The sequence below is a fragment of the Archocentrus centrarchus genome, chromosome 18, assembly GCF_007364275.1.
Source record: "Archocentrus centrarchus isolate MPI-CPG fArcCen1 chromosome 18, fArcCen1, whole genome shotgun sequence".
NCBI classification, from domain to species: Eukaryota; Metazoa; Chordata; class Actinopteri; order Cichliformes; family Cichlidae; genus Archocentrus; species Archocentrus centrarchus.
In genome coordinates, this window is record NC_044363.1 from 16,791,533 (window position 1) to 16,928,837 (window position 137,305).

Genomic DNA, 137,305 nt, shown 5'->3' on the forward strand with positions numbered 1-137,305 from the left:
CACTGCAATGTACTCATTTCAACATCATTTATGCTCATTTAGTTACAGTCCTACAGTGTCACACATGAGCTGACATAATGCAGGAGAGATAATGCAAATGACATGGTCATCTGATCTCATTCATTTGCCACAATTTAATGTATTTTCAGGAGCACCTTGTGGAAACCTTGTGCACTATTAGACATACTCACTGGTTCGTTGCACCAGCTTGAAATTAAGTGGCTTCAAAGGCACCTATAACATAAGAACATGCCAGTGGTTCACTTAGATGATCTTTGGATTACAAGCCTGGATCTCAAACAACCAAGCATATGATGTGGGTTCATGCTTTAATTTCAAGAATTTTAACTGATTTGAAGACAGGATGCGTCACCACTGTGAACAGAGATTGAGCATTCAGAAACAGTTTCATGATCTGTGTTTGAAATAAAATAGCACCTCATTGTCCCAGCTACAGCAGGGAGTATGATGGTTTCCTTGAAAATGCTGTCATTCGTTGTAGAGAATACAAGGGCAGCAGTGTTTCAGCAGGCCTGCTGTGACTGTTTGATATTCTGTTCAGCTGATTATCTAAATGGAGGCCTTGGAGTACAGTTTCATAAACACGTAACACCTCCAAAATGAAAATGAAGCTTTAAATGCACACACAGTTTTCTCTCAAAGATAGCAAAACATCTTCAATCCTGTGAAACAGTGTTTAAAAACCTCCAGTGCTTAGACAGTGTTTTAACTGAGGATACTGCTCTGCAATCAGGGCCAGCCCAGGCCTTGAAGGGGCCCTAGGCAAAATTTGATTTGGGCCCCCCCTCGTTTCACTTCATTGTCACATGAGCCTAATGCTGGATGCATTGCTGTTTCAGCCTCATGTACATAAGTCCATTGAAAAACAATGCGTTTCAGTAAGATGCACATTGTAAAACTATGCCCATGACACTGAGGAGGGTGGGACAAGTATCAGTGCATCCCATAACCAATCTAAAGGCCTTTTTAGGAAATATCTGATTTAGGGTGTTTGACCTGCTTTTGGACATGTTGGACAGCCTGTTATCATCCAAAATATAGATATTTTTTACATAACTCTGCAAATGCACCTAATTACAGACTAGCAAATAAGCCATTTGTAATATATAAATAATAATTATTCAGCATACAGAATTGTTGAGCATCAGTGGAATAATATTGAATACAAGTGATCAGCAATTGGGCACAGTGTTACAAGAAGTGCCATAAATATGTTATTACACTGTTATACCACAAAATGTTGTGGCAGTACCCCAAGAGCACAAATGAGGCATAACAGTGAGGACTACTAGTCTATCCATGTGACCTGACCACAGTGTGAAAACAACAAAATGCTGTCATGACAGAAACAGTGAGTAAACCAGTTGGATTAAACCACCACAGCTCACAAATGCACAGTTATGTGTGAACATGCATCCATGAATAAAGCCCATCTAGAATCTAGCATGTCCGTCCACTGGACCTTGTAAATATTGAACAACCCTGACATATAAGTGTCACAGTTAGGCAGTGCAGCAGGCAGGATAAGGACACAAACACAGGACTTAGGAGGCAAAGCAGAAAAACGTAGCTTTATTGCTGGTTGCACATCAGGTACAAGGAAACTAGGACAGCTCAGCTGGTGCTAATAATTAAACAACTAAGAATACACTGGGAAACTCGGAAACAACCACACTGAGACCACGTGACAAAGAACAGGAGGACACGGATGATATATACACATGAGGTAATCGGGGAGATAGGACACAACAGGGAGAACAACGAGCAAAACAAGGGAAGCAAAATGGAATACAATGATACAAAGGACTGCCAAAGTAAAACTGGAAGTAGACATGGAAAGAGAAATGCTGAATTCACACAACTCAGCATGCACACTGAGGGACTGCAACACCTACACTAGAGAAACAAGATCATAAAAGGTAATTAGACACAAGAGGAAGGAACACCAACGGAGGACTCAAACTACAGCACAAGAAACTGAGACCAGGACTAAATACACTTAACAGGAGCATAAACCAGAAACAATAAAACACCAAACAGATCCAGGAACAGAGAAAGCCCGAGAATTCAGCTAAACTAAGAAGCCTGAGGATATAAAGCAGGAAACCAACCAGGAATTACCAGAAAAGGGCACAAAATTCAAAACTGCAAAAACACAATTAACTCAAACAGTAACCTTTAACAACAGAAAACTGAGTCCAAAAACTGGAAACACTGAGTTCTAAAATGTATATTAATTAGAAACATACTGAGGCTGAGGACACAGGCTGACAAGTTGTTGTTTTTTGTTTGTTTGTTTTTTTTATAGAGATCTAGCTACAAGATCGAGGCACCAGTCTGAGTCTGCGTCAGCCAGCGATAGCTAACTACATAACCGTTTGGAATTGGTTAACAACAAAACTAATTACTCATGGAAACATACCTTTGTCCTCTTGTCATTTTTCTTCCTTTTATCTTCCTTTTACCTCCTCTCTGCCCCAGAGGGACAGGTCCCTTTTGTGACATTTCTGTTTTTTAGCTTCACACACAAATGACTGCAACTGATGCACCATCAGGTCACCTGGAGTGCTGTCAGTGTGCATGCCTACCTAAACTACCGTATGCACGCTGACACGAGGTCAGTCAGCAAGTAGCTTACTCATTAAATTAGTATTGTTACAATTGTACAATCCTGGGGTGTTCATATGTTTTTTCCTTATATTTAGGACATTCGAATTTAAAACAAAATAAAAATAAATCACAAAAGATTTAGGTGAGCTTGGGGGCCCCCTGGTGGTCACGGGGGCCCTATGCAGCCGCATATGTCGCCTATGCCTCGGGCCGGCCCTGTCTGCAACCACTCACTGTTAGACCACTTCCACATTCTTCCGCCCCCTTCCCTCCCTGTGCACGCCACAAAATCTTTTCTGCTCTTCCTGTCATCTCTCCATCTGTTAACTCCTTTTCCATCTGTCTCCACTCTTCCGTGACCTGTGCATCCATCCATCCACCTCTCCAACATCCATACTCTCAATATCAATCCCGCCCTGCCTGTCTGCTGTCCTCTCATTTATCACAGTTCACCCTGAGGACTGCCACTTATTGATTTGTTGTTCTTCTTTGCATTCCTTTTCCTTCCTGCCAGCTTGGTGTTCTTCCATTCAGCACAGAGCTCCAAGTCCTCATAGCAGTATGACATTTATTAACAAGGAAGTATTGACGCTGCTTATTCGTTTGCTACTAAGCTGTGAGCAAACAGGCTCAGTAGCTTCCTGCAAATTCTGGTGTCTTATTTAAGATTGTTTTTTCTAAAAAAAAAAAAGGGACAAAATGTGTGCTTTGTTTGGTGTATGAAGCAAATTAAAAGGCCAGTTTGCCCAATTTAAAAATGAATCGTACTTACCTGAAGTGTTACTGCGAGGAAAGTTGAAATGGGTGTCTGATAAAGCTTGTTGTGACTTTTGTTTTCCAAGGAGATCAGCTTTAATATCCACGGTGAATGCTTTTATCAACTCTAGAACTTTGTCTGCTCTTTTAGACATTTTCTGTACCATCAAGGTAATCCAACACTCATTTTCTGTGCAATAACACATATAGAAACTGTTAATAACTATTCACAAGAGTGGAAATACAGTTAAGCAAAAAACAACGAAAAAATACTTAGTTATATTTTTAAAAAACTGACTGCTCTGCAATATTATACCTTCTAATAATGTCTCCTAAAGCGTTACTGGAATTACTCTTACAAAAATTAGAGCATGATAATACCCCAAACACAGTAAGGCTGCTAAAATCTATTAAATATATTAACCATCTCTAATTCAAAAACACTTTTTTTTTTTTTTATTACATTGGGTTGTTGGGTGGTGCAACTGTCTCAATTTTGTGTGATGCAAAGCTTACAGATTATAATGCATCTATATGACACATAGAATTTAAAAGATCAGTTTACAAAGTTTTATAGTAATTTTAGAGTTGAAACTAACCAGATGGATGGACCTGCAGGTATATGAAAAAATACCAACCAAATTATTAAAAAAAAAATCCTGTTCACTCCAGCCTGAACCTGTCTACTCAGCACTCTATTGCAAAAGCCACAATTTCACAATTCAGTTTTATCAGTTTAGGCCCACCTGAACGTCACACTCACAGCCGCAGAGTGAAACCAAGTGCACGCATTTACACTGCATGAAAGGCTCGCAGAGGCTCAACATTGGAAAACATGTTTATTCGCTTTTTTACCAGTGCAGTCGAATGAAATGAGAAACAGAACAGAAACAGATACAAACAAACATGGAGCATCACCGCGTTACACAAGTCAAGGTCAGTAAAGTTCGTAACACCTCTGCAGCAAACAAAACTATTTTTGGACCAGTGAGAATCTGCGTGGCTTTACATGAGAGTCTGTGCACGCTCATTGTGTTCTCTGACAGGCAGAAGTCGAAGATTTTCTGGGAACAAAAGAAAAATATCTTGTGGCTTTCGTGTGGGCCAGTTGTTGGGACACACTGCCACCTGCTGGTTAGGAGGCAACTGTACAGCAGCAGGATCAGCGATACATTTTATTTAAATTTTAAAATTTCTAGCCTGAGCTCAGTAACATTAAAGACTAAATAAACTTCAAACCGTTGCACTTGAGCTAGCTAGCTAACAGCTAGTAAAGCCTTAGATCTTTTTTCCATCAGTTCTTCAATCTGGTGTGACATTGTTCAAACATATAAAATATTACAGCTGTCTTCAGTCAAATTTGCAATTTATCTGAATGAATCAGAAAAAATGCCCATATAAAAAGTCAAATAAAAAAGAATGGAGTATATTTACCTTACAGACTCGAAAGAAAGTTCTGAAACAAGTACTTCACATATCTGTGAATTTGTGCATGAGAGGAGCAATATCTACCATATGATGTAAATAACTGTCCAGTCAGTTCAGCAGATACGAGCACATGACCACTGTGTACAAGTCTGGTGTGGAGAATTACACAATGTTTTTTTTTGTGTGTGTTTGTGTGTGTGTCTGCCTGAGTGACATTCAGGACTCGTCTCCGTTAGCGCTGTCGCCATCGTCCTCTCCTTCCTCCTGCTCACCTTCCTCGTCGTCATCCTCCTCTCTCCCTCTGCTTTTCAACTGCATAGAGGGACGCACACAGAAGAAGTAACTGCAACTATTTTTTTTTTATTTAGCAACAACTGATTCATCAGTATTTTGAAGAATGATGGTTACAGCCTGTCATGTATACATCAAAAGATAAAACAAAGCCTGTACTGATGGAAATCGGTATTTGATGAATGGATCAAACAAATCCAACCCCAATTCCAAAAAAGTTCCAACACTGATTTTCAGTCTGGTCAATGCGCAGAGATTTCTCCAGATACTCTGAATCTTTTGATATTATGTACCACAGATGATGCAGACATATGTACAGTTTGTGTATATTGCTTAAAAGCTGCTGATGTCCTCACTTTTACCTCTACTCACCTCATCTTCATCCTCCAGCAGGTCTCCCTCCTCCTCTGAGTCATTGAGCTCCTGGCTCTCTTTGTCCCTCTTCAGGCTGTCTTCCTTCTTGCTTGAGGTAGATGAGTGGAGGGGGGACACTTCACCTGGCTCAGGTTTGGAGCTTTTCATCTCTGAGTAGATGATGGAAAAAAAAAAATGAAACAAAGAGGATCGGAAACAGATGAACAGGTGGAATCGAGAAGCGCACGCACACACACACACACACACACACACACACACACACACACACACACACACACACACACACACACACACACAAACAAAATCCACTAAATCCCCCAAATAAAAACCTGTAACTTCTGTTGCTGCCAGTCAGCTTGATACCTGGAAGGTTTATATAACAGATGGAGCTGGGTGGATGAAATGTATATATTTAACATTTGCATAAGCACCGTCATGACTCACCTCTGTGCAGCATGAGTCACAGAAAATATATTTGTGAAAACAAAATAAAAGATATCTCCTGTTAAACATTTGGCATGGGAAGCAGTGGACTTTGCTTCTGTTGGTATTGGGTTTTCCAAACTGACAAGTAAATAAACACATATGTAAACATGTACTGACTATAGATGCATTCTTGGTCTCTCATTAGAGGTTTTTAAGCTGTTGAAATTCTTAATGTGTTAAACAGATGCCTAGCTAACCAAAAAAAAAAAAAAAAAAAAAAAGCTATCAGATATAATTTCAGTGGGACCCACCTGACTTCTTGCTGTGGTCCTTCTCCATGCGCTCTAAGCTGTCCAGCAGGTAGTCCACCTTGTGTTTGATCTGTGTAAGCTCTCTTTTTATGGTCTGTAGATCATCTGTCTTCACTGTAGGAGAAGCGGGGGATAATCCCGCTGGGATTAACTTTGGAAGCCAACAGTGAAGACAGCTTGAATAACTCTGAAAGGAGCCTACTTGTACGAGAAGTTCTCTGGCTGCTCTTGGAGGAGGAAGAGAAGCTGGTCTTGGTTCGTCGGCTCCCTCCGCTGCTCAGGCTGACCCTGGGACGTTTGGAGGGGATGACAGCGCGGGACAATGGTGGAGGGGGAGGAGGAGGCACCCGGGACTGGTAGGAGTACATTCTGAGACGGACAGCGTCAGAGTGAATACCAGCTAAAAATCTGAAGCCCTCAGTTGTGCAATAGTAAATAAAATGTAATAATAATAATATTATTAAAGGTTATTCATTTATATTTTATTACTCTGAGTTATTAGAACTACAGCCATAATTTAAATGGAACATCACTATGAATCAAAATCAAGTATTTCTGTCCAAAAAGGCCACAAAGTCAAATGCAGTCAATCCTCCATCAGCTAATGGCTCAGCCGCTGCCCTTCTACACATCATATAAGCAAATCTGATTGAAGACTGCCTAACCGCCATGCCTCTGCAGCTCCAGCTCATCTTTTCCGTGTTAATCCCGCCCTGGTCTTTGCTGGGGTCATGCTGCAGCAATTTTTGTCAATGTTACAAACCAAAAAAAGGTGTTGTCCCCAAGTCTGGATAATAAGGTGCTGGGCAACAGGCAGTGCGATCACAATTACACTGATAAATTATGATCAAATATGTCTAAAGAATAAACAGCTTACCTGTCATAGTAATCTCTTTGAAAGTCATAGTCCAAATCAAAAGATGAACTGTGGAGAGAGTGGGGATAGAATAGAAAGTTTAACCGGCCAAATCTGCTAAAACTACTACACTGTTATTGTGACCAAAAGCAGCACGCACACACCTGTACATGTCTCCTGCAGATCGCTTCACTGTCTTTGATCTATGAGGCTTTGGCTCACCTGCCAGATTGATGTCTGTGGGAGGAGAAACACTGAGTTAAGGTGGGATGGAAATGCAGGAAAGACACGCTGTGGACAGAATGTGTGAAATACCATCAAACACATTTCACCACTTCTTCCCCTCCATCTGCTACATTAAATTTGTCAGACTGCCGCTCGGTTTTACCTCTACCAGACGGTATTTGCAAATAACTCCTCACATTTATTTTGATTTGCCTGCAGAACAGAGAGTTCACTCTGGCCTTGCTCAGAACTGATCTGAACTGGCTGTTTCTCTTTCTTTACCTTCATGTGGGATGCTGCTGTTTAAATATGCCTGATTTTTAACACTAGAGGGCAGCAGCATGCATTTGAATGATGAAACAGGAAGATCAGCCCAGGTTTTGATCTGAAGGCGGGCAAAACCCTGCACATTGTAACGATACAACTCAGCACGTGTGAATGAAAACATATTCACAGGTGATAGATTCTAGTAGAGAGATAGAATATTGGAAAATATACTTGATTTGCTTTCCTGCAAAGTTACATGTAAAAACTGATTTTACTTTCAACATAGTGAATGTAAATCTGCTGCCACCATCTTACCGTAACATATAGTCTTGATACACCGAGCTCAGTGGTTACAAAATATACCTACTAACCCTTCCAACAATCTTTAGTGAAGTGAACTTCTTAACTTGTTGTTTTACAGTTTTACTGACATGCATAGACAGGGCAGACAGTGAAGATAGTGTCTGCATGTATAGGTGTCTACATGCTACTTACTGTGAGTTACCAAATCAATAATAAAGGCTAATGTTTACCCCCAGTTTACATGTTATACTTTGTTTATCCGACCCCAGTCGGTCAGAGTTGGAAACTGGATGTCAAGCATCAGATCTGTGAGCACAGGAAGTTTGCACATGACACTGCAGTCACTGAGATGATCACTGACGAGGAAGAGACAGCATATAGAAGAAAACTGCAAGACTGGCGGCCTTGTGTCAAGAAAATAATCTTTCCAAAATTGCAGATAAGACCAAGGAGATTATTAATTATTGATCCGAGGAAGAGGACGCAGCGGCATGCTCCAATACACATCGGTGTGACACAGATAGAGAGGGTGAAAACCTTTAAATTCCTTGGGACACGTATCAATGAGGATCTCACCTGGTCTCACAACATCCAGCAACTTCTCAATAAATCACACCAAAGACCGTCCTTCCTAAGACTACTGAGGAAATGTGGCATGTCGACCTAAATGCTCAGCAACTTCTACAGATGCTGAGAGCATCATCACTACTTCGATTACAGTTTGGTACAGAATCTCCACTGTTCTGGACAGGAAGGTTCTCCAGTATATAATAAAAAAAAATTTTTTTAATTGCTGGAGCAGCCTTCTCATCACTACAGGACATTTACACCAGTAGGGCCCACACCACCATTAAGGATAATACGCAAATCAATGACTGTCAAACAGCTTCACAGGCCATCACACAGCCCCTCTCCCACCCCATCATCACTGTTGACTGATACTATAATTATTATTGTCTGCTATTACTCATTTCTACAGATTTGCCTGCAAAATCTCAAAGTGTTATCTACTTCCTTGAGCGAGACAATAAAAACAATATTACAATATTTACAATATTACAATATTATGTTTTTATTTTAGAGAGTTTGATTTTCTGTTACATGGCACTGAACAGGAGTGGCCCTCCAATCTCATTGTACATCCTGTATAATGACAATAAAGGCATTCTATTCTATTCTATTCTAATACTGACCCTGGCCTATTCAAGATTACAAGATGACCTTCGCCAAATCTCACCCAAAAGAAAACCCTCTAAATGATAACTGTGATTGTTTTTGATTTTTATATAAAACAAGTTTTCAGAAATGGAGTTCAGTACTGATTTTATGCCTAGACCCTCTCATTTTTCCACTCCATCTCACCTAGCACCTGTCCGACGATCATGCGGCCGTCCTCCCCGGCTACGGCGGCCCTGGCATTCCTCTCATTGGAGTACTGGACGAAGGCGTATCCCTTGTGGACAGAGCAGCCAACGATCTTGCCGTACTTGGAGAAGATCGCCTCCACGTCGGCCTTGGTGACCAGCAGGGTGTTGAGGTTGCCGATGAAGACGCGGGAGTTGAGGGAGTGGGGGTCGGTCTTGTTGGTCACGTTGCTGCTGGCCATCAGGCTGGAAGTGGAGGACGACGACCAACTGGCAGGGAGGCAGAAAGGAAAGGGTGAGCTCAGGAGGTAATGGGTGAAGAAAAGAAGATCAGAGACAGTATGTGGGGGTTAGCAGTGTTTAGGGAAACAAAAGGTTGTGATATGCATTTGTCTTACACTAAACTTTGAAGATATTCTTTGCCCAAAGGTCAATGTGAGTGTTGAACCTTCAAGTTCTTTAATACTGTGGCTTTAATCACACTGCCTTTGAGACTGCCTCCAAAATGGGCTTAATTTAGTTTTATCTTTTGATCCATTAGGTTATGAAATATCAGAAGATGAGAACCTGACTTGTAAACTAATACAACAAGCGGCACTTCCAACTAATTCACGGCATTTTGAATGTGATGAACTCCACATGGTTCATCATTATAAAGACAGGTGTTAATTTGCTGTAATCAAGTAATCAGTTCATTTGTCTAATTTCATATTTTTGTCATTATAATCATAAGAAAATGACATTGCAATTACTGATCCGCATAAGAAAATTCGAGTTGTGCCTCCTTCTTTCTTTTACTGTGCAGGTGAATTCAGCAAAGAGGGCTAATATACTTACACTCCTTACACACTAACTGCAAGTTTGCACTATCAAGAGCATCTAAAAATAGGTACCGTACAGCAGAATAGACAGAGTGATCGGGTCATGAAGCAACCAACACTCACTCCATTGTGTCTGTACTCGGGTCGGTGGAGGTCTGCCTGCCTGTCTGTTGGAGAGAAGAGGGTCGTCGAGAAACTATGAGACATGGAGTCAGTGACTGTGTGGAGATATCTGCAACACCTCCAAAAGAGTTTTTGTTTTACCTCCCATTTGGCCAAAAACGTGCTTAAAAAGGAAGGAGGGGCTGGTCAGGAGGTGATAAAAATGTTTTTCAAAAATAAGGTGGCCACAAAAAGAAGCCAAAAAAATAAAAAATCCTGTGGGATAAATGGTTGTTATGACAAAAACAAATATATTGACTCGTAATGGTGAAGAAACTAAAACGGTTTTCTTTGCATAACAGCATCTGGACAAAGCTTATAAAATTTGTGGTGATTATATAACTTGGGATTGTTTCATAAACATGCAGTTGGTATACTTGCACACCAGTGAGCTCATATCACGTGTAATTCACGAGCCTGCAGGTACAATATCCTTTTCAGGTTGATCCCTTTGGGCTTCTTTCACTTTATGCCAGTATAAATCTACCATGTTGGCAGCCACATACCAGATTCTCCTCTGAAGGCTTGATTCACATGAAAGTTTGCATCAGTTTTTCTTTCACTTACATCAGCGCATTTTGGAATCTTCTCATTTTTTCACGAGTCTTGAAATGTTTCCGTTTGTTTCTCCACACTAATGCACAGCGTTTGATGTGAACTGACGTGTACAATTGGCAGAGACGAGCCAGTTTTAATTAGTACAGACGGGCTGCGTTGTGGCTGAACTGCCGTCTCATCGGTGGCCAACATTGCAAAGTTATGTAACACTGCAGGAGGGGAAAAAAGTCTCAAAGTATCAAAGGGACGGCATGGGGAAGGGTCATTCTCTAAGGTGTCCTCCTTATTCTGGTCACAGTTCTGCAGTAAACTTTAAACCCCTGAAAAATATCTTCTTTACTCAATTCCCTCTGTCCTGAGAGCCATCCATCTCATTACCCACCACTTCAGCCACTGCAACGTCACATCTCGGCTGCCAAAACAACTGCAGCCCAGGAGCCTCTCCCCTTTCTGGCCAGTGGCTTCTAGCAGCGGATTACACAGTTTGTAGCAGGCTGGCTGGCCACAGCTTAAAGCCGTGCTCTCCTCTGCATGATTTTGGCCAGGGTGCATTATTGTTTGGCAAGCTGACAGGATGTCTACAACACGAAGTGTGTTCAAGAGGTGCAGGAGACAATTGCAGGCTCTTTTGCTTATGTTTCTAAATCTTTATGGAGGGCTTCAGGCAAGAATATCGAGCTTTGAATGGCTGATGCTAAACGCAACCAATCAAGTAATACACACCAGATGAACAAAGTAACATTAAAACCTTGCATATTATAGGCATGTGGCTGGAGATTTTTTTGTTTAGACCGAAGCAGGTGCTCAGTCATTGTGGAGCAAATATCCTGTCATGTCTTTTAGGTACTGATGATCTACTTGTAAACACCAGTTCTGTTCGGCCAGTACAATTTTCATGTCTTTGGCACAATTTGAGGACTTTGTTTATCCATGTAATGTTATTTGCAGCCATTTGTGTGCACTTCCTTTAAACAGTATTTATTGCAGGCCTATTACATTGCCTGTTATACTCAATTGCATGATTGCATGTGGTCTCCTTGTAATTTGACTCTAAATTCAACACATGGGGGCTCATTATTTGGGAATAACTGCTCACTTAAGTCCCTTATTAATGGTTCAACAGACCTCTCTGGAACGTTTGCTATCCATTGCCTCATCTGGGCCTCATTCTAGAAGGATTCCACATACAAAGCTTGTGTTTCATGTAAATCTTCAGCTCCCCTCTGGCTGGTAATACTGTGGGTTCATTACTGCATGTCTGCTGTGTGTTGGTTTTGTGTTTGTGCTTCAACTGTGGCAGACACTGCAGCCCTCAGGACGCATGCTTGAAGACAGACAAGACAAAATGACAGGAGCAGTTTTGTTTTGTGTGTAGTTTGCGTGTGAGTCCGTTTTTTTTTTATTTTTTTTTTAATACACATTCAGGGAGGAAAAAATGAAGAGAAAGTGTCAATATGGTCATCACCTCAGCTTTTTTGATTTGTTTTTTCCAAATCAGCTCAGATGATGATGGAGATGAAAAAGCAAATGGAACTCGTTACAAAATATCTGAATCTGATTCTTTAAAAAAAAAAAAAAAACACAAAAAACACAAAAGGGCAGGAAAAAAAAAAAAAACAGCATTTAGTGATTACTGAATTAGTCACTCATTAATGTTATTTCACTGGCATGCTGCCTTAAAGGATAAAAGCCATTTTAGGGACTGATAATTGCCTCTTAAAGAGCAGGCAACTTTGTGTTTACATGAGTATTGGAGCAGATTTTAACTCAGCAATTAACATGCACACTCACAAAAAAAAACAAACATAAACAAAAACCAGAAAAAATGCACTGCAAAGAAAGAAAAACAGTCCTTTTTTGTCTCTGTCGGTGCCTTTTCTCCATCTAAGGACTGTATGTGGGAAGATTTGAAGAGGTGTTATCCAGCAATTAGCTACAGTACAAACTGGGCCTCTCATAATCAACAACATGATGTATCTGATTATCATGAACTGTGAGGCTCATTTATGAGGCCATGAGTGCCAAACAGTTTGAAAATTGAGTGGTTGACTACACTCTAGTTTCAAAAAGGGGGAGAGAATAGACTATTGTCAAAAAGTGGTGAAAGTGGAGAAGACATATTAAAAAATATATATATATGCAAAAGTTGAGGTGAAAAACAAAACAAAAAAAGGGTGTAGACCAACTTACGATTTGTCGTTGCTGAAAAAAGTGGCTTCAAAAACTAAACAGGGGGAAACAAAAAAAGGAAGAAATTAGAAAAGAAGCTCCTCAAAGTGCTCCAATGCTCTTACAACAGGCAGGAGAAACTGTGCGGGAAAAATATGAACGTTACAAGAGATTTTCCACATTCTAACTCCCATCCAACCCTCATAGTGGTCTCTACAAAATCACTGCTGAGGCTAAGATTTAAATTTTTTTTTTCTTACTTTAAAATTATACCTTTAAAAAAATAAAAAGTAAATCGTCAGTGAACATTTATCTTTACTATAAAAAACAGATGAATTCTACACCACACTGTAGTGACAAGTGCTTCCCAGAATTTATTTTAGAATATATAATAAGTAATTAGACATTTGAAACCCCACGAGGGAAAAAAACAAACAAAAATCAAGGGCTTAAAATCACAACCACAATAACATGGCTCATGTATGTTTAATTAAATACACTATGTGGACCAAAGAACTGCGCCACAACTCTTACTGCCCATTTATGCTCGTCATTCTTGTCCTCAAGAATGGCACCAGATGATGTCACATCAGCTGGTCATGCACCTCACGATTTTTGTAATGGTGCATGGGTGCCACTACTGCTGCAGCTGGGTTGAAGTCACAAGTTTGTGATTGGCTCGGTTTTTTCTGCCATTTTAATGATATATCAGTACAGAAGGTCAGACATTCACAGATTATACAGCGGGAGATGCTGCAAAAAGAAAAACTTCTGGATGACTTCTCCTACACCAGCAGTATATTGGAGGTTTTGTCTATTTTGTGTATAATATATATATATATATCTGCACTGTTTACATGCGACACAGCCAATGAGGTGAGTGTAAATAGGCCGTAAATCTTTGAATTCAGGTGTTTTCAGTCCCAGTGTCACAGGTTTATAAAATTGTGCACAAACATTTGTGAAAGAATGGGTCATTCTAAAGAGCTCACTGGATGCCACTGCTGCAGCGGGTCAGGTCATGAAGTTTCTTTCCTCTTAGATATTCCACGACCTGTAAGTAGTGTCATTGAAAGATCAGGAACTGCAGCAACTCAGCCATGAAGTGGAGCTTCCTGACATGGTTTTCCATGACTAATACCCCATTTACATAACATTTTCAGATGAAAACAGTAAAGTTTTGATGCGTTTCAGCCTCCCAATTACACCAAAATATCTACACTGCTAACTTGCGGCCTGGCAATGGGAACTACAGCTTTTTCAATGTCTTGCGTTTCTGTGTAAACGAAGATCATTTTTTAAATGTATCCATCTGAACGTGCTACTTTTCGAAAACGGCAAAACACCCTTTTTACTGAAAACGTTCTCGTGTAAACAGGGCCGTAGAGGCTCCTGTAAGTGTTGCCTGTTGGCTTTTGTCCATAAAGTGTAGCTACAATTAATTACTTAATTGATATTCAATTCTTAACAGCTCCAGACAGCATTTCTAAACCAGTGTTACTCACATGAGGTAATTTGAGGACTGCGAGAGGTACTGTTTTTCTCTTAAAATTCAGGTGTTTTCCTAAATGTAATAATACTTCACTTTAAAAAATAATTACACAACAGTATTTAATGTTTAATATTCACTGTTGGAAGCATTTGACTGATTTTTTTCTTCTTTTTTTTTATTGAGTGAAAAACCACTGGGTTAAACAACAGCTTTTATAGCACCAGTGGTTCACTGCAGAAGAAATCATGCTGCAGTCGCCTTTTCCAGCATCACTAAGAGTTCAACGGGACTAGAAATGGTCATGTAAAATAAAAGGGAACAAACACCGACTTTAAAAAAAAAAAAATCTGTATTTCTTCACTGACTTCTACCATGCATCACTAAAACACTTTTCTTATCTGAACTTCTATATTAGTGCAAACTGACGTGTAACAGCAGACTGTGTTGTGTGCTTCGCAATGCACATGGAAAAGGAAATCACTGGTTTGGGAAAACTGCTGGCTTCCCTTTTTCAGCCCCCTGCATTCCCTCTATATAGAGGGTCAGACTACATGTCAGCTGCAGAACAACACCCCTGCTCAAGGCCACTTGCAGAGAACACACCTGGGGACAGGGGAGGTGGGTGCAGGAAGAGAGTAGGGTGTCTAGCTCATGAGAGGGCTTTCTTACATTTCCACTGTGTTGCACAATTGACTGAGTTTGTGCTTAATACTATGCAAATGTTAGTTCATAAGGCTTTAAACCCAATGAAGGTAGGGAAAAAAACTAAAACATGAGCCTACGCCTGGTATCATCTCATTGCAGACCCCTATGCAGAGGCCCACTCAGTCACCTCGGGTTTATGCAGCTGCACAGCTCAGAGTACACAGCTACTGAGTGAGTATGGCTTTCTCACTTTGCAAAAAATGGCGAAAAAAATAAAATATCAAAATTACCAAACGCAAAATTCAGTGGCGCCAACGCTACACACATCCCCCGGCCATGACTGTACAATACATGAAAGCATCGTTGCATTAATGTTCCTTCAAAAACGCCCCCGCTTCTCACTGAGGAAAAACAACATCACTCCTGAGAGCTCTGCTGCGGGAAACACACCGCCTCAGCACTGCCAAAATCACAAAGGAAATGGAAAAATACGGCGCTAGGACTCATCGTAAACGACTGCACATCAAGTTTCAAGTGGAGGCAAAACATAGGACGAGAATAAAAAGCAAAATATAAAAACATGTTCCCAGATGAACGGCGACACGTCTCTCTCTATTTTTTTTTGGCAAAACTGTCCAGAAAATCCCGGAACAATCTTCCATATTTATTTATTTTTTTTCCTCCATGAAAACGATATCTTACTCAGATAAACGATAAAGCTCACACAGCAAACTCGAGGCTTTAAAATGTCTTATTTGAAAAATATTTAAAAAAAAAAAAAAATATATATATATATATATATATAAATATTGCCATGGAAGCTACTTAAAACTAGTTTCTGCGTAGTTTATACTGCCATGACAAAATGTACGCCACTACAGCCAACACAGTCTCACGAATACCACCCAGGAAAAAATGCATTAAAAATAAAAACAAAAAGTCCCAAAGACGGTTCAAAGTCAGGACAAAAACAAAAACAAAAAAAGGTAAAAAGGTAAAAAAAAAAAAAAAAAATCTCTCATGTAAAAATACTCACCAGGAGTTTAACACTAAAAATGAGAACAATTCAACGCTCTTTCTACTTGAACGGGTAAAGATCCGCTTACAGGTCTGCGGGCTCAATGTATCACCTTGAAACCAGTGGACACGAAATGGCGTCTACTCGTACTGGCGACGGGAAAGGTCACGCCCGGTTGTTGAATCCCAGTTTCTGATTGGATAGCTTAAGCCCCGTGTCTGGATGAGCTCTTCGCTGATTGGTGTCTCGCTCTTCCCAGCGCCGCTCGTTGATGACGACATTCGTGTATGTTAATCAAGTGGCTGCGTGACGCTCACGCGCTTTGCTACTTGTAGCTCTGAAACCTTAATGACGGTGCTTTGTTTTATCCCGAAACTGAGGCACGCTTTTAGTCTGTAACTGCATCACGGGTTAAGTCCTAAACACAGACACAACCGCCAGTCTTTATCTCGGGGCTTTATTTGATCAGCGTGCTTATATTAATGCCTGTTTTCTCTCATTATGATGCATGCCCAAAATAGATTTGACATTTCATTGTTCACGTTGTTTATTTGACACAGAAATAAAGACGTTTTTAAATGTATTTGATCAAAACCAATATTTTACAGATCAGTCATGATTAATAGGGAATGGCATGTGAAATCAACACACACGTCAATTTCTTACTTGTATAATGCTCCAAAAATATAGCCACAATGTAACAACAAGGTCATAAATAACCACCAGAGCCCGAATGGCTTTTGAATATCTGCGTCAGCAGGGTCACCACTTCAGTTTCCGAGAAAATGCATCTGTGAGGTAAACAAAAAGGGATTCGTTATGGTACTTTTGAAAAAGTAGAAGAGGACAAGAACAGCTAATTGAGATTGTCTTTCGGAATGAGCGTATCATATAAAGTACCTTGGAGGTCGGCCATCCTCCTCCGGTTTCGAGGCAAAGTGACATCCAATCGTGACATGGACTCAGGTGTTCGCAGCACCTCCTCCAGTCTACACTGTTCATCATTTTCCTGCAGAATAAAGAAAGGTTTAATAAAATGTGAGTAATAGTTTCCTCCTTCCTCCATTTGCTACAGAATCTTTCTGCATAAATGCATCTAATGTAACAACCTGTGATGGAGTTTGTTGATTTTTTCTTCTTCCTACAGGAGTGTTAGGACCTGAGCTTTCGGCTGCACTTTTCTGTCGTTCTCGCTCTCTCTGCGTCAGGATGGCCTGTCGCATGGTCCTGTACTCCAGTGAAAAGTTACTGATGGTTTTGCAGAAGTCTTCCGGTTTGGTGTCCCTCACCATGGCTCGGGAGTAGCCAAGAAAAAGGAGAAAAGAGTGGAACCTGGGGAAAAAAAAATAACAGGGTAAGCTGTACTCCTTAACAAAACGTGTTAAGGAGGCAGTCACATTGACCTAGAGGCTGATTGGTGACTGTTTGCTGGAGATTGCTTTGGTTAGCAGGCTGCTAAAAAAGTAGTTTGCATGGAATTTTGCATGGATGACATGGTAGTGAAACTTGAGAAAATGCAACCCAAATCAGAAACAGAGAACATTCACCTTTAAAGTAAAACTCACCGGTTACGGCTCCAACCAAGGTATTTCAAAAGGTGCAACTTTTACTTTGAAGGTGAACGGTCTCCCATTTCCATTTGCTCTTTTCACAGTTTCACCACCACTTGGCACGAATAGTGGGGAGTGTTTGCATGTCGGCATCTTCCATCCATGCAAACTATGACTGTGGCAAGTCGCAAGCAACCAAAGCAATCACAAGGAGATTTTTTTGTGTGCCAACCTCTTTGTGACCGATTTGTGCACATGTTGGGTCACTAGGGGTCACCAACAGTCCTTGTGACTGTGTGACTGAGGTCTAAGGTGGCAAAAGTTTGGTCTCTTAACCCAGATAATTTCAAATATTATTAGGCGTTTTGTGTTACACAGAGTACCTGTTGAAAACCCTACGATGGACGGCTCTTAGGACTTTCAGCCTTTCCTCACACTCTTTCAGAATCTTCGGAAGCCTGTGACGGAGCGAACCCTCCGGGGCCAGGGCCTCATCACCTACCCCTCTTGTCTTTTCCCCCTTTCCTCCTTTTTTCTTTTCGTCAGCTTTATTCAGCAGCTTCACCTGCTCCCATGATGCTTTGCACAGGCTCTCTAGCTGGGTAAAGTTGGACTGGACTTGGGAGTAGTCGAACTGTAAAGATAAGGGAAGGGTTTTTTTTTTGCAATTCACTGTGGGCTGGTTTGCCTGACTCCATGACTGATGGTCAAATTGAATCAGATGTGCAGGACAAAGGATAAAGGTAAACCCACAGATGCAGCTACACACCTTTCCAGCTTTAGTAACAGCAGTGATGTCTGAGTAGAGGTCAGAGGATTCTGGATAGAGCTGTAGCAGTAACACGCAGACGTGGTGCAGCAGGGGCTGGCGAGTGTGTGTGTCCCTGACCTGAGACAGCTTGCCCAGGTAACTCAGCTCAAAACCACGGGCCTTGGGATAATAAAATGCATTGTAAGAAATAAAGGAAAGATGGATAAAATCAACTTTATATTACAATGCACTCACCTTACATCCGTTGAGAAAGTTACCGATTGCTAGCACTGTCGCCAATATACACCTGAAGGTCTGGCTGGCTGCCAGTTGTTCCATGGCCAACTTCAGATGGAAGAGAGGCTCAGCAATTTCCTTTTTAAGAGGAGAACACATTTAGAGGGCATTTTGGTTCATATGCAATAGCTGAGCCATCAGCTCTGTTTTTATTATAGTCTGGTGACATCTATGTCAAGAGAAGTCGTGACAGCATAACCTGTGTATTAGTTTGTATAGGTATAGTGCCCTAAAACTCCATCCATCCATCCTCTTCCACTTTTCCCTTTCAGGGTTGCAAGATATTACTTCTAGCTCTCCACAAATTATGCTTTAGTCAGGAGAGCCTCTTCCTGTTGAAATTCATCATATTGGTTAAAGCACTATTTTCTGACATGTGGTGTACAGCTGAAGTGTATCATGTTGCTGGATGAATAGCAGCAATTAAAAAAAAAAATCCACATAAGGTGAGTGGCGGTGTGCCACAAGAAAAGCACAGGAACTTGTTTTTTACTGCTCCTTATTCAATGATTTGTTAGATTTAGGCAACTTTGAGGCAAACTTATTCCGTCTACAACAAGCTTCTGTCATTTCCTTGGTTATTATTGAATACCATAGACTTACTGAAGTCTATCGGTCTACCCTAAATGTTTAATTAAGTGCATTAAAGAGTATACAGTGCATTAAAGCGTGATGACAAGGAGCCTCGACTAAGTTTCAGAATATGATGAACAGTGAGTGGGAAAAGACTGAATTTTTATTTACCCTCTCTAAGGTGTCATAGTCCAGAGCAAAGGCCCAAAGCTGAAGCCTGGAACTCAGGTGGGGTATTTCCCCCAAGGTGAGGAGGCAAAGCTCAGCCGGGGCCAGAGGGCAGTTAGGGTTCTGGGCTTTGGCCTCTTTGATCAGGCAAAGTTCCTCTTCAGTCGGGATCAGTGCTTGAAGACGCTGTTTTGGAATGAATGGGGCACAAATGATCTCAAATCTATTTCCTCTATTCTGCAATCCTTTCATTTTATACTAATATTGCTGGGTATGGCAGTATGCTGCTTATCTAAAAAAAAAAAAGCAACTTTGAGTGATTAGGAAAATGCTAAAGCTTGAAATCTGGGCGACTGGCCCTTTACTGTACCTGAATGTCCTCTCGTTCCAGCACACAGCTGTCCATGCTGTAGATAGCAGGGGGGAGGAGGCGAGGAGGGGGCAGGCTGCTCAAGGCAATAGTTATGATGTTACTCCGCTTCATTCCCAACACTGAGACCGATGGCTGCTTCTGTGTTGAGGGTGGAAAAAGAGTTATGAGGCATTTTAATCAAAACAATACACAGCAATTTGTAACTATTTGAAAATCAGAATCACATGGATGAATGTATAAATAGATTTCTCTGTCATCACTCTCACCTGCCGCCCAGAAACGATGTTCAAACTGCTGCCATTGCTTTTAGACTTAAACAAGTACTCCAGTCGGTTTTTATCCAAATTCACTGGCTCGAGCCTGGCCCAAATGGTCTGAGTTCCAAAGCGTGTCATCCTGGGAAGCGGGGCCAGATTCTGCAGCTCCCTCCAATGAATCTTCAAGGTGCGACACTTAACGGTCCCATCTTTAGGGGAAGTTGAGGACGAAGGTGAGGCGAAAGAAGGAGGAGGAGGAGGTGGGGGAGGAAGAGGAGGGGGTGCTGGAGGTGCTTGAAAACATGTTGATGATTTGATGTCTGTAAGGGTTCCCTCATCCTCTGTACTGTCTTCCTCGTCCCAGAGGTCGGAAAAATCCAAGGTGTTCAGGCAGAGACGTGCAGCTGGTGTTAGGAATGAACTCCAGGATTGGTCAAAATCCCAGGTCAGCTCTTTGGATTGTTCCGACTCCTTCATTGATCCTTCAAAGTTGTATGTAACTCAAAAAGTAGGAATCCAGTAGCATTACCTTCACAAATTGGGTTATACTTTCTTTTTTGTGCTTAACAAAAAGGTAGCCCAAAGAGAAAACTTATTCATATTAGAAAAAAAAGTGTCTTCCAGACGTCTTGTTGTTAAGTCCTAATGTTCCAGCAAACTTTGATTCCTTCCTGGTCTTCTCACTGTGCAGTCAGCAACCACCTCACAAACTCTGTGTATCCATCTGAATGTCTGTGGATGCTCTGCCTCACTTGTCCACCACAGAAGTGCATAACTCACACACCCAAGTCACAATTTTTCAACCACCTCAGGGTGTTCTCGCTGCACCGTAACCTGCAATTGCCTCAGGGTGTAGCGTTTGTCCCTCAAATCTAAAATGACGAGCCTGGTTTGATCCAGAAGTCCACCGGTGTCCCTCCTGTGTGCCAGAAGCTTGCAGCCTCACACAAAGAGAAAATTCTTACAAGCTTTGACAGGTTGTGTTTAGTGCTGTATCCAAATCTGATGAGAAAATCCAAAGAATGCCTGTCTGAATATCCACATGATGTGCCTCCGAAGCTGTCCCTCGACATTCATCTTCCTCTGTTCTGTAAGTGACAGCGAGAAAGCTTTCATGAGAGAGGTTCATTGGTCCGTTGGTGTATCAATTTTGGTTTATTTGAGTTGCACCCTTTCCCTTCATTTCCTTATCAAGCCTGCATCTCCTGTTTGTATTTCTACTTGTGTATACAGAACCTCTCTATCTGCCTCTGAAGATCTGTTATTTCCCCTCCTCTTTTGCCTCCCCTTCCCCCCAATGAGCCCATAAAAGAGTACAACTGAGCAAATGTTGCCCTGCTTTCATTCTACAAGCAACTTTGTGGATGACATATCAGCATACAGTAACTGCAGTCACTAGGTCAAGGCACACAGTGAAGCTTTAGTGCACAGTGCATGCTTTGTAAATCTTATGCATAACCCTTGTGCTAAAAAGGAGAATGTTCATGGATACAACAGCATCTTAAAAAGAAAAATACATCTGTAATAATAATTTTAAAAAATCCCAAAGAAGCAAGAAAAACAGGACAGCACACAACCACAAAAATACTGCAGTGTTATTGCAAGTTATAATCATAAATATTGTGACAAATAGCTCTGAATCTTGAATTTTGTTTTAAAACACAGCATACAGTTGTGTTCTAAGGAGTCGTTTGCATGGTCGACGTGCAGCTCTAATGTGGATCCCTCCCTCAGCCATTAAGTCTCTCATAATTACACTTTATCTTTTTCAGTGGACCTGCTGTCTGCAGGCAGCAGTGGGGCTCAAGGGACATTTAGGCCAAAATGAGGTCTAGTTGCAGAGTTTAAGCTCATTTAACTTGTACAGCACTGTGCACCAGTCTCAGACCACCACTCAAATCTGTTTCTGTTTCTGTTGGGAAAATAGGTGCAGCGAATTTTTTGCCACGTGCAAACATAAATGGAAATTCAGAATATAAGGCAAAAACAGAGTTTGTATAATTCTAATGAGCTTGAAAGTCAATATTTGGTGTGACCACCTTTATTCCTCAACACAGCCTGAACTCTCTGAGGCAGCTTTCTTCTAATTTCTTTAAATAGTCTTCAAGAATAGTTCTCCAGGCTTCTTGAAGGACATTCAAAGCTCTTCTTTGGATGTTTCTGCCTTTTAATTCTGTTCTCTGTTAAGATGATCCCACACTGCTTCAGGTCTGGGCTCTGGGGAGGCCAATCCAAGACTGATGGTGTTCTACTGTGTGATTTTCTATCCAGGTATGATTTTACTGCACTGGCAGTGTGTCTGTGATCATTGTCATTCTGAAAAATGAATCAGATACTTTCCAGATGTTATTGCATGGTGGATCAAAATCTTATGTTATATTTCTGTGTTCATAATTCCATCAATTTTGACAAGATCACCAACACCACTGGCTGAAATGCAGCTCCACCATGTTTTACAGATGAGTGCAGATACTCACCGTTGTACCTTTCTCCTCACTGCTTCCCTACATATTGATGAAGATTTGACACAAAAATTTCAAATTTGGATTCATCCCTCCATCAGCCCTGTTGTCACAGATTTTCAGTCCAGTTCTTGTGTAATTTGGCGTACCTCAGCCTTTTTTCCCTGCTTCCCTTCCTTAAGAATGGCTTCTTGACAGCCACCCTTCCACTGAGACCATTTCTGATGGGGCTTCAGTGAACAGCAGATGGATCAACTGAAAGGCAATTTCTTATGGACATCACTGAAAGACACTGTCCATCTGCTGTAGATAATTTTTCAGGCCCGACACTTTGTCTTTTGTCCTCCACTTGTCCAGTTTCCTTTTTTAAGGACACACTGCACACTATGCAGTGATATGGCAAGTTTTCAGCTACTTGCTCTTTGGGAATCATCTTGTTGGTGCAAAAATACTATTTTATGCCTTTCAAACTGTGTAATCTTTGGCATTTTTCATAGATTCAGCTAATGAAATGGGAACAAATTATGTGTTTTTGTGACAGCCTGCTGGTAACAAAGTATCTAAAGATACAATTTAAAATAGATTTTTTTTGCTAAGTTGTCTGTTATGTGTAGACACAACACTGGCTCACCGCTTGAGTTAGAAGACTTTTTTGCTTGAATGATTCATAGGTCGGTATTAAGTGGCCTAACAACCAAAAACTTTGTCCAAATAAAAACTTTTAAAGACCTTCAAGAAAGCCTGAAAAACTAGTCCTTAAGACCACTTTAAAAATGAAAAAAGTCTGACTTCTTGGAAGCAAAACATAAAGAAATGAGGGGCAGTTCGAGACATTTGCACTTTTTTACTGTATTATCAACATGTTTTTCAAGCGTGCTGAAAATTTCAGACAGTAGATGCCCTTTTATAAGTACCTCATTTCATAATAGTCACACCCAAGATTGATCATACCACCCGTGTTTATTTAGAGGGTTTTTTGTGTATGTTTAGTAATAGGTGTTGATACATGCAGTTCTAGTCTGAACTAGGTTGACCGTGACCCAGTTGACAGACATAATGTCAACTGTCTTAAGTTAACAATATTTTAGTTATCATGTGGCATCATTACTGAGAAGCAGACAGATTTCCCTTGGGAACAGCATTTCCGGGGGATTTCTTTTGATAAAAGTGACTGGGAACTTCCAAGTCTCCCTTTGTATGTTTGTGTTGCCGTGTTTGTATATATGAATGTGTGCATCTCTTTTCAACTGCTTTTTTGTCTGTCCCAGCACAGCTAGAGACTGTGGTCTGATTCTCCCAGTGCCAAGATAAAGATCAGGATAAAAATTACACATAATCGTTCCCAGTTTGATGTTTTTTAAGTGGGGTTTTTTTTTAAGAGCTTCAAATTTGTCATTTAAAAGGTCATTTAGAACAAGGATACTCATCAGCTCAACTAAATTAAAAAAATTAATAATTAATAACTGTGGCTTTAAACTATATGCCTATAAATTTATTAGCCCAAATGCAGAACAGTAAGATATAAACTAAAAATAGCTTTGTTCCAGCAGCCATCACTGAAATCAACAAACTGTAGCTTGTACATCTTAGATGATGTGGAATTGGCTCTGTGTTTCCTGTGTTTTTTTAAAAATGTGAATGTGAGGATGGATGACTCATCTACTGCAAACCAAATCTACCTACAGGTACAAATAAAGTAACCCAAACCTGAATCTAAGAGGAATTGGGCGTGCACTTTGAGCTTTATACCAAGGATTCTCCAGAACATACTAAAAAAAGACTTTGAATTAAATTCAAACCACTCAATACATACCTTTGAATGTGCACCGTTTTTTGCCAAGCAACTGAAGGTCTCATTTTTCTGGACAATTACATACCAGTATGTCACACTTCTTTGTAGCACACATTCATTGTAACAATGCAATGTGGGAGCTGTGACCAGTGATGGTACATTTGCTCCTTCCATTGGACCTGATGTATTGCCAGCTCAAAAATCCAGGGAGAGAGAACCCAGCCTGAGTATCATAGCAGGTAGCATAGTACTATTTCTATTATACAAGTAATACACAAGTATTTTGTGTATGTGTGGACGAATTTTTCCGTGTTTGTTTTGAAAAAATAGCTCCATCCATCTGTATGAAAATGCAAAAACAACCAAAAAACAAAAAGTGCTGTAAAGAGCATGCTGTGTGGCGATATTACAGCTGTGTAGAAATGTTGGCCAATCAAAAGCCAACAAACAAAAGCATGAAGCACCATCTCACATTAAAAAAGGAGATACAGGCACACGCATTTGCTCAGTTTTCAGTAATCTAAAAGGCCACACAGGTCACTGAAAATGTGTGGAACAAGCTGCATTTACCAAAATACAGTACATGTAAACAGGTAACATATTTGCAGAATTTGTACAATTGAATTCAAATCTAGATTTAAGAACTTGACCTTTTTATTTTTTTTTTCACTTAGCCAATATATTCCTAATACATAATGAGTTTCACTGAATATTTGGGGATGCCCTACTATTTAAAACCTAAAAAAGAGGTTAATGGAGACCCTTAAGTCCTAGTTAAGTTATGCCTGGCATGACCTAACCCTCTATGGTGGTTTATTGCCCTCAGACAACAAACCACATTTTTGGGGAATAAACTGTCCCTTAAATTTATTTTATTTAATGACAGAAGACAACTCACCACAAAACGAGGAATTGAAGAGGCTTTGATCTGGGAGTGGAACAATCCTCTCAGTAATCAAATCTGCATGGGATGCAGTGCGAGCTACTGCTAAGACTAATATCATTTTATACATGTTTAAATTGAAATAACTATATTAAAAATATACTGCATGTATATCCATCCATCAGTTTTCTTCTGCTTATCTGGGGCTGGATCAGAAAAACCCAGACTGGCCAGGCACAGCCCGAAGAGGCGCAGTAGGGGTTGGGTGCAATATGTGTCGGGTGGCAAACAAGGGTGGAGGTCCTGGTGGACTGATCCCGGCTATCAAGGCTTGCTATTAGGATATGGTACATCACCTATCTGATGGGGAAGGAGCCTGAGCTAGTGAGGTTTAGAGATACCAGCTAGATATCAGATTCACCTCAATGCACAACCTGGCTATGGCACCAGTCTCCTTTAGAGTGGCTGGACTCTGTTCCAGACTGGAGTTGCCCTTGTTGACAGGTGGCAGGCTGGCATAGGTATCCTTGTGTCCCCTCAGCTTGTTTTCACCAGTGGTGGTTTCCCTGCGCCTTCAGGCCAACGAATGTGTCCAGGCTGTCGTTTGCATTATAGTTCAAAGTACCTTCTGTCTGGTGACTCTGTCGTCCTACTGGGAGACTTTATTGCTTATATGGGCAATGACAGTGAGACCTGGAGGGCTGTGATTGGGAGAAACAGCCTCCCTGAACCCCAGTTTGTCCATAACGAACACCATGTTCGAAAATAAGGATGTCCATAAGTGCATGTGGAACCAGGACATTCTAGGTTGCAGGTCGATGATCGATTTTGTAATTGTATCAACAGATCTGTGGCTGCATGTTTGGGACACTTGGGGGAAGAGAGGAGCTGAGCTGTCAACTGATCACCACCTGGTGATGGATGGGATCAGGTGGCAGGGAAGGCTGTAGGACAGACCTGGCACACCTAAGTGTATAGCAAGGGTGTGGTGGGAATACCTGGCAGAGGCACAAGTCCGTGAGATCTTCAACTCCGACCTCCAGCACAACTTTAACAACATTCTGAGGGAGGCTGAAGACATTGAATCCGAATGGACCATGTTCCTGAGATTTGCCCTGACTTCCTGAAGGCTCAGGAAGTTGTAGGGCTATCTCGGTTGACACACAACATCAAGAAGATTTGGGGCAGTGCATGTAGCTTGGTAGACTGGGGTGGTGGTTCCCATCTTCAAGAATGGTGAAGCTCCAATTTTACAAGGATCACACTCCTCAGCCTCCCAAAGAAAGTCTATGTCAGGGTGCTGGAAAGGAGATTTTGTCTGTTAGTCGATCCCCAGATTCACAACAAGCAGTGCAGTTTTCATCTTGGTCGCAGAACACTGGAACAGCTCTTTATCCTCTCAAGAATATTGAAGTGTGCGTGGGAGTTTTCCCATCCAGTTTACATGTGTTTTGTGGACTTGGAAAGGGAATTTCACTGCGTTCCTTGGAGTATCCTGTATGGGGTTCTGCAGGAGTATGGGATGGCTGACAAATTGTTATGTGTCATTCAGTCTCTGTACAACTGCAGCAAGAGCTTGGTACACTATGCCAGAAATAAGTCGGACTCATTTATGGTGGGTGTTGGACTCTACCAGGGCTGCCCTAGCAAGCCTCCACCCTTGTTCGCTACCCAACACACATTGCACCCAGCCCCTACAGCGCCTCTTCAGGCTGTGCCTGGCCGAACCCCATGGGCTAAAGTCTGGCCACCAAGCACTCTCCCTGGTGCACTGTTCCCAGGCCTGTTTATTTACTATAATACCATTTTTTTGGTTTGTTACCACAGGGCAACATTATGTAGTTTGACCACTTTTTTTATGGTTTTAATATGTTTGTAATGTTTGTTTTGTATGTACGGTAACAGGGTGATAAATCAGTGCTAGCATTAGTGTTTTCTAAAAAAAAAAAAAAAAAAAAAGGTGCTAGCAATGGATTATAAAACTGTGAAAGTCAAGGATAAATGTAGGTCTATAAACAAAGTAAGTAAACTGCCTGTCACCACTCTAACCAATGCAACTCTGTCACCCGAGTTGCATTAGTTAGAGTGGCACACCTGATCAAGTCAGAAAAGACTAGAAAAACACAAAATATGTCAGAGGACTGACTTTTGGTCCACCCATGGTGTTAGCAAATGAATTGATCATGTCACTTCTTCTTTGACATGTCATTCACTGTTTTGTCTCTATCTTTTCCAGCCTAAATATGGTTCAGAAATGGAGACACATCTTCTTTGAAATTTGTTGATAAAATTGAATTGTATAACAATTATAGGGAACATTTATCAGCAAAATGATGAAAAAAAAAAGATTTTTAAATTGTTTTAATATATTTTAGACTTATTTCACATACAATTTGGTTATCAAGAAGTTGAGAGAGGGGGGGAAAATGCCATTTTGGGGGGGAGGTTCTCAAAATTTATTTTGTAGTTTACATAATATTTTGAAACCACTTTTTCAACAGCAAAGTTTACACTATGTCTCTGGACAAGTCTAATTTACACAACAAACGTATGTTTTACTATTGCGAGCATGGATTATTTTCATATTCATAGTAGTGACAGAAACCGTCTTGCCCCCTTCAGCGCCTTCAAATGATTTTATTTTGAAAGTCCCGGATGGAAATCCCTCTCGTTCCGCGCTCCCGCGTTGTTTTGAGAACGTTCGGTATCCCAGTGAGCACGCGCTTCCCGGACGGTAGCTGCCTGTCACCGTCGGCGCTGACATCACACAGAGGATTTGCTACAATGTCAAACATTCACAAGCAGCGCGAGCTCACGGCTTCCCCGCGCCACGATGAGAAGCATCGCCGCGTTCTGCTGCTCATCCTCTAAACTCCGATCACCGTCTGTGGCTTTATTCTCAGACAGGATGCGTTTGAGGTGAGATGGGTCACTCTATTTTTAATCTCTAAATTACTGCTTTTAGTTAGGATTTATTTAGTCCCCCCCCCCCCCCCCCCCCCGCTGCTTTTTAATAACAAATAATACCTGATATTTGAATCGGCTTATTGTTTATAAAAAAACAACCTTCAGTCGGTGACGGCGTCTTTCCCCGTGTCTTTATGTGAAAAGTTCCCCGGTTCTCTTACACAGATTGTCGTATGCTATTACGTAATGGGAGTGCGGACACTGCTGGACGGATTTTACAGTGAGGTGCTGTGATGACAAATCTCTGATAGCACAACCTCGCTCTTTGCGTAGTAAAGGCAGCGTCATATTTGTACACCCCTGTAACACCAAGTTTGTTGCCAAATAACGCACTTATTCCCTCACTGGTTCACTCATAGCAAACAACTTCCCGTTTTCCAGGCTCATTATTGACCTAGCGATGACTTAAATCAACGTTTTTTTTTTTTTTTTTTTTTTTTTAATAAGTAATATTTGGTATTCATTTAAACGTTCTTATCAAATAAAGACATCCTAATAATCAGAAGAAAATTTCAATGATTTACGTGTTTTTTAACTAAAAATGTATAAATTTATAGTAATGCCTCTGATTATTGTTCATACATTAAGAACATATACAGTGCCGTGAAAAAGTATTTGCATCCTTTCTGAAGTTTTTGCATGTTTTCAGATCATAAAATAAATTTTAATATTAGACAAAGATAATAATGATGGTTATGAATAATTATGATTTCATTTATTAAGGGGAAAAATCTATTCAAACCTACCTGGCCCTGTGTGGAAAAAAAACAATTACTCCCCTTGTTAAATCATCAATGAACTGTGACTAACCACAGGAAAGCTCAGTTCAATTCCACTAGCTACACGCAGGCCTGAATATGCCAGTCTTATTGAACCAAGAAATCACTTAAATAGAACCTGTCTGACAAAGTGAAGTAGGCTAAAAGATCTCAAAAAGCAACACATCATACCATGAAGAAACCCAATATAGCTGAGAAACAAAGTCATTGGAATCTATGAGTCTGGAAAGGGTTAGACAGCCATTTCTAAGGTGTTGAGACTCCAGAGAACCACAGTGAGAACCATTATCATAACTGGAAAAACTTGGAAATGTGGTGAACCTTCCCAGGAGAGGCCGGCCTACCAGAATTACTCCAAGAGCGCATCGACAGATCATAGAGGTCACAAAAGAACCCAGAACAACATCTAAAGAACTGCAGGCCTCATTTGCCTCAGTTAAGGTCAGAGTTCATGATTCAACAATAAGAAAGAGACCGGGCAAAAATGGCATCCATGGGAGAGTTCCAAGGAGAAAACCACTGCTGACCACAAAGAACACAAAGTCTCGTCTCACGTTTGCCAAAAAAACATCTTGATGATTCCCAAGACTTTGGGGAAAATATTCTGTGGACTGATGAAACAAAAGCAGGGGTCTAGCTAGCGCCCGATTGCCCAGCTTTTTGCTGAGGTACCAACACGCTGGGCTGAGATTTTTGGCTGTTAGGTACCAGAACGGATCACTATCGTCACAGTTAGCTAGCAGTACTGCCAGTGGCACTAGCAACCGGTTGTTCTGTACCGAGGGGGTTTATGCCCCCTCCCCGTCTGATAGCACGGTGAAATTTTTCTGAACCCTGAAAAGAGTTTGAGTCCTGTTACATCTGGCATGAAACTAACACAGCATTTAACATCATAGCAACAGTCAGGCATGGTGGTGGTAGTGTGACGGTCTGGGGCTGCTTTGCTGAGTAACCCTTTAACGTTGGTGATCGCCGCTGAAGCGTCAGTTTCCTGCCCTTACTAGTCGCGAACAGCTGGTTAAGACGTAGCGTATTGCCGTTGAGTTGGCTGATCAAATGAACTTTGATCAGCTGGCTTTTCACTGTAACTCGGCAACCGTTTGTCCTATCGTAAAAATTCAAATGGTTCCTGGAAGCTCAGAAATTCCATTTCACAGCCATGTAGGGATATTATGGTATCTGTGGCTGGAAGTCCGCGAATGGCAGCACTTTTGAAGTGTGCTGTCGGGGTTATAAGGATCTGACGACTGTAATTGGTGGAACCATGAATTCTACTCTCTACCAGAAAATCCTGAAGGAGAATGTCTTTGGACAATAATCTGAAACACACCAGCAAGACCACCTCTGAATGGCTAAAAGGAAACAAAATGAAGGTATTGGCGTGGCCTAGTCAAAGTCCAGACTCAAATCTGATTGAGATGCCTGACCTTAAACAGGGTATTCATGCTGGAAAACCCTCCAGTGTGGCTGAATTAAAACAATTCTGCAAAGAAGAGTGGACCAAAATTCCTCCACAGTGATGTGAAAGACTCATCGCCAGGTATCGCAGACACCTGATTGCAGTACTTGCTGGCAAGGGTGGAACAACCAGTTATTAGGTTTAGGGGGCAATTACATTTTCACATAGGGCCAGGTCGGTTTGGATAACTTCTTTCCCTTAATACATGAAATCATCATTTAATCATCATTCACACATGGTCAAGAATATGCACGTACACAACATATATGGCTTGGCAAACTGCTAAGTATCAGGATCAGAAGAGGGCGCTGATTCTAAGGAGTTCACAAGCCAGTGCGGTGTTTGTGCGTCCCAGCAGGTCTATGTGAGCGTGTGAGCCAGGTCAGAGGTCATGTTGCGGAGGGAATCTGATTCCCACGGCCTCTTTACCTTTGGAGAGACGTCCGACAATGACTGTGAGGTGAGATTGTTTACTTATACCTGCTACCAGCATACCTCTTAAAGCTGCATGTGCTTTTAAAGCAGGCTGCAGTTGACAGAAAAGTAACCACAGTAACCTGTCAAATCCAGCTGCTGAACAGGGAATATACTGACATTTTTTTGACTTAATTATGTTGATTTTTTTCCCCCTTCATTGCTCTGTGTTTGCCACTGACAGTCAAGCATTTTAGATCAGTTTTAAATGTGAGTTGGCAGATGAGGTCAGAAGCCAGAAATCTCTTCGCTGAGCTGCTGACAGAGATATTAAAACTTTTGCGAATGAAATCCAACAGCCAATCTAATCCCAGGTCATGTGAGAGCAGTGTTGCTGTACCTTATATAAGTTTGTGTCCTTACAAGCTTTTTTCCTCCTTTCTTTTAGCGTCGTTATAATGCTGCTGTCTAAAGATAAAAGGAACAAGAAGCTTCACTAAGTCAGCAGATCACAGCTGTTTATCCTCTCTGTCTTTGTCTCTCTGTCTCAGATGGGGGCGAGTTGTGGAGAGGTAGATATAGTGTGTCTGTGCGAGGCCAGTCCCTGTACACTTTATTCAGAAGCACACACGCCTACGCCGGTGAGTGCTAAGGCTTTCCATCCACTTAAGTGTCTGTGGCCGTCGCTCAACCTGCTCAGATCTGAGAGTGTTTCTTCAAATGTAATCAGGCTCTGTAAACGCTTCCTGACGACCTCTCTGCAGCTTCGCCATAGCCCTGTTTTATTTTAAAGTATTGGCAAATCACGTGTTTGTCAGTTGTTGTTGTTTTTTTTTTTTTTTTTAAAGGTGTGAATCCAATCAGTTGGTCAGTCTCTCTTCCTGCTTTGTGTTCTCAGGACACGCGTCTGTGTGAACGCTGTGGGAAAAACAGGGTAATGGTAACCAGGTACTCCGAGGGATACGGCACAGAGGTAATGTGTAGCATATGTGTGCGTGTCTTTATGACAGTGCTGTGTGTGCAGTTAATGTGGAGTCTAGATATCTAACACCTTATAAGACTTTTTGATATTTATGTTGATTTACTGGCAGGCAGCTGGCAGTTTTATAAGGTTTTAAGATTCTGAGCTGTACATGAGTAATACAAGGGTTCATGCAGGCTAGATGATTGATGTCGATGCCACTGATAGACAATTCTCCAGAAATGATTTTCAGTCTCTTAAAACTAGGATTACGCCATTTATTGCTAACTGATGTACAATACTGTGCAAAAGTCTTGAGCCAAATAGGTGCATCGATTTATTGGAACGGACAAACATACATGGAAATACAGTACATAAGATAGACAACGAATAATTCTAAGGAGCTTGAAAGGCAATATTTGATGCAACCCCCGTTATATCTTTTTCAGCGGACCTGCTGTCTACAGGCAGCAGTGGGGCTCAAGGGATATTTAGGCCAAAATGAGGTCTAGTTGCAAAGTTTAAGCTCATTTAACATGTAAAGTACTGTGCAACAGTCTCAGGCCACCACTCGTATTTATATTCTTTTAGGAAATAGGGGGAAATAGGTGCAGCGAGTTTTTGAAACAAGCAAACATAAATGGAAATACAGTCCATAACTCAAAAACATTTTTTATAATTCTAATGAGCTTGAAAGTCAGTATTTGGTGTGACCACCTTTATTGTTCAACACAGCCTGAACTCTCTGAGGCAGCTTTCTTTTAATTTCTTTAAATAGTCTTCAAGAATAGTTCTCCAGGCTTCTTGAAGGACATTCAAAGTGCTTCTTTGGATGTTGGTTACTTTTGATTTTGTTCTCTGTTAAGATGATCCCACACTGCTTCAATAGGGTTGAGGACCGGGCTCCATGACTGATAGTGTTCCACTGTGTGTTTTTCTGTTTTCTACTAGTATATGCTTTTACTGCATTGGCAGTGTGTTTGTGATCATTGTCATGCTGAAGAATGAAGCTGTTGCCAATCAGACACTTTCCAAATGGTATTGTGTGGTGGATCAAACTCTGATGTTACATTTCTGTGTTCATAATTCCATCAATTTTGACAAGATCTCCAACACCATTGACTGAAATGCAACCCCAAACCATGACAGGGCCTCCCCATGTTTTACAGATGGCTGTGGACTCTCACTGCTGTACTTCTCTCCTGAATGCCTCAAAAACAAAACAATTCTAATTTGGATTCATCGCTCCATCAGAGCTGTTGCCACTGATATTCAGTACCTCAGCTTTTTCTTCCTGTTTCCCTTCCTTAAAAATGGCTTCTTGACAGCCACCCTTCCACTGAGACCATTTCTGATGAGTCTTCAGTGAACAGTAGATGGATCAACTGAAGGTCCAGATGCATCTCTTAGGTCCTGTGTCAGGTCTTTGCTGGATTTTTACCTATTTTCTAAGTACATGATTTTCAGAGACTGTTCATCTGCTGTAGATAGTATTTTAGGCCTGACGGTTCTTCTTTTGTCCTCAGTTTGTCCAGTTTTCTCAAATCCTTTAAGGGCACACTGATGACCATGCTGAGATATCACACTTTCAGCTTCTAGCTCTTTGAGAATCACCTTGTTCATGCATAAATACTATTTTATGTCAAACTGTGTTATTGTTTGCATTTTTGACAGATTCGACTAAAGAAAGGGGAAGAAACTATGTTTTTTGTCAGACCGCTTGTAGTAAAGTGTCAGGTACAAGGACTGGACTGAAAACGAGTGAAAAAGCAGTTAATGTCCAAACAAAAATTTTGAAAGATCTTCAGAAAGCCTGGAGAACTATTACACAAGACCACTCAAGTCTAGCTCTTTGGAAGCAAAATATAAAGAAATGAGGGGTGGCTCCAGACTTTTGCACAGTACCATATAATTGGCTGTAATAAAATTTACCAAATGATGTTATAGTGGAATTTTGTCCCGATTATTTTATTCAGACTAGCCAACAAATATACCATACAGTTTCCTTAGCTTGACGGTGATGATGCTAGCTACCCATACATGAAACAAAATCCATGAGTAAATAACAAGTAAAACATAAAAAAATGATTTAATGAAATGTCTTTAGCTGCCTTCTTCACAATCAACTCTAAGGTCTCTGTTTACTGCAGACTGAATGTAAAAGAAATGGCAGCCATGTTGTCACTCATTGGATTGTGATGGCCCATTTTGAAATCTCAGCTTTAACATTTTGGCCAGGTGGAATGTTAAGTTATCAGCTAGCGCTAGCTAGCTTCTTTAGCAGACTGCACATGTGCCAGTATATAAACAAAATCATAAAAGAATCCACAGAAAGCAGATATTTCCTTTAAAAATGCCCCGAAAGGCACCAACAGCACAAACATGGTCTGAAGGTGATGACAGGTGATGACAGGTGAGGTGAAACAGATGGCTAGCTGCTATAGCTACATATATTGCAATTTATCACCTTTTTTTAAACTGCAAATTATGCCCCCAGAGATAAACTTTGTCAATACAGTGATCCCTCACCTGTTGCGGGGGTTACGTTCCAGAGACCCCTGCGATAGGTGAAAATCCACGAAGTAGTGGTGTTATATTTATTATACATTTAATTTATTATTTATATATATATTTAGGGCTTTATAAACCCTTTCCACACTGCTATAAACCTTTCCCACTCTCTTACCACAACTTGAATGATGAAGATGATGAATTATGTAGCTGTGCAGTACTGATGGCAGTGAAGGTGGTGCAGTATCTTTGCCCTCGGCTGTTACTTTTGTTTCTGCTAAAGGCGTAGGCGTAACTTATCTCTTGGTCCGAGTGATGAACATAGTTATGGGGTGTAACAGTAATACCTATATACCGCATAATCCTGCGGTATAGTGAAAACGCCGCAAAACAGAATTAGTAATATTTTTTTTTTCAAAAATCCGCAATACAGTGAAGCCACAATAAGTGAACCGCGATATAGTGAGGGACGACTGTATCTGTTTTATCTAATAGCACAAAGTTCTCACTGTGTTATCTCACTTGAGTCATTTTAATTGCTGGATCGGGCTGACCAGCACTGTCATTTAAAACATGTTGCATGCATCTATCAAAGAGAACTCTTACAAGCGTAGTCCAACTTAATGGAATACAAATGTGTGCACTACTGTATTATTACAGTTACTTTAAACTCACATTTAAAGTACCTTTAATAGTACAATAATCAGTCCCTGTTGTAGTCACATATGAATCCATAGACTGTGATGTCCACACATGACTCTTTATGCTTCACTTCTCTGTAGAGCCTGGGTACAGCTGTGTCCATGAAAAACCTCACAGTGCCTCTGGTTGGCTGTCGGCGCTTTTTAAATTTTGTTCCTCCATCTTTGTTTTATCAGCTTCCTTTTGCACGCTGACCATCACCTCCTGACCTCACTAGTAAATAAACAACAGCTCTATCTGGTGGACTAAAAAAAGCAACCGATTTTATTATTCTCATACTAAAAAGTTAAGTTTGGCTTTGCAGTTTATATAAATAGCTCATTATTTGGTACTCCTAATGATACAGTATTGCCACACAAAATATTGCAATACTATGCTGTATCAATCCCCCCCACCATCACCACCCCTAGAAGACAGCTAACTGCTATAGTTGTATGTGTTTGCACCTGCCAGCCACTTTGAAGCACCCACACCCTCAACCATCCATAACCAGAAGCATTATTACAATTTAAGCAGGTGAGTTATATTAGAAAAAATACATTGTAGCGCAGTCACAGGAAGAAACTCAAACTGTGTTTTGTAGAAGGCTGTAAACATGTATATTTCTGTTGTAAAATTGGCCATTTTAACATGGGAGCCACCCTCAAGTGGCCATTGCGGGATCTGCATATTTAACTGCATTGATAGATAAGCACATTATCCTAATAGCTCTGTTTGGAAAAACATTAAAATTAATATTGTCAGTACAGGGGGGAGGTCTGTCAGCAGTTAACACATAAAAAATAATTACAAATTGTTATTATACAATTTTAGTATTTAGTGATGTATTTTTCATAGATTCTTGATTTGTCTGAAATCTGTGTTATGCACAGTGCTTGGTTTGATATGATCTATCTATCTACACACACACACACACACACACACACACACACACACACACACACACACACACACACACACACACACACGCGCGAGCAATGGATAAAAAGACTAGTACCGCTGGGATATGAAAAGTCTGACTTCATTAGTCATGTTATGGTTAGAGGTGTGAGCTGATTCATGCTTAATAACAATAGTGGTAATAAAAAGTGACGCATTAACACACTCACAGAGACAAATGCCATCATCAAGTGGTTTTTGGTTTCACAAATTGCGTTGATCTTTGTTGAGTCACTGAGGCTTTTCAGTGTTTCTTTTAAACATTTCAAAATATAAGCTACTGAATTATTTTGTATCTGTTATATTTTATCTTTTGTGTTTCATTCCGTTGCAGGAGGAGTGTGTATTATCTGACCCTCAGGGGGAGAGTGACGCAGATGCGGATATAGAGGATACAGACTGCAGGTCACAGACACGTTTAAATACACGCAGTGCGCTATACTATGTGCCTTACGGTTTCTGACCTTGTGCCTTTGACTCAATTTGTTCAGACTCCACGAGCCTGGTTCTCTCCAGCGAATCAGCTCACGGAGACGGAAACGTCCTCGAGTAGCACGACAAGACACCACGGAGAGTGAGGATGATGGTGGGCGGAGTCATAGATCCCATCGATGGAATCTCAGGCTCAGTCCTGACAGAGCACACAGCAGAACCATACTCGAGGTAAAAATAAATAAATGAACAAGTTAAAATACATCGATAAAAGTCAAAGTCAAGATGTGATTAGAATGCAGCTTTATTTCATGGGGTTTAACAAAAGTACTGCTTTCAGTTTTGTCTTCGGCTACTGAAAAACATGCTCTGCAGGCCATTGAAGAATATCACGTTTATTTGCCTTAAGAACCTCTTGGGTCATTATCTGTTCACACTGTGAAGTGCTGTTTGATCAGTTTTGCAGCATTTTGTCTGAAGCTGAGCTCGGTGCACTTCAGCATCCATCCTGCCACTTCTCTCAGCAGTCACATCATAAATAAAAACTAGTGAACCGGTTCCACTGGCAGCCATAACATTACCTCCACCATGTTAAGCAGATAATGTGCTTCAGATCATGAGAGTGATCTTGTCTTGGTTGGATATTGTTAAATTGTTTTTCTTCATGGAAACAATTCTGTCATCATGCACTTTGGTTGCCTTCTGTGGTCTTTCAGGCGTTTTGTTGTTGCTGAGCTGCTCAGTGCGTTCATTCTTTTTTAACAATGGACCAGATTGTTGATTTGCACACTGAAGTTTTTGCTCTCGCTCTGATGGGTTTATTTTGGTTTTTCAGTCTAATGATGGCATCCTTCACTTGCGCCAACATCTCTTTGGGCCTCATGTTTAAAATTACAGTGAAAAGCTATAAAATACAAATCTTGAAAGAAATATTTGAATCAGCTTCAGATATCATGTCTGATTCATTTATTATGAAATAAGAAGAGAACTGACCTCAGCTGTACGTGAAACTGCTTCTCAGTCAATTGTTTTGTTACATTAGAGCCTTTGACAGTGTGGTACTGCGCATAAAAATGACTGAGCTGTTAATGTAGTACTTTAGTTAAACCCTTGAATTAAAGCTGAAAGTCTGCACTTCAATCACACACTGATTGTTTGATTTTGAAACCACTGTGGTGGTGTACAGAGCAAAATTACAAAAAAGAAAGGTATCATAGTCCAAATACTCATGGACATAACTAAATCTTGAGCTCTTTTTGTCTCGCTGAACGATCAGAAGTTTTGGGTTCATACTCTTACTTGCCTGCTGCTTTAATTAGACAGTCTGGTCATTCAGGGTCTAAAAATCAAGTACAAGAGGACAAATTGAGGTCTTTCCTGGTTCTCTCTTGTGTCTATCTTTCAGGAGAGCATATCACAGGTCAGGCCACTGATCATCTGCAGGCCGAATGTCGAGAAGAAGAAGAGTCCAGATCAACTGCCCCGAGGCTCCAAACTGATGTCTCTGTGGCCGTCATCTGTCTCTCTTCCTCTTATCCTCCTCCTCTCATTACCTCTCTCCGTTTCCCTCATTGTTGTTATTGTTTCTTTCCTCCTTCCGTGGGCCAGCGCTTGACCCACCGTTCCTGCTTCAGGACAATAATTTCATTCCAGAAATTACAAGAAGTTCTACCGACTCACACAATGTAGTGGATAGAGTAAAGAGAAACGGGTTATGTTTCTTTATAACTTAGTAGAAATACTTTAAAGATCATAATATATTATAAATATTGAATTTGTATTAAATGTTTCTTTTCCTTCTTAATTGCATTCTGGAAAGATTTGAAACATCTCGAGTTTAAGCGACAGTCGTCCTTTGAAACCAAAAAGACATTGAGATACTTTCATAATGCATCACATTTTGATCTAGAACCCGCTCACAGTGAACATAACAAACTCAGCTCCTGCTTCTGCCTCATAAAATCTCACCTTCCGTCTCACTTTTCCTCACCCCCTCGTTTGTAAAAATAGACCTCTCATCTCGCGCCGTATTTTAACAAGCCACAGGAGCGACACGTGGGGGGCAAGGTTTTCATGGCTGCGCAGGTACTTTCAAAAAGGAAACTGGGAGGCTCAGTAGGAAAACCTGCGAAAGACAATGCCGCCGAACTATGCAATCCCTCTGTTCCTACCGCGGCATCTTAACTGCTGCTGAAGAACGTCTCCTATGTCCTTGGCACTGTCGCCACCTTCGTGGCCCCGTCCCCTTTTTTTCCTCTGAGGAGTAGGGTTTGTGAATGCAGGGACTTAGTGGTTCTAAAGTAGAGCATGACCCAATTTAAAAAGCAATACCAGGAGAGATCTGATACAGCTCCCATCGTGTATGATCTACAGTGCATCTGTTTTAACGAATGAATTACATGTATTACTTTACTCACTGCAGACCTCAAAATAAAATGAGCTTTAGTGGAAGTATATTAAAGCAATTTCAACACTATTTCACAGTCTTACAGCTGAAACCTTGCAGTCACATTTAAAAATGTTGACCTTATTTGTGTAAATCTTTATAAATTATGATTTAAGAAGACTAAGCTTGACAATCAGTCGCACTATTTATTGCAAGCTGGAATATCTGAAAAATGCCATTTTGGCTTCTCTGTACTGTACATTTAATTTTATGTTGTTTTGTATCTTTTTTGAAGTTATGATTGGTTTTTTTTCCACACATCACACTACTGATGCTTGCTTCCCTGTAGAAAAATGACCATTTTAGGTTAACATCAGGTCTCAATGTGTTAACTAGTTTAAAGTTTAAGCCATTTTTCTCTCCTAGTTTGTTGTATTACTGTAGTCTTACATTTTATTTCTACATGTGTGTTCATCTCTGTGTTTCTTGAGGGCCCAGAAATTCAGTAAAACTAGATTGTATTTTGACAAAAAGAAGTTGTTTTGTTTTTTCGCCCACTACCACCTGGGGTTGCATGAGGAGCTCTTAGGTCAATCTGCTGACTTAGCCTCGGGCCATCCAGTGTAGCCAAGATATCCAGATAGTGAAAGGATATCTAGCTCTAGACTTCATGATCCGTATGTTTTGCATTGTTTACCAATGCAGGTAAGTTAAGAAAATTAGCTGATAATAGGTTAAATCACTGTGAGTCGGTAACATATGGTTTGTAGACTGTTCTTTGACCTCTCTACAAAGGGAAAACATCTTCCAGCACCAGTGCCTACATTTTCTGCAGGAAGTCTGTTTAGAGGTTTTTAGAGGTTACAATTTGGTAATAGGAAATAGTGACCAATAGGTTCAGCAACACATTGCAGGCAACTTGCACAGCAACAGCACGAGTTCTACTTTTTTTTCTTTTTTTTTTTTTTTCCAGTTTATGCAGAGTAAGCTATTGTCACCTTTAGACAGAGTTCGTGCTACTTCCTCTTTCACTAGATTTATGATTATAGTGGTGTTTATCTTATCTATCTTTCAAATGCAGATATGTACATTTCCCCCACCCATTCACACTGCGGCTGGAGCTCATCCCAGCTGACATTAGAAACCAGGACAGGTCGCCAGTCCATCAGATGGCAGTTCTGCAAAATGTTGAGTTGCTTTGTTATTTTTTTAGATCACACAGAGTTACAGCACAGGCACTCTGACAATGGATGACAGCGCTCAGTGTTGAACTACTTGTGCCTCTCTGTTGAGCCGAAGACGAAGAATGCAACCCTCATGTCCCGGCAGTGTAGCTGCTCTTGACAAAAGGGCCTGGAGGGGGATGGGGGTGGGGGGGTCCCATAACGAGGTTAGCACTCTTCACTCCTCCTCCTCCTCCTCCTCTCACTGCTTGCATTGTCATGGTAACAATCAGAACTGCAGCAGAGGAAACAGACTTTTCATAAGTAGATTGTGAGCAGCTGCCCAGAGCCAAACTGTATCCTCATCTGCTGTGAATGTGAATGCAGTGGTAAATATCTGTCCCCGTCATGCCTGAATGCAGCCTTTTTTAGGGTGGACAAAAGCAGCTTGCGGACATTTGAGTGCTTACAAAGACACATTCAGTGTGAAGAGAAATGTTTAAGGATTCGATTTTGAGTGCAGATGAACAGCAGCCTTACGCGCTCGGCTGCTTTATTAATTTTCCCTGCGTGCGAATGTACAGTAGGTATGTTTGCATGCGAAGCTTCACATGTGAATGTGAAGTCACTGTGTCTTCAGGTAGGAGTTTTTTTTTTTTTTTTTTTAAAGCAATCTGTTGCCCACCAGTTTCATTTCCAGCGCACCCACTCACAGTCCTGAAACTTCAAAGCATTTCAGAAGAATTTTATTAGAAACCTACTGTGTGTGGACAAAAATTAAAGTCCACTGATCTTAGAGGATTTGTGAGCCAGGATTTTGATATTAAAGATAAAGACAAAAGACCTTTATATATATATATATATATATATATATATATATATATATATATATATATATATATATATATATATATATATATACAGTTATATAGAGTTGAAACACATTTACAAAAACTGAAACAAAAATGGCAACCAGCATGACTGAGATCAACAGAGCTGTGCAGATTTTTAAAAAATCAGAATAAAACAAACAAAAACAAAAAACTATAAAGCACCTAGCAGTTTCTTCTGTAGATTCCTTCTCAGTTGAAAATGATACACTACATGGGCAAAAGTCCGGGGCCACCTACACATTACACCTACAGGAGCTGCTTGGCCATGGAAACCCATGCCATGAAGCTCCTGGTGCAGTTGCTGATGTTAATGCCAGAAGAGGTTTAGGCCCTGTTTTCACGAGAACGTTTTCAGATGAAAACGGCAAAGTTTTGATGCCTCCCGTTTACACGAGAAGGCATGAAAACGATACTTTTCGAAAATGGGCTCCAGAATGGAGCATTTTTGAAACGCTCCGTCTCCGTTTCCATGTGAACGGGCAAAAACACTACTTTTGGAAAACGGGGGCACTGGCACATGCATACAATGGTTGCAACTTTTGTATCTGCACTGCCAGCTTGAGGCCTAGTAATGGGAACTACAGTATTTTCAGTGTCTTGCATTTCCATGTAAACAGAGATTGTTTCTGAAACGTTTTCGTCTGAACATGCTACTCGAAAACGAAAACGGCAAAATGACACCATTTCCACTGAAAAAGCTCTCATGTAAACAGGGCCTTAGAACGCTGCAGTTACTGAGTCAACAGTGTTGGAGACTTTCATGTATTATGTGCCTCAGCACTTGGTGGCCCTACTCTGTAACTTACATGGTCTGACATTCTGTGGCGAGGTTGCTGTGGTTCCTAAATGCTTCCTCTTCACAATAATTCCACTCACAGTTGATGGTGAAATGCCTAGGAGGGAAGGAATTTCAAGAATCATCTTGCATCCGTGACATCCTGTTACAGCACCCCACTGCAATTCAGTGAGCTCTTCAGAACAACCAATTCTTTCACAAATGTTTGTAAAGGCAGACTGCAGGGTTAGATGCTTAATTCTACACCTGTGCCAATGGGACTGAAACACCTGAATTCACAGATTAAGAGGTACTTTTTTTCACATAGTGTATGAATGGTATTAATACAGTTGGGGTGGGGTCATAAAGCAAACATACCCTATTGCAAACCCTACCACAATACTTTGAGCTATGTCAGCCTGATGAAAGAGAGTGAAATGAAAACATTGATTTTTAGGTTAGCTTCCCTTCTGAGATTTATGCACCACTAAATGAAAACTAGACATTTAGAACCCAGGTGGAACTAAATACCATGTAATAATAATATAAAGAGGATTTTAAAATCCATTGTTTAAATATGTTTATGAAATGCTAGCTGATAATATGTTGACAGATCCTCTAAAATTGTTGGAAGCAAGGGGAACTTCCTGTCTAATTGCTTCTCATCTGACAAATGTTTTCAGCTAATTTGAATAAAGTTGTTTCTAGCTTAGATATTTCTTAGATTTCATTGGTGCAACATGTTTTAGCCAACAGTAAACACTAGTTCACACTGTGGCCTGACAAATTTACACATAGCTGCTGCAAGCCAGTCCAGTTACCGTTTCTAAAAATGTGGTAATACAAGGAGAGAGCATATTTGTGAACATTATTTTTCAAGTCAAGGTTGAACAGTGTGACCCAGCTGTTTGTTTTCTCCGTTAGCACAAAAGCCTCCAAGCCAACAGGTGTTGTCTGTTTTGTTGCCCTCTTGACCTCCTTCTCCCTCTCACGCCTTGACCCACATTCCTCTGTGCTTGGATGTGGAGGAGCAATGTGATCCCACTGGTGACCCTCAAGGCATTTAAAACTTATCCGCAAGTCATATGCCTAAGAATGAATAAGCCTGCCAAGGCTTCCCGAGATGTTGAAGTACACAGATTCAGACAGGCAGAGATTCAGCTGCTCCAAGTCATTCCCTTGTTTATTGCTTTTTTAAGAGCATATTTTTACATTATTAAGTTTAGAACTGTTGTAAATTTTAGAACTGTACACTACAGTAATAGACTGCAATGTGCTTTTAGGAATACGAGGATATTTTGCATGTCCTCTAAAGAAACAATAAAATACATTAAGTAACAAAATGGGGACAAAAATCACAGAAAATGGAACAAAATATGTGACAGTATGGTAAATAAAAATATAACTTGGTACCTTTTACAGACTTTTGTTGGGTGTCTGCCTGAAGTCTCATATTGTCTAGAATTTCAACTACCTAGTGATATATTACACTATACTGGTTATATGAGGAATCATGCGCTCTCATCCCACCCTCCAACATGCAAATGCAGCAGGAGAGAGAGGCAGAAAACGAACAAATAGACAACACAGCTCTTGTCTGCAGATGAGAGAGCTCTTTGCAACAATAGCAGCAAAATCCAACTCTGCAAGAAGTAAGTGATTGTCAGTCTTTTGGTTTCCTGAGGTGTAAATGCTTTGAAAGATTAAAGGTAAAAGTGCAGATTATAGGAATACAGGACAGTATGGCAGTGGCTAATCCTGCCATCAGAAGCAGTAGGATGAATGGAAAAGAGATGGAGGAGAGAATGAGATGCTGGGTTAAAGCAGAAGTGAGCAATAATGGGGTGGAAGAGGAAGGTGAGAGCAGTGACAGGAAGAAGGAAGAAAATGTGAATGAAAAAGAAAATGAAGCAGGAGGAAATGGAGAAGAGGAGGAACAGCAGGAAACACAGGAAGAAATGGAGATCAGGGAAGCTAAAGAAGAAAAGGCAGAAACCAATTCAGAGATGGGGCTTAAAATGGAAAAGGGAAATGAGGAGGAGGATAGGGAGTCAACTGAAGTGAATGAAAGAGTAGATGTGGAAGAGGAAGAGAAAGAGGTAGAAAATGAGTGTGAGGTTAATGAGAGTGATAAGGAGGATGAGACTAAGGAGAATAAGGTAAAGAAAGCAGAAGAAGGGGAGGAAGAGGAAATGGAGAAGGAGGTTAATGAGGAAGTGGAAGAGCAAATCCAAAATAGTACAGAAAAAAGACAAGAGGATGAAAAACTCAAAGAGGAAGACTCCATTGCAGACTCGGTGGACTCAATAATAAATGAAGATTCTGACTTCATAGAATTTGAGGATGAACATTTTGACGAATTACGAGATTCTGATGAAAACATACACAGAAATGAAAATGTCATATCTGAAACTCAGACTACTCTGAAAAGGAATGAAGAAGTTGAAAGTGAGATGTTGACAGAGAAAGAAGAAACTACCACACAATCTTGGGCCACTGAAGAAGATCATGGCAGTCTTCAAGATGAAGAGGAAGCGTCTACTGATGATGAGGAAACAGAACATTCAGTGGACGAAGATGGGGATTTTAGTGATGAAGAAGACATAACGATATATTTCAAAGATGATTACTCCACAGATGTTTTTCTCACCTTGAATGAATTTAGGTGTTCCTCAATTCTCACTGACCTTACTTTGAGGACAGAGGACGGAACAAATTTCTGTGTACACGCCCCCGTGCTGGCTGCTGCCAGTTCCCTTATCTGGGATAATCTAACAAGAAACAAAGTTGAACTCAACAGAGCTGATGAAAGAAAAGATGGCGATACATGTGTTGGAGTTCACAGGTGGTTAATGTCTCTTGGTCCAGAGGTGGATGATGTTGGTTTAGAGGTGATTCTGGAGTTTGCCTACACTGGACAAATGCCATCCTTGAATAAGGACAATGTAGACAAGATAAAGGCTGCAGCTCAAATACTGGGTGCACCCAGGGTGCTGGATCTCTGCACCGAGGAAGAGGAGAAGTCCACAAAAACTGGAGGGCAGAAGAAAAGGGAAAGTATTTCTCCTGCACAACAACTGATGATCAGTCTTCAGTCCATCAAACAGCTGTGGATGGACAGAGTGGGATGTGATGTGATTCTTGAAGCTTCTGGTGGATCACTTCATGGTGAGTAAAGCACAAATGAGTAAATTTGTAGCTGACCTGGATCCCCACTTTAGAGGCCCCAAGTACCGTTTTGCTCAAGTAAAATTCTGTTGTGATACATTTTTCACCCACAAAAGGGAGTAGATAGTGAATATATTAAATATTTTATGAATACTATTGGCAACTTTGCCATCTAATATACCTTTACTGTACTGGGATTTGTAGTTCTGCCAAATAAGTTTTCAGTCTTACCCATCTCTGTTTATTTGCAAGGTGACCACTCAATTTACATGTTGTCGAACATTTGACCATTAAATAAAAGTGATTTTACATTTACCTAAAGTGTGTGATAATCCTCTAGAGGCTTTAACTTTAAAGAAGTACACTATTAAGCAAGCATTTGAATTGGATATGTTAGGGTGGTAGGGGATATTTACTCATTAAATTCTTTTGTCTAGTCCACAGAGTTATCTTGGCTGTAGGTAGTGACTACTTCCGTGGCATGTTCACCTCAGGAATGAAGGAGTCTCATCAGCCTTGTGTGAACCTTCCCTTCCTTTTGGCTTCAGAATTGGAAGTTCTAATTGGCTGCTCTTACAGTGGGACTCTTCCCATGAGCTGGCGGTGCATCTTTGAGATTACCAGTACTGCTCTCCAGCTCCAGTACCAACCTGCCCTTTACTTGTGCTTTAATTTCCTGTGTCGAGAAATGAATCTTGAATCTTGCCTGGATGTGGCATCTTTTGCCGAGGCCTATGAAATGGCACAGCTTCTTGAAGTTGCTGAAGATTTTGTCCTCCGGCATTTCCAAATGGTGGCATGCACCTCAAAGTTCAAGGACTTGTCAGCCAAACAGCTCCTGAAATACCTAAACAGTAAATCTCTTTGTGTTCCCTCTGAACTTGTTGTTTTCAAGGCAGTGGTGACCTGGATCCAAGCAAAGCCCAAGATAAGGCTTAGACTTGCTCAAGAACTCATGAAAACGGTCCATTTTCCCCTGATGACCTTCAAGGAATTCAAAGAGGTCCGATCTCAGACCATCTGGTCTAACCCCAAATTGGCAGCGCTATATGAGAAAATTTTTGAAGACTTCTGCTCCAATGAGACTGCACATCAGAATCAGTGCCGCATCTATCTGCCTAAAGAGAGCCTAGTTTTGACTGGAGGTGAACAGATCACTGAAGACCTGGGTAGCCGCAACATCAGCAGAGAACTCTGGTTTGGAAATTCCCTCAGGAATCTTATAGGGATAAGAAAGGCAATGGAGTGGAGAAGGTTGGGAGAGATGCCTGGGCCAGCAAGATTTGGTCATGAGGTTGCTGTGCTAAAAGGGCAACTGTATGTGTTTGGAGGCAAGAAGTATTATGGCATTGGTGACACCCTGAATTGTGTTTACAGGTAAGAAAGATTAGTTATCAAACCTCCTGAAGAAATGACATATCTTTAACCATTTCTTGTATATGCCTAATTTCACCACTTCTCTAGGTACGACCCTTGTGAAAACAGCTGGGAATGCCTGGCTGAAATGCAAGAAAAAAGATGCTTTTTCTCAGTGGTTGTTCTGGATGAAAAGATATATGCCATTGGCGGACATTGTGAAGCTGACCCTATACATAGTGTTGAAAGATACTGCCCATCTACAAACTCTTGGAGGTATGTTGGACAGAATTTTCATTGTTTCAAAGTAAAATATGCTATAAAATTTAAGGATTCACAGTGCTGCTTAAAATTTCCCAATTGCTATTATCTAGTTTTAATTTTTATGATACTAATTAGATGTTGCTAGCTAAAATGTGTTGTACAGAAAGTCAGTCACCATGACTAGTTTTTTTAAACATATGGAAGACTCAAATTCACTGATGAAATTTAGGCAAATCAGTCTAAAATTGAATGTCGACAATGAAAAAAGATCTTAAATACCATATCCATCAGTGGATATTTTTATAATAGTTAATACATTTTTGGCTCAACACAATAATGGTAGTAAATATGCTTAAATTAAAGCATTTAAGCTTATTAAATGGAATCCCCATCAAAAGTTAAATAGAGTTGTTGAGAGGTTACAAATCACTCATCTTTTCTCTTTCAGCTTCACCTCACCCTTGGATTTGCCTCTGAGTGAGCATGTAGCAAAGGTTACACAAGGGCAGATCTTCATCTCTGGAGGGAGAAATAATGATTACCTTTGTCTTGCATCCATGTTTCTGTACCACCCAGAGATGGGAAGCACCTACCTGGCAAACATGACCAAACCTCGAGCTCATCACTGCATGGAGACTTTGGGTGAATATCTTTATGTGGCAGGTGGAATCACCACACATGATGACATGACTATTGTTGATCAGCTAGCTTGTGAAGTGTACAGTCCAGTGGCTGACTGCTGGACTGCCTTCGCATCTCTGCCAGTGCCACATGTCGGAGCAGGAAGTGCAGTTTTGGAGGGAAAATTTTATGTGCTGGGTGGATACAGTCAGGAGGACTACAGTGATACTAAGATGGTCCACCGTTATGATCCTGCCACACAGAAATGGGAGAACATGGGAAAGATGCCTGGGCCAAACAATGATATCCGCGCATCTCTGCTGTGTTTGCCAAAGCATTTTCGGATGTAAGACATGGTAACAAATGTCAGTACTAGTTATAATCACAAGAGGGGAATCTATTATTATAAAGTATGTGAATTAGGGAGAAATACTTGAGCTGAAGAGGGCAAACATTTTAACTATCACAGTGCATTAAAACTTTTTTTTGTGGGTTTCAGAATTTTTGTCAAAATATCTATGTGACTTTGCACATTACTCCAGAGAACATGTCTCTACTGCACTAGAGTCCAGTGTCAATGTGCTTTACACTCCACATCCAATTCATTGTGCATGGTGATGTAAGGCTTGGATGCAACTGCTCAACCATGGAAACCCATTCCACAAAGCTCTCTACACACTGTTCCTGAGCTAATCTGAAGGCCACATGAAGTTTGGAGGCCTGTAGCTATTGACTCTGAAGTACGTTGTGACCTCTGTGCACAATACATGTCAGCTGACCCTGCTCTCTTATTTTACGTGACCTACCATTTCATGGCTGAAATGCTGTTGTTCCCAATCGCTTCCACTTTGTTATAATGCCGCTAACAACTGACTGTGGCATAAGTAGCAATGAGGAAATTTCATGGCTGGACTTGTTGCGCGGGTGGCATCCTATCACAGTACCACGCTGGAATTCACTGAGCTCCTGAGGGCGACGCACTCTGTCACTAATGTTTGTAGAAGCAGTCTGCATACCTAGGTGATTGGTTTATACACCTGTGGCCGTGGAAGTGATTAGAAAACCTGAATTCAATGATTTGGGTGTGCGAGTGAATACTTCTGGCAATATAGTGTGTGTGTGTGTGTGTGTGTGTGTGTGTGTGTGTGTGCGCACGCATGGATACACAGTATACACTGATCAGCCATAATCAGTGTATACTGATTATGGCTGATCAGCCATAATCAGTATACACTGATTATGTATACTCAGTGTATACTGAGTATACATAATCAGGCGGTAACATGTTACTGAGCATGTTACCGCCTGCTCAGTAACATGTTGGTCCGCCTTTTGCTGCCAAGATGGTGGGCGACTGCTGCACTCTGTATTCTGAGCCTTTCTATCAGAGCCAACAATGAGTTTTTTGCCAGTTTGGGCAACAGTGGCCCGTCTGCTGGATCAGACCACACAGGCCGGCCTCTATTCTCCACGTGCATCAGTGAGCCTTGGCCACCCACCATCCTGACGATGGTTCACCACTGTTCTTCCTTGGACCTCTTGATAATACTGACCGCTGCAGACTGGGAACGTCCCACCAGAGTTGCAGTGTTGGATAAGCTCTGACCCAGTTGTCTAGCCATCGTGATTTGGCTCTTGTCAAAGTTGCTTTTGTGCTTCTTGCCCATCTTTCCTGCATCTGACAACCAGGTGGTCACAATATTATGGCTGATTGGTGTATTTATATATATATATATATATAATGTGCATTTTAATGTGCTTGACAATTATCTAATTGTGTAACATCAATGCTGAATTAAATATGGATTAAAATGAACTGAACTGTATTCAGAAGATACTGTGATAAATTGGTATGATTTCCATACCAAACCACAGAATTTATTTATGTTTCCTCACTTTATTGTAATGGCAAGGTATGATCACATGAGGGAGTACTCTCCCACCCCCGTTGTCTTTATGGTCACCATACTTGGTGGTGGGGTGCTAGTAAATGCATTTGTCATTGTAAAACATGTACACAAAAAGTTTAATATTCTGCATTCATTAATCTGAAGAAGTTTCTCACATTTATTTTTTCATTAAAATTTTCTTGAAAAAGTTATTTCATCATGCAAGTCTACTATTGCTTATTTAGGTAATAAGTACTGAGGTAATATTAGCCAAGATCCTTGGAAGCCACGTGTTTAGAGAAAGAGATTTGACACCTATTGCCACTTTACCATCTCAAGACAATGCAAATGCCATATATCTGATCATATACACAGGAAAGAGTAATAAAATAAAATAAAATAAAATAAAAAACACTAAAAGTTGTTATCTCACAGTTCTATGTGCACCCGATCACCAGCAGCCAGAGCAGCAGCATTGCTCCTACTGACAGCCCCATCTACTGGAGGGCTGTCATAGGCTGAAATTTGATGGACATTATTCTTCATAAGTATAGCCACTGCTGTGTTAGTGTTGTAGCCATAAGTACTGAAACTGAAGCAGTAGAGACATTTACTGGGGCTGCAAAGATTCCTACAACAGTTTTTCAGAATCTGGATTATGGTATCCATTTTTAGTCATGGTAACAAATATGTATGCCAGGATGTTTGTACTACAGTGAATTGTTTTGTTATATTGAACTGTATTATAACTAAATGTTCTAAAATTGAGAAATGGGTCCAACACTGAATGTGTTTATCCAGTACAAGTACAGTATGTGTTCAGCTGTTTCACTACATTCATCATGTAGAACTGATCTGTATGTTTCAAACCACAAACTGTGATTCAAAATGTAGACTAGGAGAACTGGGTTCTTTCTCCATTAACTACAATACAGTTGGGCAATTAATGTATGTTTGATAATATTGTTTACAACTGAAATCTCCTGTTACACAACAAGCACACACTTTGACTGCAAATGCTAGTGAATCTATTTATGCTGTTTGATGTTGTCTGACATACCAGAAGCAGAACAGTGAGTTTCACTGCTTTGGGCCATTTTAAGGTAAGACTTAGAAAATCAGCCCTTCATTTATTGATTTCTTTTATTATTACTATGATTTTTAAATCAGCATTAAAATAAGTTGACATTGTGTAATTTTGGGGAAATGTGAATGTGAATAATCTAAATGCATGTTTTAAAGACAACCTCTAGGATTTGTTTGCAACATGAAATTGTGCAGTATCTGCAACCATTGCCGATGCTTGAGAAGACTCTTGAGGATCAGAGTCTTGTCTGTGCACGGTGCTTTGTAAATCTCACCAGAGTTTACTAAAAGAGGCGATCCAAGGAGCAGCTGTGGACAATTGCATGAAGAAGCTAAATGTTAATGTGAAATATGTAAATCTATAAAAGGGTAAAATATGCTTCTCGCTATGCACTTACAGAAAATTGTCATTTCTTTGGTGTGAAGAATATTAACACATTTGCTACATTTTTGGGAACCTGTTCATTTACTGTTGTAAGAGTTGGAAGATATATTTCAGAATGATAACAGAAAATATTATGGTTGTCTAGAGTTTAGAGCTGTGATATCATTCTCGCATTGTTCTAAAGCCGTCATTTTATCCTTGACTTTCTGTTTCCATCATCTACTCATTAATGAGGGGAAATAGAAAAACAGTCTTGAACTCCATTTCTTCAGTCTTAAACTTGTGATCTGATGCATGTATTTCTCTTCACTGGATTATACACCTCCTCTTTTTTTTTTTTTTTATTCAGGACAATCCTAAGATTCAACTCAACGAACAATGTAAAAGGCCCTCAGGGATCCTATGTCCCAACAGGCCTGGTGCTACATGCATTTGTAAGGGTGGTTGCCACTAAAATATCAACATGAAAAGCGATTATATAAATAGAAAAGAAATGAAGGCTGATATCTAATTACAAATGATCCATGCATTTATTTTATTAGCTTACCAGAGTAACAGAACCTGTCCCAGCTGACAAGATGAGACAGGTTGTCAGTTCATCACAGGTTTAACGCAGAATCATTAAGTCATTATTGGTGTTTATATCATTCAGCATCATTTTATGTCTATATGTGTCTATATGTCTATATCTATCTATCTATATGGAAGTTCCCTAAGAAAAGTAACAATTCCCCAAGTTAAGTTATGAACTGAAATGTATTCAAACTGTCATGTAAAAATGATTAATGTTTTATTAAGGAATGATATGATTACCAATCCCAAGAATATTTTTTTTGTTGTTGTTGCAATAGCAAGCTATGACCACAAGAGTGAGCATTTGTTCTTTTGAAGAAGGTCACACATTTTTCCTTTCATTTAAATTTACTTTAAAATGAAACATAAACATGCATTGAGATTGTAGTGGAAAAAAAATGAGTTGAGCTCTGAAACCAAACTGATTTTTGATGATTTAGTGAAAGTAAAGAGTAAACCTTTGCAAAGGGATCAATACAGCAGGAACAGTCTTCATGCCAGCATTGACCAAAGAACAAAATAATAACGGCTCCTGTGTACTCATTGTGTGAATACAATCTTGTTCTGTTAGCTGGCTGTAGCTCAGGAGGTAGAGCAGGTCACACACTGATCAGAAGGTCAGAAGTTCAATTCCTGGCTACTCCAGACTGCATGCCAATGTATCCTTGGGCAAGATACTTAACCCCAAGTTGCTCTCCGATGCAAGTGTTGGAGTATGACTGTGTGTGAATGTTAGATAATAAAAAGCGTTTAGTTAATCATGGAAGTGCTTGTGTGAACGGGGTAAATGTAAACGTGTTGTACAAGCACTTTGAGTGCTCAAAACAGAGTAGAAAAGTGCTATATAAGAACTAGTCCATTTAGCTGTGGAGAGTTCCAGTTCCCACCACCATGTAGCATCAGCATAATAATAACCTGCCTCATGACCTTGGACACAGTTCACATTTTAGTTGTTTTCTCATCTTTGCACACTCAGTCTTTGTTCAAGAAAATTACAATCACATAATTTCTCTGTGTAGCCAAGAGGTACACATTATCTGGCTGGGAATTATCTGGTCATCTACATTATTCCCACAGTTCCATAAGATTATTTTTCTATCTGGCTACTTTATAAGTAAATAGCATTGAAATGTACAATTTTCTGAATCTGGAATATGGTATGCACTAATTCGTGGATGTTTTTGTATGTATGCCAGGATGTTTGTATTATACTGAATTATATTGATGTACTGAACTGCACTAAATGTAATATTCTTATTAAATAATAAGAATATGATTACCAATCCCAAGAATTTTTTTTGTTGCAATAGCAAGCTATGACCACAAGAGTGAGCATTTGTTCTTTTGAAGAAGGGTCACACGTTCTTCTAAATATTCTTGTTAAATCAAATAATCTGCAATGATCTCCATTAATCAAATTACCATCTTTCTTAACATAGCTTATATGGCACTGCTTCCACAAAAAAATAAGGAATACTTCCTGTGCTTTGATTTATTTCCAGTCTCTCAAAGCCTCTCTAACTTCTTATTTCTCCCTAAGTCCTTTTCACTGCTGAAAGAACACACTACCACCATTCCTATACTGACGGGTGACATTCAAAAATGAACTGACCACATAGAATGATCAGAGGGGAAATTTCAGTGAGATTGAAGAGAGACTTGACATGACTGAGTGGCTGCTGGAGGGGGGAAAAAACAGTTTTGGGAATCTGGTGGCACCAAAAAAACTCCAGTATAAGAGTCAACTTTCCCAACTGAAAACGACAGCCAAGAGCCCTGAACACAGACCTCGAAGCTGAGCTGAAGGCATAATCAATAAATCTAATTGGGCTAATCATTCTAAAAATGCTTTATATATTTTACAGTGTCAGTATCTTGTTGAGGCCATTACATCCACTTCTCTTGTTCCCTTCATAATTGTTGAATGGCTTGTGATGACCTCTTTGTGTTGACAGGATTAACAAAAAGACTCGGCCTCACAAATCTTGGAAACATTTTGTCTAACCAGATCCTCACTCTGGATGGCATTACTTTGGCGTCCAGTAACACCGAGAAATCTTGGAGTCATTTTTAAGCAGGATATGTCCCTCAATGCACATATTAAACAAATATGTAGGACCACTTTTTTGAAGATGCGCAATATTTCTCAAATTAGAAACATTCTGTCCCAGACTGATGCTGAAAAGATAATTCATGCATTTATTACTTCTAGGAGCCTGGAGCGCAACATGAACAAGACCCAAGCAGACACACAAAATCCTTCTTGTAAAATGATAATGATTTATTTTGGTCACACACAAAACACACAGAGTGATTCACTTCAGGGTGAGCCAAGGCCAAAACAATAAACAAAAACAGGAACTGAAATGTACTGTGATTCGGCGTCTAACCTAATTCAGAAAGAAACACAAAAGAAATGACATAGCCTTACCTCCCTACCGACCTATTCACCACCGGAGAAAACTATATTCAACCAAACTGGTGGCTCACCCCTACCCACTCTGGATCATAACACACATTCTTAGTTGTGGCTGGTTGGAAGCTTGGGACACAAAAGATGTTCTCTCTCTGTCCGTGACCGTGCTTTTACTTTCTTTAGTCCATAAAAAGGTACCATTTTCAGCAAGAATTACTGCATCTCCAGGTGTGTTCGCTGGATCCAGCACTTCCTACACAGCAACATTCCAGTCTTCAACAAAGGTTTCACCAACATTGGAAATGCTTACAACAATGAAACAGGTATGACCAACACCCACTTAATCTTCTGAAAGTGAGAGAAGATATACAAATGATACACAGTTGTATATTGCAACACATACTGCCTGTTCACCTGCTGTTTCCAACCCGTGTATTTTACATAGAAAAGTATGTAAGTATGTAAGCAGTGAATTCAGTGTCACTGATCATGTTGTTTCTTTTCAATGGAACATTTATATCTAAATCAACAAAGTACTCCAAGGCACTCTCTAGTCAAATGAAATTTAAAATACCTTTATTTTCCTGGCATGGTCATGTTTAACCTAAAAAACTCAAACACACAAAACTTTATCTGGGAGTGAAACAAAGTTCACTAGATTTTTTTCTGTTGGTGTTCCACCAATGGTAAGCTTCCAAGTAGGATGAGAGTGGAATATTCCACCACTGAAGTATGGCGTTATATTTAGGTCAACGCCATACTGAAGGTCCATCAATAGGAGGAATTCTGAAAAGCTGGACAGAGGCAGGAGCCCAAAAGGACGTCAACATCAAGCCCAAAAACATTCTTCAAGTTCAACCAAAATCAACCAAATTCAATGAAAAGATAACACAAGGGAGCATCAACCACAGACAACATGAATCTATCTCCAAACCTTTATTTAAAAAAAGAAAAGAAAAGAAAAGAAAAGAAAAGAAAAAAAAAGAAGTAACATTTATTTTGTAGTGTCGATGGGTTACTGTGATGGAGGTCCAGGTATCATGTAGTCATGGGGTATACAATGTGGACATTATGTTCTGCTCACCTATGCTGCAGTTACCTTTTTGTTCTACCAATGTAAAACACTTTTCAGCTGGGATACACTAGCCTATAATTAATTAGTGCACTTACAGAGCTGACACGGTGGTTAGCACTGTTGCCTCACCGGGAGACGCTCCTGGGTTCAAATCCAGTCCAGGGCCTCTCAGTATGTTGGCATGTGTCTGCATGGGTTCTTGTCAAGTACTCTGGCCGTGTCTCAAAGTCCAACAATGTGCCAATCATTATCAAATGACATCATTCTTGGAGATAGGGTGGCAAGTGATGAGCTTTACAGGCCTTGGTGGACACAGGATACAGTGGGGCTTCCTCCCATAATTTTACTTGACTTTACGTTAAATTATTTTAACCTGATGGTACCTGATGGTAGTTTTCCTGAACCAGAGTATTATAAATGTTGTCATCTGACTCTTCTAAAAATGTCAGACAAATGTGGAGTGTAATAGCAAGCTGTTATAGATATAGGTTGTAAATTAATTTGGAACTATTGCATTGTTTTCTTTTGCAGGCTCTTTATTGCTCCAGTGAAAGAAGTTTACTTCACCTTGATGACTTTTGGCTACACTTCAGGAGCCATCTTAGTAAAGACCAGGCATTTCCAGGTTAGCACCCGAGATTTCATGCCAACACAACATGCAACACAATAAATCTTGAACTGAATGTGGAAGATTTTGTCAGCATCATTTTGTGGATAGGTGGGAAGTGTTTTCAGTGGGTTCCTCATTTTCCTGTTTTGCCTCGGGTTCTCTGGGGTCCTTACCCCTCAGCTGGAGGGGCTTCATCTGGGACCTCCCTCTCCCATCTGCTGGGATGGGCATGTGGTTGTTGTCAGAATGTGTGGCTATGGGTCTGCAATGCTCTTGATGGGCTCTGGACAGCCCAGATGTCCTGGGTCTTCCTCTATCCGCCTGTGGCTTCTGGTGGGCGGAGCTGTGGCTTTCCGCCCTCATTAGTAACTACATTTCATGACATGGACACAGACACTCAGACACTTACTCATGCAGGTGTTGCGGGATTGCTGGTTTGTGTAGCCATGCTTTGTTTCTGGGTTTGTTTTTTTTCTTTTAAATTTTTTTTCCAGGTATTGTTTGTTTTTGTATGTTGTTTTTGCTTTTTTTTTTACAAGTGTAGCAGTTGATGGAACATTGTAGTTTATTTGCTTGTGCTCTGTTCTCTCAATCCCCTTTTCCTATTTTCTCCCCTTTCTCTCCTTTTTTCCCCTCTTCTCTCTCAGACTGTCAACTCTGGCATTACAAGGACACATATATATTTGTGGGAAACATAACACAGATAAACAAATAAAATAAAAGGACAAACATTAACCAGAGGAGCCTACAGAAAATCTATAGAGCTCATCTTGGAAGAGTAAAAATGTTAGGAACAACGGTGCATTCAGATCGCAATTCTGTTTGCAAAATCTGCCAGACACGACAGGCTAAAAAAAAGAAATTGTAAGTATATATATATTTGCATAATTACAGTGTCTAAACAGAATTCACCTTTAAGTGTTCCATCATTTCAGCAAACCAGTTACTGTCTGAGGTGCTGCGGCAGGTGCATCAGACAAGCTCGAATGTCTGTAACAGCTCCTGGTAGTTTGCCCATGTTCTCCCATCGCTGCATGATGGGATCAAAGCGGTGGACTAGTGCGGACTCACTGTAGTCATCCTGACAGTACCCACCCAGTACATAGATCTTCTCTTCAAGAACAACAGAGGCTGCACCAACATGGGGCACGGGCAGTGATGCAAAGGTAGTCCAGGAATCCTCCACAGGATCATACACCTCGCAAGCTTGTTGGTCAGTGTAAAACTTCCTTAGGTTACAGACTCCACCGGCAACATATAGATGGCTTTGTAGGGCTTCCATGCAATGCTGGGCTCTGTCAAAGGTCATGTCTGCCAGGTAGATGGTTCCTCTCTCCGGGTGGTACAGAAATGTGGAAACAAGACACTCATACTTGCAGTTGAAACCTCCAGAGATGAAAATCCCTCCATTAGTGACAACAGCAGCATGGCCACTAAGAGCCTGGTCCAGTGGTCGGACGAAGCTGTGAAACAAGGGGCACCAGGCAGTAATGCCCAGATGGACAATCATTAAGGCAAATATTTTTTGTCCACTTTCAGAATATAACATTAATACAAAAAGCATCATATGAAATATAAATGAAAAATGATTCAGCTGAATTTTGCCTGATGGAAGCCTTCCAGCTCATGCATTAATTTTGGAAAAGTTGCAGGCAACAACTGGCCCGTAAACTGAATGCTTGCTGGCTAGCTGATGACTCTCCATCTGTAAAGTTTCACAGAAGATTGGAAGTTTTGAGTTTTATTCTATGATTGAATGCTGTATCATGTAATGGACAGTATTCGAGTTGTCTTGCTTTCTTTAACTTGCATTTCTGGTAGGGGTAAAAAAAAAAAAAAATTCCTTTTTTATTTATTAAAACTCCCCTAACAGCAAAATGCACCGACATAACTGTGTAACTGCCCGCCTATGAACATCTGAAGACAAAATGCAAATTCCTGTCAAAGATTAGACATTTCTGATATCACAGTAGTGTGAAAAACACATCTTTCTTGGGACTTACTGTTTTCCCAAGTGATGGAATAAGAAAAAGCAAGAAAATAGTTCAAAGGTGACATCTTTGTGGAAATCTTGGTATTGCTGTTGCATGGAAGGGTAGAGGGTCAAAATGTGAGTGAACTCTTTCACTTACATTTGATAATTAGATAATTATTATAGACTGGACTTCTTTTTACATAGCGTCAGTCTTTTAAATGTGTTGGCAGATTGTGAAGTATGCCTCCTATTCAAAAACAGATGTATTTGAATTCAGTGATTCATTATTTAAATTAGGCTTTAATTCTGGTTGCCCTCATTATTATTCTTCATGTTAAATTACTCATTTTACCTCCAGGAGTCAGTGTCTGGACTGTACATCTCAACACTGTCTATGTTGGTGTTGATGTCCTTATCTCCACCAATGGCGTAAAGTTGCGATTCATGTACCACAACTGAGACGTTGCTTCTGAACTCCTGCATGTCTGCCAGCCTCTTCCAGCTGTCTGTCACTGGGTCATAACTAGCATACGTGAAAAAAAAAAAAAATATGATATTTGTGACAATCTGTTTTTAGGAAAGTGAGTAGATGTATATTCATGCACTGACTGTCTTTATTTACCTGTAGGCAGATTTCATGATGTCATCCTTTGCATAAAAGTAACATCCTCCAACTACATATAGCCTCCCATCCATTACTGCAACTCCATGCCTAAACTTTGGTTTATCTGGAATTTCACCTAATCTCCTCCACTCAATCTCTTTCACCAACCCTGTGCCACTGTGGAGGGAGTTTGCAAACCACACTTCCCTGCTTGGTATGCGCTGACCAACATCTGGATTCAGTTGGTCTCCTCCAACCAGAACCACAGCATCTTTCGGTCTCCTGATGCGACAGTGATCCTGAGACTTTGGAAGGCTGAAACCAAATTCTTTAAGCGCTGAACCATAGAGTTCTACCTCTTTGTTTCCAAAGCACTCCATACGTAGGTTAATAGCTCTGACTTCTCGGAACTCTCGAAAGGTCATGAGGGGGAAGCGAACACCAGTCATGAGTAAGGCTGCATGTGCCAATCTCTCCTCAGGATCACCCTCAATCCATGAGATTACAGCTCGAAATGCAGCCAACTCTGAAGGCACACAAAGACCATCACAGCGAAGGTAATCTAGAAGCTTTTCTGCTGGTAGGTCTTTAAACTTTGCTGTGCCTGACACTTCCATGAAGTTCCTCAGTACAAAGTCATTGGCCTCTTCAAGGAGCTCTGACATTCCATAAGCTTCAGCAAAAGATGCCACATCCAGACAAGAGCTTGCCTGTATTTTGTTTTGCATAAAGTTGAGGCAAACTGAGACAGTAGATTGGAATTGAAGCTGAAGAGCCATGCACATGATCTCGAAAACTGAGTCCCAACTAAGTAGAAGGGTACCAGTGTAGGAATAGTTGATAAGAGCCTCTAATTCAGACACAGGCAGGAAAGGAAGGGCAACACAACTCTGATGGGATTCCTTCATTCCAGATGTGAACATGCCTCGGAAGTAATCGCTGCTTGCTGCCAGCATAACTCTGTGGACTGAAAAGAGATAGAAGGAAAGCCCAAATTTTAGCCACTATCAAACTTTCTTTAGGACACAAAAAGAAGTTGTACTAACCATGGAAAAAAGTGCCATCCACATCCAAAATCACATCACACCCCACTCTGTCTGCCCACAGCTGTTCAATGGACTGAAGGGTAATCTTCATTTGTTGTAGAGCAGAGATTTCTTGTGCGTCTTTCTTGAAACATTCACTGTTCTTCTTTTTTTGCTCATTGTTACAGAGATCCAAAAGTCTTGGGACTCTCAGGACTTGAGCTGCACCCTTGATTTGAGCCATATTGTCACTGTTCAAAGATGACACAACCCCAGTGTAGGCAAACTCCACAACACCCTGAAGCCCAATAAGGTCAACTTCAGAACCCAAATGTATGGTCCACCGCTGTACTCCAAAATCCCCATCACTGTCTGATTTTTCCTCACTTTTGCCTCTTATTCTTTCCAGAAAGAAGCTGCTGACAGCAGCCAAGATAAGGGAGTGCACATGGAAGCTTTTCTGATTCTCAGTTGTCAGATTTAGGTCTGTGAGAAGAGATGAATCCAAAAATTCTTTCAGGGCTATAAACACCTCTTTAGGGTAGGTTGTGCCGAGGCACGTGTGGACATTATGCCCTTCAGCCCCCAAACTCTCATCGATCAAATGCTCCCCAATTCCTTCCTTTGTTGTACCACTCATTCTGATGTTTGAGCTCTCTTTTGTAGTCCTCCTACTTGTCAAACCCATTCTGGAGTCATTGTAAGCAACAATCCTTCTCAGCTCGCGGTTGTCTTGTTCTATACCTTCACCACCTTCTTCAATAACTCTTTTCCTCCTCTCCTTCTCTCTCCTCCATCGTTCTTCCCATTCCATTGGCAGGTAACGCCTAGTAAACTCCATGTCATTGGTTATTTTCTCTCTGAACTATATGAACCGTTGTCTTTCCAATTACTTGTGCCTTTGCCACTTTTAAATCCCCTCTGTCTTTCTCTCTCTTAGGCTCAAGTTCACTTGCTGCACAAACAAGCAGCTATTCATAGTTACTGGGTCAGATAGATTTGATTTCAAGTGAGGCTTCACATGCACATCATTGTACTGTTCATCAAGAAAGGACAGAATTCAGTCTTTCAGAACAAGGAGGCAGTTTTTTCCTCCACTACAAACATTTGACATTGACTTAAAGAGGTATTAAACTGGTTGACGGCAGGTGTACTGTAGGTTATATCAATATTTACTAATGACAAAATCTTTTCTCACCTTAGTTTGTGTCACCTTACATGTAATAACAAAGTTGTTTTTGTTTTTATTTTTTCTGGAAGTAGGGACACACACTGAAGAGAAAGGACTTGTTTAATGATGGCATGACCTTCGAGAGCTCTCCGAGTAAGTGAAATGACAATATTTTATAATACTGTGTGTACCCAAATTAATTTCAACAACATCAAACAGAGGGACTGATTAAAGCATAGAGTACTAGTACTGTGGTATTACAGTGGATACCCACTTTTTATTAATTATTATTTTGTCTCGTCTTTTAACCTTAGACATTGCTTGCAAATATATAATAAAGGTTAAACTATCAGATCATTGTTAGAATTGAGAGAATATTATAGCAATATCTATTAAAATTTTGAAAAAAAAGTTCATGTGATGTTTTGTGCATGAAAAGTTTGAAATAGTTGCAATGTGAATCTAGTGGTTTTGACCTCTTAACTGGCAGCACCAAAATCACCTGAAAAAAAATTAATAACGCCCTCTGGTTATTATTGGCTCTGAACAACGCCTTTCATAGCTTATTAACTGGCCACGTCTCATCCGCCGGCCGTATTAAGTGCATTTTATATGGCAGGCTAGACCCTCCCATTTTGATTGACACCTCATTCGGCCAATGATGTTAAGAAATGGGTTTCCCAGAGCCAATAATACTCAGAGGGCGTCACGTAGCTTTCTCAGGTGATTTGGTGCGGCCAGTTACATGATTGGCCGAATGAGGTGTCAATCAAAATCGGAGGGTCTAGCCTGCCATATTAATGGACCTTGAATGCCATAAAAGTCCTGAATAACAAACTGGATGGACAATAAAGAAAAAGGCTAAAGTTTATTCCATTATCTTAGGATTATACAATGTTTTTCAGCAGCTTTGCATTTAATGATTAATCCAGACTCTTTTAGAAAAGATTGTCTTCTACTTCACTGAATTCAGTGAAGTACAAAAGTACCATCCAACCTGAAGAATGGAGAAATTATCAGTAATTATTGTTCTTTGTTTTCTTGCTGGTTTAGCCGAATGCAAGGGTGGAAGTGATCAGGACCTGACAGTGAATCAAACAACCGACCACTCATGTGACCCAAACATCTACATGGTGCTGAAGGAACTGGGGGCTCTAGAAGAGCGACTGAAAGCCACTGTGAGAGCCCTCGAAGAAACAAACAGAAGGTTGGAGGCCAGTGAGAGGAAGGTGGCTGCACTTAACACACTGACTGAGCTCAGGACAGTGTATGAAGGTAACAAAATATCTTGTAAGAATGAACTGAAGAATGAACAATAATAATGAACCATATAGCCATGTAACAGTTCATGTAACTTATTTTGAAAATATTCTTTTCTCACTGATCTTTGATGATTTTTACAAAAACATTTTCGTTATAATAGTTCAACTCATAACAGGTGAAAAATCTAGCATTAGGAAAGCATGAAAATTTGCTGCCGTCTGAAAGATCTCTTCACTTTCTCTTTGTAAAATCTGGAACTGAATTTAAATTCATCCTCACATACAAGGTAGTTTAAATACCTAATTGTCCTAATAAATTACTAAGATATCAGACTTCAGGATTACTTGTGGTTCCAAGAGTTTCCAAATTCAGAATAGGAGGCAGAGCCTTCAGCTATCAGGCCCCTCTCCTGTTCAACCAGCTCCTAGTTTTGGTTTCAGGTGTCAGACACCTCTCTACTTCTAAGATTAGGTCTTAGTTTCCATTTTGATAAAGCTTATAGTTAGTCCTGCTATTATAGGCTCCAGCTGCTGGTGGACTTCCCGTTCTTCTCCACTCCCTTCTTTTGACTCCTCATGTGTTTACATGCCACTTTTTTTTTTTTTTTAATTGTCTTCTCTTTGTGATAGAGTGTGATTTGTCCCATCTCTCTGTGCCCTCTGGTGTCAGCCTTTGTTGGAAACTGGTGCTGTATAATTAAAATCAAACTGAAATGTAATTCCATCAACCGTTAGGATTTTCTGCTGTGTGTAGACATGATTTAAAGACAATGACAAAATGCTGAAGTTTACACTTAATTGCAGATTTTTTAAAGCTGAAGAGAGGCAATCCAAATTTGGTGAAATACAAATGCTAATTTTTTTTTAACAGGTTCTAATGAAGTTTGAAATGTTTCAATTTTATACTACTACTACTACTACTACTACTACTACTACTACTAATAATAATAATAATATTAATAATAATAAAAATAAAATTATATAAATAAAGGAACACTTAAAAAACAAATCAGATCTCAATGGAAAATTAATGCTGGCTATCTATACTGATATTGACTTGGTAATGTGTTAGGAATAAAAGTTTGCCACATTTTTTTGACGAAAATGAAAATTATCAACCTACAGGGGCTGAATTCAAAGACATCCCTTACAGGTAATGTAAAAAAAATCGATGCAGCAGGCCAAAATTTCACTGCAAACTCTCAACACATGAGGCCGTTCTTTGTCGTGCACCAGGAGGAATCCAGGACCCACTGCACCAATGTAGGGTCTGACAGTCGGTCCAAGGATTTCATCCCGATCGCTAATGGCAGTCAGGGTGCCATTGCCTAGCCTGTAGACGTCTGTGTGTCTCTCCATGAATTTGCCTCCCCAGACCATCACTGACCACCATCAAACCAGTCATGCTGAACAATGTTACAAGCAGCATAACGTTCTCCAGACCCTTTCACATCTGTCACATGTGTCACATGTGGTCAGGGTGACCCTGCTCTCATCTGTGAAAACCTGCCAATTCTGATATTCTATGGCAAATACCAGTTGGACTCCATAGTGAACACAGGCCCCCACTAGAGGACATCGAGCTCTCAGGCCACCAAGTCTGTTTCTGAATGTTTGATCAGAGACATTCACACCAGTGGCCTTCTGGAGGTCATTTTGTAGGGCTCTAGCAATGTTCATCCTGTTCCTCCTTGCTGATGGGTTAAGGACCTTCTATGGCCCTGTCCAGCTCTCCTAGAGTAACTGTCTGTCTCCTGGAATCTCCACCATGCTTATGAGTCTGTGTTGGGACACATAATAAAACCTTCTGGCAATTATTTAATGTGCCAACCTGGAGGAGTTTGATCATCTATGCATATAGCATAGATGATAAGGTGATATGGTCCAGGTATCGCCTTATGCCCCCAGTAGTGATGCTGACCTTAACAAATGCAAAACTAGTAAAAAAACAAAAACAAAAAAACAATTAGAAAAGATGTGGGAAAAAATGTAAGTGGCCTCCACCTCCTCTAAATAAATTATGTATTCTGTTTTATAAACTATTTTACTATTCATACTTTCTATTTATTGTTGAGGCACCTAGAAGGATTTTAAATTTCTTTGTGCAACTTGTGTGTACAGTGACAGTAAATATTCTATTCTGTAAAACTATTCTTGTTTTGGGGTTGTCTCATTGTTACTCCTCTAATGCGCCTGTTGTTCATTTCATTAACATCAAAGCAGCTGAAACTGATTAACAACCCCCTCTGCTACTGAACTGACCAGGTCAATATCCCAGAGGTTTAACTGACTCGATGCTATACTCTATTCGAGCAGTAATATAATAATGAAAATGTGAAATGGTTTTAACTGTGAAAATTGATCATTAATATTTATTTATGTATTTAGTTAGTTAACTGAATGAGCCAATCTAAAAAAAAATATTGGTGTTTTTAGGGCAACGTCAGGTGGCATTTTCTGCTGCCTTAGGAATAGATACCACCATTGGTCCAGCAAATTTTCTGTATCCTTTGGTCTACAAACACGTTCTGTCCAACATTGGAGGACATTACAGTCCAGTAACAGGTCAGAATTCATATAGTTGGATATACAAAAATTTATTGATTTGAATGTTTTGTATGTCTGATCCTGACATTTTTGCAATCTTTAAGATGTATTTCTGTTTTGTTTGTATGCACAGTGCTACAGTAGCTTCATTGAGTTAATTACTCTTATTGTATTATTGTTATTTGATGCAGGGTATTTTACAGCACCAGTTAAAGGAGTCTATTATTTCACCTTTTCTTCTTTCTGGTGGGGAGCAAAGACTGGGACCAGTGGTGGCAGTCTGCACCACAATGGAAACAGGATTGTGTCGTGGTATGGTCACAGTCAAGCTCATCCCATCAGCGGCTCAAACAGCGCTATCCTACTGCTACAAGTTGGAGACAAGATCAATGTTCGCCTTTGGGAAAATCGACAGCTCAGTGATAATGTGAATAAATACTGCACATTCAGTGGATTTTTGCTTTTTCCACTGTGAAGCTTGTGTGAAAAGAGGCAGATCAGACTTTTAATAGTGGCTTAAAGGAGACAAAATGTGGTGTAACATTTTCTGCAGATTTTATTTTCCATTTTGTCAAATTCAGCAGAGTAAATTCAGCACGAGAGCATTTCTGCATGATGTCATGCATACAGAATGATAAACTCTGATGTGCAATGGAAATCAAACTCTACTTTTACTTTTATCATTCCATATTATTCTTTTTACTTTTAATAAAGTGCATCTAATGAAGATATTTTTATTATGATCCTAATGTGACATTGACTCCAGTGTTTTTTTTTTTTTTTTTTTCACATGAAAAATACACAGTATATTATAGAATGAGAAAACACATGCGGTCCTCCCCTCGTTCTGGTATTTTCTTGGACAGAGCTCCTCCACCATTATAACGTCAGATAAAACAGTTTACTTTGAATACAGCTTTCACAAAATCTTATTTTCTTTTATTATTTAGATTTCCTTACTCATTTAACACTTGCAAAATTTATATTTATATTAGTCAAACTGTGATCACTTTTAATAGATTTTTGTTTAAAATAAATTTAGATAAAAAAGGATTGAGGGATTCTAGTTTTTAAAATTTATGATAATGTGTCCTTAAAGAAATACAGGTAACATTTCATTTAAGTTAAGTAAACTTATTTAACTCCTACCCATTTTTAAGTGAGTTGGTGACTATCATGGTAAAAACTTTTAAAGAAATGGTTCCAGTTCTAATCAAGAAGAGTTGTAATCAAGAACTATGTAATGTAGAAATTTCCATCCATCTATCCATTCTCTTCTGCTTATCCTGTTCAGGGTTGCTGTGGGGCTGGAGGCTATCCCAGCTGTCATACAAATTTAATGCATGTTAAATGGGGCAAATGTTATAACTTTTTTTTTCCAATCTCTTGAACATGTTGCATCTTGATAATGAATGGTTGGCTGAGATGACGTCTGCTTTACATATCTACTTGATTTTAGTATACCTTAAATCTATGTTACAGAGATACATTACTTAAGGCAAAATAAGCATAGTTAATCATAATAATTCTAAGTAGAAATGTGCGGTACATTTCTTTGACCCTGCAGCGTTGATGCATGACTTCCTCAGTCTTCCTCATTTGAAGGTAATAAGGTATTGCGGGTAGGCCTGGTCATCATGGAAGATCACAAACATGGTGGGATTCTGCTGGTTGTCCACCAAACTGTCGTAGCAGTCAGTGGGATCTGAACCTCGAGGAGGAGGTGAAATCATCTTGGAATTACCGAGCGTGTAGCGGCCGGTCAGGACGCGAACAACATACAGCTGCTTTAAGCCTGCTGCGTCTGCTGGGGAAAACCTTTGAGCTGAATATTCTGCATTGACTGCAAAGTAAACACCTCTTCCATACCTGGCAGCTGTGATAGAATCACAAAAAAAAAAAAAAAAAAATTTTTAATACGAGTTTAACATTTTAGGATTATTTGCTTCTTGCTGGGAGATTTAATAAAAACATTTTAAAAACACCTTACCGTGTTGTCCTGCATAACTCCTGTCAAATCTGTCCCGTTCGATGCAGTGGCACGCCTCAGCCGATGTGCCATGGTAGAGAGTCATCTCACCTAATGCTGCTGGTCCATTCTTGGCAAGTATGCGCTGCTTACACACACTATAGGCGTTCCACAGGTAGAAGTTTTGCACACGCTCAATCTGAGGTCAGAAAACAAATAAGTGAATTGCATTTGGGGTTTTATGATTAAATATCTATAGCCAGCATGATTTTCTGTTAGCATACTCACTTTGCAAATGTTGTATTTAGCTGTTTTCAGGAAACCCTTGGCTATGTCCCGGTACTCCTGCGAGTTAGGCTGCAGCTCCACCTTTTTGAACATTTCTTCCTGCATAGGGTCCCAGTGTTTTGGTAACTCCAGTGCTAAAGTGGAAGCCACACAAAATAATTAGATGGTTTTGGATAGCTGGCTGAAATAAGCAGTGAGGTATCACTTCTATGGTAAAAACAAATTAACCAAAAAAACAAAAAAAGAGAAGCTACAAAATGTGATGTACCTCCAGACTCGGTCCTTTTTAGGCTTAATGTAATTCCTGTCATGACGTTTCTGGCTTCTCGTGCTTTCGGGTCTGCGATCACCCTTGAGCCGTCTGGTGCAACCATGTCAAACTTTTGGTTCTGTGAGTAAGCGTATTCCAGCTTGTAGTTGTCATGCAGACTCACCTCCTGCCATTCTCCATTTTTGTCCTTTAAAGACCACTGGACATTAAGAGCCACCATTGCTTCTTCTTTATCCAGAAGATCTTTACTAAGTGCTTTTTGGGTTGCTCTGCTTATAAGGTCAGTGACACTTAAAACGTCCTCCTTTAGGCCTTCCAGCACATAGACGTCTTTTCCTGACCGATCTCTTGCATCAGGTCTGAATGCGTTTCCAGCTCTGCTATTTTCCGAACTTTGGCATCTCTTGTTCTCCAGGCTTATTCCTAAGACTTTGACTTTTGCCTGCACCGCATCGAGCTCCATGGGATCAAGCCTGGAAATATCATCCACATCCACTTCCCTCTTTATCAGTTGTTTCTGCAGCATCGCCTCCAGATCACTTCGGATGGTGATATCATGACCACAACTAATTACATGAATCACAGCTGGGTGAGGTTTTGAGGACACAAAGGTTTTCTCTTGTGGTGCCGCTGATGAGAAGAATTTCGAATGTCTCTCTTGCCACTTCTTGAGCTTTTGTTTGGCTTTTTCTATAAAATAATGGAAAAATAATTAAATGGGCTGTTGTGGTTTTACCTCCTGTAAAATAATAAATATTGACCATCAGCTTCTTCTGTAGTGCCACTATGATGGTTATATTGTGACTGTGGTTCAGATTGAAATAAGGCATTAGATAGATTATTGTGAAGTTGCTTTACATTTTCAGTATTCCCAAAGGACAGATAGACTTCAGCCCCCCATGACCTTGAATTGGATAAGTGGAAGAAAATGAATGGATGGAAGTTGTAATAAATCTGGTGAGTCTCTGATGTTTCTAATTCCTCATTGGTTCATTTCCTTTTCTAATAATAAAATTCATAAAGTCATGCCCAAACCAAATCCAATCCATCAAACTTAGCCAATGCTAATTCGTTAGTCTTTAGATGACTGCAGTCTATAAGGCTTCATCTCCACCTATTTGAGTCCCTGAACTGGACCCTCATCCCTGTTTGTGGTGTTGGTGCCTTTTGGGCATTTTCTTTTTCTTTTTTTTGTGGAATTATCTGTTAATTGATGTGTGGTAGCCCTTCAGCCCATTCAAGACATTTGTACCCCAGGTTTGGTGAGTGAAATTCTACCATGTTCTTATCCTGCTGCTTACCATTACTTGGCCAGTAAGGATACTTACTCTATCTTCTAGGCTAAATATGGTAATTCTTGGCTCCAAAAACCCAACATGGTGGGGGCCAAGCATCATAATTGAGGCTGAGACTGGAAATCAATCCATCCTTTATACATTACCTATGACAAGAGCTAGCTGTGAATCACACAGCTATTACTATTGGTGCATTTGAACATCACAGACTTTTCACTAGCTGGCAGTTTAAATGTCTGACCTGAGTTCTCACACACATTTCCTATTTCCTGCTTCTAAATTCAGTTAAAACTCAAGTTCTTGTACTTGGCCCCACAAATCTTAGAAACATGGTGTCAAACCAGATACCCACTCTGAATGGCATTACTTTGGCCTCCAGTAACACTGTGAGAAATCTTGGAGTCATTTTTGACCAGGATATGTCCTTCAATGCACATATTAAACAAATATGTAGGACCACTTTTTTGCACTTGTGCAATATTTCTAAAATTAAAAACATCCTTTCTCAGACTGATGTTGAAAAGCTAATTCATGCATTTATTACTTCTAGGCTGGACTATTGTAATTTTCAGGCTGTCCTAAAATCTCCCTGAAAAGCCTTCAGCTGATCCAAAATGCTGCAGCTAGAGTACTGACAGGGACTAGAAAGAGAGCAGATTTCTCCCATATTGGCTTCTCTTCATTGGCTCCCTGTTAAATCTAGAATAGAATTTAAAATTCTTCTCCTCACCTACAAGGTCTTGAATAATCAGGCCCCATCTTATCTCAAAGACCTCATAGTCCCATATCACCCCAACAGAGCACTTTGCTCTCAGACTGCTGGCTTACTTGTGGTTCCTAGGATACTTAAGAGTAGAATGGGAGGCAGAGCCTTCAGCTTTCAGGCCCCTCTTCTGTGGAACCAGCTCCCAGCTTGGATTCGGGAGACAGACACCCTCTCTATTTTTAAGATTAGGCTTAAAACTTTCCTTTTTGATCAAGCTTATAGTTAGAGCTGGATCAGGTGACCCTGAACCATCCCGTAGTTATGCTGCTATAGGCCTAGTCTGCTGGGGGGTTCCCATAATGCAATGTTTCTTTTCATTCAACTTATTTACTCTGTTTATACCCCACTCTGCATTTAATCATTAATTATTATTAATCTCTGGCTCTCTTCCACAGCATGTCTTTTGTCCTGTCTCTCTCCCCTCAGCCCCAACTGGTTGCAGCTGATGACCCCCCCTCCCTGAGCCTGGTTCTGCTGGAGGTTTCTTCCTGTTAAAAGGGAGTTTTTCCTTCCCACTTCATTTTGACTGTTGGGTTTTCTCTGTATTATTGTAGGGTCTTTACCTACAATACAAAGTGCCTTGAGGCAACTGTTTGTTGTGATCTGGCGCTGTATATATAAAACTGAATTGAATTGAATTGAATTGAATTGAACTGAACTGAACTGAACTGAATTGAAGTGAATCTCTGTTGAGGAATGTCATTGGGAAAGTTCAGCGATGCAGTGCATGAGTGAAAACTGCTCGTGATAGTAAACATTAACTGCAAAGAATATTTGAGCATGTTGGCACGCTGATTTAATGAACAGACTCACAGCCTTCTAATGCTCACTGCTTAATTAACCTTTCACTAGAGTCCTGGTTTACAGAAGAAACTCAAATGTTCAGCAGGGATATAGAAGACAACTTTCAAGAATTTGAAATGATAACAAACCTCTCAGGCTGATGTGACAGGGGACTATTTGTCCAAAGCGATTCTCCAGCTCTGTTCTACAGAAAGACATCACAGGACAGGCCATTTAAAACAGGAATTGTGAAAAGAATACTTGCTATAAGTCAGTCTTACGATGTGAAGAAAATTTGTTTCAAACCTGAAAGCCTGGAAGACTGGTTGTTCCATGATGACAATGTGGATGAGCGAGAGATACTTTGGTTTAGTCTTTGCAATAGCTGAGGCCATCCCATCCAGCATGGCTTTACAAGCTTTATCATAGGCCATACCAGCCATTCCTGAAGGGATACAGGACAGTTATTGAGAAAATAATAATGTGCTCAACGCCACTTACTGTACATTGTTACAGTAACTAGTTGTTCTTATAGCTCTTGTATAGTTATTTTATTTTAATTATACAATGTGTTTAAAAACACTTATTTATATATGAGCCTTTTCTAACAATATAAACTAATTTGCTACTAATAAGATGCAGAAGTACACACAATCACTTACAAACACATCTGCATACATCAGCATACACACAGGAACAGAGTACAAACCGGTGTTGATAGCTGGGAAGGACACCGAGTTATAGCCTTTGCTTTCACACGACTCCAATATCTTTTTGCATTTCTTGTGAATCAACTGAGGATCACAGTGAAAGCGAGCGTGGATGATTTCCTTACATCTCAGCATCCCGGGTCCTGTGGTGCACATGTCATCTGATGGATTTCCTTCTGGAAGAGAGAAAAAAAAAAAAAGATAAATAATGTTTATTTTCTATGTAAAGATTATTAAATCAAAACCTAAAACTGTTTAGTGTTTAGCATCATTCCTAAGACTTACTTTGTGCTAACTCTGCTTGGACAGTGGGTCCCGCTGCAGTCAAAATGGCTTTGGAGACACCTGCAGACAAAGTTAGGTACAAACGTAGAGTCGTATCCAGTATAAACAAAATAAAGAGAATACTCATGTGGTCATGTTAGCATATTTGGTATTAAATAAAACATGTAGATCATACCAGAAGGGTTGTTAGAGAAGTCAGTTGTGTTGACAATGACATCAGTGGCCCCATTTGTGATGTCTCCGCGAACCATCTGAAGCTTGACTCCACCCAGCATGGTTGTGACCTCATGGTCAGTCACAGAGACATGGCGGTAGAAGGACTCTAAAGTCACATAAATAAATAAATAAAGAAAGGAAGTGTGATGGTTGAATGTGAGATGGCAAATATTCACAATCAAGTTTAAATCAAATGGGTCGATGTGAAGGACAGAAAAATAAGTGTTTTGTTTTCTTTTAACTTTTTTGGCCCCATTACTTTGGTTTAACGTAAGTAGTACTTTCCTAAGACTGCATGTTTATAGAGGTATCTCAGGAAGACAGCTAGAAACCTAAAAAGTTAACAGTGAGGCGTTTCTCTCACATTTTTATTAAATTAAATCAATATCATTTTTCTGGTTGTATAGCAAACAAACAATACAGTATATACACATTTACCTAAATATAAATTTACCAGATTAAACACTGCTTTCAATGTTATACTAAAAGTGCAATGGCATTTTATACACTTACAAATACCATCATTAGATTTAAACAATATATTGTCTTCTATTAATGCTGTTATATTTCCCTACCACGTCGTGGAATCAAATAATTAATATAATAAATAATATGTGTTCTTAAGGATAAGTTGTAAAGTAGCAATTTACCCAGGTTTTTCTCAAACTGAAACTCAAAATGGAACAATTCTAACCTTGACCTGGGTTTGCATCATTGGTGAATCCTCTGAGATGCACGTTTCCCTGTGCAGACTGGAAGGCCTGCAAGGGGGAAAAAAAGGGAAAGTTTTTCTTTTTTGTTTTGATTAGTTCTATGACCTCTTTGTGGTGACACATTCTTCAATGAGCAACAAATTTAGAGCCTTCACATTTAAAAAAAAAAAAAAAATAAGGAACTGCCCTTTACCTTGCTTGACTCTTTGTCACTGGGATGAATCACAATGCGAACCAGGAAAGGTGCACTGTTGTTTCTGTTCTTTTCAAATGTGCCAACCTCCTCCAGCAGAACCCTGGATACCACGCTGTGAGGGAAACGCAGGACAGCACCGGTCCCTACCACAGGAAGAGCCACTGAACTAAAACCTCTGATCTGACAGGAAGCCAGAATTTTTCTGATTCCTTGTCTCAGCGCCTGAAAGATTCATTTATTATAAGCATTGTAAACTACACAAAAACCTATAAAAACATTTTAAATATTCCATAATTCACCTGCACTGCTGTTCCATTTTGATTGTTGTCCCAGGGGACTAGGTTGAGGAAGATCAGTGCTTTGCATGTCAGGGGAGGTAAGTTCTCCACAAGGACTATTTCACCAGGCAGTGTCGCGCCTCCTGCTTCCCTGTTAAACCTTGCAGTCATCTGAGGGCCAACCACATTGGACAGAACATTTCCAACACGGGAAGAGAGAGGATCATGGGCAACCATGGGAGATACCAGGGCATCAACCTAAGAGAAAAGAAAAAAATATTAAATTCCAACCAAAGATCATGTTGAACTTAAGAGCTAACCAGTATAGGATTTATAAGACTGATACCAAATTTGGGGGGTATTTAAGAATATAATGTATTGGCCAATAATTCTTTCCTTTCAGATGAATATTTGATATGCAGTTATTGGTGAGTATTTACTAAAATAACATGACAATGTAGCTTAAAAATAATTTTGTTTTATTGTTACAACAAATCATGGATTACTTGTTTACGCTCTACCCGACTCTGGGCGGATCAGCTGGTTGTTGCGTTTGAGGCTCCAAGCTTGTGGTGCCAACAGCAAAGTCACAGAAGAAGAAACATCCTTTATTGTCCCACAGAGGGGAAATTTGGGTGTAATGCCCTCTGGTGGACAATCCTTGCAATCCTTTACTTTTGAAATTTGCATTTATCAACAGTTATAAATGCAGATTCCAATATATTGGCAAATGGCAGATAACAACGAGCAGGACTGGGCTCTATGTAGCATCTACTCTATGTGTAAACAGACCTCATAGTAACTCCTGCAGAAGACCTAAATTAAGTATTAACGTTTATACCAATTAGTGTATTACCTGCTGGGTCTCGAGTGCTCCCTGAATGATCTCTACTTGGACACCGCCTCCAGCAGCTCCAGCAGTGGCTCCTCCTACAGTGTTTAGGACAGATGGGTTTGGCTGGAATCCCAAATAATTTCTTGGACTTGTCCCTGGGAGAATCTTGTCACATGCTTCCTGCATGGACCTCACCACTTCTCCTTTCTTATCAATCAGGATGATTTTGCTCAGACTTCGACCTCCCTGACTACCAAACTCTTTAATGGCAGTTACTATAGCCTCAGAGCACACAGTGAGAGGAACGTGGAACAAGCCGGAGCTGATACAGGGCATGGCGATGGATTTGAACTCCATCATTTCTGCTAAATCCAGAGCAGAGCGGACAGCCTTTTCCAGCAATGCTCTCTCTTTGCCACCACACTTTCCACCTACAGGCCCAACTACATGCAGCAGTTTCTTGCATTTTAGGTTTCCACCTGTGGTCACCACCACATCGCCTGTAGAGATTTTTCCAGTCTGTTTCACTAGGGCTTTACTCTCTTTCTGCACCTGAGGACCGCCTGCTTTACTCAGCGCAGCAGCAACACCACCACCATGGTCCAGGTCTTCATTAGCAGCATTCACCAGGGCATCAGCATATTGTGTGGTGATGTCACCCTGACACACCAGCACCTGGAGCCCATCACAAAGGTTGTATTTGGCAACTCCTGAATTTTGTCTACAAATCTGAGGTTGTTCTTCAAGCTGTAGGAGACATTTGTGAGATTGACCAACACTTAAGAGGCTGTCTTTTCCAGCGAGACCTTCAAAAAACCTTACTGCCCCTGGCATGCTAATGGTGACTCTGTCCTGAACAAGTGACTGCAGAAGTGGACCCAGCCTATTCCTAACCTCAGTCACTTTTCCAGATGGACCTTCCAGTACTACCATTGGTTGAGAGGAAAATGGTAAAGGATGTATGGTAATCCCTGAAAAGTCAAAATTAAGCAGGTGTAACAGCTCCGTTAAGCAATCTACTAACTCCGGAAAAGGGAGAATGACCTGTCCTTCTACACTTGACTGATCCAAAATAAATTGTGTGACAATGTCACTCAGTTCTTCAACCTCTTTGGTGTGGCCCACTAAGTGTACCATGCTGTCTAAGCCAAACACAACTTGAGCCCTGCACTGCCCTTGGTTCAACTCATTTGTCTTGGAATTAAGTTTTTCCCGAAGTTCCGGTGGCACAGCAGAGCAGGTAGGAACATCAAACCTGACATCCTTGAATTTTTCTTGCACTTTTTTTTCTGCATCATGGAGTTTATTAGCCGAGAATGCAAAGAAATGTAGCTCTGTGTCTCTTAACTCTATTTCCACTTTGTCACCAACACCCAAAAAATCCCCTAGCACCCCTGGTCCTCCGTAAACTCTTCTCAGGAAGGCCAAAAACTGTGGGCTCTTGTCAGAAACTGTGCACTCTGACACCAACTGCTCCTTCTCAGATACCAGCTGTCCAGCCTTAAGAATGTCCTCCACAGAACCTTCCAGAACCAGCTGACCTGCATCACCCTGTGTGGCCTTCACTTCTGGAAAACGTTCCCCCAAACCTTGCTCAATCTCTCCCCAGAGGAGGCGGAGTTTGGCTTCACCAAGTCGACGACTAGTTTGCTTCTCACTCAGACCTGATGCTTGACTTTTTACGTTTGTGTCTTCGAATTCCAATAACTTGGCCTCCACATGAGACCGTTTCCCAACCACAACTGTCAACCCAGCCTCGCAGTACACCTTTACCTCATCCATTTGCTGAGGAGACCTGGAGGACTGGAGCAAAGCTTTGACTTTGCGAGGATCCACTTCATAGTGGATGAGGTAGCCATCAAAAACTTTCTTTACCTCAGCTTTCCACTTATCATCTACAGCACCAGGCTGGGATAACCTTCTGACTAAAACCTTATCTGGGAAAATCTGAGCAGAGCAGTTCACAGAGGCAAGCTCTGTCGCCAGTTCTTTCTCGGCGTTTGGACATTCGGTTAGGTAACGGAGAAGATAGCTATCGACCTCTGGCTCATAGTCTTCACCACAGGGTGGCAGGCTCGATGCAAGAGAGGGCTGCTGCTTCTGCAGAAAGATGTGGCAAATAGCATTTATTAATAATCAATCAAAAGAACAAAAAACATGTGGAACATAAAAAAAAATGAAATTTCCACATTTAAACTTGTGTATTAATAACTTTAGTTCATTTAAGTCTTAAAGTAAAGGTTGATATTGTTTATTTTTAGAGTAGCTCCTCCCTTGTGTGTCTATGGCTGTCTTAATCTGCTCTACCTGTGCAACGTCAGTCCTTTGTGTGTCTCTGTGTGTGTGTGAATATGGCCTTTGTTTCTCTGCCTCTGTCTTTATCAGTCCTGTTGTCACCACTCCCTGCTTGCTTGTGCTGGATTTTCCTCTGTTGTGCATGCTGTCTGACCTCTGCATCATTTTCTTTTTACTCATTTTACAAGTTTCATAAATCTGGATCCTTCACAAACAAACACCTTTACTCTCATTCTGTATCTAACCAACTAAAATAAGTGTTCGTTCTTTTTCTTTACAGTTATACTGTGGGCCTTTTACAGCTCAATAACATTTTATAGAGGGACATTTTCCACACTGACCTGTGATGAGCTTACGTCAGGTGTTAGGCTAACTGGCTGGCCTGGAGATGAGGGGGAGATGGGCGAGGAGCTGTGAGGTGCTGGGCTGTTTCTCACGTTAAGAACCAGAGTACAATCTGGAAAGTTGAGCTCATGCTGAGATTTTTGCAGGACTCTTTGCTGAGCTAAAACAGGGGGGAAAGGACATTATTTTAAAGCCTAGCTTTCAGGGTGTTTTTTTAACCACTGTGCTTTATTTCCCTGTGTTTATTTAAATAAAATCAAGTGTGTGAAATGTCAGATCCTGCATTCTTCTTGTGCACTGAGCACGTCAGATGTGTGCTGCCATGGATATCCAGTTTGTGGCATGCTAACAGACTCACCCTTCCCATTAGAGGGAGTTATCTGTGGAATCATGAGTAGCTGGAATGAAGGACAGGCTTTGGTATTTGCTTTTACTGCTGCCCTTGAACCTCTTAGGCTTGAGGTTTTTCTACTTGACTGGATAAGTATGTTTCTATTTTCTTTATAACAGCATTATAGTGCACTTTTACGCCTTCTGCATGTTTATATTTTTGAGATTTAGCATATAAAACATGGAGAAAACACAATTATAATTCTCACTGGAGGTGGAGCTGAAATGATGAGTGGCTTGCCAGGAAACTGATTTCTAACTTTTGATTTGATTTGATTTTTTTTTTTCTTGCCAAAAGCCCCCAAATTTTAAGAACTTTCACTTCTCAGACAAGGAGATTTGATCTCTACTTGGACGCTGTGTCCTCTTTTATTTTGGTCAGTTGTATTTGCCCCCCACCAAATGACGGCGCTCTGTTTTGGATACTTTCAGGGGCGGTTCTAGGGGCGGGGCCACAGGGGCATTGGCCCCATCTGAAATCTGATTGGCCCCCTGAAGTGCCCCTGTCCTGTCACTCATCTGTCCTTTGTCCGAGAACGAGGATCAAATTGTAGGTGGATGCAATTCCATGCCAAAACACCAGTAGCGCTAATGAGCCAAATAGGAATGTCCAGCGTGAATAATGCTTACTGAAGACAAAGAAGATTTGAACGATCTCGTGGAGAAAGATTTTTTAACCGACAACCGATGCCAGTTTGAGGAGTTTGTTGGTAATGATAAGTCATAAATCCCTTTGTATTCACAGCTGTCACAGCGCAAGTCTGATAAACATTAAAGTAAGAAACAAAGTTAGTTAAGAGTAATGTTAACTAAGGCCCTACTTGTGTTTGGAAATGAATGTTAGCATTTTACTAATTCATGTACTTCTTTTTGATTTGCACTTGTGTGTTAACATTAACTATAATGTTTGGCAGTGATAGAGAAGAATACGAAAAGAAAGGGTCAGTCTCAGGCGGGAATTCAGCAGTTTTTGAGCAGAGTGAGTCCGCCAGTTGAAAATGAGCAGGGTGAGAGGAGGGAGAGAGCAGCAGGACACAGTAGACCAGAGGCTGGTCCAGAGCAGAGCACCTCCAGCCCCTTTTCATCAGGTCAGAAATCATTTAGGGAGAGCAACAACAGTTAATGCTGTAATCCAGGGATCCTCACATCCAGGCCTTGAGGGCCGGTGTCCTGCAGGTTTTAGATGTGTCTCTGCTTCAACACACCTGAGTCAAATATAGAAGTCATTAGCAGGACTCTGGAGAACTTGACTGCACACTGAGGAGGTAATTCAGCCATTTGATTCAGATGTGTTGGATCAGGGACACATCTAAAAGCTGCAGGACACCGGCCCTCGAGGCCTGGATGTGAGGATCCCGGCTGTAATCTATGAAATGTCTGATATTGTTATTTAGTGAAACAGCATATAAGTCCACTGAATTCTTACACCTCATGGTGATAAGATTTACTGTAACTTTAATGTAATAGCTTTAATTTTTATTGCTCTGTATATCACCACATCTACCACAAATACTTGGCCCCTCTATGAATACTGTGACCCCTTGATGGCCCCTTACTCAGAAAAATCCTAGATCCGCCACTGGATACTTTCCCTCGGAGCATGCGCGCGGTAACACCCCACTCGTCAGTCCCAACAAACAGCTGAGAGTGAAAGTGAAACTACACTTTCTTGTTTTTGACAGTGAATCTCTACATTTCATTTCTTTTAAAAAGTAACCAAACATCCACAGTAAAAACGACAAACCTTCTTTAAAGCACACAGTATAAATAATCAAATAGAATCGAGTCATATAAACCGTTTTCATACTTAAACTTTCGTCCAAGTAAAACATTTTTCAGCGGAAGAAGAAATCAAAAATCTCCTTATTCAAATCTTTTCACGGGACTCACCCTCTCGCTCCTTGAAAGCAATGCTGTAAACTTTGTCGTTTACGTTTGTCACCGAGCCACACTCCCCGCCGCCCGATTTGCGACGAATATGGAAATAATTTTCTATCCTCTTCTGTTGCTCCGGGCTCAGACCGACACACTCGAAGAAAACGGGATACTGGTAAATGTCCCCCATAATGCAGAGTCCGCAGATTCAGTAATTTCACATACAGGACTAATACATGGCTCTAATACAGAGACTGAGACGCTCAGCGACTCAGCGCTTTATTACGCTCAGATATGACGTCAGCAGCTGTCACTGACAGCACTTCCTCCTTCCTGACGGGTTTAGCTGCAAATTAATTCCATCAACAGCCTTTTTTTTTTGTCTAATTACAGAAATAATAGAGTATTTACTCATATAATCTGCTCAATACGCAGTTATTTTTTAATAGAAAAAATAATAAACACTGGTGCTTTACATTTAAGGTGTCTAAGTTTCTAAAGCCAAGGCCTTATGATGATGATGATGATGATGATGATACTTTACAGGTAAAGTTATTTACTGCATCACCCATGTATTCACGTCCTCACAATGTCTCCCACAATACAAAAATATGATTTTAAAATTAATAAACACTATTTCAATGTGAGTGAATCAAAGCAGTGAAGAAAGTAGTCATTCAGATGTTCCTGAATCAGGAAAACAGAAGAGAAAATACAGTTACAGTGTTACTTCAGATTGTATTTATTTATTTACTATTATGTTGCTAAATTCTGTCAAAATCTAACCTGTGATTAGTTATTCACTGATCTCAAACAGTAAACACACAGTAGTAACACATGTTAAACTAATGTTTGTCAAGAAATTTGATAATCACATTTGGATTGCACATATATAGAAAAATGCAGTACAGTACAACAATACAGATCTGTGACAAATTAAAGGAAAAGCAGCATTGATGTGTACAAAGGATAAGATACCTGGTTAGCACGTGCTGACTCGGCATCAGTTCTGAATGTCTCTGCAGCTGTTAGGGTGGGTGGAGCTCTTATCTTTGCATAAATAACTAGGGCTGTGCAAGAGGTTAGAGCCTACGGGGTTAACACAGAGAGACAGAAAACTGCAGTAGCTCACATCCACAGAAATTTAGATTCTCTAATGAACCCAACATGTGTATCTTTGGTCAGTGGGGCAAAAGAGAAGAACCAAAGGGGTCAAGGAGAACCTGAAACTACACACACAAAGACCAGCTTCAAATCCTGAACCTTTTTGTTGCTGCTGCCACCGTGCCACCCACTACAACTTATGGGTCTATACACCCACCTGCCCCTTTATTAGGTACACCTGTTCAATTCATTGTTAGCACAAATATCTAAGTCGGCAACTCAGTGTACTTAGACATGTAGACATGGTCAGGACAACCTGCTGAACTTCAAAGAGAATGGGGAGGAAAGGTGATGTAAGTGACTTTGAATGTGACATGGTTGTTGGTGTTAGGCAGGCTGGTCTGAGTGTTTCTGAAACTGCTGAGCTACTGAGATTTTCCCACCATCCACCATCTCTGTGGATGGACCAAAATCACTGAGGAAGGCTTCCAGCACCTTGTTGAATCTGTGCCACTAAGAACTGAAGCTTATCTGGAGCCAAACGGAGGTCTAACCCAGTATTAGTAAAGTGAATATCTACTAAAGTGACCAGTGAGTGGATTTTACTGTGACTGTCCTACAGATGGCAGCATTGTCCTATCACACACACAGCCTCAGGAACCACAGGAATCCCTCACTATAGATAAGTTGTTGAGGGCTTTCCTTTAATTTGTCACCCAGTTGACAGACAGAAATAATTAAAAAAATAACAATTCCACCTGCATATTTTAATCTTTTGTTTATTTGTGTGTTTACTGAAATGGTAGCATTAGTTCTCCTGTAGATCTGATCCACTTACCCTTCACAGTGAGTAGAAACAGACTCCCCTGCATCTTTGCTCTGCTGAATGACAGTGATACTCAAATATGGCTCAAATATGACTCAAATATGGTAATCTTTACAGGTTACCTTAATTTGAATAAACATAGGACACTTCCTGTAAGCTCAGCCTAAATAAATATGGAATTTTTCATGTAAGTACTGCAATAGAAATAGACTTAGAGCAGCATGGTGGTACAGTCATCCCTGCTCCAGGAGCAAGAACAACCTGGGTTTTCTGTGTGGAGTTTGCATGCCTGCATGATTCTCTCCTCTCAGTCCAAAGACATGCATGGGGTTTGGTGAATTGGCGATTATAAAATGGCCACAGGTGTGAATGTGAGCATGAACTGCTGTCACAGGGTGTACACCGCCTTTCACCCTGTGACAGCTGGGAGAGCAGGAGTAGTTCACTGCTGCACTGTGTGAGGACCTTAAACTACAAAATAATTTACTGAATTGCATTTGATCAGTTGTTATATGTTCTGATACCAAATTAATGAAGAAACCCATTATGTTAAGCCACGGCATATAAATTCTAGTAACACTTTATAATGACTAAACACTATTAAGCATTTATGAGGTATTAGTTAATACTTAATTCATCAGTTATAAAGCATTGCTCCTACTTATTAATGTTTATTCTTGCTTAAGAAGCTCATATATAGCATGTTTAATGGCAGCAGTTTTAAACATTATAAATGATGGAAACAATTTCTAAATAAAATATTACATCAGTTGTTGTCCATGGTGCTGATCAAAAGCAGGAATGATGCTATTGATATTACTGATCATTGCTATTTGCTATTATATTTGCACTTGCAATGTGTGTCTGTGTACATGTAAACAAATCTGACAGCAAACAGCAGACGGCTCAAAGCTTCTTTTATGCTACATATAAAAAATGTCAGCTACAGTTTATTTTAATGGTTCTACCGAAAGGTGTTCTCTAAATAAATAAAATTAATGCCCTTTATCAGCAACAGTACTCAGATATACTATTCAAATCAAGAAGACCTTCACACCATTACACCACCTTAAACCTGCACAGTCAACACAAGACTTGTTGTGTCCACAGATCGATTTGGCTGGTGCCTAATTCTAGTCTCAGATTTCAAGTGCACAAATTTTTATCACTTATTCAGGTTGTTGTTTGTATTTGTTTGTTTGTTTGATCTTTTTTTTTTATTTCTTTTTGAGCTGCTCTGAGTAAACATTAGAGAGCGTTGTGTGTAAAACCCTACAGTATCGCCTTCAGCTCTGACGAGTCTGTGTGGTACAGTCTATTGGAGCTCCTTCCCTCTATCAGTGGTACTGCCATTGCCTGATTTTGTTATTGAATAAATGAATAACTTCATGGTGTGCAGGTGATTCAGTGTAAATCTGTGAACTGGCAATCAACATTTTCACCAGCAAATTGACCCTGTTTGCAGAACCAGGAAGCAGACTTTAAACAGAGAAGCTGCTTTGAATGCAGCAGTAAGTGTCTGAAACTAGATGCTGCAGTGAAATATGACAGAGAGTTCCTTTGTGTTATTGTGATACATGCTTCATTCATCTGTTTACCTCTGCTTAGTCTGCCTCTAAGAGATTTATTTCAGTATTGTTAGCAGTTCAGTCTGCTGTGTAACATGGACTTGCCTGCTTCTTATTATAATAAGGATAAATGATAATAAAACAGTAAGAATAGTGCTGGTGTCACAGTAAAGTTATGACAAAGATATAATTGAACAGTATTTCACAAAGAAATCCACTAAAATATACAACAGCTTGATAGCTGCAGAAAAGTCATTATAACACGTTTACTCTGCAGTAAACTTTAATATCCAGTAGATGGTAGTATTGGACTGTATTTGTCCATGTGAATACTGCAACAGGAAGAATGAACATAGAAATATGTGTACTAATTATAGTATAAGTACTGTAGATTGATGCATGCATCTACATGATATATATTCCTTTAAAATTTAAATTTTTAAAAAATTTTGTTTGTTACACAGCACATAGACGAAGACTGCTCCATGCACCTATACCGTGCTGTTCATTTGCTGTGCCGTGTGATGATGATGGTACATTAATACACTGGATTGAATTTGTTCGACTGCTGTGTGCTCCGACACCAAGAGACCCATTACAGAGAGCCACTCCACATAAAGCTGCACCAGTTATCAATATTTAATAGATATTGTATTCTCACACAGCGTCCTCCTTCTCTCTTCTTTTGAAATAATGACAATAATCAAGATGTCAATTCAAATCATTATTTATTTATCAACAGTGGAAGTGTGAGGATGTTGAGACATTGGGGGCTCAGCCCTGAAATCTTTTGGATTTTCACTCATTAACAAAACCTTTGTAAAGTTACTTATTGTATTTTATCATAAAACAGATATAAAATGACAGACACTGTGCACCAGCTAAAGGCTGAAATCAAAAAATAATACAGAAATAAACAGTAGAATTTGAGTCCTCCTTTATTACTTTTTTTATTTTAAGCAACAGAATTAAAACCTTAAAGAAACAAAGTTGATGAAGAAATCCTTTGTGAGACTGCATGCTGCCAGTATTTGGTTCAGTTTTTCAATGTTAGCAGTTCTGCTCTCAGAGCTTCTGCTTCTCTTATTGCATAATGGCCCCATTTAGACTGTGTCTTGTATTTTAGATGCTCATGTTTTCTTCACCTTTCCTGCTCGTTTGGAGCACTCTCCTCCTGCTCTATTCCATACCATAAGAGCTAAATAGTCACTAATGAAGCAACAGCAGAGCTGCAGATGTACCTCAATCAGCATTATATTGTTATTTAATCCCATTGGATTCTGGAGCATTTCCACCTAATGATGTCTGTCGTCACTTCCTCTTTTCCTTTTATTTTAATAACCTCTCTCCTTTTACACTGGTTTGGTCATTGCATTATATTTTTCTATGGTTGAGTTATTTCACACATACTCCTCTGTGTGGTGTCTTCTAATGTCCACCAGATTTCATTAATCCACAGTGAACTTGGATCATCACATTATGCACTGACCTCACTTTGAGTACACACACATGCAAATGTTTCAATAGCACAACAAAAGATAAATGTGGAAATGACACAAAATGCACTCATATAATAGTTAATTGTTTTCTTCTAAAACAACAGTCACACTATTTCCTGTAGAATGATGGAGTCACTGACTTTGTGAAATGTCAGGATTGTTATGGTTACAGCAGTAACACACTGTATGTTTCTTTTACTAAGTTTTAGCATTAAAGGCCATTCTTGATTTTGCATGGACACAGAGCATCTCCCTGTTACCATGGTTACTATCCCTTTTGCATACATGTATGCACAGTTTGAGAGGAGAAAACAGTCGTGACCCTCTGCTTATGAGCTGCGTCTGTGCCTGAAACCAACCAATTTAAATGAACTCTAATTCAGCCAAGAAGAACGATCAAATATCCACCCAGAACTACACAAGAAGCTTGTTGATGGAGACCTAAACCATCAGGTTGAGGCACAGCGTGCTAAAGAAATATTAGTGGGAGTGGATGTGTACTACTGACCCGGAGTGGATTTGAAAAAAAAAAAAAAACTCAAAATAAAGTCAAATTTGTGAACGTAATTCTGTTTGTAAGTCATTAAAGATGAAAGCTGTACAATCATTCCACCCTGGAAAAAGAACAGTTCAAAGAAATCATTAAAACCCAAAATTAGCATCAAATTCACGCCCACGATGAGTGGATGTAAACTTCAGACCTGCACATATATATATAAAACCTGATGAATAATAAAAAAAAAACTTCAACAACTAAAAGAGTACAATTGTGTGTTAATAAGCAAGCAGAAAGTGAGGTTAAGTTTATAACTTATTGTATAGAACAAATAAAATTATAGGTCTCATTTTTTCTCTGACTGAACCACTCATGCTGTCCTCCTCTGTCCATGCCCACAGCCCTGTCACACTCCTCAGTCTTTCCCTCTTTGGCCCACTTCTCATAGCAGACCACGTAGTCACTGACCCATAACCATAAACCGAACGTGCATTTGTAGCTCAGTCCCAGCCAAACGTAGGGACTGTCGGCCTCTTTGGCTTTTTCCTGGACCCATTCCTGCACTTCAGGGTTGGTGATGGAAACTAGTCCGTGGTAGTTGTTGTTACAGTAATCCAAGGCTTCTTCCCAGGTCCTGTTTTCTTTGATCAGGATCACTTTCTCTACTGTAGCAAACACAGAAATTTCAGTTCATTTCAAAGAGGGAACTCTGTGAAGACTTGGTTTACACTAATGTACATCATGCTGAGAGTCGTCTAACAGAAAAAAAATAATTATGAAAAAAAAAACAATATAATGAATCAGTGATTCCAGTGGTGCTCCTGTTGGAGAAACAACTGATACAATTTTTTTTAAATAAAAACTCACCATCATTATAACAGAAGAAGGGTTTTGTCTTGTTACATCCATCAGAGCTCCATCTTCCTGATCTGTTTAACAGAGTCATAGCACATGTGTTGCTGCTTTGTCCATCATTAAATAACTCCATATCCCAGAGTCTGAAAGAGAAATCACTCCCATCTGACCACCTCCAGCTGTCTCTGAACAGGCCGATCCAGGCGTTGAATGGAGACATCTGAGAGTTTCTCAGGTCCTCCATTTCTTTGCCTTCTGCCTGATCAGGTCCGCTGGCCAGGTCAGTGTGATTGTATCTGCAGTAGTTCTGAGCCTGTGTCCAGTTCACAAACAGCTCTATCAAATACAATGTTTTGCTGTCTTTCCTGGTTTCTGTGGAGCAAAAAAAAAAAAAAAAGAAAGAAACATCATCATCTATAATCTGAGGAAATCTACAGACACAGACCGTGTCAGTGAGTTTCTTATTGTGTCTCTAGTTTCTCTCTCTAGTAGTGTGATTACTATCTACATATTCTCACCATTATAGCAGATGAACCATTTAGTTTGTTCACATGCAATATCTGCCCACTTGTCCCTGTTCCTCACACAGTTCCCTGGAGACTCAGAACCATATCTTCCAGACAGATTCCAACTGCTGTTATTTTCAATGTATTTCACTCCTGGCAGAGACCAGTGCCATGTCCTGTTTCCTCCTGTGTTGTTCAGTCCAATCCAGGCTTCTCCTTGATTCTGTGTGGAGTTACAGAGTCTTCTCACGTCCACCATGTCAAACACTTTGGCCAGGTCTGTGTACTTCTCTCTGCAGTATTTCTGTGCTTCTCCCCAGGTCTTCTTTTCTTCAACAAAGTGGTACTCATACAGGCGACACATGAAGAAGCAACACTGACCTACACACACACACACACACACACACACATATATAAAATTATTTATCACATAAATGTGGATCTCTTTGCAGTCATTTAATTTGTAAAAGTATTAAGGTGTTCAATAATACTTTTTACAGCATCTATTAATTGAATCCACATTAATTTTTAGTCCTTTTAGAGTAAAGCAGATCACTCACCCATCAGAATAAACAGAAACAGACTCCACTGCATCTTTGATCTGTCAGATTGAAATTATATCTTATTGCACAACAAAACATTGATTTCAGCATTTCTCTTGTGTTTGATGTTCACTTTATGTAAAAAAGAAAAAAATACAGCTGAATATAAGATGGTAGGAAATATGGATGGGAAGGAAAATCCTGTGAAACAATATGAGCAGAGCAGATATGGACATCATGAAGGAGCTGCTTAAAACCTTTAATGCTCCTCATCATGAAAGATCTTTCATTTGAAGTCCATCAGTAAGAGTTGGAATAATAAATGTTCTCAAGCACTCAAGTAACTATTGATAGAAACTAAAAGAGAGCTCTTTTGGCCAAATCAGGATTTGAATATTAAAATACAAGAGTCAAACTACACCCCCACCCTGACACAATGATCCACTGATGGGAGGAATTTGTATATTTCAGCTATGAATGGGGTCATTTACATTATGAGGAAATGGAAAAAGGAAGGAAAACAGCACACTGTTGAATGTCTGACATGCAAGAATAGGAAGCATCATTCCAACATGTCCAACATGTCTTCCTTATTTGTATTGCATAATAAAGTTAAACATTTTGTTAATGTGTGGGGATGGTGGGTGGGGGGGCTGGAAAGAAGATGCAAATTATGTGTAGAAAGCAGCTCCACAGAGCAGCCGCTCACTGTGAATTCAAACTGCACCTAAAACAGTTTCATTGAGGAAACACGTCTCTGTAGTTACACTAAACTTTCATATAGAAAAGAATCTGACTGTGGGTTTGAGAGCTTCATGTCCACAACATGAAGATTATTGCACACAAACAGATGAAGTGCTCATAAAATATGTTAAGAGATGAATTTATTTAATGTGGAAAATTCAAAAGAGGCACAAACTATGAAGTACCATTGTGTACTGTACAATAATGAGGTACTTTTACAGTATGTGAGTATTTTATTTTCATGCAACCTTGGAAACAGTTTGTGAAATATGATATTTGAAGCTACTTAATCTGTAACTAATCTAATATTTTAGTAAATCATGACTGCAGATTTTTACTTCAATTATGGTTTATTGTGTTCACTTACAGTAACCCCACATTATTTTGTCAAAACACTATAATAATGTGGGGGTTTGAACTGCTAGTGTCATTATGAGTTGCTACTAAAAACACATATTTTATAGCTTGTAAATTTCTCTCTCATTTAGAGAATTACTGCACGTAGCTGTGGGAGAAAATACAAATCATATTAAAAACAACTCATAAATCTAATGAAACATGCAGTGAGCAGAGTGGGTTTTACGTCTTAAACCAGATGAAATTTTTGATCATTTATGTTGTCCTCCTGTTGCAGCAGCTCTGGAAAAATGATTCATTTAGCAGTCAGAATTCACAGAAATAAACTCCACTGCATCGTTCATGTCAGATATATTTGATCTGACTTATAGACAGCTTGGAAACAGCTCTTCTGTGCTGCATGAACAGAGGCTGTCAAGGAAAGATGAGTATAGGAAGGCTGAAACATTTTGTAATTTTTTTTCAGCATTTTTAATAAAGATAAACTCGAAAGTATAACTGAAATACTTTCAACCCTCTCTGCACATTAAAGAAGTTTCTCAGTGTGATGTAGAGGAAAAATGGAGAGAATAAAGTGGAGCAGCTACATGCTCATAAATTAATGTCAGGTCAGTCAAAAACACAGTAAAAGTATACAGCTTATTTGTATTTATGTGTCTTATTTTTCAGTCACTGTGTTTTTTAATACTTTTACATGATGGTTAAATATGAAGATAATCCTTCAAATATTTTCATTTTGTGTGTCTGATTTTGGGCTCTGTGTGTGCTATGATTTGTGTAGTCCTGACAGTAAACCTTTAGTCACAATCAGTCCCAAATGTTAGCATTTGTAGTCTGGATAACTCGGCTGCACTGAAACACTGATCATTTAAAATATTTCAGATTTATATTTGATCAGAAAAATGTTGATAAAATCAAATATTGACATCATGTAAAAAGCAGAGAAACAGAAACACTGTCATAAATACTCAGTAACCTCTGCATATGCACAAACATGAAATGAACAAACTTACATCTGGTTGGTTCTTCTCTCCTCAGTGTGTTCATAAAGACTGCTGTCACATAAATATTACATGCTGTACTCACACAGAGATCTTATTTGCCACAGGTGAGGATTTGAATATGAAAATGTTTTACCAGAATGAGCCAATGTAGAGATCTTTGATGAAAGAGGGATTTAGTTTAAAATCCCCCTTGCTGCTGAAAACAGAACGATAACACTGCACTGTTGACTGAGCAACGAGTCAGAGCAGGAAGTGGAAAGAAAATGGAAACACAGTGGAGTGAAAAAGTATTTGTCAAAGTTAATATTAGACAAAGATAACCCAAGTAAATACAACATGCAGTTATTAAATAATGATTTACTTTATTAAGGGAAAAAAAGTTATTAATTAATGTCCTCTGGTCTGTCACAGAGCTGTTACACATGTGGATGTCACAGTATTAAAATGACTGCTGATGTCACACTTTTGCTGTCACGGACGTTTTCAGGTTCTCACGTGATTCAACCATGTAAACAAATCGGACAGCAAACAGCAGACAGCTCAAAGCTGCTTTTATACTGAATATAAAAAGTGTCAGCTACAGTTATTTAATGGTTCTGCTCAAAGGTGCTCTCTAAATAAATAAAATTAAAGCCCGTTTTAGGCAACAGTACTCAGATATGCTATTCAAACCAAGAAGACCTTCACACCATTACGCCACCTTCAACCTGCACAGTGACTTGTTGTGTCCATAGATCGATTTGGCTTCTAGTCTCAGATTTCAAGTGCATAGATTTTATTACTTATTCAGCTTATTTGCTGTTGTTGTGTCATGTGGAGGAGAGACTTCATCAGGTGGAGAGCAGCTTTAAAAAATAAAAAAAGGAGGTGGTAGCAACTGAGGAGTACACCAGACCCAGTGTAGCAGACAAGAACATGACATTGATTTAAAATAAAAATGAGCTCAGCACAAATAACAACAAAAACTGAAAGCAGAGCCAATCTTGAAGTCCAGCTACACATTATATGCATGTGTTAAGTTTCACACAAATGCTCTCGGGTCATTGCAGCAAACTGTATTTTTGCCAAGTGCGTCTCACTTGAAACCACCTTTTCTTGGGTCCAGCTCCTACATGCGACCAGTTTTTCTGCCACAGCTCCATGGCTCACTCCAGGATTTCATGACACCAACTTTCAATTTCCATTATTGCTTTCTCCCATATCCTGATGTGTACCCGCTCTGCTGTGTATCCCATCTTTTATACAAGGTGTCTAAGGAAGGTTTTGTTCATTCCTTTGATTAAGATGTGGTAGGAGGTAAGAGCTTTACAAAATAAAAGAATGCCAAACAATGTAAAAACATTCAAAAATAATAACAAATAAAAACACAGAAGATTAAAATTTCTTCCTGTTACTGTTATTGCCTGATTTTGTTTTTGAAAAAATGAATAACTTCATGGTGTGATTCAGTGTAAAATCTGTGAACTGGCAATCAACATTTTCACCAGCAAATTGACCCTGTTTGCAGAACCAGGAAACAGACTTTAGCCAAGCCAAGCCAGCTAAGCCAATTTTATTTATAAAGCACTTTAAAAACAGCAAGCACTGACCAAAGTGCTGAACAAGGAAAACAAGACAACAATACACAAGGGAAGTGCAGATAAAAATAAATAAATAAATAAATAAAAATAACATAGGATAAAAGCAACAATAACATACATAGTTTATCATGAATCAAATAATAAAACAGTATAAAATAACTAGGTAAAATAAAATACAAAATAAATACACAACAACTAAAATCAGCATCTCAAACCTGGTCAAAAGCCAGGTGAAATAAGTGGGTCTTAAGAGAGGTTTTAAAAGTTGTCAGTGAAGAGGCCTGTCTAATATGCAATGGGAGCGAGCTCCATAGTTTAGGGGCTACCACTGCAAAGGCTCTGTCCCCCCTAAGCTTCCACTTTGTCCTCCGCGCGTCCAAGAGCAGTTTATCAGCTGATCTGAGCGAGCGGGAAGGGGAGTGTAGATGCAGTAACTCAGAGAGGTACGATGGGGCAAGGCCATTTAAAGACTTAAAAACAAATAAAAGGATTTTAAAATGAACTCTAAAATAAACAGGCAACCAGTGCAATGAAGATAAAACAGGGGTAATGTGCTCCCTCTTACGTGTTCCAGTCAAAAGCCGTGCGGCAGCATTCTGGACCAGCTGAAGACGAGCCAATGAGGACTGGTTTACACCAATATACAAAGAGTTAACAGTAATCCAGCCGGGACGTAACAAAGGCGTGGATTACTGCTTGAAAATGATTTTTTGACAAGATGGTTTTAATCTTGGTGAGCTGTCTCAGGTGAAAGAAACTGGATTTCACCACAGCAGTAATCTGACCCTCCAACCTAAGACTCTCATCCATCTTAACACCCAGATTTGTGACCATGGGTTTTACATACTGGGATAAAGGACCCAGATCAACAGAAGTTGGCACCCCAGTGACGCCCGAACCAAAAACGATCGCCTCCGTCTTATTTTCATTAAAATGCAGGAAGTTCAAAGCCAACCAAGCTTTGACTTCATTGAGACACTTTGTCAAGGTCTGTATGGAGTTTGCATCGCTATGTTTTAGGGGCATGTAAATCTGGGTATCATCGGCGTAACAGTGGAAAGCAATTTTATGCTTTCTGAAAATAGAACCAAGGGGCAACAAATATAGAGAAAACAGCAGTGGTCCAAGAATTGAACCCTGGGGCACGCCATATGACAAAGGAGCACAGGAAGTCATTAAAAATCATTGGCACATGAGCCAATGATTCTTTTTTGACACACCTAGTCAAGATGGCGCCTTTGTTTGGCTTCACCTCTTCCTCTCTACACATGTTTGTCTTTTTTGCATGTTTTGTAAGTGTTATTGTTACCTCTCTGCGGACCTATGATCGCCATTCGCTATTGGCGATCAAATTGACCATGGACAGATTCCAGTTTTATCAAAATGGTCATGTTTTTCCACCACCATTTGAACGGGGCACTGATTCCAGGGCACCACCATTGTTGCCCGGTAGGAACCCGACCCTGTGTTCTAACTCGAGAAGGAGGAAGCGTGGCAAGAGAACTGGCTTTTTCGTAAAACTTCGTCGGATTCAGAAGGATCTGCGAGGTGTGGACTTACCAGAGCTTCATTCTTGGGCCGCGATCAGACAGTTTTATTGGACTCAGAGGGACCGGAGAAATGTGGATTTACCAGCCTTATATTCTTGGAGTGCCGTCAGACAGCTTCGCCTGAGTTTTGCTGGAGAAGGACTGGTCTCCGTGTTTCCCTCCGCTTCCCACTCAGGATTTTATTTGAGGATGTGGAAAGCCAAAGTACACCGCGGCAGAAACCTATCGTTGCTGCGCACTTTATCTCCATCGTCGGGAATGGCCCGACCTCCATCCATCGTCGGGAATAGCCTGACTTCCCCACCTATTCCTCTGGAATTTTCCGCCAAAATGATGGTAATAAATGCTCGTTCAATTACCAACAAGTCATTCATTTTAAATGACTTATTTTGTAGAAAGATGCTGGATTTTATGTTTATTTCGGAGACATGGCAGCGTGAAAATGAAGTCTGTCATCTCTTAGAACTTTGTCCTGCAGACTGTTCTTTTTTATGCTCCCCTCGGACTTCTGGCCGTGGAGGTGGGACTGCTGTTATTTTTAAAAAAACATTTTTATGTCACTCGATACCTGCATACTCCTATAGCTCTTTTGAGATGATCATGACTAAAATTGGTCGGGAAAATCCCCTGTACAGTATCTTAATATACCGACCACCAGGACCTGCTTCGTCTTTTCTCTCTGATTTTCAGGATTTTTTATCCTCTACCATTAAATTGGGGAGAATGATTATTGTCGGAGATTTTAACATTCATATTGATGACTCTTCAGATAGTATTGCTAAAGAATTTCTGAGCATCCTAGACTCATTTAACGTTATTCAATATGTATCTGGACCTACTCATACTGCAGGACATACTTTAGACCTGGTCCTCAGTTATGGTGTAACCTTAGATAATCTAATCATAGATGATGTCAGTTTTAGTGATCACAAAACTATTTCTTTTAACGTTTCTGGAGTGGTGGCCTAGGGGAGAAGAAGAGGGTTCATCACTGAGAGGACCCTGGTTCAAATCCTTGGGGTGGCATCAACCTGAGCAAGCCCACCCCCCCAGGTTGCTCCCCAGGTGCCCTTTGGCTGCCCCCTGCTCCATGCTGTGCTGTGTGTACTACATACTCCATGTGTGTGTGATGGGTTAAATGCAGAGAATGAATTTCACTGCATGTATATGTATGTGACAAATAAAGCTCTTTCTTTCTTTCTTCTTTTACATTAGATTCTTCTTTGAGAGTCGGTACTAAGCGTAGGCGTTTCATAGATGACTCCATTATTGCTAGGTTTTCTTCTATTTTTAACTTTTCATCTATTGGGAAGGAAAACGCTGAACACCTTGTAAATTCTTTAAATGAGCATTGTTTAGCCATTTTGGATCAGGTTGCTCCTTGTAAAATTAGCCATCGGATCGTTGTTCCCCGCTCACTTTGGCTAAATAACCAGATTCGCGGTCTTCGATGTTCCTGTCGGAAAGCAGAGCGACTCTGGAAGGCCACGGATTTGATTGTTCACAAAGAATTCTTTAAAGAACTTCTTAACTCGTATAATGAGGCTGTGAAAGAGGCAAGGTCTTCTTATTTCAACCACCTTATTATATCCAGTAATAATAACCCTAGGGTATTATTTGATACTATTAATAGCATTGTTTCCCCCCCACCTCAACATGCACTAATAGCCTCCAATGATGATTGTGATGTTTTTCTAAAGTATTTGTAAACAAGGTATTGGGCTTAAAATCTGTCTTTTCTGCTAGCCCTTCCTCTTTCGATGATGACTTTCAATGCCCCCTGTCATTTACCTCCTTTTCTTCAATCACGTTGAATGACCTAGCTAGTATAGTGGGTAAGATGAAACCAACATCACCTTCATTAGAAATTGTACCACCATCTGTTCTTATTGGTTCATTTGCCTGTATTGGTCCTTCACTTGTATCTATCATTAACAATTCATTGAGGCATGGCTGTGGTCCCTCTTATTTTAAGCATGCAGAAGTGACTCCTCTACTTAAAAAACCTAACCTTGATTCCAGTTCTCCCAGTAATTATCGACCTATCTCAAAATTACCTTTTATGAGTAAACTTTTAGAAAAGGTTGTTGAGAATCAATTAAGACCTTACTTATGTACATTAAAGTTTTTTGATCCTCTTCAATCTGGTTTTCAGCAAAAGCATTCTACTGAGACTGCTCTTTTGAAAGTCTATAATGATCTCCTGATGGCATCTGATGCAGGACTTTGCTCTGTCCCTGTGTTACTTGACCTCAGTGCTGCTTTTGACACCGTTGACCATCTTATTCTTATAAATAGGCTAAAAACCTGGGCGGGTATCTCTAGCACAGCTTTAAATTGGTTTACCGTTAAAGCGGGTACATTCAGTTCTAGTGCGGCTTCCCTACCCTGTGGGGTTCCTCAAGGCTCCATATTGGGTCCTTTACTGTTTTTTTTAATATATGTCCGTCCCCTAGCAAGTATCATTCAGTCCTGCTCTGGGATCTCTTACCATTTTTATGCTGATGACATCCAACTGTACTTGTCTTTTAAACCTCACCAGTTAGATAGGTTGTCTATCCTGGTTGACTGTTTATCCCAGATCAGTGCTTGGCTCTCTAGCAACTCTCTTGTATTAAATCCCAATAAGACCGAGACTTTGATCATAGCTCCTCCTGATATTTACCCTAGTATCACCCAGGCGATTGCTTCCTCGTATTCACCTGCAAAGACTGCAGTTCGGAATCTCGGAGTATTATTTGAGTCCTCCTTGGGATTTGACTCACATATAAGATCTATTGCGCGCTCTTGTTTTTTTCATCTTCGTAATATTTCTAAACTGAGAACCATAGTTTCCCCTTCTGATCTGGAAAAGATTGTCCATGCATTTGTGTCATCACGCTTAGACTACTGTAATGCCCTCTTTACCAGCTTAAATAAATCATCTGTATCCAGGCTTCAAATGATACAAAATGCAGCTGCTAGACTTCTAACTCATTCTAGCAAACGAACACACATTACTCCTATTCTGTTCTCTTAACATTGGCTTCCGGTTAATTTTAGAATTCAATTTAAGATCCTTCTGCTGACATATAAAGCTTTAAATGGACAAGTCCCTGACTATTTATCCCAGTTACTGGTTAAATACATCCCTGCGTGGTGCCTTTGATCAGTAGATCAAAACATCTTAATTCCCCCACGTACAAGATTAAGGACTAGAGGCGACAGATCTTTTCAAGCTATAGCTCCCAAGCTCTGGAACAACTTGCCCCTCGAACTTCACCTAGCTGACTCCGTCATTTCTTTTAAAAAACAGTTGAAAACTTTTTTATTCAACCAAGCTTTTCATCAATTACTCTCATTGTAATTTTTTTAATCTGTTGTTTTACTGCTCTTTCTTTTGTAATGCAAAGGTGTAATTAATTTTTTACATTGACTGTTTGTTCAGCGCTTTGTGACTTTTCTTGTCTGTGAAAGGCGCTCTATAAATAAACTTTACCTTACCTTTTACCTAGGAAGATTTAAAATCATTTAAGCAGACAGTAAAAGTTCTCTGGGTGAAGTAGGACCTAAACCACTCTAGCGCTGTGCCCTGAACACCTATACACTGCTCGAGACGAGATATTAAAATATTGTGGTCCACTGTATCAAAAGCAGCTGTCAGATCTAAAAGAAGTAAAATCACACAGTCACCCACATCTGTGGCCAGGAAAATGTCATTAAAAACCCTTAGCAAGGCAGACTCAGTGCTATGAAGAGGCTTGAAGCCAGACTGAAAGACCTCAAGGATATCATTTTCGCCTAAAAAGGCTTTCACCTGGCTATACACAACCCTTTCCAGAATTTTAGAAAGAAATGGAAGCCTCGAAATGGGCCTAAAATTAGACAGCACAGTGGAATCCAGTCCAGGTTTTTTAATCAATGGTAACACTGTCGCATGCTTAAAAGTATCAGGAACCGCACCAGAGGACAGGCTGCTGTTAATAAGGGCAAGAACAGCTGGGCCTAATACAGGAAAAACCTCTTTAAAAAATTGAGGAGGGATAACATCAACCGGGGAGCCTGAGAACTTCAGGTGACCGACAGTCTCATTTAAAAAAGACAAAGTGACAGGCTCAAACTGGTACAATGCAGCAGAGCAAGGAACAGAGACTGATGGGTCAGAAGTAGGAGGTGGAATGAGAGCCCTAACATTTTCCACTTTTGCCACAAAGAAATCTCGAAATTTTTCACAAGCCTCAGGTGAAGGCTCAGCACCGGTGGATTGAGGGACATTCAAAACAGAGTCAATAATGTCAAATAATACACGGGGCTTGTGACTATTTGCCACAATAATATTTGACAAATACTCTCGTTTAGCATCTTTCACGGTTGCCTGATAGTGACACCAACAGTCCTTTAATATTTCAAAAGATGCCTGCAGCTTGTCCTTTTTCCATTTTCGCTCAGCCTTTCGGCATTCACGTCTGACAGCACGAGTTGTGTCGTTCAACCAGGGCTCGACTTTAGTTCTGGGCCTCCTGGGCTTTACTGGAGCCACTGTATCTAAAACAGACTGGCAGACGGAATAAAACCAGGTAGTGAGCACCTCTGTATTAGAGGACTCAGGAATGCCACCATTCAAATCAAAAAGAGCAGAGAAACGTGCAGCAGTAGACGAGTTAAAGACACGACAGCGTTGCGACAGAGCGCGAGGTTTAACAATCTTACAGGTAAGATCAAATAACACAGGCATGTGGTCTGAAAACACTGCGTCACAAACTGACAGGTTACAAATAGACAAACCATACGTTAAAACTAGATCCAAAGTGTGTCCACATTTTTGAGTGGGGCCCGACAGCCACTGAGTAAAATTAAACGAGTCAATTAAATTTAAAAAGTCCTTAACCATCGGCTTATCGGGACAGCACACATGTATATTAAAATCTCCAATAAAAAGGGCTTGGTCGTATTTAGGCAAAAATTCAGCTAATATTTCAGAGAAATCATTTATAAAATCCTTGTTGTATTTATGTTGCCTGTAGATAACAGCACACAGCACTGGGTGAGAGCGACCCAGCTCAAATAGACTCACTTCAAAGTTTGAATATGAGGATGGAGGAGACAGCGGTTTACATTTAAACACACTCCGAAAGAGAGTTGCTATTCCTCCTCCACGGCCTGATGTCCGTGGGGAGTTAAAATAGCCACAGTCAGGCGGTAAAAGCTCCGAAAAAACGCTGGACTCACCAGCTTTCACCCAGGTCTCGGTCACACAGAGGAAGTCCAGTGGTTTAGAGATTAAAAAGTCCTTAAGAATAAAAGTTTTGTTTGCAAGGGATCTGGCATTCACCAGACCAAACCTAACAGGAGAGGGTGGGACCGGGGCGCCGACACTGTAGACATCCCAGCGGAGAAACCGCAGATTTCCCGGATTCACACCAAGCTGCCTGGAACGGGGAGAGAGGGGGCGACGAGGCCGTGGTAGCTGGAACAAACCCTCCGAACCAACGACAGGCACCAACCAGGTGTAGGCAGGTTCCCTTAAGCAGGAGGAAGGAGAACGGGCATAGACCACTCCATGGGCAAAACGAGACCCTATTTCTTCAGTAGGCCCAGTATGATGTACTAATAAGCAGGCCTTTAGCCATACCAGTCTGCCACTACGTCTTCCACGGGAACGATGGCGTTTTCTCCTGGGAGGTAGAGCCTGAGTTCGGCAGAGGTAGTCCGGGATCTCTGACAGAAATGGAGGTAAGGGTTTATGGTCACCATGAAAAGAGCTCACTTCTGCCCAGAGTCGAAGATCTAGGAGCTTTTGACGATCGTAAACTAGCAGGGCACTAACGTAGGCACTTTGGGTAACAAGCCTCGATAGTAGTACAAACACAAGCAGGGCAGGTAGTGACAGATGGCAAGCCAAGCATACTGGCGCCATCTTGACGGCAAGTCAGAGGTCGTCAAGCCGTCGATTAAACAGAGAAGCTGCTTTGAATGCAGCAGTAAGTGTCTAAAACTAGATGCTGCAGTGAAATATGACAGAGAGTTCCTTTGTGTTATTGTGATACATGCTTCATTCATCTGTTTACCTCTGCTTAGTCTGACTCTTAGAGATTTATTTCAGTATTGTTAGCAGTTCAGTCTGCTGTGTAACATGGACTTGCCTGCTTCTTGTAATAATTAAGATGACAATAAAACAACAATAATCATTTTGGTGTCACAGTAAAGTCATATAATTGAACGTTTCCACACAAAAACACTAAAATATACAAACATAAACCAATAAATAAAAAAACCTCTCCTTGAAAGTGTCCCTTTTACTGTATTACCAGAGCTGCTTGGTCTGAAAGACAGACAGTGGACAGAGTGTGCACTCCTGTCTCTGAAAGATCTCTGAAAGAAAATCAAAGGAGCTTCTCATATACTACATGTAGTAACAATCAACAGCTTGATAGCTGCAGAAATGTCATTATAACATGTTTACTCTGCAGTAAACGTTTATCTCCACTAGATGGTGGTATTGGACTCTTTGTCAACGTGAATACTGCAACAGGAATAAACACAGAAAGGATCAGCATAGAAATATGTGTATTAATTATAATATAACTTCTGTAGATTGATGCATGCACCTACATAATATAGATTCTTTGAATATGATTCTTATTTATTTTGCAGATGGCACAAAGACAAAGACTGCTCTGTGCTGTTCATTGCTGTACGATGATGGCACAATGCAGGGTTCTAGCCAGAGAATTTTCATCCTGGCATGCACAAAAATATGTGTACCATATTTAAGTTAAGCTCTCTGCCTATTTATTTATTTTTTAAATTATTTACTTTTCTAAAAGGATTCAGGAGATTTTGGGTTAACCGTATTAGAAATACATTGTAATGCTTTTACTATGTATTTATTTAACTTTCTTTGTATTTACTCTGCACGTTCAACAATTAAGAAAAGGCTCACATTTTTCACATTTCTTCCAATAGTAACAAATATCTTTCATGAACCTGTTTTATTTTACTACCAATTTCGCAGGCCCTGATTGCACTTTTAAAGAAACTGTTTTAATTTGGCCAACCAAATATAATAAATACAATATTTTACAGCAGTCTGTTCTCCACTGAACGTGTGAGAGTTTAATGCAATCTTTACTATTTAAGAAGCTCTGTAGAGAAAAAGGTTTTAACTTGATGTGTTTAAAATATAACTAGTCTCATCCTGGACCTTCTGGGACTCTCATCTTCAGTCCTGTTATCAGTACTAATATTAGTTATTAATAACTAAATACATAAGATGTTCTGCGTGTAAACTATACACTTGTCTAATTAGTTTATTTTATTACATATTACAGGTATTGCACTGTGCCGCGTGTGTGCAAATAACCACTTTTATCTTCTTTTTCTTTTGACTCATTGCCAGATTAGGAGGAGCAGGTCTAACGGAGCTAAAATACCTGAACTGGTGTTCATAGTGTGTCTGACACACAGTGACATAGTTATTAAATCATCAGCTAACAATACATATACATTTACCTCATTTTGATTTTTCTGCTTTTTACAAGGGGGTGTTGTGGACCAACAATGAAAAATTGTTTGTCCTCTTCTCATTTTTTTTGAACTACACCTCCTCCCCAGCAGCTGCTTCACCAAGCAAACGGTGAACGCCGCCGCTTGGTAGAGAAAGCGGGTTGGGTGATACCAAGTTTGTGTGGGGAGAGGGGGGGTTACATTACCAAATGATTAAACATGCTAGTATTTTACCCAAAATTGATAATGAATAAAGAAAATTAACATGTTATTCATGTAAGATGTTTTTGTAAATTGAAATTATGTGACTTTATTGGGGGGTTATAGTGATTGGATCAGATTATCCAATCATAACCCCCCCTATCCCCCCCGCAAATTACGCGCATGCCAAGAAGTAGTGTAGGTAGTAGCATACACCTGAAGCTCAGTATTTATTTGGATTGACAGACACAGAGGATCAACATTGCTTCAAATGTTTTATTATTAACTGTGATTTTACATGGTTTTGTGAGAGGATTTGCAATTCCAGCTTAAGATATGACTGCTGTGTTATGGTGCATTGGTTTGTAGTATCTGCTAAGCATTAAAGACCACAATTATTGCAACATCACAATTTTAAATGAATAAATACAGCAAAGTTACAAAGAAAATAAAAACATTAACAGAATATAAGAGCAAATAAAACAACCAAAGTAACCCTGTCATCTGGCATTCAGCAATAAAAGTGTAATAATGAAATAATGCAGCAATAATGAAGAAAGTAATTATAATATGACTGAATCAGGAAGTTGAAACGATGAAACATTTTTACTTTAGTGAAGATGTTTCCTCGATATCCTGATATCTTCTGTTAGTGTTGCTGTTCTGCTGTCGTCTGATGCTGTTACAAAAAAAAAAAAAAAAAAAAAGCCCAGAGACGCACAATACAAAACAACACAATCAGAGAAGTTCACTCCACAGTGAAGTCATGACTCTTATTGCTTAGAACAAATAAAATTATAGGTCTCATTTTCTCTCTGACTGAACCACTCATGCTGTCCTCCTCTGTCCATGCCCACAGCCCTGTCACACTCCTCAGTCTTTCCCTCTCTGGCCCACTTCTCATAGCAGACTAACTTGTCACTGACCCAGAACCACAGATCCAGAGTGCAGGTGTAGCGCAGTCCCAGCCAGACAAAAGGACTCGAGGCATTCTGGGCTTTCTCCTGGACCCGTTCTTGCTCCTGAGGGTCAGTGATGGAGACCAGGTCCCTGTGAGTCTTTCTGCAGTAATCCAAGGCCTGCTCCCAGGTCTTGTTTTCTTTAATCAGGATAAATTTATCTGCAATAAACAAACAAAAAAAGATTATTTCAATTAGTCACCAGTGTTTGAAATTTCAGTGCAAACATCAAAACTTGTTAGACTCTCTCCAGTACATTTATTTTGTACCCCCCCCCCAAAAAAAAAACAAAACAAAAAAACAACTACAAATCTTTGTGTGTCTCTCTGTCCTCAGCAGAAAGGATTTTAGTAACACACTTTCTACAGAAAGAGCCCAACTTCCTCAAATGTTTGTGATATTTATTTTTTTCTCAGAAACTGACAATTATCAAAGATTTGTTGCTACATTTGCAGCCTTTAAAGAACTGTTTTTAATCTAATTTGAAAGTTGTCTCACTGCCATTTAAAGTGGTTCAACTGTCAAATGTATTCATGTTTCAGAGAAATCCAACAGATATGCAGATGTTTGTGACTGAGATATACACAGTATGTTCAGCTGGATCCTCTCAGTGATTCTAGTGGTGATAAATCTTTATAAAAGCTCACCATCATAACAGAAGAAGGGTTTTGTCTTGTTACATCCATCAGAGCTCCATCTTCCTGATCTGTTTAAAAGAGTCATAGCACATGTGCTGCTGCTTTGTCCATCATTAAATAACTCCATATCCCAGAGTCTGAAAGAGAAATCACTCCCATCTGACCACCTCCAGCTGTCTCTGAACAGGCCGATCCAGGCGCTGAATGGACCCTGAAATTTTACCAGGTTCTCCATTTCTTTGCCTTCTGCCTGATCAGGTCCGCTGGCCAGGTCAGTGTGATTGTATCTGCAGTAGTTCTGAGCCCGTGTCCAGTTCATAAACTCCTTTATCAAATACAATGTTTTGCTGTCTTTCCTGGTTTCTGTGGAGCAAAAAAAAAAAAAAGAAAGAAACATCATCATCTATAATCTGAGGAAATCTACAGACACAGACCGTGTCAGTGAGTTTCTTATTGTGTCTCTAGTTTCTCTCTCTAGTAGTGTGATTACTGTCTACATATTCTCACCATCATAGCAGATGAACCACATAGTTTTATTACATGTAACATCTGCCCACTTGTGCCTTTGCCTCCCACAGTTCCCTGGAGACTCAGAACCATATCTTCCAGACAGATTCCAACTGCTGTTATTCTCAGTGTATTTCACTCCTGGCAGAGACCAGTGCCACGTCCTGTTTCCTCCTGTGTTGTTCAGTCCAATCCAGGCTTCTCCTTGATTCTGTGTGGAGTTACAGAGTCTTCTCACGTCCACCATGTCAAACACTTTGGCCAGGTCTGTGTACTTCTCTCTGCAGTATTTCTGTGCTTCTCCCCAGGTCTTCTGTTCTTCAACAAAGTGGTACTCATACAGGTGACACATGAAGAAGAAACACTGACCTACACACACACACACACACACACACACACACACACACACACACACACACACACACACACACACACACACACACACACACACACACACACACACACTCACAGTTTAATACCTGATAAATGCAAGAAACCATCAATCTATCAAGTTTATGGGTTAAACCTTTACTACATAAATGTAGATCAGTTTGCAGTCATTTAATTTGTAAAAGTATTAAGGTGTTCAATAATACTTTTTACTAAAAATGATTAATTGAATCCACATTAATTTTTAGTCCTTTTAGAGTAAAGCAGATCACTCACCCATCAGAATAAACAGAAACAGACTCCACTGCATCTTTGATCTGTCAGATTCAAATTATATCTTATTGCACAACGAAACATTGATTTCAGCATCTCTCTTGTGTTTGATGTTCACTTTATGTCAAAAAAGAAAAAATACAGCTGAATATAAGATGGTAGGAAATATGGATGGGAAGGAAAATCCTGTGAAACAATATGAGCAGAGCAGATATGGACATCATGAAGGAGCTGCTTAAAACCTTTAATGCTCCTCATCATGAAAGATCTTTCATTTGAAGTCCATCAGTAAGAGTTGGAATAATAAATGTTCTCAAGCACTCAAGTAACTATTGATAGAAACTAAAAAAGGGCTCTTTTGGCCAAATCAGGATTTGAATATTAAAATACAAGAGTCAAACTACACCCCCACCCTGACACAATGATCCACTGATGGGAGGAATTTGTATATTTCAGCTATGAAAGGGGTCATTTACATTATGAGGAAAAAGGAAAGAAATCATTGCACTGTAGGAAGCATCATTCCAACATGTAAATATGTCTTCTTAACTATCTAATTTTTTTTCAGACTTTGGATGTCTGTCTGCTCCATACAAAATATCCCAATTTAAAGCAAAGACAGATCAACTAATTGTGTTTCATGTTATTCTGCTCAGTTTCAACAACACAGCACAGCTTAAAAACACTGCTTATGACCAGAGATTTCATTTACGCTACATGAGAGCGCATTCACCTCCAAAACACAGTGAATGCCAAGGAGACTGAGGCTTGAGAAAGTCTGGTGTTTATTTCTTTCCAGAAGTTTTCTATTGGTGGACAGAGGCAGAATGCATGGAGGTGATCATCAGTTGTGTTAAGTGTACAGTGTGCGCAACCATCTCAGTTCCTTAACAAGTGAAAAAATATATATATATATTCCACACTGTCAAGTGCTTCTAATTTCTGCCTTATGCAGGTAGGCAACAGTAAAGTAAAATAAAGTAATAACTTGGTAACAGCTCTTCTGTGCTCCATGAACAGCGGCTGTCAAAGAAAGATGAGTATAGGAAGTTCAAAATACTGACATCATGTACAAAGCAGAGAGAGAAATACTGTCATAAAACCTCAGTAACTTCATCATCCTCACTCCACCTCTACATATGCACAACCATGAAATGATAAAACAGGTTAAACTTACATCTGGTTGGCTCTTCTCTCCTCAGTGTGTTCATAAAGACTGCTGTCACATAAATATTACATGCTGTGCTCACACAGATCTTATGTGCCACAGGTTAAAATTTGAATATGAAAATGTTCTGCCAGAGTGAGCCAATGTGGAGATCTTTGGTGAAAGAGGGATTTTATTCAGAATCCTTGTTGCTGATGAAAACAGAACGATAACACTGCACCTTTGACTGAGCAACGAGTCAGAGCAGGAAGTGGAAAGCAAAGGGAAACACAGTGGGGGTGAAAAAGTATTTGACAAAACTGATATTAGACAAAGATAACCCAAGTAAATACAACATGCAGTTATTAAATAATGATTTAAATTATTAAGGGGAAACAGTTATCCAAACCTACACGGTCCTGTGTGAAAAACTAATAACTGATAGTTCCTCCGTTGGCAGTAAGAACTGTGATGTAGTGTTTGTGAGAACTGCCAATGAGTCTTTCACATCTCAGTGGAGGACGTTTGGCCAACTTTTCTTTGTGGATTTGTTGCCATAGCATCTCAACCTGATTTCAGTCTGGATTTTCACTTTATGCCACTCCAAAACCTTCAATATTCTTTCTTTTTTTTTTTTTTCTAGCAGTTCAGAGGTGGACTTGCCAGTGTGTTTTGGCTCATTGTCCTGCTGCATAACCCAAGTGCTCTTGAGTTTCAGGCCGTGAACTAATGGATGGAAAGTCTACATCAGGACTTTCTGGTAGATCTGAGTACATCAATTACAGCAAGTTATACTAAATCAGCAAAAATAAAGTCAGTGCTTGAGCCAGGTAACCCCAAAGTGAGGAAGCATACAGCCAAGAGGGAAATCAGGAACTATGGGAATCACGGAGCGGAGAGGCACACAAGTTTGAGGGAGAATCCGATAAAGGACAACGGGAGACTCAGACAATAAATAAACACCCTAAACAAACCAGGTAATGAGGGGAGAGGAAACAGGTGAGAAACACAGCGATAACAAATTAGGAATAAAGAGACAAGGAAAGTTAAACTCAGTGCAAGGCACATGAGACACCACTATCAAAATAATACACAAACTAACACCAAGACACAGACTCAAACATCTGAACCTGACACAGAGACAAAAGGTGAACAAACACAGAGACAAGACGAAGACAGCATGGACACGAAAGGGAACTAACACCATCTAAAGGTGACAGACACAGAGGATCATGTTACAACTTCAAATGTTTTATTTAAAAACTGATTTTACATGGTTTTGTGAAAGGATTTGCAATTCCAGCTTAAGATATGACTGCTGTGTTATGGTGCATTGGTTTCTAGTATCTGCTAAGCATTAAAGACCACAATTATTGCAACATCACCAATTTGTAAATGAATAAATACAACAAAGTTGCAAAGAAAATAAAAACATTTACAGATTTACATATAAGAGCAAATAAAACAACCAAAGTAACCCTGTTATCTGGCATTCAGCAATAAAAGTGTAATAATGAAATAATGCAGCAATAATGAAGAAAGTAATTATAATATGACTGAATCAGGAAGTTGAAACGATGAAACATTTTTACTTTAGTGAAGATGTTTCCTCGATATCCTGATATCTTCTGTTAGTGTTGCTGTTCTGCTGTCGTCTGATGCTGTTACAAAAAAAAACCAAAAAAAACCCAGAGACGCACAATACAAAACAACACAATCAGAGAAGTTCACTCCACAGTTAAATCATGACTCTTATTGCTTAGAACAAATAAAATTATAGGTCTCATTTTCTCTCTGACTGAACCACTCATGCTGTCCTCCTCTGTCCATGCCCACAGCCCTGTCACACTCCTCAGTCTTTCCCTCTCTGGCCCACTTCTCATAGCAGACTAACTTGTCACTGACCCAGAACCACAGATCCAGAGTGCAGGTGTAGCGCAGTCCCAGCCAGACAAAAGGACTCGAGGCATTCTGGACTTTCTCCTGGACCCATCCTTGCTCCTGAGGGTCAGTGATGGAGACCAGGTCCCTGTGAATCCTTCTGCAGTAATCCAAGGCCTGCTCCCAGGTCTTGTTTTCTTTAATCAGGATAAATTTATCTGCAATAAACAAACAAACAAAAAAAAACATTATTTCAATTAGTTACCAGTGGGAACAAAATGACAAAACAACACACATATGGTGAAAGGAACATTTATTTTAGAAAAATATTACAGATGCATTATATCACTTTTTTAAACATTACAAAATACACATTCTAACTTTAAAAACCATTAGGCTGTTTTTAACCTCACTGAGACGTGGGATGGGCATCATGTACAAACTATACAGAAATCACCAAAAATAGTCGCTCGCCCTCTAAAAGGTTAAAGTGGTTCAGCTGTCAAATGTATTCATGTTTAAGAGAAATCCAGCAGATATGAAAACACACAGTATGTTCAGCTGGATCCTCTCAGTGAGACTAGTGGTGATAAATCTTTGTAAAAGCTCACCATCATAACAGAAGAAGGGTTTTGTCTTGTCACACCCATCAGAGCTCCATCTTCCTGATCTGTTTAACAGAGCACATGTGCTGCTGCTTTGTCCATCATTAAATAACTCCATATCCCAGAATCTGAAAGAGAAATCACTCCCATCTGACCACCTCCAGCTGTCTCTGAACAGGCCGATCCAGGCGTTATTCACTCCTTTATAGTTCTTCACACTCTTGAGTTCTTCCCCATCTACCTGATCAAGTCCGCTGGCCAGGTCAGTGTGATGGTGTCTGCAGTAGTTCTGAGCCTGTGTCCAGTTCACAAACATTTCAATCAAATGGAATGTTTTATTGCCTTTCCTCATTTCTGTGAAACCAGCAGGGAAAAAAAAAAACACATCCATCAATAGTTTGTCTCCTAAAACTCTCATTCTTTTAAAACCCTTTCATGCACAGTGGTCACTACAGTGGACAGGATCAGTCAGTGATAGCGTTAGTGTCAGTGGATCTGAGGATGCAACATCACTTTCTGTTATTGGTTTGTTAAATACATATTTCTCTGGTTCAAACATCAAACACATGGTGTCCAGCTGAGTTGACATGTTTGTATCTCCAAGAAAAATAGGTTCATAAACAAAATTTCAGTTGCATTGTTTTTTTTTTTCATGCCTAAAGAGGAATAAAAAATCTTGACTGAGATTCTCATAATTCATGCATGAAAGGGCTAATTCAGAATCACTTCATTATAATTTATATTATGATATTGTAATAACACCTTATAGCCCACCATCATAGCAGATGAACCACAAAGTGTCACTACAACGGACATCTGCCAGCTTTTCTCTTTTCTTCACACAGTTCTCAGGGTAATTTCTATCATTTGGTTCAGACAGATTCCAGCTGCTGTTATTTTCAATGTATTTCACTCCTGGCAGAGACCAGTGCCACATCTTGTTTCCTCCTGTGTTGTTCAGTCCAATCCAGGCTTCTCCTTGATTCTGTGTGGAGTTACAGAGTCTTCTCACGTCCACCATGTCAAACACTTTGGCCAGGTCTGTGTACTTCTCTCTGCAGTATTTCTGTGCTTCTCCCCAGGTCTTCTTTTCTTCAACAAAGTGGTACTCATACAGGCGACACATACAGGAGCAACATTGACCTAAAATACAAACATATGATACACATAAGTTTCTGATAGGAGAAAGCATCTGATGAGCAATTCAAACTTTACAGGTTAAAACTCTGTCACACAGTTGATGCTCTGAGTGTAATGATTTTGTTCATGTTTTATGAATCCTGATTAACGTTTTCATAGAAAAACACATAAACAAACCAAAATGCTTAAGGACAGGTAAAATGTTTAACTTACCAATCAGAATAAGCAGAAATGGTATCCACCGCATCTTTGCACTGTCCAATGAAACTGAAAACAATCATTATAACAGCTTGTGTTTTTACATACAGGTCATGTATGACGTGACATATTTAAAATAAATTTGCATAAGTCAATTTCAGATCTCAAAAGAGCTCAAGTCGGTGTAATCAGTAACAGCGTTTCTTGCAAACTGCATGGACAAACAAAACTGTCAGTGTTTTTGCAGTGACACCTGATTTCATTGTCTGTCTCCTCCTTTCATGCTGCATAAACCCGTCTTTTATGGAAGAAAAAATGTCAGCATTATTTCTATGTAACAGCTGTTCAACCACATCCCAGAGCTGTTCTAAAAGTAAGTAATGGCCATAAAAGGATGTCCTACTCAGATATCTTGTGTTATTCAAATCAAGAAAAGCATCTGCATGTGTGCCAACAGGAGCCTGAACAGCTGACACAGGATTGTGTCCATGAATTCCTGCTGTTCAAAGCTTAACTCATTAGCAGTAACTTTCATTTATCAGACTAGGCTAGCTGTTCCCACTTCAGCCTAAGATTTCTGTTCTTTCCTAACATTAATGGGAGCTGATGATGATCTGCCTCATGGGTCGACATGTTGTGCACAGTTCAGCTCAAGTCTAAAAGATAATCTTAGCTTTTCTGTCTGCTGCAACCATTCTGACTGTTATCTACTGTCCACGTTCATCAACAAGGAATGCCAGTCTGCATTCCTGCTGCTCATGTTTTTGTTCTTTGAAGTAATCTGTATAAACTTTGAGAGCAAAAAATCCATAAGTTGCTCTTCGTTAAGCTGTCTACTATTTGTTAGCTTGTCTCTTAGAGATGTAGATTTCAGTCTTCATAAGAGTGTTAGCTTCACCTGGTAGCTTACAGTGTAACACAGAGTTTCCTGCTTGTTCCTTATTCTGTAATTAGTAATTAGCTGTAGTAATGCTCAGACACTCACAGTGTTATTGTGAGCCAAAAACCTTTTTTTGTCCACCTTTGAGTTCCTGTGCTGATGACACTGACTATGAACTTACTAAAAATACAACATTTAAGCTGCACTTCTGCATTCCAACAAACATGTAATGACATTAAAGATTTAAACTTACATGAGCTCAATTCTTCTCTTCTTGCTTTACTTTAATGTTTCTCCTCAGTGTGTTCATGAAGAGTTCTGTCAAAGAAATATTGTTTGCTATACTAACATAGAGATATCTGTGTGCACGGGTCAGAATTTTAATATTAAAATACAGAAGTATCAAATGTCTCTGACTCCCACGATGATAGAGAGAGTTTCTGTAAAAGTTATGTGAAATTAATTTACATCATGCAGTGAAAATAGGAATACAAACATGTCACTGTTGACTGTCCAAGGAGAAAACCATGAAGTGTCCTTAAAAAACCTGCAGGAAATATGTCCATTTTTTTTTTTGGTACTTACAGCTGACTGTACTGAGCAGAAAACGTCTTTTACGTGCAGTTTAAGTGTCTGTTAAAAAGGAAAAAAAAGTGGTGGGTGGAGCCCAACTACCACTTTAATCATACTCTGGATCTTGTCCTGACATATGGCATAGAAACTGAAGACTTAACAGTATTCCCTGAAAGCCCCCTCCTGTCTGATCATTTCTTAGTACCATTTACATTTACTTTAATGGATTACACAGCAGTGGGGAAAAAGTTTTATTACAGTAGAAGTCTTTCTGAAAGTGCTGTAACTAAGTTTAAGGATCTAATTCCTTCATTATGCTCTTCAGTGCCAACACAGTGCAGAGCAGCTACCTAAACTCTGCTCCCAGTGAGGTCGATTATCTCGTCAATAGTTTTACATCCTCACTGCGTATAACTTTGGATACTGTGGCTCCTCTGAAAAGGAAAGCTTCAAATCAGAAGTGCCTGACAGCTTAAAGCAGATAACCTGAAAGCTGGAGAGGGAATGGCGTCTCACTAAATTAGAAGATGCTCATTTAGCCTGGAAAAAGAGTTTGTTGCTCTATAAAAAAGCCCTCCGTAAAGCTAGGACATCTTACTACTCATCATTAATTGAAGAAAATAAGAACAACCCCAGGTTTGTTTTCAGCACTGTAGCCAGGCTGACAAAGAGTCAGAGCTCTGTAGAGCCGAGTATTCCTTTCACTTTAACTAGTAGTGACTTCATGGATTTCTTTACAAATAAAATTTAAGACTTTAGAGAAAAATATTCATAAGCTCTCACAGACATATATTTGTCTTCAACTACTTTCAGTACTGTTGTTATTTACTTAGACTCTCTCTCTCTCTCTCTTTTTATATGTGTGACAAAGAAGTGAATAAAAGCTGGTTAGCATCAGTTGGAGCGTGGCTTTATTCTGCACCGAACAAAAAACCTTTGGTAGCAGTTACACTGAAAAACGTCGCCTGTTATCGAGTGAGTAGTTGCAGCCCTGGACTGGACACTTTGAGGATGGCAGCTGGTTCTTCAGCTTACCTGTTTCCACATCATCTGGACATCCGAACTGCAGTGGTCCACTCTGGTTGAATTAAAGGGAACCAAGGAAACAATTTGGAGCAGTGCAGTTTGCATTGAATCACAGCACCCATCAGGTCAGACTGTTTTGAGTTTTGGGGAAAAGGGGCAAAGCTACTGTAATATTGTGCTCTACAGCTGTTGTAAATTCATTGAAGGTTGTTACTGTGTGTGTTAATGTTTGACATTTGAAATAGCATACTGTGGTTAGGTTTTCTTTCATCGTTCTGAAGCTGTTGGTTTAAACCACTGTTGCAATGGAGCAGAGTGCATCAGAAACGCGTGTCTTGGAGCAAATACTAGTAGCTCTAAAAGATGAAAAGGCACAGGTAGAAAGGAAATTAGAAACTGAACTGCAGGAAGCAGAAAGACAAGAAGTTGAGATTCGCATAGGCGTAATTCAAGCAGACCTTGAAATACATAAAATATGGCTGCCTCAGCTACCATCTCAAGCTGAGACAGAGGTGAGACGCTCAGAGCGTCAAAGACAACCAACAGAAAAGATGCACGAGTTTAACCGGATGGCGATAACAAACAAAGAAATGAAGTTTATGTCAACGTATGTAAACTTTAAGGCGGAAATTTTACTAACTAGGTTGAAACTTGAAGAAGAATGCTCAAAAGTAGAATTAACTGAAATGATCAAGTCAGTGGGAAAATGTGAGTCAGACTTGCAGCAGGATTATGAGACTTTACGTGCACTGACTACACCATCTCAAAATATGAGAAGAATGATGGACAGCTGCACTTCAGTTGGGTGACACGGGTGTATCAACAATAACGTTAAAAGTTGCTTGATTTAACACAGGAACATGTGTAGTAATTACTAGTGCTGCTGCATTTTGATGTCCACACCTACAGCTTCACAGAACAAAACTGTCAATTTACAACATGTAACTCCATATGCATGATCATGAGGTAAGTTTTTATATGCTTTGAATGACAAGCTATTCAGGTATGTTTATACCTATATATGGTCATGAAACACGAAATGTTACAATGATAGATTTTAACTATTAACCAAAACAAAAAGCAACTCAGTTGATAAACCTCATATTTTTTCATAAAAATACAAAAGGATAAAAAACGTAAGAGGAGGAATATAATGCTTTCTAGCATCTGTCCCCTAACATCATCCTAAGGCATTGATTAATGTAGCAATAATGAAGCAAGAGCAGATACGATAGATCTAAAATGCAAATTTCAACAATGCTACCTAGTAGGTATAAACAGGTGGGGCAGGTTGGTTAAGGGCAGCTCCCGTCTCTGTGGAGAGCAGCATACCTAGCGTACAGCTACTAATCATCCTCCTTCCTTTATGGTAAATATGGAGACGGAGGAGTCACGGGAGTGGAAGTCAGCAAGAAGCTGGGCTGTCAGTGGAGACAATGGAGCTGTGGCCAAGCTGTTTCTGAGTTTTAACAGTGTAAATAAAGCACAGTGAGGGGCAACAGACCTGTGCTGTGCTCACTAAGGAGAATCTGCTACAAGCACATACAAATGCATGAGGCCAGATGAGTCGATACTTCGTAGCCCTTTAACGCCGGGCGATCGCTGCTGAAGCGCCCGTTGCTTTCCCTCAATAGCGGCGAACAGCTGACTGAGACGTGGCTATCAGCGCGGAGTCGGCTGATCAAAGGAACGTTGATCAGCTGGCTTCTTACCTTAACTCCGCAACCGTTTGTCCTAAAATGAAAACGGTTCCTGAAAGCCCAGAAATTGCACGTCACAGCCATATAGGGGTATTACGGTATTTGTTGCCGGAAGTCCGCGAACGGCAACAAATACCAAGGCCGATGCATTCAGAGTAGTTCATGTTTCCAAATGATTATATTTATACATCATGTCAAATGTAAAAAAAAAAACAAAACAAAACAAAACTAACCAACCAACTACATAAATCAAGCAATCAATCAATAATTAAATAGTTTTACATGGTTTCAATAGTACACACTGCCATTAGATCTTAGTTTGCACATTGGAGGGTGGATAAGAATGAATGGGTGTGTGTCCTTTGGGGCTGTTGCCCCTTAGTCATGGGGGGTGGGGTGGGGTGAGTATCAGTGATTAAATTGAGCCATAGATCTAACACTGAATCTATTTTCACATCACTGTAGCTTTAAAACTGAGCTCTTCAAACTTTCTTGTTGTTCTTTAGATGAACACTTTTAATTTAGTTTCTGGCTCTCTGGTTGGGTTTTCTCTCTAATTATTGTAGGGTCTTTATCTTACAATATAAAGCACCTTGAGGACACTGTTTGGTGCTAAATAGATAAAACTGGAATTGAACTGAAATGAATTTAAACCAAAAGCATTCAGTGTTCATATACAAAGAAAAAAAATTGGTGTTTTAAATATTCTTCTAAGGTATTGTGTCAAAACAAACATGAAAAAATAAAACAAAATTATAATCCTGTCATTTCACAGTTTATTTAAAGGAGAATTCACTTATCCATTTAGCAACATTTCATACAATACATATATTACATTATAACCATCACCAGATTTCAACATCACATATGCAAAATGTGAAACATATTTTATTGTTGTAATAGGAGAAAATGAAGCAAATAAAATACAAAGTAAAGCCTTAAAATCCAGAGAGAAAAGTGTCTCACAGAAGGTTAAATTTCCCAGAACCATTTTGAAGAATTCTTTACAATACACAACCAAATACACACTGAGTAAATGAATAATGGGCCTGTTTTAATTTTTAGAACAGAGGAAATTGAATTTATTATTATCAAGCTTTCTGAACCACCTATGGTCTCCTCCACTGTCCATGGCTCCAGACATGTCACAGTCATCATTTATTCCAGCAGAGTTCCAGTTTTGATATTCAACCACCTCATCAGTGACCCAGAACCAGAAACCCAGAGTGCAGGTGTAGCGCAGCCCCAACCACACAAAAGGAGTTGAAGCATTATTGACCTTTTCCTGGACCCATCCTTGCTCTTGAGGGTTTGTGATGGAAACCAGGTCACGGTAGTTCTCTCTGCAGTAGTACAAGGCCTCCTCCCAGGTCTTATTTTCTGTGATCAGGATCACTTTATCTGTCAAACAAATAAATGAATGAATAAGACAGACACTGGAAACTCAGACAAGATAAATACTAACACAAACATGAAGACAGGTGTACATGTGCTTCTGTGGGGCCTGTGATTTTTTTTTAGTAGACACAACTCTGGCATTTGCAACAACAACAAAAAAAGGTGAGAAAAAAGACAGAGAGGGAGAAAATAACAGATGATGCAAAAGACAAGTTTGTTTACTAGAAGCACGTTTAAAATATCAGTGGGTTCAGCAGTGGAGGAATACAAAAACAAGTGAGTGTTAGAGGAGCTCAGGAAGAAAAAAAAAGACTTAAGCCTTTAAAAAAAAAAAAAAAAACTCACCATCATAACAGAAGAAGGGTTTTGTCTTGTTACATTCATCAGAGCTCCATCTTCCTGATCTGTTTAACAGAGTCATAGCACATGTGCTGCTGCTTTGTCCATCATTAAATAACTCCATATCCCAGAGTCTGAAATTGAAATCACTCCCATCTGACCACCTCCAGCTGTCTCTGAACAGGCCGATCCAGGCGCTGAATGCAGTCGTCTGAGAGTTTTTCAGGTCCTCCATTTCTTTGCCTTCTTCCTGATCAGGTCCGCTGGCCAGGTCAGTGTGATTGTATCTGCAGTAGCTCTGAGCCTGTGTCCAGTTCACAAACAGCTCTATCAAATGTAATGTTATGTTGTTTTCTGTAGTTGCTGTGGAATCAATGTGAAAAAAAGAAAAGAAACATCATCATCAATTTGAGGAAATCTACAGACACAGACCGTGTCAGTGAGTTTCTTATTGTGTCTCTAGTTTCTCTCTCTAGTCGTGTGATTACTATCTACATATTCTCACCATTATAGCAGATGAACCACATAGTTTTATAACATGCAATATCTGCCCACTTGTGCCTTTGCCTCCCACAGTTCCCTGGAGACTCAGAACCATATCTTCCAGACAGATTCCAACTGCTGTTATTTTCAGTGTATTTCACTCCTGGCAGAGACCAGTGCCATGTCCTGTTTCCTCCTGTGTTGTTCAGTCCAATCCAGGCTTCTCCTTGATTCTGTGTGGAGTTACAGAGTCTTCTCATGTCCACCATGTCAAACATTTTGGCCAGGTCTGTGTACTTCTCTCTGCAGTATTTCTGTGCTTCTCCCCAGGTCTTCTGTTCTTCAACAAAGTGGTACTCATACAGGTGACACATGAAGAAGAAACACTGACCTAAAATCAAATGAAATATTGTTTAAAAACTGTGTTTATATAAACAACTGTCACATCCAACTTTCAAGTTTTACAAAATCAAAACATCAAAAGTGTATTAATGTTTTTTTTAGTGAGAGGAGTAAATTCATTAATGTTTCCATATTAAACTAAAATGATTTTGATGAACCAAAAAGCAGTCATGGTAAAATGATTCTCTTACCCATCAGAATCAGCAGAAACAGACTCCACTGCATTGTTCGTCTGTCAGATGAAGCTGATTTTGTATTTCACAGTTGGACAATGATTTCAACACTCCAATAAACACTGAATGTCTCTGTTAAGAAATAAAAAAACATGAATATAAGTTGGCAGGAAATATGCAAAATAAGTAGAGAGCAACAGAGCAGCTGATAATGATTTTACAGTTAATATAAGTGAATATAAGTAACACGATGAACGAGCTGCCAGGTTTTTGTGACGAGTGAAGCTTTGAACAGTTTAGGAAATGTGGTCTGTTTATGTGGATGCAGTGAACTGCAGGCTCACTGCAACACTAATGATAATATCTGTATGCACAGAAGCTGATGTTTCAGGTTAGATTAAGGCTGCAGTTTAGATTTGAAGATTGTGAGTTTGCTTCTTATATTTTTACTTCATTCAACAATTTTATTAGTAGAACAAAATTCATTTTGTCCACCTACATTTTAATTGTGCAGTCTGGAAATTAATGTTGAAAATGTTGAAAAATTGTAAATTCAGCATCATTTGTTATTACAGCTTTAGTGTAATTATTGTTAATAGATGATCATCCATTTAAAATAAGCAGTAAAGTAAAAAATAAATCCTGCAGATGTTCTCTACACATCTCCTCTGTACCCACAAACATGAAATTATATTAGAAATTTTAAACTTACTTCTGGTTATTTCTTCCCTCCTCGGTGTGCTCATGAAGATCATTCCCAAGTAAATATTCATATTTACTTGATTTTTGCCCTGGTCATGATTTGAATATTTAAATACACGAGCTTCACTTCTCATGACAGAAGAATCCAGTTATGGGGGGAATTTTTGTATTTCACTTATAATTTACATAAATGGAAGAAGTAAATAAAACATTGCACTGTTGACTGTCCAGAAAGCATAATTTTCCCACTGTGTTCTTCTGAATTGTAGGTTACAAATGCAAAACTTTGGCACAGAGACGAGCTCGTCTGAATCTGAGATTTCAAGGAGTGATGTTGGATTCTGAGAGCTTCATCAGCTTCATTCAGACTCACAGCAAACGACCCTCAGCCCACCAGATAACATCTCCTGACTGACAGCACACCACTGAAAGCCCACCCCTGCACATAGCTGGAATCGGCCCAGCTTACTCTGCTAACACAAAACATGTCTGTTGTTGCTCAAGTCAGAATTTGGATATTAAAATAGAGAAGGTTCAGTCATATGTCACTGCCACAAAGATCCACAGATGAGGAAATCAAATTTGCATCAAGTATGAGAGAGTTAGCCTAGTTTAAATATTGCTGTAGAAAAAGGAAAGAAAACATTTCACTGTTTAGTGACCAAAAACAGAGTCTCACTCTGACATGTATGAAGGTTATGGCTCCACTTGTTTTCCTCTCAAAGTATCTAACATATGAGTATTTCCCTAACTTAACAAGTTTGATATTTTCCATCTCATTTATTAAATTGATTATGATTTATCTTTTTTTAGGCCTGGTGTGAATCTGTATATAATGATGGTTAACAGTAGATCATGTTCATGCACAAAAACAGAAAATTCTAAAATATTCACAGGAATTCAGGCACCACTGAGTGGGACACAACAAATAAATAGCTTCACCACCTCTCTGCTCAAAGAACCTCAGTGATTTGAGAAAAGATTTGGAAGATGATGGAGAGATTTCAGATTATGAGTCCTTTTGACTTTATTGAATATGACGGTGCAAATGAAAATGTGGGGAGAGAGGGAGGGGGAATCACACAGCAGAAACTGTCTGGGGCAGAATCAACCTCAGGTCCCTACAGTGAGGTTTCTACTCTTCAGGACATGGATCACCTGCTCAATCAGGTGAGCAATCAGGCTCTCTCTCTCTGTCGTTTTTGTTTTTATTTTTTTCCAAGATCAATATTTGAATATTTATAAACTAGAGTTTCAAACATCTGTCATTCCAGTAAAGATCCATTGGTGTACTGTAGGGAATTTTTCCGTATCTGGTATGAAAGAGGTTCTTTCAAACATAGTTGAACATAAACATGTTACTCTGAATGATACAGGAAATATTCAGATTAATATGCTTCACTCTCAAATATATTATATGGGTTTATTAACCTCTGTAATTTAACGAGTCAGATATTTTGGTTTCATGTGTTTAATGGACTGAAAATCTTATGATGCTTTAGGTTATTGTCAGGTAGAAATGTGTAAAATTTTAAAGCATTGACAAAGTATCAGGCAACACTGTGAACTGTTTTGAGGTACTTTTACTTATTTATTATTTTATTTTCATGACACTTCATAATATTTTACATTTCAGAGATAAATTTCCCTGCTTCTGCTTCCTAATTTGACAGTTTTCTTTTGTGCCCAGTATTTCCTGATTCCATCTTCTCTAATGTGATTATGTTTTTGTTGTTTTGTTTGTTTGTTCATTTGAAATTGTTTTAATTTCATTTTGAGGTTTGGATGGCTTTTTGTCTTTTGACAGATGATGAACAGATTGATCTGCTCATCATCTGAAAAACACCCCCACACCACAATCCCCCCCTCCACAGTCAGACAAGTACCGTTCCCCTGGCAACCTCCAAACCCAGACTCATCCAGTGGATTGCAGACAGAGAAGTGTGATTTGTCACTTTAGAGAACACGTCTCCACTTTACATCACTGCATGTGACGCTTTGCATTGTCATTGGTGATGTAAGGCTTGGTTGTAGCTGTTCTTGAGCTAATCTGAAGGTCACATGAGGTTTGGAGGTTTGTAGCGACTGACTCTGCAGAAAGTTGGTGACCTTTGTTTACTATGCACCTCAGCATCCAGTGACCCCGCTCTGTGATTATACAAAGCCTTCCTCTTTGGTATAATACCACTAACAGTTGGCTGTGGAATATTTAGTAGTGAGGAAATTTCAGGACTGGACTTGTTGCACAGGTGGCATCCTACATGGTACCACGCTAGAATTCACTGAGCTCCTGAGAGCGACTCATTCTTTCACTCATGTTTGTAGAAGCAGTCTGCATGCCTAGGTGCCTGGTTTGATACACCTGTGGTCGTGGAAGTGACTGGAACACCTGAATTCAATGATTTGGATGGCTGAGTGAATACTTTTGGTAATATAGTTTACATGAGACAGGCAGCCCATTTTAATAGTTTAAAGTAAAAATTTTCTGACCACAATTTTGTGATTATGAATTAAATACATGTACCAAAGTATTTCTACATAATATTTATTATGTATCAGTAGTTATGGCATAACTGAATATCTTATTTTTAATTAAAGCAGGAAACCAGTCTGCAATGTCAAACATCCACTTTGGTCCGGTCTGTATATTCCTCTACATAGAAATACTGTAGACAGGGCTGCACACACATCAGGGAGGGAAGGGTAAAAAGGAGCAGGTGACCTTAATCAGGCGCTAATGAGTGCCTGATTAAGGTCACCTGCAAAATTAAAACAGGATATGAATGGAAATCCATGCAAACAGGAAGAAGCAGAGAGGAAACATGGAAAAAGGTCATACAAAAACAAACAACAACAAATATTTTCTTCTTGCTCCCCTTTGATGTATTGCCTCAGTAAAGACAAGAAAATATTGCATGTGATACAAACACAGAAATCTATTATTGCACAGCTCAGGATTTGAATATTAAATGCTGGAGTTTCAATCATCTGTCACTCCTGCAAAGAGCCAATGAAAAAGGAATGTTTTTATTTTTTTGTATTTGTTGGAAAAAAGGAAATTTGATGCAGTCATAGGTCCTCCCTGCAGGTGCTGAGCTGCCATCTCTCCTTCTGTAGTCTTTCTGTCTCTGACTCCCTCTATCGTGTGTGTGAGTGTGTACAGGAAATATGAATTCCCTGTTTTTCAGTCATGTAATCCAAAATTGGATCGTTTTCTTCAATAATTATATAAGTCCTATACATGTTTCTTTAATTGGATTCTCATCATATACTTGTAGGACTGAAAATCTGATCATGTTTTTGGTCATTTTCAGGCAGAAAAACTCAAAATGTTAAAAGTTTCACAAACTCTCATTCACCACTGTGATTGTGCAGTTGTGAATTTGTACTTTATCTCAAATTTTTTTCAATTTTTTTTCATCATATTACAATTCAGAAAAAAAGTACTTTTTTTTCTTAATTCTAAATGTGTCTAGAACAGGAAGAGCTTATTAAATATGATCTTGGCTCATAAAATATATGTTAATATTCATGTTCCAGGTTTTCTTTCATGTTCAGTATTTCATGATTCAGGCTTTTTGAATGTAATTCTGCTTTTTTTACACTTTATTTTTAATAGTTTTCATAATAATTTGGGGATTTGTAGTGCTAGTTTAAAAAGCTATTAAAATATTCATTAACAGAAAAATGCTCCCAACAGTCTAACACTATAATAGCTACAAAACAGTTAATTATACAGTTAATTCAATAGCAAAATGAAAATGTCAGACACATTTTATCTCCATGGTTTAGGTTAACAGAGGATTAAGTTATCGATTTAAACTAAACTTCAAAACTATCATTAGATAAATATCATTGTACCTTCTATACCGGATATTTAAATATTTGTTATTAATAATAAAAACAAATTTTTGACTGTTGCCTGCTGGTTGGTCCCCAAGGTCAGCTGACAGCTCAAAAAAACCATCTCCAGCAGTTACTCCCTGGGCAGCAGCTGAGCAGCAGCATTGATTGACAGCTGTATCCTTGGCCTCGAAAACCTTTGCCTGACGACTGTGTGTTCTCAGCTCTGTGTGTGTTTAGTATCTTGTAAATAGTTATAGCAATCACTGAAGCAAAAGGGGTGAACTGCCATTTATTTTGTACTATAATCTCTTGTTCAGTGTGTTAGGAAGTGAGGATGGGGTGGGGGCATTTATCACACGTGAAAAGGTCGTTAAAAAAAAGTCACCTTACACTACAAATTGTGCTTGGTTTTCTCTGTTTCTGGGTTTGGGACCCCTAAACTGAATACACAACCATAACCATAGTGGGCAAATAAAGAATAAGCCAGTGGGAAGAGTGGGTGATAATTCTTAAAACAGATTAAATTAAACTAAACTTGTCATTATCATCCTGGGTAAACACTTATGTTGTCCTCCACTGTCCATGGATCCAGGCTTGTCACAGTGATCATGTCATGATCCTGGGCCAGTGGCCCAATGCGCCTTGTTTGAGTTATGTTTTTCAGTTCTGAGTTAGGATTTTAGGTTACTATGATTTTCTGTTATAGTGTATCTGTTGTCATGCCTTAGTCCTTTGTGTCTTGTTGTGTGTGTTGTTTTGTTATATTCTTCAGGTTGTGTTTCTTATAGTTCAGTTTTTCGCTAATTGTTTGTGATCTATTTAGTTATTTATGTATTCAGGTTTTTCCATGTATCATGTCTGTTTTGTTCCCATATTTTGGCCCTTCTGTGTTTAGTTTCCCTTCCCATTGTTTCCTTGTGTAATGTTTGATTCCCTCTGTCAGGTTTCCATGTGTGTTAGGTTGGGTCATTTCCTGTTTTATTTTGGTAATCTCGAGTTCCTTGTGTTTTGTATCTGGGTTTACTTCCCCTTCAGTTGTCAGTGTATTATGTTCAGCTGTGCTCTCACCTGTTGCCCATTCCCTCGTTATCCCTTTGTGTATATATTATCTGTGTTTTCACTCATTCGTTGTCGCGTCCTCGTCTCTGCTTGGTCAGTGCTGTCTTCACTGCCCTGCTGTGTGCGTAATGTCTCATGCCATGTTCTTATGTCCATAGTTATGCTTATGTTTAGGTTCAGGTTCAAGTTTAGTTATGTGTACTGCTGGCACCTGTCCAGACTTTGTTAATTAAAATCCAAGCTAAATTATAAGCTCTTGCCTCGGAGTCCTGCTTTGGGGTCCTCTGCCTTGCCTGCACCAGCAGAACGTGACAGATCATTGTTTCCCTCTGTGGCCCACTTCTCATAGCAGGACTGCCTTGTCCCTGAACTAGAACTACAAACCCAAAATGCATTTGCAGTGTAAGATTTAGCTTCATTTAGCTACTTCTGTTTTCTCTTAAAGATGCCTTTCAGGATTGTTAGTGTTAAAGTGTTAGCCTGTTGACTAAAATTAGTATTATTAGTAATTAATGTTGTCATGTTTCTGTTAGAACACCCACTGCTAATTGGACTAAGATGCTAAATTAGCTCTATTTAGTGGAACACATTTAATGTGCAATTGACCTGAATCACCACAGGATGGCACTGTTGAGTTTCATTTATCATGACACTGGTGTTACAACAGTAAAGTTACAAGTTGTTAGGTTTAACACAGGAACCTGTGTAGTAATTACTAGTGCTGCTGCATTTTGATGTCCACACCTACAGCTTCACAGAACAAAACTGTCAAATTAAAACATGTAACCCAATATGCATGATCATGAGAAGTTTTTATATGGTTTGAATGACAAGCTATTCAGGTATGTTTATACCTATATATGGCCATGAAACACAAAATGTTACAATCATAGACTTTAATTATTAACAAATCAAAAAGCAACTTAGTTGATGAACCTCATATTTTTTTCATAAAAATACAAAAAGATAAAAAAGGTAAGAGGAGGAATATGTGTCATATATCAAATGTTTTCTAGCATCTGTCCCCAACATCATACTAAGGCATTAATTAATGTAGCAATAATGAAGCAAGAGCAGATATGAGAGATCTAAAATGTAAATTTCAACAATGCTACCTAGCAGCAATGTTAATTTTGTTGATGAAATATTTTCATCATAGTTTTCATCAACGACCCTTTTTTCCATGATAACGAGACAATCAGAACTTATTTAATTTTGTGACAGGACAAGTTAGGAAAACATCTGACCAAACGCACAGTTAGCAAATTTGCTCTAAACCCGGGAAGGACAAACTAGCCTGTGATTTTTCTTTACTTCCGATAGAACTAAATTATGTAAACAATGTCAGCAGGGAGAAAGAGAAGAGCCGATGTATGGACACATTTGTCCTTTGATGTGTAAACCATGTGGGGCGACTATCTCGGGTAAAAACACGAGATAGTCGCTGGGGGGTCTGTGCTGTCCCGGGCGCGCCACCGGGTGGGGTGGGTTGACCTAACCTGCGTTGGGACGTCCGGTCTGCGCTTTTGGGGCCCTGGGGTGCCTGCGCTGCCGGGGGGTGGGGTGGGGGGTGGGGACGGCGGTGGGGTGGTTGGTGGGGACGGGGCACCGTATTTCCAACTCAGGCCAGCATGTCCTGTCGCTTGTTTGTGTCTATTGTTGAGTGAATGGGCGTCTAGTGAGAGTGGGCTACCCTCTATGATGGGGGCGGTGGCACCAGTCTCAGGTGCTGCAGTGCTCTGGGATGCTGTCGCCATGGCCCCGGGCTCACCCCTCCCTGCCCTGTGCTGGGGTGTGGGAGGTCGGGGTGCCTACTGAGCCAGTGGACTGCTGGCTCTCTTCTTCCAGGTTGGGTGGGGGTTTTTTTTTTTTTTTTCTTCCACCTTCCTGGTCTCTCCCCACCCCCACCCCCCCCCCCCCCCCACACACACACACACACACACACACACGTAGGGTGTAGGGTTGAGAGGCTGCGTGCAGAGTCACGAGGCCACTTGCATCTCCTTTTTAATTGCACTATAGACATTATAATTCACAACACATGCACACATACTACACGATACATATAGGACCTTTGGGGCAGGCATGTTACACAGAGGTTGATGAGGGGCGGCCGCAGAGGTGGCCCCATTCAGATCCTCATTTCTGTCTGTCCCCAAATTTTATTTGCATTTTAGACATGGAGGGTTTTTGGGGGGGCAGTGTGGGCGAGCACTGACGTCCAGCAGTTGGTGCTTGTGGCACAACTGCCCCCTCAATTTTAACTGCACCCTATACAACTCATTCATTCACAACATAAACACATACACTTATAAGTTGGGCGGGGGGTGGGCCATCTCACACCCCGATTTCTTATGCCTCGCCCGGGGTCGGGGTCGGGTGGTTCCTTGGGGACCGGGCTGGCGGCATCTTGGGGTCACTGTTGGCCCTGGGGTGGTTTCCGCTCCCATCTTCAGAGAGTGGGTAGCTATGGATGAATGTGTGTCTTTGTATTTGTCACAGTCTTCGTGAGTATGGGTGGGCGAGTATGGTGTATCTATGTTTATATGTGTGTTCTGGGTTCTGATGGGCGGGGCTGCGGCTTTCTGCCTTCATTGGTAAGTACATTTCATGACACAAACACATATACCCACATAATGACACAAAATGGTTGGTTTGTATAACTATTCTTCTTTTATTTTTATTTATTTATTTATTTATTTATTTTCCCCACACAATCTTTAATTTTGCAGATATTGTCAATATCTTAAGTTTAACAAGTGGCTAACTATTTGGTTTACTTACTTGCACTCTTTCCTGTTTCTTTTTTTTCCCTTTCTTCTTCTTCTTCCTCTTTCCCTTTCTCTTTTCTTTCTTTTCTCTTTTCTATTTCTTAAGCCTGTCATTTCTGGCACAATTTGATAAATAGCATGTTAAAAATAATTCAAATAAAATAAAGGATTACACAGTAACAAGAGGAGCCTATAGAGAACCTATAGAGCTCATCTTGAAATAGCAAATATGTTTGGCACAACAATGCATTCAGATCACAGTTCTGTTTGCAAGATCTGCCAGACATGACAGGCAAAAAAAAAAAAAAAAACAAAAAAAAAAAAACACGACAAATCTTAAACAACATCTGCAAACCAGTCACCCAGATCTCCACGCAAAGGTAAGCATTTTAATGTCATGCAGGGTAAAGTGTTTTTCCCAGTTTAGCGTTTGTGTTTAGAGAAAATCTCCACACCGTGGTGGATTAGCCTTTCCTAATCTTAGTCCTGAACACTGCCCTGTACCTTTCAGAGCGTCCTGCTGTAAAACGCTCGTATTATCTCAGTAAGGTGGTGTTAATGATCAGGTGTGTGGGAAGCAGGTGAAACGCTAATGTTATATTAATAATATTCCATAACTTTTAATAAATGTTTAATTTTGTGTAAGCGTGTATAATAACTAATTCAAGGGAACTGAAGAAAAACCATTTACATATTACACCCTTTATATTTTAGTCACTAAATCGACTGTAGATTTAGTCGACTATATTCTTACGATAATTCGTCGACTAAAACTAAAACTATTCAGATGACTAAATTATGACTAAAACTAAATTACATTTTCATCAAAAGACTATGACTAAAACAAAATCAAAATTTGCTGTCAAAATGAACACTGCCTAGCAGGTATAAATAGGTGAGGCAGGTTGGTTAAGGGCAGTTCCCGTCTCTGTGGAGAGCAGCATACCTAGCGTACAGCTACTAATCATCCTCCTTCCTTTATGGTAAATATGGAGACGGAGGAGTGACGGGAGTGGAAGTCAGCAAGAAGTCAGCCAAGGATACACGTGTGCATCTGCAATTGTAATGTTTTTCTGCGGTGGAATTTGGGAAATAAGAAAGGTCGGGAGTTTTAAGATGGAGTCACAGTCCCACAGTGATGTGGCAGATCAGCTGAGTATGTCAGGTTAACTTTACCTTGATATGTTCGGGGACAGCTAGAAAGACAAATAACAGCATTATATTACATTATATAACCATCACCAGATTTCAACATCACATATGCAAAACGTATTCACAGTTTGTGCATGTAATTATAATTGCTTTATGAAACTTATGTTAATGTTGTAACAGGAGAAAATAGAGTAAATAAAATACAAAGTAAAGCCTAAAAATCCACTGTGAGAAGTATTTCACAGAAGGTTACATTTCCAAGAACCATTTTGAAGAATTTTTTACAATACACAACCAAAAACACACTGAGTAAATGAATAATTTTTAATTTTAATTTTGTTTTAATTTTTAGAACAGAGGAAATTGAATTTATTATTATCAAGCTTTCTGAACCACCTATGGTCTCCTCCACTGTCCATGGCTCCAGACATGTCACAGTCATCATTTATTCCAGCAGAGTTCCAGTTTTTATATTCAACCACCTCATCAGTGACCCAGAACCAGAAACCCAGAGTGCAGGTGTAGCGCAGCCCCAACCACACAAAAGGAGTTGAAGCATTATTGACCTTTTCCTGGACCCATCCTTGCTCTTGAGGGTTTGTGATGGAAACCAGGTCACGGTAGTTCTCTCTGCAGTAGTACAAGGCCTCCTCCCATGTCTTATTTTCTGTGATCAGGATCACTTTATCTGTCAAACAAATAAATGAATGAATAAGACAGACACTGGAAACTCAGACAAGATAAATACTAACACAAACATGAAGACAGGTGTACATGTGCTTCTGTGGGGCCTGTGATTTTTTTTAGTAGACACAACTCTGGCATTTGCAACAACAACAAAAAAAGGTGAGAAAAAAGACAGAGAGGGAGAAAATAATGGATGACGTAAAAGACAAGTTTGTTTACTAGAAGCACGTTTAAAATATCAGTGGGTTCAGCAGTGGAGGAATACAAAAACAAGTGAGTGTTAGAGGAGCTCAGGAAGAAAAAAAAAGACTTAAGCCTTTTCAAAAAAAAAAAAAAAATCACCATCATAACAGAAGAAGGGTTTTGTCTTGTTACATTCATCAGAGCTCCATGTTCCTGATCTGTTTAACAGAGTCATAGCACATTTGCTGCTGCTTTGTCCATCATTAAATAACTCCATATCCCAGAGTCTGAAAGAGAAATCACTCCCATCTGACCACCTCCAGCTGTCTCTGAACAGGCCGATCCAGGCGCTGAATGCAGTCGTCTGAGAGTTTCTCAGGTTCTCCATTTCTTTGCCTTCTGCCTGATCAGGTCCGCTGGCCAGGTCAGTGTGATTGTATCTGCAGTAGCTCTGAGCCTGTGTCCAGTTCATAAACTCCTTTATCAAATACAATGTTTTGCTGTCTTTCCTGGTTTCTGTGGAGCAAAAAAAAAAAAAAAGAAAGAAACATCATCATCTATAATCTGAGGAAATCTACAGACACAGACCGTGTCAGTGAGTTTCTTATTGTGTCTCTAGTTTCTCTCTCTAGTAGTGTGATTACTATCTACATATTCTCACCATCATAGCAGATGAACCACATAGTTTTATTACATGCAACATCTGCCCACTTGTCCCTTTGCCTCCCACAGTACCCTGGAGACTCAGAACCATATCTTCCAGACAGATTCCAACTGCTGTTATTTTCAATGTATTTCACTCCTGGCAGAGACCAGTGCCACGTCCTGTTTCCTCCTGTGTTGTTGTTCAGTCCAATCCAGGCTTCTCCTTGATTCTGTGTGGAGTTACAGAGTCTTCTCACGTCCACCATGTCAAACACTTTGGCCAGGTCTGTGTACTTCTCTCTGCAGTATTTCTGTGCTTCTCCCCAGGTCTTCTGTTCTTCAACAAAGTGGTACTCATACAGGTGACACATGAAGAAGAAACACTGACCTAAAATCAAATGAAATATTATTTAATAACTGTGTTTATATAAATAACAATCTAACTGTCACATCCAACTTTCAAGTTTTACAAAATCAAAACATCAAAAGTGTATTAATGTTTTTTTTAGTGAGAGGAGTAAATTCATTAATGTTTCCATATTAAACTAAAATGATTTTGATGAACCAAAAAGCAGTCGTGGTAAAATGATTCTCTTACCCATCAGAATCAGCAGAAACAGACTCCACTGCATTGTTCGTCTGTCAGATGAAGCTGATTTTGTATTTCACAGTTGGACAATGATTTCAACACTCCAATAAACACTGAATGTCTCTGTTAAGAAATAAAAAAACATGAATATAAGTTGGCAGGAAATATGCAAAATAAGTAGAGAGCAACAGAGCAGCTGATAATGATTTTACAGTTAATATAAGTGAATATAAGTAACACGATGAACGAGCTGCCAAGTTTTTGTGACGAGTGAAGCTTTGAACAGTTTAGGAAACGTGGTCTGTTTATGTGGATGCAGTGAACTGCAGGCTCACTGCAACACTAATGATAATATCTGTATGCACAGAAGCTGATGTTTCAGGTTAGATTAAGGCTGCAGTTTAGATTTGAAGGTTGTGAGTTTGCTTCTGATAGTTTTACTTCATTCAACAATTTTATTGTTAGAACAAAATTCATATTGTCCACCTACATTTTTATTTTGCAGTCTGGAAATTAATGTTGAAAATGCTGAAAAATTGTAAATTCAGCATCATTTGTTATTACAGCTTTAGGGTAATTATTGTTAATAGATGATCATCCATTTAAAATAAGCAGTAAAGGAAAAAATAAATCCTGCAGATGTTCTCTACACATCTCCTCTGTACCCACAAACATGAAATTATATTAGAAATTTTAAACTTACTTCTGGTTATTTCTTCCCTCCTCAGTGTGCTCATGAAGATCATTCCCAAGTGAATATTCACACACAATAAAGGAGAGCTCTTTTTGCCCTGGTCATGATTTGAATATTTAAATACACGAGCTTCACTTCACCTGACAGAAGGATCCAGTTATGGGGCGAATTTTTGTATTTCACTTACAATTTACATAAATGGAAGAAGTAAATGCTAACACACAAACATGTCTGTTGTTGCTCAAGTCAGAATTTGGATATTAAAATAGAGAAGCTTCAGCCATATGTCACTGCCACAAAGATCCACAGTTGAGGAAAGCAAATTTGCATCAAGTATGAGCCTAGTTTACATATTGCTATGATATATTTGGGGGTTATGGCTCCAACTTTTTTCTTCTCAAAAGTATGTAACACATGATCATTTTCCCAAACTTAACAAGACTGATCTCAATCTGTGTATAATGATGGCTTACAGTAGACAATATTCATGCACAAATACAGAGACTCTGAAAGATTCACAAGAATGGACACAGCTGGCCTCTCTCTCACTCTGGGTCTCCCATTCTGGTCATGTTCACTAACCAATCCCTGTGTTATAGAGGCAGTCCTCTCAGTTGCTAGGTACCTGGGCCGGTCCCTGCAGCTGATGATGGTTTGGGTCAACATCTGTCCTAATTAATGGAGGAAGACCTACACTCGATGCCAGATTGTTACTTACCTCCCAGTTAGTTGAAGTCAGCTCTCCAGTATCTTGCTAATAACTTTTCAGTGGATGTCTTTTTCTTCTTTGCTCAGGAAACTGGAACCCTTGAGTTCATGCCTGAGAGTAAGTGAGTGAGAAGAGCAAAAGAAGAGAGGTCCAATCATTGTTTTTGAAGAGAATCCTGTAAACCTTCGGAGCAGCCACAGGGAGTCGAACCTGCCACCTGCTCCTTGCTATCACTGTTCATTGTCTGGTGCACTGTAAATAAATTCACTGAAAGAGATTCTAACAAGTCTGTATTTTGAGTCCTCCCTATTCCCTCAGCCATGACAGGAACACAACAAATAAATAGCTTCACCACCTCTTATCAATCCAGATGTAAAAACATTCTCTGCTCAAAGAACCTTAGGGGTCATTCACAATTATCAGCATTTTCCAAAGTGTACAAAGAAAATCTTGATCTTTTTTCATGACATTTCATTTCACCTGGTTCTTTGGTATTTTAATGTAATAAGAAGCATTAAAAACATCCTGCTGTTGAAAATATTGGTATCAAATATACACTTTACTATCTATTAAAACATTGTATTGTTGCACTAATAAACAGATATACCTATATTTTTAATTTATAGGGTGCAATAAACTGATTTGAATGGAACAATTTGTCATCTGAATCACTGGTTTTGTGCCAAAAATTGATTTCTGGTGTTTTCAAAAAAATAAAATTGCTGGTATTTATATTGTTGTAAAGGACTTGTTGACCTATAATCTGTCGAGCATATCTCAACCATCATCTCTTATGAATGATATCAATTCATTTTGAGTCATAAAGAACATTTCTGTCACATGGTAGAAGCTGCAATCAGTTTTTGGCAACACCACTAGTGTTGGCGACTCAGATTTAGCGACTTTTCAAACACCTCCCAGTGACCTTTTTTTGTTTTTTCCAAAAAGCAACTAGGACCAAATTTAACATCTTTTTCTGGTGACATCAGCGACTTTTGGAGAGAGGCCAGTGTTGTACAAAAAAGTAACATGACAGGAAATGTTGCTGCTGTTCTGCTGCGAGAGTGTTGGAGATGCTTTCATAGACAGAGCCTTAAGAATAATACAGTTTATTACAAAAGGAAATATTTCTTTACATTCATCAGTGATGAATGGGAGAGGGAAGCCCAATCGCCCTGCCTCACACAGCATCTGAAAGTTTCAGCCAATACAGGTGCTGCTCTAAAAATTAGAATATCATGAAAAAGTTGATTTATTTCAGTAATTCCATTCAAAAAGTGAAACGTGTATATTATATTCATTCATTACACACAGACTGACATATTTCAAATGTTTGTTTCTTTTAATTTTGATGATTATAACTGACAACTAATGAAAACTCCAAATTCAGTATCTCAGAAAATTAGAATATTGTGAAAAGGTTCAATATTGAAGACACCTGGTGCCACACTCTAATCAGCTAATGAATTCAAAACACCTGCAAAGGCCTTTAAATGGTCTCTCAGTCTAGTTATGTAGGCTACACAATCATGGGGAAGACTGCTGACTTGACAGTTGTCCAAAGGACAACCATTGACACCTTGCACAAGGAGGGCAAGACACAAAAGGTCTTTGCTAAAGAGGCTGGCTGTTCACAGAGCTCTGTGTCCAAGCACATTAATAGAGAGGTGAAGGGAAGGAAAAGATGTGGTAGAAAAAAGTGTACAAGCAGTAGGGATAACCTCACCCTGGAGAGGATTGTGAAACAAAACCCATTCAAAAATGTGGGGGAGATTCACAAAGAGTGGACTGCAGCTGGAGTCAGTGCTTCAAGAACCACCACGCACAGACGTATGCAGACATGGGTTTCAGCTGTCGTAGTCCTTGTGTTGAGCCACTCTTAAAAAAGAGACAGCTTCCGAAATGTCTCGCCTGGGCTAAAGACAAAAAGGACTGGACTGCTGCTGAGTGCTCCAAAGTTATGTTCTCTGATCAAAGTCAGTTTTGCGTTTCCTTTGGAAATCAAGGTCCCAGAGTCTGGAGGAAGAGAGGAGAGGCACAGAATCCACGTTGCTTGAGGTCCAGTGTACTGTAAAGTTTCCACAGTCAGGCCTCTTTCCCACCAACAGGGTTCCGGAGCTAGTGCCCTAATTTGAACCGTTTCCACCGCAGAGGCACTCTGTGCTTGGCCGAAAAACAGGTTCAACTCCCGCCCCCCAAACTAGCTGGTCTCGAACCAAGCATGCGTGATGAAAGCGGCAGAAGGGCGTGACTCTGCGATCTCAACATCAAGTTTTCTACCATATTACATGTGTATTACATGAGAAAAGTGAAGCGATTTTCACGGCTGTGAATTAGGTTGGTTCTTAAGGCTGAACTTGCTGCTTTGTATCAGTTCATATCACAGATAAAAAGTGCGTACTTGTCGTCTTGCTCTAATCGCTGTCTGTGTTTACCTCTGTGCTGCACACAGATGCTGCAGTAGTTTGGTTCGGACCATAAAATGTATTTGCAGCACAAGAAAGGGGAGCGTGTTCTCCCAAATTTGTGTGCTTTGGCTTCCGTGTCTAGACGAGGACCCGCCCACACTCATACATAAAGGAGCAGTTCACAGAAACGCGGTGGAAACACGGGCCCCTTCTTATGGGCTCGACACACGGGGAGCGACAAACGACAGCGACAAATGGACCGCATCGCCACTGGGGTGAAACCGAACATACGGGACGCGATAGCGACGGTAGCATTGCGAATCGCGCTCTCACGTCACTCGTCTCCAAGAAATGTGATTGGTTATGAAACTGGAGGGATTTTGACATTTTCAAAGTCGTCCATGTCAGACACAGCAATAAAGATGAGGAGTCGGAAGATTTTATTGGAACTGACAGAAATCTTGCGATTAAGTCTCCTCTACAAAAGAAAAAGACAACCTTTGGTTCATCCTATATTAGCACAAAAGTCCTCTCTATCCGTCTGTTTAACGTTAGTCTTGCGCCAACACGTTCCCATATGGCTGCCTTTTATGTGTAAATCGATAATCGCGCGTGAAGTGTCATATAATATAGGAAAGTCAAACACAGCTAAAATGATGCTTTCCTTCTTGCTGAAAGTGGTTGCAGACTGCTGCGTGTAGTATACTCTCCGCTCATTGGTCAGGCAATGAAATCCTCGCTGATTGGTTTAGCGCCATGCGACAGTGAAAAAAGTAGAACATTTTTCAACTTTGTTGTGTCGTGTCGCCTGGTCGTTTGTGCACGTCTACGTGTACGAGCTCAAAATTTCACATGCACGAATGTCGCCGGTTGCTTAGCTGGAGGAGGGCAAGCAATTGTCGCCTCATCACACAAGCTCCATAGGGAATGAATGGAGAGCGAGTGACGTCGCTCCCCGTGTGTCGAGCCCCTTAAGCGTTTCGCCGGTTCATTGGGAACAGCACGAGCACTGGCACGTGAACCGGCTCCTCGGCAGTGGGAAAGTAGCATCAGCAATGGTTTGGGGTGCCATGTCATCTGCTGGTTTTGGCCCACTGTGTTTTCTGAGGTCCAAGGTCAATGCAGCCATCTACCAGGAAGTTTTAAAGATGTCCTGCTTCCTGCTGCTGACCAACTTTAGGGAGATGCAGATTTCATTTTCCAACAGGTTTTGGCACCTGCACACAGTGCCAAAGCTACCAGTACCTGGTTTAAGGACCATGGTATCCCTGTTCCTAATTGGCCAGCAAACTCGCCTGACCTTAACCCCATAGAAAATCTATGGGCTATTGTGAAGAGGAAGATGTGATACGCCAGACCCAACAATTCAGAAGATTCACCTGAGCAGTGCCACAGACTGATTGACTCCATGCCATGCTGCATCGCTGCAGTAATCCAGGCAAAAGGAGCCCCAACTAAGTATTGAGTGCTGTACATGCTCATAGTTTTCATGTTCATACTTTTCAGTTGGCCAACATTTCTAAAAATCCTTTTTTTGTATTGGTCTTAGTAATATTCTAATTTTCTGAGATACTGAATTTGGGTTTTCATTAGTTGTCAGTTATAATTATTAATATTAAAAGAAATAAACATTTGAAATATATCAGTCTGTGTGTAATGAATGAATATAATATACACGTTTCACTTTTTGAATGGAATTACTGAAATAAATCAACTTTTTCATGATATTCTAATTTTATTACAGCACCTGTATGTACCAAGAAGTAGAGTAGGTTGTAGCATACACCTGCATCTCACTAATTATTTGGCTTCACAGACACAGATGATCAATTTAGGACATCACTTGAAATGTTCAAACACTGATTTTACATGGTTTTATGACATAAATTGCAATTCCAGCTTATGATATGACTGCTGTTTATGTCGCACTGGTTTCTAGTATCTGCTAAGAATTAACGACAACAATTACTGCAACCATCACCAATTTGTAAATGAATAAATACAATAAATTTGGAAAGAAAAACAAATTACCAAAAATATAAGAGAATATATAGCAACCAAAGTAACCCTGTTATCTGCAGAGGTGGGAAGTAACGAAGTACAAATATTTCATTACTGTACTTAAGTAGATTTTTCATGTATCTGTACTTTACTTGAGTATTTATTTTTCTGACTACTTTTTACTTTTACTCCCTACATTTTTACACAAGTGTCTTTACTTTCTACTTCTTACATTTTCAAAACAGACTCGTTACTTTTTAACACGTCAGAGAGAAGTTTGCATTTCCGACATCAAACGATCTGAGCCTAAACTGAGGAATAATAACATATAAGAGACAATCGTACTGGCGTATCCTCCATCACCGGAGCTTATCGGGTACAAAGGGATTAAATACGCAAACACATATAATTAATGTCTCATTTATAGCGCTATAATCAGGGGTTACAGCGGGCCGGACCGAGTCCGTAAGTTGCGCTCGCGGGACATAAACAGCTTAGCTAGCGCTACTGAAGAGGAGCGAGCATGAAGGGAGTAACATGTGGCAGGTAAATGCAACGTTTAAATGCTCAACAAATATAAGCAAACACACAAAGTGTGTGCAGTTTGTCACACAGTGTGTCTGCTAGCTAAAAGAAGAGCTGCTGTATTTCAGGGAGAGCAAAGAGAGAGAAGTTCATTCAGAGATGTAAGAAAGAGGACAGGAGAGGAAGAAGAGAGGTTAGAATTAAAATAAGGACTGGAAAACAAACTAAGGTATGCTAACTTTGTGTTATTCAAAGATTGCATGAAAATACTGTAGTGTGTGATAAACAGGTCAGTTTGTTGTACTGTATTTACAGTAAGCTCTGTGTTGGCGCACAGAGGCTGTGTTCATGGTCAGAGTTACAGGTTACATCAGTGCAGCAGAGATGAGTTTGAATCAAAGCTGCTGATGCTGAGATTCATTCACTGAATCCAACATTTCTACAGCCTGTATGCTGTCAGTGTAGGGGATGGAGATCAGCTCAGATAGCTGTGAAATACTGGGTTACATCTTTGTGAGTTCAGTTCATCTACACAGAGCAGTAAACCTCAGAGCAGCAGCAGCAGGTCAGCTGATCACAGCCTGCACACCAACATCATTTACTGCAGCTCACAATAGAAAGTTTTGATTCTTCTCCCCATGCAGAGCCACTACAGCTGATCTTAGGGTTCCTCCACCTTCTGAACTGTAACCCCTGAGTATCCTCATGTTTGTGTTTAGGTGGAGGCACAGTCACCCTCTACTATGGAGGACACAGAGACTAGAGCTGTGTTTAAATTCCCTTTCACAGTTTGTGTCCTACATAACAGATTCACGCTGAGTGCATTCATTAGAATTAAAATTGAAATTGGAATAACGTTTGTATTCTCATGTAATATATAATGAGCTTTACACAAAAATATCAGGTAGAAGCGTCCTCCAAAGAATTACTTTTACTTTCTTACTTTGAGTACATTTTAGAGCCTGTATTTTTTTACTTTTACTTGAGTAAAGAAGTTGAACCAGTAATTTGACTTTTACCAAAGTATTTTTAACACAAGTATTTGTACTTCTCCTTAAGTACAGAATGTCAGTACTTATGCCACCTTTGGTTATCTAGCATTCAGCAAAAAAAAAGTGTAATAATAAAATAATGCAGCAATAATGAAGTCATTGTAATATCACAAGAAATCAGTGATATTTACTTTGGTAAATATGTTTTCTCAATATCCTGATATCTTAAAAGTCTGTTAGTGTTGCTGTTTTGCTCCTGTTTGATGCTTTTAGAAAGAAAAAGCCCAGAGACACACAATACAAAACAACAAAACACAATCAGAGATGTTTATTCCAGAGTTAAATCATGACTCTTATTGCTTAGAACAAATAAAATTATAGGTCTCATTTTCTCTCTGACTGAACCACTCATGCTGTCCTCCTCTGTCCATGCCCACAGCCCTGTCACACTCCTCAGTCTTTCCCTCTTTGGCCCACTTCTCATAGCAGACTAACTTGTCACTGACCCAGAACCACAGATCCAGAGTGCAGGTGTAGCGCAGTCCCAGCCAGACAAAAGCACTCGAGGCATTCTGGGCTTTCTCCTGGACCCGTTCTTGCTCCTGAGGGTCAGTGATGGAGACCAGGTCCCTGTGAATCATTCTGCAGTAATCTAAGGCCTGCTCCCAGGTCTTGTTTTCTTTAAAAAAAAAAAAAAATGACGTGGGCTTCATAGATAATTGGCAAAGTTTCTGGGGAAAACCTGGTCTTGTTAGGAGAGACGGCATCCATCCCACTTTGGATGGAGCAGCTCTCATTTCTAGAAATCTGGCCAAATTTATTAACCCTCCTAAAAACTGACTACCCAGGGTTGAGACCAGGAAGCAGAGTTGCAGTCTTACACGCCTCTCTGCAGCTTCTCTCCTCCTGCCATCCCCCCAAACCCCATCCCCATAGAGTCGGTGCCTGCTCCCAGACCACCAAACACCAAAGCTAAAATCAGCAAAAAGCTATTTAAGCATAAAAATTCAAAAACAATAAATAATACAGCTTCATCAACTGCACCAAAAAATAAAACAATTAAATGTGGATTGTTAAACATTAGGTCTCTCTCTTCCAAGTCCCTATTAGTAAATGATTTAATAATTGATCAACATATTGATTTATTCTGCCTTACAGAAACCTGGTTACAGCAGGATGAATATGTTAGTTTAAATGAATCAACACCCCCGAGTCACAGTAACTGTCAGAATGCTCGAAGCACGGGTCGAGGAGGAGGATTAGCTGCAATCTTCAATTCCAGCTTATTAATTAATCAAAGACCCAGACAAAGTTTTCATTCTTTTGAAAGCCTGACTCTTAGTCTTGTCCATCCTAATTGGGAAAATCAAAAACCTGTTTTATTTGTTATTATCTATCGTCCACCTGGTCCCTACTCAGAGTTTCTGTCTGATTTCTCAGACTTTTTATCTGATTTAGTGCTCAGTTCAGATAAAATAATTATAGTGGGTGATTTTAACATCCATGTAGATGCTGAGAATGACAGCCTCAACACTGCATTTAATCTATTGTTAGATTCAATTGGCTTCTCTCAAAATGTAAAGGAGCCCACCCACCACTTTAATCATACTCTGGATCTTGTCCTAACATATGGCATAGAAACTGAAGACCTAACAGTATTCCCTGAAAGCCCCCTCCTGTCTGATCATTTCTTAGTAACATTTACATTTACTTTAATGGATTACACAGCAGTGGGGAATAAGTTTTATTACAGTAGAAGTCTTTCTGAAAGTGCTGTAACTAAGTTTAAGGATCTAATTCCTTCATTGTTGTGCTCTTCAGTGCCATGTGCCAACACAGTGCAGAGCAGCTACCTAAACTCTGCTCCCAGTGAGGTTGATTATCTCGTCAATAGTTTTACATCCTCACTGCGTATAACTTTGGATACTGTGGCTCCTCTGAAAAGGAAAGCTTCAAATCAGAAGTGCCTGACTCCGTGGTATAATTCACAAACGCACAGCTTAAAGCAGATAACCCGAAAGCTTGAGAGGGAATGGCGTCTCACTAAATTAGAAGATGCTCATTTAGCCTGGAAAAAGAGTTTGTTGCTCTATAAAAAAGCCCTCCGTAAAGCTAGGACATCTTACTATTCATCATTAATTGAAGAAAATAAGAACAACCCCAAGTTTCTTTTCAGCACTGTAGCCAGGCTGACAAAGAGTCAGAGCTCTGTAGAGCCGAGTATTCCTTTCACGTTAACTAGTAGTGACTTCATGGATTTCTTTACAAATAAAATTTTAGACATTCGAGAAAAAATTATTCATAACCATCTCAAAGATTATTCTTCATGTTCGGCTGCTTTTAGCACTGCTGGTATTTGTTTAGACTCTTTTGCTCCAGTTGATCTTTCAGAGTTAACTTCAATAGTTACTTCCTCCAAACCAGCAACATGTTTATTAGATCCCATTCCTACTAGACTGTTCAAAGAAGTCTTTCCAATTATTGATGCTTCAATCTTACAAATGATCAATCAGTCTTTATTAGTTGGCTATGTACCACAGACCTTCAAGGTGGCTGTAATTAAACCTCTGCTTAAAAAGCCATCACTTGACCCAGTTGTCTTAGCTAATTATAGGCCAATCTCCAACCTTCCTTTTCTCTCAAAGATTCTTGAAAGAGTAGTTGTAAAACAGCTAACTGATCATCTGCAGAGGAACGGTTTATTTGAAGCGTTTCAGTCAGGTTTCAGAATTCATCACAGTACAGAAACAGCATTAGTAAAGGTTACAAATGATCTTCTTAGAGCCTCTGACAGTGGACTCATCTCTGTTCTTGTCCTGTTGGACCTCAGTGCAGCTTTTGATACTGTTGACCATAACATTTTATTACAGAGATTAGAGCTTGCTATAGGTATTAAAGGTACTGCACTGCAGTGGTTTGAATCATATTTATCTCATAGACTCCAATTTGTTCATGTAAATGGGGAGTCTTCTTCACACACTAAGGTTAATTATGGAGTTCCACAGGGTTCTGTGCTAGGACCAATTTTATTTACATTATACATGCTTCCCTTAGGCAGTATTATTAGAAAGCACTGCATCAATTTTCATTGTTATGCAGATGATACTCAGCTTTACCTATCAATGAAGCCAGATGACACACATCAATTAGTTAAACTGCAGGAATGTCTTAAAGACATTAAGGCCTGGATGACCTCTAATTTCCTGCTTCTAAATTCAGATAAAACTGAAATTCTTGTTCTCGGCCCCACAAATCTTAGAAACATGGTGTCTAACCAGATACTTACTCTGGATGGCATTACTTTGGCCTCCAGTAACACTGTGAGAAATCTTGGAGTCATTTTTGACCAGGATATGTCCTTCAATGCACATATTAAACAAATATGTAGGACCGCTTTTTTGCATTTGCGCAATATTTCTAAAATTAGAAACATCCTTTCTCAGAGTGATGCTGAAAAGCTCATTCATGCATTTATTACTTCTAGGCTGGATTATTGTAATTCATTATTATCAGGCTGTCCTAAAAGCTTCCTGAAAAGCCTTCAGCTGATCCAAAATGCTGCAGCTAGAGTACTGACAGGGACTAGAAAGAGAGAGCAGATTTCTCCCATATTGGCTTCTCTTCATTGGCTCCCTGTTAAATCTAGAATAGAATTTAAAATTCTTCTCCTCACATACAAGGTCTTGAATAATCAGGCACCATCTTATCTCAAAGACCTCATAGTACCATATCACCCCAACAGAGCACTTCGCTCTCAGACTGCTGGCTTACTTGTGGTTCCTAGGATACTTAAGAGTAGAATGGGAGGCAGAGCCTTCAGCTTTCAGGCGCCTCTTCTGTGGAACCAGCTTCCAGCTTGGATTCGGGAGACAGACACCCTCTCTATTTTAAGATTAGGCTTAAAACTTTCCTTTATGATAAAGCTTATAGTTAGGGCTGGATCAGGTGACCCTGAACCATCCCTTAGTTATGCTGCTATAGGCCTAGTCTGCTGGGGGGTTCACATAATGCACTGTTTCTCATTCACCTTATTTACTTTGTTTATACTCCACTCTGCATTTAATCATTAATTGATATTAATCTCTGGCTCTCTTCCACAGCATGTCTTTCTCTCCCCTCAGCCCAACCGGTCACGGCAGATGACTGCCCCTCCCTGAGCCTGGTTCTGCTGGAGGTTTCTTCCTGTTAAAAGGGAGTTTTTCCTTTCCACTGTCGCCAAGTGCTTGCTCATAGGGGGTCGTTTTGACTGTTGGGTTTTCTCTGTATTATTGTAGGGTCTTTACCCACAATACAAAGCGCCTTGAGGCGACAGTTTGTTGTGATTTGGCGCTATATAAATAAAATTGAATTGAATTGAATTGAATTATAATCTGAGGAAATCTACAGACACAGACCGTGTCAGTGAGTTTCTTATTGTGTCTCTAGTTTCTCTCTCTAGTAGTGTGATTACTATCTACATATTCTCACCATTATAGCAGATGAACCACAAAGGATCGTCACATGCAACACCTGCCCACTTGTCCCTGTACCTCCCACAGGTCCCCAGAAGCTCATCCCCATGTCTGCCAGACAGATTCCAACTGTTGGTATTTTCAATGTATTTCACTCCTGGCAGAGACCAGTGCCACGTCCTGTTTCCTCCTATGTTGTTGTTTAGTCCAATCCAGGCTTCTCCTTGATTCTGTGTGGAGTTACAGAGTCTTCTCACGTCCACCATGTCAAACACTTTGGCCAGGTCTGTGTACTTCTCTCTGCAGTATTTCTGTGCTTCTCCCCAGGTCTTCTTTTCTTCAACAAAGTGGTACTCATACAGGTGACACATGAAGAAGCAACACTGACCCTTAGCCAGAAAACAGAGAATTTCAACAGCAGAGTGTTCATAGATGACCTCGAAGTCTTTCCTCCATCATTTGTGTAGTCTCCATCAGGGGAGAGTACTTGTGTCTGTTATGGATAATCTGTTAGTTAGAGACATGCCCTGAACAAACTGTTCTTGGCTGAAACCAAACATTGTGTACTTGTGTATTTTAATCAGTTATGTTTATTTTCCAGTCTAAGACAAATGTCTCAGGAAAGTAAATGTACATAAGGTAAGGGGACACATATACCATGAACTTCATGAAACTCTTTTTCTTCAGTTCTCACATATGGAGATGATGGAGAAACCTCCACCGTACGACAAGAGAGGAAAAAAGATGAAGAAGAATGACGACTCAGGAGACAACAGCTCTGAGATTGAGAACGAGGACAGTGACTGGGACAGTAAAAGTTCTCCTTCTCCAACGAAGATGTGTCCTACTGTATCCAGTACTAAAATGGAAGAAAACAAACAGAGAGCACCGAGAGATCCTTTTCTGACCAATGTACGCAGACCACATAGCCCACTAAGTGGAACTACACAGGAAGAAGGAGTATGATCAGAAAAGTGCAGGACTGAGAGACTGTCAGAAAACTTGACCAAATACAACTGGGGAAAATAAGAAAACAAACAAGAAGCAGGAAGGATGCTCAGTCTGTTGTTATGTTCTTGTGTAAGAGAAGTTGTAGAAAGTCAGACTTTTGGATTGAAAATTCTTAGAAAGGTGTGAATAAAACAATAAAACATATATATATATATATATATATATATATATATATATATATATATATATATATATATATATATATATATATATATATATATATATATAAATCACACATCCCAATGGGTCAAAATGAACTATGCCCCCAAGGGTGGTTGAGAATGACCAAGATAAGATCCTGTGGCACTCCCAGATACAAAAAAGACAAACTTGTGTTGGCTAAAAAACTGGACAACGTAGTTGTGGAGAAACAAAGGAAGAAGGTTGTAGTCTCTGGAGCTTGAAAAAGGCGACTGGACTTCTTTTTGTTTCTTGAAGACGTTTCACCTCTCATCCGAAAGGCTTCTTCAGTTCTCAACCAAATGGTGGAGAGACCCAGGTATTTAAACCCCTGTGGGCGTAGTCCCCTGGAGGTGGTTATGACCCTCTATTGATCATGTGCTTGAACACATGTGCCCAGGTGTGAAGGGGGCGTGGGTCATATTTAATCAGTGGTTTCAGTTGAAACCAATTTAGTACTCCGCTCCATTGTTTCCTGTGGCCTATTGAGGTCACTGGAACAAAGGTGTGAATGGGGGTTGAGACGTCTGGGAAGGGAGCTCAGGACAG

At 39.8% G+C, this 137,305-nt stretch overlaps 11 protein-coding genes across 16 annotated transcripts; 3 read left to right on the forward strand and 8 right to left on the reverse strand.

The window, feature by feature from the left end:
• Nucleotides 1-4,213: 4,213 nt before the first annotated feature.
• On the reverse strand, nucleotides 4,214-16,232 carry LOC115797176 (heterogeneous nuclear ribonucleoprotein C). 4 transcript variants are annotated; one of them, XM_030753682.1, is made up of 11 exons: nucleotides 16,117-16,177; nucleotides 12,965-12,998; nucleotides 10,319-10,359; nucleotides 10,178-10,221; nucleotides 9,232-9,503; nucleotides 7,239-7,311; nucleotides 7,096-7,143; nucleotides 6,421-6,587; nucleotides 6,219-6,332; nucleotides 5,479-5,630; nucleotides 4,214-5,127 (listed from the first exon to the last, which is right to left on the reverse strand). In XM_030753682.1, the coding sequence occupies exons 4-11, from the start codon at nucleotides 10,180-10,182 to the stop codon at nucleotides 5,032-5,034; spliced, it is 927 nt and encodes a 308-aa protein (XP_030609542.1). In that variant the 5' UTR covers nucleotides 10,183-10,221; nucleotides 10,319-10,359; nucleotides 12,965-12,998; nucleotides 16,117-16,177; the 3' UTR covers nucleotides 4,214-5,031. The 4 variants fall into 4 exon arrangements, with proteins under 4 accessions (XP_030609542.1, XP_030609545.1, XP_030609544.1 ...); XM_030753685.1 differs by lacking the exon at nucleotides 10,319-10,359 and having other exon boundaries at nucleotides 16,117-16,232; XM_030753684.1 differs by lacking the exons at nucleotides 10,319-10,359; nucleotides 16,117-16,177 and adding an exon at nucleotides 13,936-13,976.
• Nucleotides 16,233-18,018: 1,786 nt separating this feature from the next.
• Nucleotides 18,019-20,656, reverse strand: LOC115797034 (FH1/FH2 domain-containing protein 1-like). The gene is made up of 6 exons (XM_030753516.1): nucleotides 20,077-20,656; nucleotides 19,808-19,948; nucleotides 19,441-19,623; nucleotides 18,655-18,774; nucleotides 18,418-18,579; nucleotides 18,019-18,282 (listed from the first exon to the last, which is right to left on the reverse strand). Exons 1-6 carry the CDS (start codon nucleotides 20,542-20,544, stop codon nucleotides 18,019-18,021), a joined length of 1,338 nt encoding a protein of 445 aa, XP_030609376.1. The 5' UTR covers nucleotides 20,545-20,656.
• A 7,260-nt stretch (nucleotides 20,657-27,916) lies between these two features.
• LOC115797528 (uncharacterized) lies at nucleotides 27,917-39,287 on the forward strand. Of its 3 annotated transcripts, none has more exons than XM_030754122.1 (7): nucleotides 27,917-28,123; nucleotides 30,765-30,869; nucleotides 31,375-31,464; nucleotides 31,722-31,796; nucleotides 36,271-36,341; nucleotides 36,428-36,599; nucleotides 37,774-39,287. In XM_030754122.1, the coding sequence occupies exons 2-7, from the start codon at nucleotides 30,801-30,803 to the stop codon at nucleotides 37,981-37,983; spliced, it is 687 nt and encodes a 228-aa protein (XP_030609982.1). In that variant the 5' UTR covers nucleotides 27,917-28,123; nucleotides 30,765-30,800; the 3' UTR covers nucleotides 37,984-39,287. The 3 variants fall into 3 exon arrangements, with proteins under 3 accessions (XP_030609982.1, XP_030609981.1, XP_030609983.1); XM_030754121.1 differs by having other exon boundaries at nucleotides 27,918-28,123; nucleotides 30,768-30,869; XM_030754123.1 differs by lacking the exon at nucleotides 30,765-30,869 and having other exon boundaries at nucleotides 27,918-28,123.
• A 4,256-nt stretch (nucleotides 39,288-43,543) lies between these two features.
• On the forward strand, nucleotides 43,544-47,415 carry LOC115797035 (kelch-like protein 33). Its single transcript, XM_030753517.1, has 4 exons — nucleotides 43,544-44,753; nucleotides 45,191-46,130; nucleotides 46,218-46,385; nucleotides 46,822-47,415. The coding sequence occupies exons 1-4, from the start codon at nucleotides 43,544-43,546 to the stop codon at nucleotides 47,342-47,344; spliced, it is 2,841 nt and encodes a 946-aa protein (XP_030609377.1). The 3' UTR covers nucleotides 47,345-47,415.
• An 8,556-nt stretch (nucleotides 47,416-55,971) lies between these two features.
• Nucleotides 55,972-59,473, reverse strand: LOC115796636 (kelch-like protein 33). The gene is made up of 4 exons (XM_030753000.1): nucleotides 58,654-59,473; nucleotides 57,626-58,574; nucleotides 57,356-57,526; nucleotides 55,972-56,491 (listed from the first exon to the last, which is right to left on the reverse strand). Exons 1-4 carry the CDS (start codon nucleotides 59,471-59,473, stop codon nucleotides 55,972-55,974), a joined length of 2,460 nt encoding a protein of 819 aa, XP_030608860.1.
• Nucleotides 59,474-60,807: 1,334 nt separating this feature from the next.
• On the forward strand, nucleotides 60,808-64,192 carry LOC115797036 (complement C1q tumor necrosis factor-related protein 6-like). Its single transcript, XM_030753518.1, has 3 exons — nucleotides 60,808-61,078; nucleotides 63,502-63,630; nucleotides 63,804-64,192. The coding sequence occupies exons 1-3, from the start codon at nucleotides 60,808-60,810 to the stop codon at nucleotides 64,085-64,087; spliced, it is 684 nt and encodes a 227-aa protein (XP_030609378.1). The 3' UTR covers nucleotides 64,088-64,192.
• LOC115796678 (protein mono-ADP-ribosyltransferase PARP14-like) lies at nucleotides 64,182-77,397 on the reverse strand. The gene is made up of 15 exons (XM_030753039.1): nucleotides 77,138-77,397; nucleotides 74,854-75,017; nucleotides 72,239-74,317; nucleotides 71,404-71,640; nucleotides 71,102-71,326; nucleotides 70,890-70,956; nucleotides 70,155-70,301; nucleotides 69,980-70,039; nucleotides 69,694-69,870; nucleotides 69,291-69,429; nucleotides 69,134-69,189; nucleotides 66,138-66,830; nucleotides 65,870-66,003; nucleotides 65,603-65,780; nucleotides 64,182-65,488 (listed from the first exon to the last, which is right to left on the reverse strand). The coding sequence occupies exons 1-15, from the start codon at nucleotides 77,310-77,312 to the stop codon at nucleotides 65,208-65,210; spliced, it is 4,812 nt and encodes a 1,603-aa protein (XP_030608899.1). The 5' UTR covers nucleotides 77,313-77,397; the 3' UTR covers nucleotides 64,182-65,207.
• An 18,821-nt stretch (nucleotides 77,398-96,218) lies between these two features.
• LOC115797037 (macrophage mannose receptor 1-like) lies at nucleotides 96,219-99,895 on the reverse strand. Its single transcript, XM_030753519.1, has 4 exons — nucleotides 99,544-99,895; nucleotides 99,163-99,399; nucleotides 98,265-98,562; nucleotides 96,219-96,255 (listed from the first exon to the last, which is right to left on the reverse strand). Exons 1-4 carry the CDS (start codon nucleotides 99,893-99,895, stop codon nucleotides 96,219-96,221), a joined length of 924 nt encoding a protein of 307 aa, XP_030609379.1.
• Nucleotides 99,896-103,105: 3,210 nt separating this feature from the next.
• On the reverse strand, nucleotides 103,106-106,387 carry LOC115797039 (snaclec stejaggregin-B subunit beta-1-like). Its single transcript, XM_030753520.1, has 4 exons — nucleotides 106,311-106,387; nucleotides 105,193-105,246; nucleotides 104,763-104,982; nucleotides 103,106-103,457 (listed from the first exon to the last, which is right to left on the reverse strand). The coding sequence occupies exons 2-4, from the start codon at nucleotides 105,224-105,226 to the stop codon at nucleotides 103,106-103,108; spliced, it is 606 nt and encodes a 201-aa protein (XP_030609380.1). The 5' UTR covers nucleotides 105,227-105,246; nucleotides 106,311-106,387.
• A 1,558-nt stretch (nucleotides 106,388-107,945) lies between these two features.
• LOC115797040 (FRAS1-related extracellular matrix protein 1-like) lies at nucleotides 107,946-111,622 on the reverse strand. Its single transcript, XM_030753521.1, has 4 exons — nucleotides 111,599-111,622; nucleotides 111,218-111,456; nucleotides 110,466-110,761; nucleotides 107,946-108,012 (listed from the first exon to the last, which is right to left on the reverse strand). Exons 1-4 carry the CDS (start codon nucleotides 111,618-111,620, stop codon nucleotides 107,946-107,948), a joined length of 624 nt encoding a protein of 207 aa, XP_030609381.1. The 5' UTR covers nucleotides 111,621-111,622.
• A 10,400-nt stretch (nucleotides 111,623-122,022) lies between these two features.
• On the reverse strand, nucleotides 122,023-123,234 carry LOC115797041 (C-type mannose receptor 2-like). The gene is made up of 3 exons (XM_030753522.1): nucleotides 123,213-123,234; nucleotides 122,711-123,067; nucleotides 122,023-122,369 (listed from the first exon to the last, which is right to left on the reverse strand). The coding sequence occupies exons 1-3, from the start codon at nucleotides 123,232-123,234 to the stop codon at nucleotides 122,023-122,025; spliced, it is 726 nt and encodes a 241-aa protein (XP_030609382.1).
• Nucleotides 123,235-137,305: the final 14,071 nt, after the last annotated feature.

Coding starts and splice junctions, on each gene's coding strand:
- LOC115797176 (XM_030753685.1), bottom strand. Junction 5,631..6,218: donor GGACCACAGCAAGAAGTCAG/GTGGGTCCCACT, acceptor TCATCTACTCAG/AGATGAAAAGCTCCAAACCT. Junction 5,128..5,478: donor TGCTGGAGGATGAAGATGAG/GTGAGTAGAGGT, acceptor CCCTCTATGCAG/TTGAAAAGCAGAGGGAGAGA.
- LOC115797034 (XM_030753516.1), bottom strand. CDS start 20,544: ATGAAGGAGTCGGAACAATCCAAAGAGCTGACCTGGGATTTTGACCAA. Junction 19,949..20,076: donor ACATCGTTTCTGGGCGGCAG/GTGAGAGTGATG, acceptor CCCTCAACACAG/AAGCAGCCATCGGTCTCAGT. Junction 18,283..18,417: donor CTGTTACTAAAGCTGGAAAG/GTGTGTAGCTGC, acceptor TTATCTTTACAG/TTCGACTACTCCCAAGTCCA.
- LOC115797528 (XM_030754122.1), top strand. CDS start 30,801: ATGTTGCGGAGGGAATCTGATTCCCACGGCCTCTTTACCTTTGGAGAG. Junction 36,342..36,427: donor ATAGAGGATACAGACTGCAG/GTCACAGACACG, acceptor CAATTTGTTCAG/ACTCCACGAGCCTGGTTCTC. Junction 36,600..37,773: donor ACAGCAGAACCATACTCGAG/GTAAAAATAAAT, acceptor TCTATCTTTCAG/GAGAGCATATCACAGGTCAG.
- LOC115797035 (XM_030753517.1), top strand. CDS start 43,544: ATGGAGATCAGGGAAGCTAAAGAAGAAAAGGCAGAAACCAATTCAGAG. Junction 44,754..45,190: donor TTCTGGTGGATCACTTCATG/GTGAGTAAAGCA, acceptor TCTTTTGTCTAG/TCCACAGAGTTATCTTGGCT. Junction 46,386..46,821: donor CCATCTACAAACTCTTGGAG/GTATGTTGGACA, acceptor TTTCTCTTTCAG/CTTCACCTCACCCTTGGATT.
- LOC115796636 (XM_030753000.1), bottom strand. CDS start 59,473: ATGGAGTTTACTAGGCGTTACCTGCCAATGGAATGGGAAGAACGATGG. Junction 58,575..58,653: donor GGATGGCACTTTTTTCCATG/GTTAGTACAACT, acceptor ATCTCTTTTCAG/TCCACAGAGTTATGCTGGCA. Junction 56,492..57,355: donor CCAGACACTGACTCCTGGAG/GTAAAATGAGTA, acceptor CTTGTTTCACAG/CTTCGTCCGACCACTGGACC.
- LOC115797036 (XM_030753518.1), top strand. CDS start 60,808: ATGGAGAAATTATCAGTAATTATTGTTCTTTGTTTTCTTGCTGGTTTA. Junction 61,079..63,501: donor GCTCAGGACAGTGTATGAAG/GTAACAAAATAT, acceptor TGGTGTTTTTAG/GGCAACGTCAGGTGGCATTT. Junction 63,631..63,803: donor ACATTACAGTCCAGTAACAG/GTCAGAATTCAT, acceptor TATTTGATGCAG/GGTATTTTACAGCACCAGTT.
- LOC115796678 (XM_030753039.1), bottom strand. CDS start 77,312: ATGGGGGACATTTACCAGTATCCCGTTTTCTTCGAGTGTGTCGGTCTG. Junction 69,190..69,290: donor CCAGTCTTCCAGGCTTTCAG/GTTTGAAACAAA, acceptor GTCTTTCTGTAG/AACAGAGCTGGAGAATCGCT. Junction 65,489..65,602: donor GAGTTATGCAGGACAACACG/GTAAGGTGTTTT, acceptor ATTCTATCACAG/CTGCCAGGTATGGAAGAGGT.
- LOC115797037 (XM_030753519.1), bottom strand. CDS start 99,895: ATGTGTCACCTGTATGAGTACCACTTTGTTGAAGAACAGAAGACCTGG. Junction 99,400..99,543: donor GTGGTTCATCTGCTATGATG/GTGAGAATATGT, acceptor TTTGCTCCACAG/AAACCAGGAAAGACAGCAAA. Junction 98,563..99,162: donor CTCTTTCAGACTCTGGGATA/TGGAGTTATTTA, acceptor GTTTGTTTATTG/CAGATAAATTTATCCTGATT.
- LOC115797039 (XM_030753520.1), bottom strand. CDS start 105,226: ATGCGGTGGATACCATTTCTGCTTATTCTGATTG. Junction 104,983..105,192: donor ATTTCTGCTTATTCTGATTG/GTAAGTTAAACA, acceptor TTTGTATTTTAG/GTCAATGTTGCTCCTGTATG. Junction 103,458..104,762: donor AACAAGATGTGGCACTGGTC/TCTGCCAGGAGT, acceptor TTGTTTGTTTAT/TGCAGATAAATTTATCCTGA.
- LOC115797040 (XM_030753521.1), bottom strand. CDS start 111,620: ATGTGGTTCATCTGCTATAATG. Junction 111,457..111,598: donor GTGGTTCATCTGCTATAATG/GTGAGAATATGT, acceptor TTGATTCCACAG/CAACTACAGAAAACAACATA. Junction 108,013..110,465: donor GACAGTGGAGGAGACCATAG/GTGGTTCAGAAA, acceptor TTCATCTTTTAG/AGCTACTAGTATTTGCTCCA.
- LOC115797041 (XM_030753522.1), bottom strand. CDS start 123,234: ATGTGGTTCATCTGCTATGATG. Junction 123,068..123,212: donor GTGGTTCATCTGCTATGATG/GTGAGAATATGT, acceptor TTTGCTCCACAG/AAACCAGGAAAGACAGCAAA. Junction 122,370..122,710: donor ACCCTTCTTCTGTTATGATG/GTGATTTTTTTT, acceptor TTTGTTTGACAG/ATAAAGTGATCCTGATCACA.